The 121,945-nt window shown below is 45.7% G+C and overlaps 8 protein-coding genes and 1 pseudogene across 8 annotated transcripts in view; all 9 read right to left on the bottom strand.

Annotated features, from left to right (window-relative positions):
• Positions 1-13,031: 13,031 nt before the first annotated feature.
• On the bottom strand, positions 13,032-14,015 carry Krtap29-1 (keratin associated like protein 29-1). The gene has a single exon (XM_021630267.2). The coding sequence runs from the start codon at positions 14,013-14,015 to the stop codon at positions 13,032-13,034; it is 984 nt and encodes a 327-aa protein (XP_021485942.2).
• Positions 14,016-20,095: 6,080 nt separating this feature from the next.
• Positions 20,096-21,526, bottom strand: LOC110542378 (keratin-associated protein 16-1). Its single transcript, XM_021628972.2, has one exon. The coding sequence runs from the start codon at positions 21,524-21,526 to the stop codon at positions 20,096-20,098; it is 1,431 nt and encodes a 476-aa protein (XP_021484647.2).
• Positions 21,527-22,970: 1,444 nt separating this feature from the next.
• On the bottom strand, positions 22,971-25,671 carry LOC110542377 (large ribosomal subunit protein uL22-like; annotated as a pseudogene).
• A 3,337-nt stretch (positions 25,672-29,008) lies between these two features.
• Positions 29,009-30,457, bottom strand: LOC110542374 (keratin-associated protein 17-1). Its single transcript, XM_060386730.1, has one exon. It carries the CDS (start codon positions 29,697-29,699, stop codon positions 29,355-29,357), a length of 345 nt encoding a protein of 114 aa, XP_060242713.1. The 5' UTR covers positions 29,700-30,457; the 3' UTR covers positions 29,009-29,354.
• A 17,145-nt stretch (positions 30,458-47,602) lies between these two features.
• On the bottom strand, positions 47,603-52,362 carry LOC110542376 (keratin, type I cuticular Ha3-I). The gene is made up of 7 exons (XM_021628970.2): positions 52,003-52,362; positions 50,751-50,833; positions 50,088-50,244; positions 48,500-48,661; positions 48,284-48,409; positions 47,887-48,107; positions 47,603-47,720 (listed from the first exon to the last, which is right to left on the bottom strand). Exons 1-7 carry the CDS (start codon positions 52,348-52,350, stop codon positions 47,603-47,605), a joined length of 1,215 nt encoding a protein of 404 aa, XP_021484645.1. The 5' UTR covers positions 52,351-52,362.
• A 9,307-nt stretch (positions 52,363-61,669) lies between these two features.
• LOC110542375 (keratin, type I cuticular Ha3-II-like) lies at positions 61,670-67,781 on the bottom strand. The gene is made up of 7 exons (XM_021628969.2): positions 67,396-67,781; positions 65,589-65,671; positions 64,562-64,718; positions 63,437-63,598; positions 63,221-63,346; positions 62,826-63,046; positions 61,670-62,099 (listed from the first exon to the last, which is right to left on the bottom strand). The coding sequence occupies exons 1-7, from the start codon at positions 67,741-67,743 to the stop codon at positions 61,997-61,999; spliced, it is 1,200 nt and encodes a 399-aa protein (XP_021484644.2). The 5' UTR covers positions 67,744-67,781; the 3' UTR covers positions 61,670-61,996.
• A 9,145-nt stretch (positions 67,782-76,926) lies between these two features.
• LOC110539411 (keratin, type I cuticular Ha4-like) lies at positions 76,927-80,790 on the bottom strand. The gene is given in 8 exon segments (XM_021626274.1): positions 76,927-77,011; positions 77,474-77,694; positions 77,868-77,993; positions 78,084-78,245; positions 79,090-79,246; positions 80,120-80,202; positions 80,307-80,717; positions 80,719-80,790. Coding segments are annotated over 8 exon segments (1,317 nt in total).
• Positions 80,791-84,966: 4,176 nt separating this feature from the next.
• LOC110544388 (keratin, type I cuticular Ha1) lies at positions 84,967-88,608 on the bottom strand. The gene is made up of 7 exons (XM_060388389.1): positions 88,196-88,608; positions 87,904-87,986; positions 87,397-87,553; positions 86,548-86,709; positions 86,332-86,457; positions 85,937-86,157; positions 84,967-85,404 (listed from the first exon to the last, which is right to left on the bottom strand). The coding sequence occupies exons 1-7, from the start codon at positions 88,541-88,543 to the stop codon at positions 85,251-85,253; spliced, it is 1,251 nt and encodes a 416-aa protein (XP_060244372.1). The 5' UTR covers positions 88,544-88,608; the 3' UTR covers positions 84,967-85,250.
• A 30,593-nt stretch (positions 88,609-119,201) lies between these two features.
• Positions 119,202-121,945, bottom strand: part of Krt32 (keratin 32) — a 7,293-nt gene continuing 4,549 nt past the window's right edge. The window contains exon 7 of the mRNA XM_021626269.2: positions 119,202-119,587. Within this exon, the coding sequence (XP_021481944.1) occupies positions 119,458-119,587 (130 nt within the window). The 3' untranslated portion in view covers positions 119,202-119,457. The remainder of the gene's footprint in view (positions 119,588-121,945) is intronic.

Here is a 121,945-nt window from a genome sequence, read left to right as displayed (position 1 = left end):
AGAAAAGATCATCCTGAGTGAGGTAACCCAGACCCAGAAAGATATTCATGGTATGTGCTCACTTGAAAGTGGATAGTAGCCATAAGCTACAGGACAACCATTCTACAATTCACAGATCCAAAGAAGCTAAATAACAAGGGTGGCCCAAGGAAGGACGCCTGACTCTCACTCTACAGAGGGAATAAAATAGACATCTGAAGTAGACCAAAGAACTGGGTGGGAAAGGAGAGGGAGGGGGAGGGAAGTGGAGGACTGGGGGAGAGAACAGAAATCTGTAGGAGGGGGTCTCTGGGGAGGAAGAGACTCCAAAGAGTCTTCTAGGGGAGTGACATTAGCTGAGACTCCTAGCAGCTGGAGGTATGGAGCCCGAATTGGCCATCCCCTGTAGCCAGGAAGAACTTCCAGTGGAACGAGGGGGACATCAGACCATCCGCAAAACCTTTGATACAAAATTTGTCCTGCCTACAAGAAGTGTAGGAATAAAGACAGAAGAGATTGAGGGAAGGGCCAACCAATGACTGGCACAACTTGAGACCCATCCATGGAAGAGAGCCAGCTCTTGGCACTGTAGATTTTTAAAATCTACTGATTATGTAAATTTTTCATTAAGTGATTTATCAGAATATAGCGACAGACAAAATGGAATGAATGATAGCACAGAGTTTATTAAAATTGCCTGCTTCCAGGAACATAGCTCATAAGTGAGCTGAAAGGACAAAATAGCACACAAAAATCTAAGGTAACTCAGAAGAAAATACAGTTGAGATGAGAATGGGTTAAATAAAGCTATTTGGGGAGAGATATAAGGGCCTTGACTCAGAACTTAAACTGATGCCAGACCTTCACACCAGCCCACCCATGAAGATGGCACAGGGTACATACATAATCCATAGAGACGAGGAGAGTTACAATCTTCCTCAAAGCACGTTACACACTTAAGTAAGACTTTATATTTGTCAGGTTTCCTGGTGAGAACATGAAGCTGGTCAGCAAAGGTTAAGATGTGGCTTTTTGTAGATAAGGCGTGTCAGCTCTCCCAGGAGCATGGCTGTGCGGTGTTCCTTTGGCGGCTGGTCAGCAGCAGCAGGTGGGCACACACAGCAGGGCTGGCACGGATGGTCACCCAGGTTGGTTTGCAACGTTTGCTTTCACAGAAGGTTGGGTCAAAGCAGGTTGGTTGGCGGCAGGGGTGGGAGCAGTTGCTGGCAGTTTTGACACTGCGATAGCGACTTGGGGGACAGCAAGGCAGGCAGCAGAAGAACGGGGCAGCTGGATTCAGAGCAGCAGGACCGGCAGCAGGTGGCCCTGAAGCATGTGGTCTTTCAGCAGCATGGCTGACAGCAAGGGGAGCAGCGGCAGGAGAGGATCATGGTGGCAGGTATGGAGGGTGCTATTCAGGTGAGTTTTCTACAATGTAGCAAGTTCTTCCAGTCAGGGCCTTTTATACAACAGGCCTCCATGGTTTGGACCAATCAGAAACACTGTTTGTTTGTTTGTTTGTTTGTTTTACCATTTTCCATATTCAATTTATGTTTATCATGGAGGAAATTCTTCCCTAATGCTCTGCATCATTTGAAAGCACGCATTGCTTATCTCAAATAACTTGCTTGAACTTTTTCCAATAAATTGAGGGATTGTTCAGCTTTCTTGTAGCTCTGATTGTCATCTGGGCCATTGGGAGCTGCTGACTCTAAGGGAAGGTCATGATTATTTTGATGTCACAGCTTTCTTTGGCTATCCTCACTTAGATGTCCGAACATCTCTGTGTACCAGTATTTACAGTCTCTGTGCTGTATTTACAGTCATGGACTCAACACCTATTTCCTGGCCTGTTGGCCCACAAAGCTCAACTCCCAGCTGTCCCAGGCGCCAGTCTCTGTCTGAAATCCTATACCTGTGTTCCCGAGGCACACTGAAGGTGCTGTGAGACAAGGGTGTTCTGGAATCATATGTTTCATAGCGGAGTGGAACCAAGACTTCTGGGTATAAAAAGAAATCGCACACTAGGAACGAGGAGGCATCCGTGGATGTGTGGGTAACCATCAGTCCTGGCTTCTGTCTACTCCTGGTTGATCTTGAAGTTCCAATTCTTACTCTAGCAGAATGGTTGTGTTCACTTCATACTGTTCTCTTGAGTTGGTAAGTAATTCTTATGCTCATTTAAGATGATTGAGAGACCTAAGAAAAACTGTCGATGTCTCAGGGAGGTCAGGAGCAACTGCAACGCATCTTAAAATCCTCCCTTGGATGAAGAGAAGACAGAATGGCAGGGCAAGAGAAAATAAAACACGGACAGGAAGACGCTGAGCTAGGATCACTAGCCCTAATTCTGATTTCCGCATAATTCTGAATATGCATTCTAGATATTAATGCCCTGCCTGATGTATGCTTGGCAAAGGTTTTTTTTTTTTTTTTTTCATTCTGTAGGTTCTCTCTTTACTCTCCTGACTGACTCCCTTGCTGTGTCACTTTAAAATTTTCTGTACTCTAATTTGTCAATTCCTGGGATTAGTTTCTTGCTATCAGAGCCTTTTCCTGTGCCTGTATCTTGAAATGTTTTGCCTGTATTTTCCTTAGCAGTTTTAATGTATCAGTCTTTCACAGAGGTTATTGATCTATTTTGAAATGATTTTTGTGTAGGGTGAGAGAGATGAATCTAGTTCATTATTACACTTGTGAATATCCAGTTTTACTGCTAAGACTTGTTAAGGAAATCACCTTTTAACTAATGTGGGCTTTGGGTGCTTTTCTCAAAGATTAGGTTCCTGGAGCTATGTGGTTTTATCTGTGAGTTTTCTATTCTCTTTCATGGTCTGTATGTCTGTTTTGTGCCAGTGTGCTATCTAGAATCCATAAAGACTTTTAAATAATAAATACTGAAAAATATGTAAATAAAAAAAATCAGTAAGTGAGCTCACAGACTGAGTAGACAGTTCTCAAAAGAAGAAACACAGATACCTCCTATCTCACTCATAATCCAGCGTCATTTTATTATGTGCCTTTTGCACATGTGGAAAATGTGAGATGAAGTAACTTGTTCAAGGTTCCACAGCTACAGCTACGCCAATCTATTGTCACTATGCTCCCTGGGAGCCCTACACAGCTCACTCATACACGTCTAGAGAAGGCACACGGTTGATGACACTATGGAGACCATGAAATTACCAATAATTACAAATTGCCTGATTCGTCCATACAATTTGACCTTCTTTTCCTAAATGAGAATTTAACATGGAGAATGAAAGCAGAGATTTCTGTCTGAATGTTAAGATTCATGGAGCATTTACTATATAAGAACTGTGCCAGATATCAGGGTTCAAGAGGTGAACAAGACCATCAAGACGTCCACTGTCATTGTTTTGAAGAAGATAAGCAAGAAAAGAAATGTACATACCAGGAGTGAGATTACTCTTTCTATTGTTGTGATAAAATACTCCAACAAAAGCAACTTAAAGTTTTATTCTGGTTCACAGTTCCAGAAGGAAATAGTCCGCCATGGCAGAGAAGACATAGCAGGAGGTAGGAAAGCCATGGTGACAGGAGCAGGAGGCTGGCTGGTCACACTGGATCTATACCCTGGGAGGAGAGAATGAACAGGAAGCAGGGTCAAGGCCAGCCCTCTTCCTCCACCACCACTTCCTCCAGCGGGGATCCGCCTGCTAAGAGTTCCACAGCCTTCTCAAACAGCGCCACGCACTGGTGATTGAGTGTTCAAACACATGAATCTTTTGGGAGACAGTTCTATCTAGCAGGATTATGTGTTGCTAACCAAGCAAGGGAGAATAGAAAGAAAGAAACTGCTCTACACTGAACACATGAATCAACGTGTAGATGGGACAAGGCACTAAAAGATGAGTTCAGGTAAACGCTTCCAAAATAAGTACATGTAAAATCAGTGGAAGCTGTTTGGACTGTATAATTTCTCAAAAAGCCAGAAAGTAATAGTGAGAATCCTCGTATCACAGGTTTCAACATCCAGACTTTCCTGCCTCCTTCTATAGTGGGAAACATGCGGGTGAACCTAGGAAGAAAGGTGCATACGTAGGCTTTCTTTGTATGGGCGTATTACACAGTCTTCCTGGCAAGAGACAAAAAAGTAATGATGTGCTAAAGATATACATCACAAAACTGGTGCAAATCCAGACCTAATGGCACATGCTTGTTATCCCAGCTCTCAGGAGGCAGAGGCAAAAGGACCGCTGTAAACCCAAGGCCAGCCTGGTCTACACAGAAAATTCCCAGGACAGCCAGATCTACAGGCTGTCTCCAAAACCCCAAAATAAATAAATGGGCACAAGATGCTAGGAGAGGGATGAAAATCATCTAGGTATTTCCTAGAGACCTCACTCAGTACATCAGAAATATAGTGCAAAGTTCTTAGGCATCCAGAAAAGCCACGCTGGGCTTCATTTTGACAGTGACAGGTCCTACTATGCAACTTTAGTGATTGATAAACTTCCCAAGAGAGGAGGTCTAAAATCTTGGATTACCAAGTCAGAGAAGCATTCGCTTGACAGAAACTGTGTCCTACACCAAAAGAAGACAGCAGCAGTGATTAGAGAAAAATCTGACCTCCCAGCCAAGAGCCCCAGGTAAAAGATGGAGATGATAAAGGCAGAGATATGCTCAGAAGTACCATCTGAATATCCACTCATGTTTGCTGCTAATGCCGGAATGCTTAGGGGACTCAGGATGGGAATAAATTAAGAGGGGAAGAAACTCCGTACAAAGCCTTCAGGGGCACACCCACCAGACCATCTGAACGTAAAAGTTTTCATCCAGGGGATAGACAAACACTGGATGTGTGCTTGCCAGGAAGGTTCATAAAGATTGTATTCATGCCTGGGATTCCTCAGGCTCCTAAGAATTCTGTCCTGGCCTATCATTACTAGATTGATTCATTGCCAACCAGGGCTCCCTCTGAAGACCAAGCATTCAAACAGTGCTTTAAGGAGAACATTACTTGGCCGTGATCCCTTTAAAGGATGGTCCCTTCAAAGGGCATTTGGGGCAGAATTCACAGTTCTGATAAACTTAGAAGGATCTGGCCTTTAGCCTTGCAAACCCGTAGACAAGTTTTTGTTTACATACTAAGGGTGAGGCAACTGCTTGGAGCAGACACATACTAAGGAAGCCCATAAAGCTAGCGTATCTGTTCATTAATTTATGGTAGCGTTAGCTTACAGGAACTTCTCACCCACCACATGACCAAGGAATCAACACAGGAAGTCAAAAGAACAGAATGTTGCGGGGAGGGGGGCCATGTAGTATGCTCGTTGAATGATGTCTCCCCAGTAAAACATGGGAATTCATAGTCCCAAGACTAACACACCGCTCTAGCACACAACCGTGGGCAGTTTGTTGGTAGACACTGGCAGACATTGATGCCAGCACTTACCTGAACTCTCGAGTTTCCATGCTTCATCAATACCTTCAGTCAGGTTTCCCATTTTTTTACATACTAATCAAGAGCTCTGTCAGGTTTTCAGGCTTTCAGGCTGTCTTCTCTTAAAGTGACTTTACATACTTTAGTTCTGATCGTTCATAAGGTAAATTCCAAGTCAGGAATGCCATCTAACTGTGCCTTCCAGCTTGCGGTGAGTCTTCGCCAGCACTACTGTGCCACCAGCACCCACGATGGGATTTCTCTTTTGGTATGGCTCATACTATCTCCTCATGGCATTTTTAAGTGTGTTTCAAATTTGGGGTTTATTCGTCTTTCTCTTATCTTCTGAGGTCTTTGAAATAATGGGAATCCTCAGCAAGGTAGAACTAGCATTACAGTGATAATGTGGGATTATCATCACAATGTTTCCTGGGTGTGAGTATGTGTATATGTGTGAGTGTACATTTGTGTATGTGTGTGTTTAGGTGTATGTGTGGTCTGTGTATGTGTGTGTATGTGTGTGTGGTCTGTGTGTATGTGTGCATGTATGTGAGTGTGTATTTGTGTGTGTGTGCCTCCATCCAACAGATTATAATCTAAAATGTCACCAGCTTCTTATAACTCTCTTTCTCACACAGACACATCATACAACCTTCCTTCTTCAATATAGTATATTAGAGATTATAGCAACATTAAATTAGTGTTCTTGTCATGTAAACCAAACATGAAAGATCATCTCTGGGTTAGCTTCTCTTTAATCCATTTTTATTTTATTTTTTTATAGTTGCACACATAGAAGCACTAAATTAAGTGGAATAAACTCTTATATGTCTGTCAGTGGGACAAGCACAGGCAAATCCCATAGGGAACGTTGGGACTTGTACTTAGATCTTTTCCTCTTTGCACTTAAAATCTCTTAAGCATGTTGGTGTTGGTTTCCGTCTACTACTCCCAACGTGAGATTGCCATTTTCTCATCTGAACTGCGGTCCTTTGCCCTGGGCTTCTGTCAGGCCTGTGCATCAAATCCTCAGTTTTTCAGCCACCCCGCCTTTCCTTTCCTTTCCTCTGCCACTCTACCATCAATACCTTATAGAAAGATAAAAAAAGAAAAAAAAAAAAAAAAGACTCAAAAATGTGTCCATTTCCAGACAGTGGGCCCTAGACACCAGGCCTTACCCAGTCTCAACCCTGACACAGCGATTTCTTTCCCTTCCCAGAATTCCTTTGAGTTCTTCGCTAGAATGAAGTTACTGGGTGCTTCCTCCACATAGAAAGCACAAGCTGGAAGGCCTGGGTTGTAAAGTAATTTGCTAAGCATGGCATGCATTCTTGCCTCTCTCTAATTATCGATGTACTTGTGGTGGTTGTGACCTGACCTGGCCAGAAAAACCTCAGATTCTTTCCAAAATAAAAAATTAAAAAAGCATTCCTCATGTGAGACAGCAGAAGACAGAATCGAGCTCTTTATCTGAAGGAAGACTCTTGCTTACAACAAAGATTAGCATAGAAAGGAACAAGTTTCAGTGACTTGTTGAACCCCGAGATGGATTCTTAGCAGAAGTAACCCAGCTCTTCCTTCCTAAGCACCCAGCCTAAGTGCCCAACAGTAGTAAATATAGCAAAGCATAAATATAACTCCATGAAGTAAACAATCTATTAAGACTCAAAGAAAATCCTCTTTGAGACAATCTTCCCACACATAAATAAATAAACATAAAGCAAATGAAGAAAGGAGATTTTAATTAAGGTCCATTGGAAAAAATCATTATGCTCTAAGGAGTCTACACAATACTACCTGTGTGTTAAAAAAATAAAGTGTAGCTAGGCATGGTAGCATATGCCTGTAATCCCAACATTTGAGAAGCAGAGGCTGGAAGATCTCAAGTTCCAAGGCAGCCTGAGCTACACAGTGAGTTCTAGGCTAGCCTGGGCTACTGCATGAAACCTTGTCTGAAAAAGCACACGTGTGCATGTTTACATATATGTCACACAGGCTGAAAACATGCATACATCTCAAGAATAGGCTACCTTTATAAAAGAAGAAAAATGCGAAATTGAAATGTCTCCTTCTGAACTAAATGGGAAAATGGGAAAGACAGAGAGACACAGACACAAACACACCACACATACAGAGAGAGAGAGAGAGAGGAGAAGGAGGAGGAGGGAGAGAGAGAAGGAGGGAGGGAGGGTAAGAGATTTTAATTCTTCTTTATTTTAATATGACAGCTATAATTGACAAAAAAAAAAAATCCAAAAGTTGAAATGACCATTTGGCATGCAGGAAGCAGCTCTGGGAGGCACTGCGGTCTGTTGCTGATTTGTTTCTTCCTTCAGGATGCATTTGTAGCCCTCCTTCATCTAACTCATGCCCCACAAACTCTAAATACGTCAACACCTAGACGGATTTAGACGGATAAAAGGAGTGTGGGTGCAGCCCTTGGCTCACTGGGACAATGGAAATGAAGGTTGGACTGAGAGCTACTGAAAGAGCAGAGCACAAGGAACGTGGGTGCTGTGCCAAAATCACATACATGCTCCCCGTCTTTTCAGATGATGGGGAAAGACTGTGTTCCAAAGACAAGGCCATTCACCCTAAAAATTTCTGAGTCCGTGTCACCGCACTCTCTGCATGAAACCCTAGAATGTCTTGCTCAAAGGACCCTTTGTAAACAATTAGGCAAAGACAAAACACACCACCAATTAGACCAAGCCATTTCAAAGCACGCGACGTTTTGTTTTTGTTAGATTATGTTGATAAGTGAAACTCGGTGGAAATGATTCTGGATTCTGTAAGACAGTTGAAAGACCTCTCCTAATGCCTTAGGAAAACAATGAGGAGACATGGATTGAATCCAGTGGCAATTGGCCCAGACCTGTTTCACTGTTATTAGGATCTTACTTCATCCGGTACTAATGAGACTTTAAGCCCAGACTCAAGCTGAGATCCTGGGTAGGAAATGTATCAGAGGGGAGGTTATGCAGACATCCTGCCACAGAGCCATAGGACTATCCAGCATGGGACTTCAGAGCATCGGGAGGTTGCTGGGAGCAGATATGGACTCACATTTTAGGTTCTAACCCTCACTTGACTCAGCTCCTCAGTTAGAAGTACCTGGCTAAGCCAGGCCTGTAGGCCTGGTCCCCAGACATACCAAGATAATACCTTTTTTGCTGTGAAGCACTGTATTTTGCAGTAAGTTCTCTTGCAGCATGGAGCATTAATACAATTAAACAGAGCCACTTATAAAAATGAATAATACGTGTGAGTATGTGTGTGTTTGTGTGTGTAGGTGCATATACACATGTGTGTGCTTATAAAGACCCAAAGTCAGCTTCAAGAATCGTTTCTCGGGAGCCATGCACCTTGTCTTTTAAAACAAAGTCTCTTTGGGGACCTACATCTCACCAGCCAGCCAGCCCCACAGGGGCCCCTGCCCATCACAGTGCTTACCTGGCCTTTTACGTGAGTCCTGAGGTTCAAGCTCAGGCTTGCATGCTCCCGCAGCAAGCACTTCACCAACTGGTCCAACTCCCCAGTCCCCAAAGGCACAGCTCTTTAAAGCAATTTGAGACAAAAATAAATAAATGACACAACTTTACGGTGCCTATATAAGCCTTAAAGCTTGCGAACCCTGTACTAGATCATATTTAAACACTTTATGGGTACAGACTGTCTCCAGATCTTGATAGATAACAGTGGCAAGGGCATACACAGTGAAATCATGGAAGAGGTTGTATCAGAGGACAGAAATGAGCTACAGAGGCGACATCACCACTGGGTACAGTGTTTTACTTCAATTACATTTCTTTAAAGATCCAAAGCAGATGTCAAGAAAGAAAAGGAAGCTGGGTGGTGGTGACGCACACCTTTGATCCCAACACTCAGGAGGGAGAGGCAGGTGGATCTCTGTGAGTTCAAGGCCAGCCAGGGCTAAAACAGAGAAACCTTGTCTCAGGGGAGGAAAGAAAGAAAAGGGAGGAGGGAGAAGAAGAGGGAGAGAAAAGATGTCTATTGTGGATGTCAGGTGTTGACAAGTTTTTCTTGCATTTTGAAAATTGTTCCTCTATTCCAGGCGTAGGTGTAAACGTGGATTTAGTTATGAGCATGTTCAGGCTGGGCAGAACGCTGTTCATGGCAGGAGGTTCAGATGTTTTATGGACACGTTCTAGCAAACCTACAAGGAGCAAGTAAATGCTACATTATCTGAACTGACACCAAGCATGATTAAAAAAAAAAAAATCACTGATCCCAACCCACCTTTTATACCCAAAATGTGTTTGGAGCCTACAGTTAGTGTGCTGGCAGAGGAACAGCAATAAGCTGAAAACCCATAGCTGAGACAATTAAAAACTATATGACAGTCAGATCTGGCAGCCCAGTTGCTAGTCCAATAGCTAATTCTAGCTGCCTGGGCGATGGAGGCAGAAAGGTCTTAAGTTCAAGACCTGCCTGGGGTAGAGAATAAGTTCATGACAACTCTTAAACACAAACATTTATAAATAATGAAAAGGGGACTGCAGCTACAGTTCAGGGGTTGAGCATTTGCCTGGCATGTGCAAAACTGTAGGCTCAGTCCCCAGCACTGCAAAAAACATTCTTAAATGTTGCAAAATGAACACTGAAAATTCAGGCATGCTGACGTCTGGTATGGATAATGAAAGTAAAATTTGAGGAAACATATGGAACATTATGGAACATCCCAAGCAGTAAAGGGTAAGATCCCATCTTACATCCCAGATCCCGTCTCCTCTCCAGAAAGTCTTGAGTCTCTTCACCTCTGCCTGTTCCAAACTTTCATTTGAGACTCCAGTTGCAAATAACTGTTAATTGTGATAGACACATCAACCAACAGCAGAATTGAAAATCGATTCATGAAATTGCACAAATACTTATGATTAACTGATTTTTTTTTGACAGGAGTTCTAAGGTCACCCAATGGAGAAAGAACAGGTTTTTGTTTTTGTTTTTGTTTTTTTCTTACAAGTAGAGTTAGAATAACAAGACAGCCATACCCCAAAGTTAGAAAAAACAAAACAAAACAACTCCACATTTGTCTGTTCTCAATTTTTTTAACCCCTTCTTGTCTCAATAAAAACCTATATGGAATCAACACTGAAACTGTGTTTTGTGTGGGGGATAAAGAAAGCCCTCCTGCTCTTGCCATTCTGCCCTCCTGTGTAGCAATGCATTGGAATTCCATGAATTTTTTTTCTTTTCTCTGTAGATTGACTCAGAGATTCCATGGTGTCTCTCTGTGAATATGAACAGTTAGCATTTGACAACACATGTCTACTTTCTCTTGTGCCGTGAATGTGTGTTGACTCGAACCTCTTCATCCATCATGTTTGTGCTGTCTTCTAACTTCCACAGGAACATCATGGCTTATGCCCACACACATACACATATGCAAAATAATAAATAAATGCAAATTACTTTTATTAGCTTCCTCTCTTACTAGGAGGAGTACATTGGCACACATCTTTAATCCTAGCATGTGGGAGAGACAGGTAGTTCGAGATTAGCCAAGACTACATAGAGGAAAAACAAAAAACAAAACAACAACAACAACAAAAAACTGCTAACAATGATTTGGCCCTTGCCACTCAATAGGAGAGTCGACAGAGCCTATAGGATTTTATTTAGAGTTGACAATCGCTACGATAACTTTGATTTTCAATGTTCTCATGTTTTCCTCTGGAAAGGAAAAGTGGCATTCTATTTTAAACTTTAAATGTATAAAATGTAAAAACTCAAAGCATTTTGATTTTTTTTATTACAATACAGCTAAATGTGTACACGAAGAACTGGACACTTTTCTCTCTGACTAGAACTAACTGTGGCCTAAGCTTGACTATTATAAAAGCATCTTCCTCAGATTTGGTTGCCATAACTTTGTTATTTTGTAGGCATGTTACAGGCTGACCTCCAGGCTTTGAAGATTGAATAAGAGGATCTGACTCAGAGTGGTTGTAGTTTGCTAGTGTAGAGTTCTACCCTTGATTTTTTAATTTCAATTAGTCACTTTTTAAAATGATATTTCAGTTACCTCAATACTATGGCAATTGTGTCTGCTACTATACTGTCATACAGATCTGATGCTCAGTGTCAGATGTACAGAGGGCAGCTGCCAGTAGCCACACAAATGGTGCCCAAGAAGATGGCCGTCACAGTAAGAACTTTCCCTCTTAAGTCCTGGGCATGTAACAGAATATTCTTATATGTGACTGTAGATCTGAATGAAGAGGTCTTTCTAGTCAATGTCATTGTGAGAGAGAGCTACTGACTGCCTGAGCTTTTCAATGCTAGAAAAAAGAGCCAAAATTCAATGCCTGCTCAGACTCAAAGCTTTTTGATGTCTAAACTTTCTGAGCTAAGCTATTCCATCAATAAGGAGAGTGTAATCAAAACCTTTCTGCACAAAAAGTATGTTATTTCTTCACAGGTCTCTGTTTAGTCACTGTATGCATGTCAGGAATCTTGCCCCAATAAAGAAACAGTTAATATTTTTATTTTTAATTGGCCATTAAATAAATTGATTGGGTAAAAAAAAAAAAAATAAAGCCTTAGCTTGTAGTGGTGATGCACACCTTTAACCTCATTTTTGGAAAATAGAGGCAGGCAGATCTCTGAGTTTGCAGCCAGCCTGGTCTACAGAGTGAGTTCCAGGAAAACCAAGGCTACACAGAGAAACTTTGTCTCAAAGAGAGCAAGACAATAGGTGAATTATTCCTAAACTGTCCTTCATGACCAATATCTCAGATTTATTTATTTACATGTTTATACGTGGTCTGGTTTGGTTTGGCTTGGGGTGGGGTCTCTGCAGCCCAAGGTGGCCTGGAACTCAGTGTGTGTCTGAAGATGACCATCACCTGCTGTTTTTCCTTCCGGGCCCTGGGATTGGAGGTATGCATCACCATGCTGAATATAGGAGGAGCACTGGATCTAACCCTGGGCTTCACGCATGCCGGGCAAGCACACTACCAACCTTGCTGGCCCCATGACCTATTCAGTTATTTTTGTGACAGGATCTCCTGGGCAGCCAGGAGCTCATGACCCGCTCAGCCTCCAGGGATCTGGGATTAAAGACATGCTCTCCACTCAGTCCATAGGCTTATATAGTTTTCCTGAATGATCTCCATCTTGGAGCTCCCAAATCTACTCATTAGGGAGAAACCGAGGCCACTCAGTTCTAAAGCATTCTTGCTGATGAAAAGGTTAGAAACACGTGAATCACAGTGCGGAACGGCATGAAAGCAGTCCGTAAGTCTTAGTCGTTTTACTTAACCACTCACATTTTTATTAGCAATTGGCAGCAAAAGCATCTCCAGAAAGACCGGGCAAAATCAAAAGAAAGGCGAATCGGAGAGAAGGCTTTGCTGGCGTGAAATGAAATGACGTCAGGAAATGCTGCTGGCATATCACCCTTAAGTTAAGAAGATCTCCACAGAGATGACCCAGTCTCTCCTCCGCACGTAGAGAGGATGTGGGTCTGAACTCCGGTGAAGCCAGAGAGCAGGCTGGAGGTGGGAGCCCGCAAGACCGCTCCACAGTTGTGGACGAAAGCATACCCTCAGGAGAGTGCTGTGGGAAGCGTTCCACCGAGAACCGTGGCCTTAGGAAGGCTGACCTCGCAGCGAGGCTGTCAGGAAGTGGGCATGCAGGTGCCCGCTTGGCAGACATTTGGAGAGGTTGGTGGACGGCAGCTGGGACCACCGCTGGAAGGTCTGCCTACACCTGTCACACAGCAGGGGGGCTGGCAGGGAGGAGAATGGCAGCCACTCCCATTGGACGTGGGTCCGCCACAAGTCGGTTGGCCAGAAATCTTAGCGCGTGATTTACTGCCGCTCTTTACAAAACAGGGGTGCTGGCAGGGAGCCACGGGCTGGCAGATGAAGGAGACTGGAGGTGCTGGTTGACAGTGGAGTGGCTGGCAAGGGGAGGGCACACAGCAGATTTGACTGCAATGACACATACAAGTTAGTGGCAGGCAGGGGGCTGGCTGGCGGGGCTGGAGAACATAGCAGACCGGTTGGTAATAAACTGACTTGCAGAGCTGACCTTCACCTTTGATGGGCTGCTGTGACCCTCCTTGGCAGCAGGTTGGCTGGCATGAAGTAGCCTCACAGCTGGCTGGTAGGCATGGACTCTCAACACAGGAAGTTGCTTCAGAGCAGGGCGGCTGGCAGGATCTATCGTCACAGCCTGATGGGGAACATGCTGTCTGGCATGACCCTGACGTGCAGTCAGGTCCAGAGCCCTGGTGGCCAGGGCTGTTATCACAGACAGAAGATTCCAAACAGGAGGGCTGGGGTGAGGCAGCTGGATGAGGAGCCCCGCTGGCGTTAGAGGCACAGCAGGCCGTGTGCGAACCTATGGGTTGGCAAAGGAAACCCACGCAGGAAGTTTCTGGAAAGCAGGTTGGTGGACAAGAAACCGGTTCAGAGCTAACTGGGGCACTGTTGGGTCGTTTGCGGTTTTCTTGATGCGTGACCAGTTGCCATGTCCTACTCCGGCAGGAGCTGGGCAGACGGATAGCATTTCTAATGCTGTGACCATCGAAGCATGTAGAGCTGGTGGGCACAGCTGGAGCAGCTGTGGGGTTTGCTGGACAGCAGCTGTTTGCCATGGCGTTCCTGCTAGCCAGGCTGGGAAGCTGCAGGTTCAGTCTGGGTTTGAAAAAAGAAGCTGATTCCACGGGGATTATATAGTCCTTCCGTAGGGTGTCAGCCCCACCTGCAGCATCTTTCCTTGTTATTGTTCTTATTCATTTGCGTATAAGCATCAGATTAGAGCTGCAGGAGCCCAGGGAAGATGCCCCCCACTTAAAAACAGAAAACATGTCTTACGAGCTGGGAGTTTTCTTCGCTGGATTTAGATACACAGATGCCACTCTGGGATGAGCTGTCGCTTTTACTGGCTGCTCCTCAGCCTCACCGAAGCAGGCTGTTGCTCACTACCCTCTCATCAGGAGGCCTCCTCCAAGCTGAGGCCCCTCTTCCCCCAGGATGCAGTGCTGTGCCATCAGATCAGGTGGAGTGCTGACGATATTGGAAGAGAAGGTGTGAGAGCAAAGATGGAGAATAAAAAAATAAAAAAAAAAATCAGTCCATGGATCCCAAGGATGCTTAGGCGTGCCCCCTCTCTCTGGAATCTTCGCAACGCAACGGCTCTTTGAAACTTAACTCTCAAATCACTGCCAACAATTAACAGCTCTGATGGCTTCTTCCATTTACTGCACTTGGTTCATTTATCTTTGCAGTGACCTTAACTAGTAAATATTATTGGCATCCTTATTTTTAAAGTAACAAAATAAACTCAAGAGTTGAAAGGATGATTAAAACAATTTTCAAATCCAGAGTGATTGGCCCCAAAATCTCTGCTCGATTTGGATCTCCCCGTGGAAGTGCAGAGAAGAGGAATTGCCGGGCCTTGGGGAGGGAGGACAGTCACACCACAGGGCTGGCCATAAGCAGCATGTTCAAGCCCTGTGACAGGGGTCCTCTCCCCACGGCAGTGTGATGTTGGCTGGATCAAGTGAGTTGAACGTCTACCTCTGTTTAATAATACGCCTAAAGATGGTCTTTTCGTTCAAACATTTAAAAGATAGGCATTTAATCAAGCATGGTAGCTCACCCAATGCTGATACTCGGGAAGCTGAGGCAGAAGGATTGCTGTAAGTCCAAGCCCAGTGTGGGCTGCAAAGGGAGTTCCAGCTCAGCCTGCACCAGAGTGTAAGAAACTTCCCACACGTTTCTGGGGGAAGTAAAACAAACCTTCAGCTAGTTCACAATAGGAATATAGAACTCACAAAATGGAGATCAACACCTTGTGAATTCCACAAATATGAAACTCCGACCGACAACCAGAAACACCAGGTCATCTCTGCAAAGCTTGCTAAGGTTCAAGCAATCTCTTCCAAGAAGAATCCGTGACGTTCCCTCTAGACTTGCCTCTTTTTCCTCTGGGCTCAACTAGATGCTGCGCCACCAACTGATTCCAGCAGCCCACACAAAGTGTACTGTGTGGCCTGGCTCCTGCTGGAGGCGTGCGATGGAATGGAAAGATGATGCTCGTGGGAGGGCAGGCAGGGCTAGTCTTGACTTCTGGGTTCCCAGCTCATTCTGTGGAACAGCTTCGCTCATTACCCACATCTTCAAAGTCCCAAGACATCCTAAGCTGCCTTGATGTTTCGTAGGTTAACTCAGATGCCTCTGAAACAGTTGAAAAAGCTGGAGATTCTGGAGGGGGCTTGGCAAGAGAGCAGCAAGGGAGTAATTGTACAGTAAACAGAAGCCACTACAGCTGTTAATGATAGGAAACAATTTGAGAGTCGAGCTTTAAAAAGCCAATGTGAAGATTCTAGAGAGAAGGGATCCGCTGACTAAGCAATCTTGTCTTATTGACCCCCCCCCCCCCAACCCTCTGTCTTAAAAGAAGACAAACTCCTGATGAGAGCCAGGTCTGAAAGACATTCACCCTTATCATTAAAGAGCCTTTCTCTACCGCTGTGTTTCCCGTCATGGCGTGGACGGCTCCTGGCGCCCTCCTTCTGTTCATTTTGTCATCTTTAAAGCTGCAGACATCACGCACCCCTAGAATTCTGATACTTGGGAAGTTAAGGAATATGTTTTATTCTGGAATATGTTTACCCCAAAGCTCTTCATCTCCCGAGAGAAATTCATTTAGTCTCACCAAATAAGTCAACCAAACTAAGAAACATGCAAATATTTGAAATGCAACATCAATTTCTATTTGAAAAATGAAATTCTGTGCTGAGACACACTAGTTCCATTGACAGAAATCTTCATTTTTTAAAATATATTCTCCTCTGAGTGATTCTGTTTTTGTTCACTTTAAAAAAAAAATACCCCAAGGAAAAGAAAACTTTATTTTCAATCAGCTTAATGTGATTGAAAGCACGGAAGACATCTACAGTGTCAGTTTATGACTGCAAAGACATTTCATGACTACATCAAGAATACAGTGATGGGGCTGGAGAGAGGACTCAGCCTCTAAGGGGACCAGTGTTGTGGAAGTTTTGGTTTATAATATGTAAACATGTTTTTGTTTTAATTGTAGGTGTGGGATATGGGGCTGATTCAGATGGTCCACAGCAGCAAACTACTTGCCTCATACAGGCTCTAAGTGGGGCTGTTTGCCAGCTGCAGATAGTTTAAATCTGAGGACTCTGGAGAGAGAATAAATGCCAAAGCCCAGAGAGTTCTGGAAGGAAGAAGGCTGCTGGTGCTTCCACCCTGCTGCTCCTGGTTGCTGTTGATGCAGGGTGACCAGAAGTTAGAGATCTCCTGAAACAAAGTTTGGACTTGTCCCAAGGAACCTGACAACCCTAAGCAGCAGGAAGTAGCTAAGGAAAACTATGCTCCCTCTCCCCACTAACCTTCTTTCTCTCCTACTGGTGTTGGGGTTTTGGAAGGGACTGGGGTAGAAAAGGGAGAAAGAGGTATAAGAAACATAAATAAAATAGTTTTTTAAAGGGCACATCGGACCAGAGTTTAAACACCACATGAAAAGCCAGTCTTGGTGTTGGGGGGTCATGACCTCAATATTATTAGAGTTTGAGACAGAAGGATCACTAGAGTTTGGGGTCATCAACCTAGCTTCAGTGAGAGCTCCTGTGTCAATGTCAAGGAAATAAGTCAGAGTAGGACAAATGAAGTCCTCCCCTGGCTTCCGAGCAAACTCACACCTGCACCCACACATGTATATACACTGTGTAAATTCTCTCTTTCTGTGTCTCTGTCTGTCTGTCTGTCTGTCTGTCTGTCTCTCTCTCTCTCTCTCTCCCTTAAATTCTCTTAAAAAATAGACTTTGGACCCAACTTTGTGCTTAAAAAATTTATGTTACTTGTTAGCTCTAACTATCCTGAGTGTGTGTGTGTGTGTGTGTGTGTGTGTGTGTGGTGTGTGTGTGAGTGTGTATGCACTGAATATATATAATATTCACAAGAGATACAGATCTTTGTATCTGTGTGTTTATATGTGCATGTATATCTATACATGTATGGATTGTTTTATACTTTAGATTCATATATGATCTTCTAGGAATTCATTAAATCAACATCATTATTAGGGATCACCAGTGCTGTTTCATATAGCTATCTTCCATTTATTTTCACTTAATCATAATACTTCATTGTGTTGATTAAACCACATTTTAGTTGTCTCCTCATTGGCACATGGCTTGTTTGACCTTCAGATGTTTCATCTTACACAAAGAGAAGAAATGGGGCAGGGAGAAATCTTACCTTGAAGAATAACAATGATTTACATGAAACACAAGGCATAATGCCTGCCACAGAGGATGGAATCCCTGACTAACTGTTCTTCTTACTTTAGAAGGATATAGGTTGAATTCCAAAGCCCTGTCACGACTGTAACACCAACCAACATCTATGTACAGATAAGTTTGGCTGTTGACTTTCTCCCTCTGTTGTTGTCTAACCTACTGGTTCTCCAATGGCTGCTGTTGTGACTCCCTTGGTATGTCTGACAACACCTGGCTGGTAGGGACCAAAAATTCTGCTTAATGATCTGCAAGGCTCCTCAGAAAATGACTGTCTCAAATGTCAACAGTGACAGAGCTAGGAAGTCTTGGTCTGTCCTCTCCTGTGCTTATGATTGTTCATATTAGACCTGGAGGACAAGAGACCACCTTCCATTCTGTGTGAAATAAGGATGTGACTTCTTTGAAGAGATTGTGTGCTTCAGATATAGGAAGTGATGTTTAGACCACAAGCATCTGCAGGATCAGAACATAAAGCTCTCCTACAAGAAGCCCTGTTTCCCAACCTTCCCTACTGGAAGCAAGACTCACATTTATTGTTTTCATTCCTCTTTGACCCCCCAGAGACATTTGTTTCTTTCAGTTTCTCTGTATCCAGGACCATTTCTTACCATTGATTCCTCCATGCCAAGGCCAGAAGGACTTTCCAGAATCCATATTTTCCTCATATCCCTGCCCTCCATACAGCCCCTCAATGACTTCACATAGGTCCTTCCCTGAGCCAAGTATCTATCTAGCACACAGGGATCTCTGTTGGAAGATCATTGCCTGCTACCCATTCTCAGGGCTCATCTTCCCTCTAAGGACACCTTTGCCCAAGCAAACCCATTGCTTGTTTGTTTTTATGTACTTCTCCTTCCTAGACACCTCCTCCTCTGTACCTGGTTAATTCCTACTTGTACCAAAAAATATGAGCCCTTTGCTTTGCATAAAAGAATATAATAACTATCTCATTGATATGTGTCACCCCATGATAGAGTGATTTCCCAAAGATTGGAGACTGAGGCTTCTATCTTCTCATTTCTAGAACATTATACTATCCCTGCTACTTACCTAGCATCTATAAGGACCACTGGTTGGCCAGTGAGCTGGATGATTAGAAGGAAGAGTAGGTTGGAAAGGAGGGAGGGAAATAGGAAGAGAGTAGAGAAGGAAGAATATAAAGACATAAGAACAAGAAAAAAGAATAAACAGGGAGAGAGTAAGGGAGGGAAGAAGAGAAGAGAGGAAGTTTAAAAAGAACAGGAAGAAAAGGGAGGAAGGAGGAGAGAGAGGGTAGGAAAGGAGGGAGGAAGGGGAGGGAAAGAAGGAATATTAGATGGAAGGGAGAACAATACACACTTTGAAAGGAAAGAGAAAAATAAGGGGAAAGTAAAGAAGGAAGAAGGTGGGTAGAATAGAAGGAGGGATAGGAAGTAAAGAAGTAAGGATGGAAGTAAGGGAGAAAGAATAGAAAAAATAAGGGAGGGAAGAAAGCATAGAATGAAAAATTAAAAGAAGCTAGTGAATGATAGATGTTTTTAAAGGGAAGGAGAGAGGGAGTAAAGAATGAAAGAAGAAATGGATGGAGGAAAAGAAAGAACAATAACAGCTTTAAAGGAAAAAGGATGAAAAGTGGAAATAAGGAGAAGGTGTTGGAGAGATGGAGGAAAGAGAAGGAGAGAGGAATGGGGGAAGAAAGAAAGAAAGAAGGGAAGGAGAAGGGAGGAAGCACACATGGAAGAATGGATGGATGTATGGATGCATAAAGGGATTGAAGGAAGGAAAAAGAGAGGGATGGAAGGAGAGAGGGATAGATTGAGGAATGGGTGAATGAATTAAAGGAAGAGATTGATAGAAAGAGGGAGGGAAGAAGGGAGAAAGGATGGGAAGGAGAGAAATGGGAGATATAGAGGGAGGAAGGACAGAATGAGAAGAAAGATGGAAGAATAGAAGGAAGGAAGGAGCAAAGGAGGGGTGGATGGCAGGAGGGCTGGCTGAGGAGCCTTTCTCCAAGATGAAGAATGACTCTACTAAGACTGCCATGTTAAAAGAAAAGCCAGAACAGTGTATCGCTTCGACTTAGCCACTTTTATTGCACAATAAAGTACACCTCGCTGAAGATGCTCCCGAGGAACACAACGCATGAGGACAGAGAGAACCCGGGGATGTGGCAAAGCAGCTCTCCTCGGTGCAGTGGCAACAGAAGACAAGAACCTCCCTTTCTCTGTGCAGGAGGCCTTCACCAGTACCACCAGGAGGCTGGCACTTCTGATGAGTTCTCTGAAGCATAAGCAAGTGATGGGTGGCAGCGTCGAAAGAAAAAGATTCTAGCTAAGTGATATGAGCTGTGCGCAGGGCTTTCTCGGTTCCTCTCTGGCTTTCAGCTGTTCCTCTGCAGGAACCGGTAAGCTGGGGCAGGGTCAGCGGTCAGCGGGCTTGCCGGCGGCAGACTGGGGGGCTGCAGCCTCGCGGGTGATCGGACTGGCGGGTTTGAGCTCAGAGGGCTGGCAGGGAGTCTCATCTGAGACCTCGGGCTTGCAGGGCGTTGAATCAGCACAGTCGGGTTGGCTGGAAGTCGACTTTTTGCCCTCGCGCTTAGCGTTGTCCGGATCGGCGGCGCAAGGCTGGCGGGAGCAGACGGGGCGGTAGGAGTAAGAAGTCAGGCAGGTGGGGCGGCGCAGTATGGAATAGCAGGAGCGGTAGCAGGCAGGGCGGTAAGTGATGGATGTCACATATGGCTGCCTAATGGTGATGGGTCCAGAGCAGACAGATGGGCGGCAGATGGGACGGCAGGAAACTGGACTGCAAGACTGCCTGCAGGAGCTGGGTATGTAGAAAGTCCGAGGGGGGCAAGCTGGTTGGCAGACGGCAGATGCAGAGGACCCCGGACGGCAGCAGACAGGTTGGCAGGAGGTAGATGGGCAGGAAACAGGCTCACCGCAGACAGAACGGCATCGTTTGACTATGTAGCAGGAAGACTGGCATGGGCTGGGTACGCACACCGATGGTAGGCAAGGACTGGGCTCAGGGCAGACGGGCTGGCAGATAGTGGAGACACCACATGAGGAGTCTTGGCAGCTGCTAGAGATGCACGGTGGCTCGCAAGGGCGGAGACAAACAGGCTCACACACCAGAGCCATACAGGCAGCTGGCTGACAAGCACTGGCCTCTGAGCAAGGTGGCTCGCAGGGCGGCTCACAGGGACTGGAGTCACAGCAGACTGGCTGGCAGCTACTGTCTGCAGAGCAGACAGATGGACAGCAGCTAGGTGTCGGGCACACTGGCTGGCAGCAGGCAGGCTCACAGACCACGGGCTCACAGACCACGGGCTCACAGATCATCGGTTGGCAGGAGACAGGCACAGTGCAGACAGCTGAGCAACAGCTGGGCTCGCAGATCACTGGCTGGCAGGATGTAGCCAGGCAGAGGACTGGCTGGCAGGATGTGGCCTCACAACACACAGGCTGGCAGCTGCTCACGGAACAAGAAGGCTGGCACCCGGTGGCCTCACAGCACACGGGCTGAGCACAGGTGCTCACCGAGCAGGAAGGCTCGCAAATGGTGGCCTCGAAACACACAGGTTGAACACAGCTGCTCACAGAACAGGAAGGCTCACACACGGCGGCCCCGCAGCACACCGGCTGGCAGCAACTGCCCGAAGAACACGAAGGCTGGCAGCACTGTGAGCCACAGCTCGATGACCCACAGCTGTCATCACAGGTCACCAGCTGCCACGTCTGGCTCCGGCAGGAGCTGGGGAGGCAGATGGGTCCTCCACAGCTCACCTCAGTAGAGCAGAGAGAGACGGCCGGCAGGGAGGGGCATTTCCTAGAATAACAGCAGCCAGACATGGTGGAGGTATCTCTGCTTCTGGTGAGTGCTGGGAGGTGGCTGCCTCTGACTGTGACATCTTGCCAAGGCCTCTCCCTTTTATACTCCCTCGCCGGGGCATGTTGTTTGGGGGGGCCCCAGCGCATCTTTTCCTCATTGTTGTTTGGGCCCTGTTTCTGGAGGGACATCTTATTATTCGAGCATTTGTTGACCTAGAAGTTGTTTGTCTGCCCATAAAGAAGATGCTTGTTTACTGACTTGCTAAATATGGAAGCCTCAAAGCTACAGACAGTACTGGGATGAGCCTCATCATGATCACGATGGATGCTCTGTCTATCCCAGTATCGTGAAGAAGGAAGAACGAAAGGAGTCTATAATTTAGCTGCCTCTACCCTTCCACTTCTAATCCCCGGTTCAGGCACAGATGTCTACCTCGGAAGCACATTAGGGAGGGTTGGAGACACACAGTGAGGAGTTCAGTCATGGGTGGGACATCCAAACTGAGCTGTCAGTGGGCTACAGCCCACAAGCTGTCCTATGGGGGTTAGATTACCCTCCCCAGTTGCAGATGAAGAACTGGGGTAGAGCATGAGAGCGGTTAAATAACTTGCTGAAGGTTGCTCCCATCCTCTCCCCATACAGGCTTTCAGAAAACTGAACTTCTTTTAGGAAAAAAAGAGAGTATTGCATTTATTTGTTATGCACGTATGAACACATGTGTTCACAAGTATGTGCATGCATATACCATGCACACCTGTGAAAGCAAGAAGTCAATTCAGGAGTCAGTTTTCGCCATCTACCATGTACATTCTGGGGATTGAACTCAGGTCATCAGGTCGGGTAACAAGCACCTTTATGGTTGAGCCATCTCACTGGCTCCAAACCTCAACTTTCTTAGCAGACATCACTCATGTCATATAAAATACGTTCAACCAATGATGCTCCTTTTCATCTTGTTCTATTAGCTGCCCTTCCCAAGAGCATTGGTTCCATCTTTTCCCGGGAAGCACGTGGCACAGTCTCTCTGCTTCCCCTCCATCTTTTCCTTCCATGTCTTTCTCAAGTGATCGTTGGGTCTGCAGAGTCTCCTCATCACAGCGGCTGGTCCAGTGGTTGTGCCCGTTCCCCGTGTGTGGCAAGCACCAGGGGATGACGGTGCTGAAGTGCCTGGCTGTCCCAGCTTCCACACAGGAAAGACCCATTTTGAGAGATTTTGAGATCTCTTAGGATGAAGATGGGACCAGCAAGATGGTTTAGGGGGTAAAAGGAAAGTACCACCAACCCTAACAACCTGAGTTACAGCCTGGGAACTCACAGGATGGAGGAAGGAGAGCGGAAGGAGAGAACCAATTCCTGCAAACTGTCCTCTGACCTCCACACATAGGCCATGACCCATGCATACCCACACACAGAGACATACAAAATAAGGAAGTGTGATGATATTAATTTTTATCTGCATTTATTTTAGGCTGAGTTTATCCCACTGTTGTAAGTTTTTGTTTCTTCACTTTCTTCTGGGATTATCTTTTTCTTCTGTGCAACCTTCCTTCTGGCCTTGGAACAATTTGTTCCTCTTCAGTGAGGATGGACTCGATGTGGCGGGGGAGGGGGGTGTTCATGCGTGAGTTAATAAGGCCATGAGCTCTGTAAAATTATCAGGCAATCTTAGGTGCTTTGCTCAATGGATATGCTCTATGACTGGAGAATCTACATCTAAGCTCTTACATTTGGCATTAGTCTTTACATTTTTAAGCATGTGCAGCAAAAATTCAGCCCTCTTTTGGCCACTTATCCTGTGTCCCCAGCCCCACTGTTTGGCCCGGGCACACTATCAACTCCTCCAGTATACGGCTGGAATGGCACATATGGCTTCTTTAAGGTGACGTCTTTCAGATACTTGGTACTGTTTCTGATATGCAAATCCTTGGGGGCTGGGCAGTTTCCCAGGTGTTCTTTTTTATTTTTATCAATTACAGTTTATTCACTTTGTATCCCAGATGTATCTCTCTCTCCCATCCCCTCCCAATCCCACCTTTCCTTCCTCTTCTTCTCCCTGTCCTTCTCCTATGCCCCTTCCCCAGTCCAATGACAGAGCAGGTCCTCCTCCCTTTCTATCTGACCCTAATCTATCAGGTCTCATCAAGACAGGTAAGGCTGCTCCCCCTTCAGGTGGAGGTGATCAAAGAGCCAGTCCATGAGTTCATGTCCCAGGTATTCTTAAATCAAACACAAAGATTTGAACCCCTTGATTTGCATGATTTTTGTAGGGTTTACTAGGTCAAGAGAGTAGAGAACTATCTTCACGGATCACCTCAGGCCACTTACAGGAAGAGCAAATATCAAATTTTTTATTTTTATTTTTTTAATTCTTTATTAATTACACTTTATTCACTTCATATCCCCCTGTGGTTCCCTTCCTCCACCCTTTGCATGCATGCCTCTCCCCAAGTCCACTGATAGGGGAGGTCTTCTTTTCCTTCCTTCTGATCCTAGTCAATTAGGTCTCATCAGGAGTGGCTGCATTGTCTTCTTCTGTGGCCTTATGGGCAAACTTTGGGCAGAGTGCAGGGAATCTTATGAAAGAAGTGGGAAACAATAAGATCTGGAGAGGACAGGAACTCCACAATGAGAGCAATAGAACCAAAAAATCTGAGCACAGGGGTCTTTCCTGAGACTGATATTCCAACCAAGGACTATGCTTGGAGATAACCTAAGACCCCTGCACAGATGTAGCCCATGGCAGTTCAGTATCCAAGTGGCTTCCACTGTAATAGGAACAGGGACTGTCTTTGACATGAACTGATTGGCCTGCTTTTCAAAATGTTTTTTAAAGGAAGAGACTTCCAGGATTCATAAACTGAAAAGAAAACAAAGTGGCTTTCCAGTTTGGTCCCTAAAGCATTACAAAGACTCCTCTTTGCTACTATTTGAATAGAGGTGAGAAATGAACCACAGGTTTTCAAACACCAAAGCTAGGCCTTTTTGCCCAATGAAAGGCCAGTCATGCCTGTTTTCAGCATTAGTATAGTTTAGCCTACCCTGGAAAGTTGATCCATTTGCTATCAATCACCTGTTCCTTCATACATTAATGTATGCAATTATTCATTCAGTTTCTCTTTGATTTATCTCAACTAGGACAGCACAGGGGGATACAAAAGAACAACCAACAATTTCAGTCACGTGCTACAGCTTAAAAGAGAGATTTACAACCAGGTGGTAGTGGTGCACACCTTTAATCCAAGTGCTCAAGAGGCAGAGGCTGGCAGCTCTCTGAGTTCAAGGCCACCCTAGTCTACAGAGTGAGTTCCAGGACAGTCAGAGCTATACAGAGAAACCCTGGCTCAAAAGAGCCAAAAGCATAGAAAGAGAGAGATTTACACACCCATGAGCAATTATGACATATAGTAATGATTATTGTAATAGAAGACTGTACAAGCACTTTGAGGATACTGGAAGAAATATTTATATGGGGTTTGTGAAATTGGGAAAGTTATTCACAAGTAATAAATAAGATGGCCAAGAGAATAGTCAAGGAATGGTGATAAAGCCCTGCCTGTGGAAACCAAAGACACAAGAGTAGGATACATTTGGGAAATAGTTTGACAGCTGATACAGTTGGCACAGTCAGGATGAAGAGCACAGGAGACAGGAAGAGACAGTGGTGGGTCCATAGTGGTTACCTAAGCTCCAAGCTATAGGAAGTCTTGAGTTAGATATTAGATTTAACAATGGTACTTGGAAGCAATGGGTTTGTGATTTTAGAAACCTCTTCCTATGGAGACGGGAGGAATAGGACAAATTTAAAGACAGAGAGAAACCGTAACAAATCTGGGCAGTTACCCAAAAGCATCCTGGTGACAACCCAGATCTGTCAACTCTTCCGACTAGAGCAGTAGGAGAGGGTTTAAGGAGGAAGAATCTAGAAGCATCCAAGGTTGAGACTAGAAGGGACAACCATTCTTTGAGATATGCCTTCTGAGCAGTGGTGAAGGAGCTACCTTCCAACAGCCTTGTAGAGGGAGAGGTGGAGAGTTCTTCAGCTCCCTGCCACTCATAGGTAGGTCCTCCCCACCTGCTTCCCTTCCCCAGCTAAGCCGGTGATGGAATTGTGGCTGGTGACGATTCTCTCAAAAAGAGAACTCTCTGATGAGAGCTGACAGGGCATTGTCCTTCGTACTGGGGTGTTAGCTCCTCAAAGAATCCTCCCCCGCTAAGTGAACTGGCAGCTTTTCTGACTACGTAGGCTACTTGATCCATCTTTAAAGCGCTGCTCACCTTTCAGCATCATCCAGGTAGCATAAGGGCAAGGACTTAGCCTATTCAGTGCCGCACGCCTGGCACCCAGAGTCGAGACTGGTATGTAAGCGGTGCACAATTACTATTTACTGGATGGACAAATGAGAACCTCCGTGTACCACTAAGAAGGGCCGCCCTTGCTGGTAGCTCAAAGAAATCACTACCTCTACTCATGCATCCGGGTAACACGGCCATGAGCAATGGACTGATCAGCTGCTCTGAATCACAGGGACTCCGTGCAGAGCCACCGGTCTTTCGGCGGGTTTGCCCCAGTGTCCCAGTCGCTGGCAGGATGTTTCTTCTGCAGCTGTGATTAAAAAAGTCTCTCTTCAAGAGGCCAAGTATATGCAGAATAAAAAGAAATTAAAACAATAGAGTCTGAGATGGGAAGAGAGCAAAGTCAAATCGCATGTCTTCTAAAAGCAAGACACCCTACAGCCATTTTTCATAATAAAACAAACTTGAAAGCATAATTGGCTATAGAAAAGTACATGTACATATATGCATACATATAATGGTTGAAACTAAAAAGACTGATAATATCAAGTGCTAAGAAGGGCATTAAGCAACTGGAACCCTCAGACATGGCTAATTAGAATACAAAATAGCACAACCGCTTTGCAAAACAATTTAATTTTTTTTCACATATTTAAACATTCGATTGCCATTTTCCCAGAAATACAATTTCTAAGTATTTTCCAGAATAAACGAAAACTTACGTTTATATAAATCTTGTGCATGAATGCTCCTGAAAGTTTTACTTCCAATGACTAAACATTATGAACACCTCAAGCACCTTTTGTTTAATGAATGAATTTTCAATATTGTCTATCCATACAATGAAACCCAAGGTACTTGTTGAACAAGAACAAGGACCTGGGTTTGATTCCCAGGACCCATGTTGTTATTGTTCTCAGCTTGGCACAGCAGCTAGTTCTTGCAATCCCAGTGCTAAGAAAGTGGAGACAGGTGGATCCCTGAAACTCACTGACCAACCATTCTACCTACTTGAGGAATTCCAGAGCTTTGAGAGACCCTGACTCAAGAGGGAAAAGGTGAACAATGCCCAGGGAACGTACCCAATGCTGCATGTACACCCAAATGCACATATGCAGTCACGCAGAGGAACACGGCACATGCGCTTACACACACAGAGAGAGAAACAAAATTGATACTGGCAGCAATGTGAATGAGTATCAAAGCTGTCCCGCTAAACGAGAAGACCTCTGTATGATTTCTTTCTTAACGAAATCCCAGACATGGCAGAGTGCCTATACTATAAGGAGCTCATTGCTGCCAGGGTCAAGGGAGGAAGAACTACTGAAAGAAGAAACCAGGGAATCTGGTGGATGATGGAACCTTCCATGAACCGAATGCACCATGATACCACAAGTACAGGATGTATGATAGTCAGATCTGATCGGACTGGATGCCAAAAATGGTAGCATTTAATCATATGTAAATTACACAGCAGTAAAATACATTGTAAAAGTTTATGAAATTCGCAAAAAAAAATGTGCTTTTTGAGAGATTATTTTTGTGTGTGTGAAACAAGAACAAATTTAAAAAGCCTCATAGTAGAAGCAGCCTCCTGCTCCTGCTCGTGAATTTGCTGATGAGGGGCATCCTGAAACATGTTTCAGTAAGAAAACCTGAGCATCCAATGGCTGTTTCTCCTTTCTATGCTCCTATAGTTTGCTTCCTTTTAAGAACCATTGTTCTGTTTATAGTCAGATATCAGATATATAATATATATCCTTTATAGTAATATTCATATCTTTTATGTAATATATATTTGTTTATGTGACATACATATTCTTTATATAATATATATTCTTTATATGTGTACAATATATTCTTTATATATACTCTTATATATAATATATATTTTATATAACATATCATTTTATATAATATATCCTTTATGCAATATATATTCTTTAGATATAATAAGTATATCCTTTATATATAATATATCCTTTATATAATGTATATATGGCAAGGAATTAAGGCACATGCCTTTAAAACCAGCACTAAGGAGACAGAGGCAGGCAAATGAGTTCAAGGCCAGCTCGAGCTACATAAGGAGTTCCAGGCCAGCTAGAGCTACACAGTGAGACCCGGTCATTCCCTCTCTTTTCTTTGTAAAATTAAAAACAAAAACTGTTCTCCCCATGGAAGGAAAGATTTTATTTTAACGACGTCCCACTTAAAAACATTTTTTTTAACAAGTTGAATCCACTATCATTTGAGTTTTAACTTCCCAGCTAGGCTCTTTCAGTACCTGTGCCCCTTCCCTTCCTCTCAGTAGAGTATCTGCAGCTGGATCCAAGACAAAAACAAAACAAAACCTGCTCCCAGAAGGGAGCCAAGACCAAAACATGAGGGTGAGAGTCAGAACCACACAAATACCCTCAGAAACTGTGTGTTCACACAGTCTGGCCACGGTATTCCCTGCCGTTCACAGCCAACATGGGATGAGTTTATAATGCCAGCTGCTTGGAAGGCTGAGGCGGGAGGGCTGTAAGTTTAAGGCCAGCCAGGGCAACTTAGTGAGAGACCCTGTCTCAGGACAAAAAGTAAGAGAAAGCCTGAGAATGCAGCCCAGTGGTAGGAGTTTTGCCTGGCATGCGTACATTCAATCTCTAGCATTGAAAAAAATAATAATAATAACATTCTTTTACCTCCTCCCACTTTGTCATGAGATTCAGGCCAATCTTGAAGTCCTGCAGAACTATCCTGGAACCACAATAAAGAAAGTAGGCATGCATCCTGGGCATGATTAAACACAGCTAGAATCAGCTTGAAGCTTTTAGAAACATGGCGCTCAGGCATCCCAGGTCCTTGAGCTACTAGGTACCACTGCTAATGGTGTCACCCAGGTATTGGCCAAAGCCTCCCAAGGTGAATCTCACACTGTGCTCAGAGGCTTCTATCTACAATCTGCCTCCAACCTCCACCCTCCGTGTAAAGAATTACCTGTGTTCCTGTTAAAAACGCAGATGCCCAGGCCACACCCCTGAAGCATCCCTTACCGTTCAAGGAGGGCTCCAGAATCTACAGCTCTAACCAGCCTCCCTGGACCCTGCTTCAGGAGATCAACAAACATTGAGCAGTCCCTAGCTGGACGCCAAAGAAAATCTTCCTAGTAGTCCCTAGGAGGGTTGAAGGAAGAGGCAAGAAGACTGATAGGGTAGCCAGCATGCTTGAATTTATTAAAAAGTTGACAAAGTTTCAGAGGAGCAGAAAGCTAGGGTGGACCAAGAGGTCCAAAGCTTAAGAGAATGCCTCATGGCTTCAAGGCATTTGACCTCAGGCAAACAGAGCCAGGGAAATTGAACTTGGTGACCACCTCTTTGGAACCCAGCTTTAATTTCTCGCCAGGAAATGGCTCTTTGGTCCTGAGTGCCTTAGACACCAGGGCAAGCTCTCCTCTCAGAAATAACATGAGAGGCAGGTCACTGTCTTGGAGATGTGAAGGGGTCAGGAGAGGAGGAGGTTTCCATAGGGAGCGGGTGCAGGCTCTCCCCTCAGTTACAGCGGGGAAAGTCTTCATTTCGTCTCGCACACAGGTGAGGGCTGACAGCACACCGGACCACAGCAACCGCAGCTGTTCGAGCCGCAGCACCCGCTGCCACAGCAGCTGCTTCCACAGCCCCCGCAGCCCCCGCAGCCAGATCCGCAGCCCCCGCAGCCAGATCCGCAGCAGCCAGACCCGCAGCAGCCAGATCCGCAGCCAGAGCCTCCGCAGCCAGAACCTCCGCAGCCACAGCAGGAGCCGCAGCAACCGCAGCACGAGCCGCAGCAGCTGCAGCAGCCCTGTTGGCAGCAACACTCCTCACAGCAGTCTTGTTCCTGGGAGCAGCAATTGAGGCAGTCTCCCGGGCAGCATCCCATGGTCCCAGCCGGTAAGGTCGCAGGTCAGGAACGCGGCCGAATTTCCCCTAGGTCTGACAGCGGCCAGCTGGACGGCAGCTTTTATATCCCCTCACCCGGGGGTGCTGGCACGGGGCACAGGATGTTTGCTTTGTTATTATTTATTCTGGTTTCCATAAGAACGTCTCATTAGCCGGCTGTTTATTTTCCAGCCGTGCGTACCTCAACTCATAAAAAAAAGCCCCACTCGTCCCAACTGCTATTTGTCCAGAGGGTAAAAATACATCTGGGAAAAGACCTGTCATTAGCCCAGGTTGGAGAGAGGAAGGGAAGCCGGCCAAGGAATCTATCTGCTCTGGCTCCTCTCCCACATCTTCTCTGGCGGCAAGGAGGAGACTCTTCTCGCTGGCCATGTAACCTGTTTTCGTGGATGCTGACCCTAGGAAACTAGAAGAGTAAGAACGGGGTGAGGCTTCTGCTTGCTCAGGGACTGCTGTGGAGGGTCTGGTGCTGTGGCTCATCCCTGGTAGAATGGCATTCTCTTCCCAGCCACGTGAACAAAGCAAATATTTGTGTCTGTGTGAGGTATGTGGATGCGTGGTGCACTTTTGTTTATTCAGGCTTGGCGGGTGAGCATCAGTCACGAGTAATAACTGACTTGTGAAATGCAGATAGACTCGTCATAAAACTGCAGAAGGACAGGGAGCCACATTCTCTCCAGGCTGCGATGAGCTGGACATTCACACAGCTCACGGCAACACCTGCTACCCACAGCCTCAGGCCTTCCCAATGCAAGATGGAGATGAGGGAGGGAAGAAGGAACGGAAGAAGGCGGGGGGAGAAAAGAAAGGAATGAAGTGAGAAAAGAAAGGAGGAAGGGAGGGAAGAAGGAAGAAGAAGTAAGAAGAGGGAAGAGAAAATAAGAAAGGAAAAGGAAATGAAAAAAAGGAGAAAGAGGGAGGGAAGAAGAAAAGGAGGGAGGGACAAAGAAATGAAGAGGGGAGGAGGGTGGGAAAGATGAAAGGAAGATAAGAGGTATGGTGGAAGGGAGGAAGGAAGGAAAGAAGAGGGGAAGGAGGAAGGAAGCAAGTGAAGAAAATGAGAAGGTAAAGGTAAAAATAAATGAAAGAAGGAGAGAGAGGAAGAGAGAAAGAAGGAAAAACAGGCATGAGGGAAGAAGGAAAATGGAAGAAAGGAAGGAGGGAGAAATGGAAGGGGAGAAAAGAAGGAAGAAAAGGAGGAAGGGAGGCAGAAAAAAGAAGGAAGAAAGGAAGTAAAGAAGGAAAACGAGAAAAGAGAAGAAAGAGAAGGAGTGGAAAAGGAAAGAGGAAGGGAGAGAGGGAGAGGGAACTAAACGCTTAAGAACACTTGTTACTCTTGCAGAGGACCCAGCTTTAGTTTCCAGCACCCACATGGCAGCTAACAACCATCTGTAACTCCAGTTCCAGAAGATCCAGCGCCCTCTTCTGACCTCTGTGGGTACCAGGTACGTGAGCAGTGCATAGATATCCATGCAGACCAAACACCCATCTACATAAAATAAATAAACCTGTACAAACGGAAATGGGACTGTTGAATACGTGGACAGATACAACTGCCATCGACAAAGCCATGGATTCTCTGTGGTTATACAGTTTCTAGGCAGCCAACTTCAGTTAAAACCTCGCCTGTGGTTTTATTACTTCTCCTAGTTTTCTTACTGAATTAAATTCCTAACTTAATTGAATGCTGAGTTTCAAGAAGAAGAAAGGAAGGAAGAAAGGAAGGAAGGAAGGAAGGAAGGAAGGAAGGAAGGAAGGAAGGAAGGAAGGAAGGAAGGAAGAAGGAAACAGACACCCAAGTGGGAATGATGTAGATCATCTGCCAGGATGTGGCATTAGTGTGAAACAACCCAGCGCCGTCCCAGGGAATCAAACGCTTTGGGGAAGAGATGAGAGTCCACAGATTAGGCTCTGAGGGCAAGTTCTGAGCTGGGCGAACATTCCTGTCTCCACTTTGAGTCTTGAGACCTTGCCACACTCTAGGGATGATAATGCAGCCCCAGAGCCAAGGGGCTCCACCCTCAGCCAAGGGATTAAGGGGTACAGGTAGGAATCTGGGCCAAATAACACAGCCCCTCCCCGTTTCTTTGGAGATGGGATGGAAGGGAAGCCACCTCTAAGAAAAGTTAAGCAGGCTCAGATTGGGGCAAAAGTGGAAGAAGAATGGGAAATGCACAACTTGGACCTGATGTGGATTCCAGTAATTTACCGGATAGGGCACCTGGGGAATGGAGAATCCCTGAACCATCCATCACTGGGTCCAGGTTCTAAGGCTGGTTTCACATCAAAATTACCTTGAGTGGTAATCTGAGCATTTGGATTTCCTGAGATGGCACTGGGCTGTTCCACCCTAACGCCACATCCTAGGAAATACTCTACATCAGCGGTTCTCAACCCCCCGAACGCTGTGACCCTTTAGTACAGTTCTTCATGTTATGGTGACACCCCTCCCCCAAAAGCATGAAATTATTTTTGTTACCACCCCATAGCTGCTATTTTGCTATTGTTATGAATCATAAAGTAAATATATGATATTCAGAATATCTGATATGAGACACCCCCCCATAAAAAAAGTCACGACCCACGGGCAGAAAAGTGCTGTTCTTCGTCATTCCTTCCTCCTAGAAACTAAGCACTCAGTTAAGTTGGGAGTTATAGAAGATGGATCTCCAAATGCATCCCTGTCTTATATTAAGTCAGGATGTGAGTGTTTACAAAGTCATGCTTACAAATTTCTAAGGCGACATAGACTATCAAATTGGCAAAACAAAACAAACAAAAAAAAACAGACATAATTTAACAATCTGAATGTGCTTGCATACTTTGAAAAATGATAGCAGTGCCCCGAGAGAGACATTAATGATAGATTGGACTCATCACCAAGTGTCCTGTTTCCTGGCCAAGTGTCCCTGCCACAGAACGGCCCCCAGCCTGGCACTTGGGATACAGGCATAATACAGCAATGCCCACAGCACACACATCCTTCCCTGCCGTTATTTTTTGTGACAGGCGATGCATTCTCAGAGTCTTGACTACAATTTGGATAAGGTGTGTGTTCCCCCAGTCTGTGTGTTGGGGGCATGGTCCTCACTACTTTAACTTAAGACACTGTAGGACCCTTAAGAGGTGTGGCCTAGGAGGTCATTGAAATGCTGCCCTCCAGAAGGGAATGCTGGTCTCTGGAGTGATTCCCTCTGATGTCCCTTCTGAGGCAGAGATCTCATTCAAGGTTTCCTGTCTGGTAACATTTCTCCCTCTCTCTCTCTCCGTCTCTCTCTCTCCCTCTCTCTCTCTCTCTCTCTCTCTCTCTTTCTCTCTCCTTTTCTTACTCTCCCATGTGCTGATGTCCACAGTATGGCATTGAACACCCTGAACCCTGAGTTACATAAGCTTCTTTCATAGACTAATACCCAGCTATAGTAGCAATAAACTAATATCCAAGATTATTTTTAAAATACACACACAAAAAAGAATTTAATAAAGAGTCTTCTTTGTCTCCCTTCTCCCATCATTCAGTGCTCTCGCCTTTCATCCAACCCCTCTCTGTTTCTAGAATTTATGTGACACCTCTATGCTCCTCACTCCTTATCTAGTAACATAACAATAACACCGGTTTCACAGAGTCGCTGCGATGAAATGAACACACACGTAACTGATCTCCGTATCGTAGCACAACTGACACCATGATGGAAGTACCATTCAGGCCCAGGAAAATAGCATGCAGGCAGCAGCATCTGCCAAAATCAGAACAAAAGCCTAATCCATCAAAGTCCATAGTTCAGGGAAAGTTCCTAAAAACAAACAAAAACAAAACGAAACAAAACAAAACAAAAAACTAACCATGCTTTTTTGGCTTCTGTAGTTCTGCTTCTGGCTAACTAATCTTGCTAACCAATGTGTGCCGAGACAGGATGTGGTTTTTTCACTTAGAAGCATACCCTGAGAAAGGCTCAGGACGGCCCTGGGGTCCCTGATAGCCAGTATAGCTGTTGGCCAGTATTTCTATTGGCTTGAATCATTCCAGGCAGTCTTCTCTGGCGGGTAACTCACAATATAGACGTAGATAGAATACAGGACACAATGGCCAGTCACCTGAGCTTATATAACCACCTGCTATTGTGGTTATACACTAAAGTGTGTGTGTGTGTGTGTGTGTGTGTGTGTGTGTGTGTGTGTGTGTGTGTTTCATTAAATACATAGGGATATTTCCCTCCAAAACAATGATTCTTTAATTCAACTAATTTCAAAAAGAAAATTTGATGGAGAACCCCAGGCAGGGATAAATCATGGGTGCCCTCTGAAACAGAATGGGAAGGAAGGTAGCCCCTACACTCACTTGATAGTCAGCATGGAGTGTACTCCCCTGAGTCTACTGTGGCAATCTGGAAGTGGGGGACCCACCTTCCCTGGGAATAGGGTAGTGGAAGCCAAGCCACTGGACTCAATTACCCTGTCCCCCACAAAAAAAAAAAAAAAAAATCTTGGGATAGAGATTGTGAGCAGCATAGAGAGAAGTGATAAAGATGAGCTTTGACCTAGGTAGTAGCAATAACGGCAGATGTCCAAGAATGCAACCTGAGCAATAGCAGTCCCTCAGAGAAAAGGAGGGAACAGGTCTAGACTGGAAGTGGGTAGGGCTGGATGAGTATTTCCCATAAGCCTTAGGTGGCTGAGAACCTGGGTCTCTGAACCTCACCTAAATAAGAAGTAACTGTGACTCTGCCTCCCATCACTCCCAGGTGAGTACAAGATGAGCTGGACCCCTAAGAAGAGGGCTTGGAGAGTTCAATTCTCTCCTGTCTGATCTAATGCAGAGATGACAAAAGAGCAAACACAGCAACAGAGACACGGGCTGTCTGGGGAAATGCCCCCCCCCCCCGCCATTCACTGGTCACACCTGCTGCTGAGACAGGCCTTGGGCTTCTTTAAGCTCTAGAGAGGCAAAGGCAGAGCCTCCCAAACCAAGAGCCCAGAGGCCTGCTTAGGGGATGCAGACACGGGCTGCCGCTTAGTGCCACCGGAGCCTCTCCAGGAGGCAAGTGAACCTATGTGTGTAATGCCGTGAGGGTGGGAGGTGGCGGGCAGCCTGTCTCCCTCCCATGAGGGGGGCCCTGTGCCACTAGCTACTGTACAATAGAGGGGTCAAGGGCATAGCTGGGTAGCTGGCTAGGAGCCCGGGGCAGGGGAGCTGAGCAAGCTGCCTAGCCTCACAGCTTCTCTAGGGAGAGAGCAGGGCAGGAGCCAGGCATGGCCACGTCACCCTCACTTAGGATGACTGCCAAAGGCTCCCCTCCTTCTTTGCCTGGTTTTGGTCTGGCCCTAGATGTCCCCTCTGGGGCTGTAGCTTTCCTTATCTCCCCATTATCCGTCATTGCTCTCCTTTGAGAGACCCAGGTGCTTTCTGGCGACCCCTGCCAGCCCTCTTTCATTGCTTTTCATGCCATGTCAGGTGGCCAAGGCTTAGCAGAACTTAGCTGCTTACTTAACCCCTCTATTCTCTTTCCCATCCACCTGGTGGAAATGCCAGCAGCCAGGCAGCGATGGGTCCCAGGTTCTAACTCAAGCCTCTGCAGAGGGCCTGACTGACTAAGGCAGAAAACAGACAGGCTCCGTTTTAGCAGTAGCATGAACCCCAGGAAAAACCTGCCTCTACTTCCCTTTAAAGACCTACACATGATGTTCTTAGCATGGATTCCCCACCCTTTATCAAGACTTTCAGATCATTCCAACACCAGGTACATAAAAAAAGCTCTTCGTAGGATTCTATTCTTTTATAGCAGCAGCCTTACATTAACCAATTACCTCTGTAAGACATTCAGGTCACTTCTGCTATTCCTGATAATTTCCTACGATAACCACCTTGTGGAGAATAACTGTATTTAAAATGGGTTTACACCTACGTTGGTATTTCCCCGATATAAACTCTTCGAAGAGAGATCACTGGGTCAATGAGTTCTTGCCTTGGTAAATTCCATCGATGCTGCCACATCACCCTTCATAAAGGTACCAAATTACACTCCCCTCAGCACTCTGCTCCATTCTCTTCATGCTTAACCTGCAGGATGGTTGTCAAGGAATGTGACCTTGCCCGCCTGATACAGGAAAGATAGCAAGGTTAATTTGCATCTTGGTTGCATGTTTAAATGCTAGCCGGGCTCCCTCTCTGGTGAATTATCTTTTCATCTCATGCCATTGCCCATCTTACTGTTGTTTTGGTTGTTTTGTTTTTTTTTTTAATCTTCTTGGATGAGAACAGTTTGCCCTGAAGAAAATAAACATTTTGTTTGTATTTAGTTGTATCCATAGATTTTTCTTAAATGTTACCAGCTTTATTGTATATTTTTAAAAACTTACAAATAAAACACATCACATATCAAGATCAACCAAACCTAATGTCGTCACATCTCACTGAACTTCTATAGAGTTAGAGGGGGCATTTTAAAGCCGTGGAGCTTCACACTGAACTTTGCATTTTCAGTATCAAATATATTCTCTCTTATGTTATTTTTAAATAGATATTTTGCCATACAACATACTCTGATTACGGTGTTCCCTCCCCTAGATCCTCCCTACTGCCTCACCTATCCAAACCCTTCCACTTTTTTTTTCTCTCTCATTAGAATACTGACAGGCACCTAAAATAATAAGATAAGATAAGGGGAGGGGAGGGAAAAGGAGAGGAGGTGAGGTAAGAATAGGACAAAACAAATGAGCAGAGAGAGAAAGAGAGAGAGAGAGTCCTCAAAAGCACAAGTAGCAAATACAGACTCTGACACACACACGCACACACACACACAGGCATACAAAGAAAACCCATAAAAGCAAAATTGGAAACCATAATATATAAGCATGAGATCTACAGGGGAAAAAACTCCAAAAACACCATTGAGTTTATTTTGTGTTGTCCATCTACTTCCGGGCATAGAGCCTGCCCTTAAATGTGGTCTGTATGCGGGTGAGCCTCCCCTGGAAAAATAGAATTTTCCTTTGCAAGCTTTTATCAGCCGGAGATAGCTTCTAGGTCAGGGATAGGAGCTTGGGTCCACTTCCCCTCTCAGCACTGGGCCCCATCTGGCTTTGGCCTGTGCAGGTCCTGCACATGCTGCCACAGTCTCTGTGAGGTCACCTGAGTGTCAGTCCTGGTGTGCATGGAAGGCACCGTCTCCTTGGTGCCTTCCCTCCCCACGGGCTCTTACCATCTTTCCACCTTCTGTTCCTCAGAGTTCCCTGAGCCCCAAGGGAGGGGATGTGAGGAGACGCCCCGTTTAGGACTGAGTGTTCCAAGGCGACTCGTTTTCTGCGCATTGTCCAGCTGTGGGTCCCTTTATTTGGTGCTGCCTGCAAGCAGGAGGCGAAAGCAGGAGCATCAAGAGTCCGAGGCCAGCTTGGGCCACACATCATTTTCACTGTCATTCATCCAAAGTGGCAGGCTGTAAGATAGGAAAATATTTTTGACACTGTATTTAAATAAAGTTCTTCTATGGAACAGTTTTATTCACAGCACTCATGCGGCAGCTCACAACTTTCTGTAACTCCAGTTCCAAAACATTCAATGCCATCTTCTGGCTCCTGTGGGTATCAGTTATATGCACACAGTACACAGACATACAGGCCCACCCATACACATAAAACAAACATAAATATTTTTTAAATCTTATTTTATTCCTGTTAGGCCAGTAATGAAATCCCATCATATTTATTTGAACATATTTCTTAATTAATGCATTTATTTTTTAATTAATTGTTATTTTCCACAACTGAAATCAGAGAGAGAGATACAACCTCCCTTAGGATATTACCTATTTCTGCTGATTTTTCTTTCCTCTTCATCTTTCCTAACTAAATCATAGATGTTTCAAAATCTGCCCCAGAGCATCATTTAATTGTGTCTGTGATGTCTTTATGTACAGAGTTTTCTTTTGTGTGGCTAAATCTCTCTCCTTTCTTGTCACATTTTGCAAGTTGTTCTTTCCAAGTGGTTCAAAAACCTCAACATGAAGCCAGAAACACTGAATCTATTATAAGGGAAATTGGGAACCACCCTTGAATCATTGGCATGTTGTCCCTCAACATGAATGCCAACAGCTCAGGCTCTAAGATCAAACAATCAATAAATGGGACCTCATGAAACCGGAAAGCTTCTGTAAGACAAAGGACATTGCTAAAAGAACAAAACAGTAGCTTACAGATTGGAAAAAGATCTTCACCAACCCTTCATCTGACAAAGGGCTAATATCCAAAATATATAAAGAACTCAAGAAATTAAACACCAACAAACCAAATAACCCAATTTAAAAATGGGGTACAGAGCTAGACAGAGAACTCTCAACAGAGGAATCTGGAATGGCAGAGAAGCACTGAAAGAAATCCTCAACATCATTAGTCATCGGGGAAATGCAAATCAAAATGACTCTGAGATTCCATCTTACACTTGTCAGAATAGCTAAGGTCAAAAACTCAAGGGGCAGCACATGCTGGCGAGGATATGGAGAAAGGGGAACACTGTTTCATTGCTGGTGGGAGTGCAAACTTGTTCAATCACTTTAGAAATCAATCTGGTGCTTTCTCAGAAAATTGGAAATGGTACTACCTGAAGACCTAGCTGTACCACTCCTGGGCACATACCCAAAAGATGCTTCACCGTCCTGCAAGGACAATTGCTCAACCATGTTCATAGCAGCTTTATTCATAATAGCTGGAAACTGGAAACAACCTAGATGTCCCTCAACCAAAGAATGGATAAAGAAAATACAGTACATTTCCAAAATTGAGTATGACTCAGCTACTAAAAACAAGGAAATCATGAAATTTGCAGGCAAATGGAAATGGAACTAGAAAGGATCATCCTGAGTGAGGTAACCCAGACCCAGAAAGACACACATGGTATGTACTCGCTTATAAATGGATTTTAGCTATATATTACAGGATAACCATACTACTTACTAATCACGAACCTCAAGAAGCTAAGAAACAAGGATGGAATATCACTCAGATGAGCAAGTAGAATAGATAGTGGAAGAAGAAGTAGAGGGGATATGGGAAGGAAAACAAGGGGGTAGATCAGATCTGGGAAGTGAGGGAAGGTTTGAAGGCCTGGAAAGAAAAGAGGAACCGAAGGCAGGGGCATCAACTGAGACAAGCTGGACATCTGCGACAGAGTGGGCCTCAGGGAGGATATCGGGATGTCTACAAGATGTGCAGAGATAAAGACAAAGTGGAGACTGAGGGAAAGCAACCAACACCTGGACCAACCTGACACCACCCCATGGGAGAGAGCCAGCCGCTGGAACCATTAAGGACACTCTGCTCTGTTTACAGACAGGAGCCTAGCATAACCATTTTCTGAGAGCCACCTCCCACCCACCCCCCCAGCCGCTGATCGAATAAGATGCTGAGACTCTCAGCCAAACATCAGGCAGAGCTCGGGGAGGCCTGCGTAAGGGTGTGAGGGAAGGTCAGAAGGACCTGGAGGGGACAAAAAAACGCTGCAAGAAGACCAACAGAGTCAACTAAACTAGACCCATGGCAGCTTACAGAGATGGAAGCGCCAACGAAAGAGCATGCGTGGAGTTGACCTAGGCCCCCTACCCATGTGTAACCAATGGGCATTTTGATCTTCATGTGGGTTCCCTAGTAAGTTGAGCGGGTGCTGTCTATGATGCAGACTCTGTTGCCTGCTTCTGATCACTTAGCCCTAGCCAGGCTACTTTGCCTGGCCTTAGTGGATGAGAGGGACCTCAGTTCTGATGCACTCGGTGTTCTGGGGTGGGTTGGAGTGGAGGGGGCTCCCCTTTTCTGAAGACAAGGGAAATGGGGTTTGGGTGAAGAAAGTAGGAGAGAGGGGCTGGGAGGGGAGGAGAGGGGTTATGATTGTGGTGGAAAATAAATATAGAAACTAAAAATAAATTTAAAAAAAACGTATTTAAAAGAAAAGAAAGTTGTTCTCCATCTTCAAATCGGATGTGTGTGCCATTTTGTTTCTGGCTTTTATGGTCACAGCTTTCTTCTCAGTCATTCTACGTATCATCGTTTATTCTCGAGCATGGCAGACGCTGCTCCCTCTATTAAAACCACCTTGGTTTTCCTAGCTGAAGAAATTCACACTTAAATAAAATGAGCGAACCTAATCTTAAAAAACATTTTGAAAGTAAGCATGCCCGCCTGCCGCCAGCCTTCACCAGAGAATCATTTCTCCCCAGAGAACAGCAGTGAATATGGGGACCTGTGGCTGCACAGGATAGCGGGTGTAAGTGACAGATGAGAGCTGAGTGCTGAGCCTTCAGAAAGACGTCCCCACCTTCCCCTCCAACACTCAAAGAACATTGTTGTAGAAGCGGGTGGGGAAAAGGTCACAGCCAGGAGACAGGAGAGGGAGCGCAAAACACACCCTCCAGCCTGCAGCATGCAGTCACAAAGCTGCAGCAGGTCGGGTGTCCAACCTAGGTCTGCAAAGATGAAGGTCAGGGGAACTGGAGAGAGGGCTCAGAGGCTTACAGCATTTGCTGCTCCTGCGGAGGACCCAGCTTCCATTAGCATCATCCCTACCGAGGGTCACAAGCATCAGTAACCCCTGTTCCAGAAGAGCTGACGCCTTGTCTGACCTCCGAGGGCAACATGCCTGCCACTGGACCTACATGGACCTACGAGGCAGGCAAAACGCTCAGACACATACAATGAGATAAATCAATCTTTAAGTTTGTTAAATAAGATCAAGAATAAGATTTCAACAGTCGAGCATGGAAGGAAGGGGAGCTGAAGGACCCCATCTCTCACTACTGAGCAATTTGCTACTGACCTATTAAGTGATGGGGGAGGGGAATAGGTGCTTGGAGGCGGGGAAGTGCCTTCAGCTGTGTAACCACTGATGACCCCACCATTGCCTCAGCTGTGCAACCGCTGATGATCCCGCCATGACCCCACCAGGTTCTGGGGGATGGTTACAAACCAATGCTAACACAGATGGTGACTCTGGTTAAACTAAACCAAAACTCAGGAGTCTGGAAAAAAAGACATGGGGGGGGGTTATCCAGGATGAGAGCCTGATAAGAGAGCATTGAGAGTTATCAAAATGCATACACATGCGTGACATTGTCGAAGGACAGATTAATCAATCAATAAAACAAAATTTGGGTTAAGAGAGAAAGCATGCCCTCTGTTCTGGCGGCCTCTAGCGTTCATCTCCTGACATTACATACACAGCATCTTGGCCCAGACTCTCGGCAATTTATAAGATAGGATTTGCCTGTGTGTGTGTGTGTGTGTGTGTGAGAGAGAGAGAGAGAGAGAGAGAGAGAGAGAGAGTGTGTTGTTCAAGATTTACAGTTGGGGAGGTGGTATTCTTTCTTGAGCTTTGTTCTTTATTTCTTTTTGTAAATCCTTCATGCCAGCAAGCCACAATGCCACCTCAGGCCATCTCACTTTGTGTGTAAGTAAACTAAGGCTCTTGGAGGACAAATACTTTAACTAGAAGGTGCAAGGCTTGGACGGGAACCCGTCTCTACCTGCTCCTGTGTGTATAGAGAAAGGAAGATGACTTCACAATATCCTTACGTAATGTTTAGATTGACGCAAAGACACACACCAGGGCTGTCTGGTTCACCAGTTTACAGTGGCCACTATATACAAAGCATTCAACAGGTTTCTGCTGAATGAACTCCTAATTAAATATGAGTTGATTTTTCTAATTACAGTGGAGTCAGCGTTATCAACCAGGAGTTTTTAGGTTCAGGCGACCCTCACACACTCACTCAGTCACCGATCGGTGCTCGTCTTGGATCTGGGAGCAGAGTTTAGCTGTAGAATAACCTGTGTTCATGGGCTGTGGAGATGGCTCGGTGGACAAAGACGCTTGCCACCAAGCCTAACACATGTTTGATCCCTGGAACCTGGTTGGTAGAAAGAGAGAAGCAGCTTCCACAAGCTGTTTTCTGACTTCCACACACATGCTGCCGCACACACACACACACACACACACACACACACACACAAAATGCACATTTTAATTTTTTTTAAAGAAATGTTTCTTCTATGCATGCAGTCCACAGGACAGTAGGCTCCAGCTACCTGTGCCCACGGGACTCTTGAAATGAGTCTAGTGATGAAGAAACTGAATTTTTATCTTTGTTTGGAGTTAATTCATTTATGCTGAGATGACCACGTGCCCTTGGAACCCGTAGCAAATGCTAAGGCTATTTCAGATTAGATGGTTGGCTGGGATATTTGAAATAACCCACATGCTTCAAACAACTAACTATGCTGTTTGTGTTTACGTCTAAATAGTTTTTTAAAAGCCTCAAAGAACAGGCGAGATCATGTGTGTACACCACAATTGTCGGGGGGCAAAAAGTAAAATGCCCAGAGGGCTGAACTGAACGTGGGGACTGCCTCTCCCCCGTGGCATTTTCAGAACGTGGAAAACTTGAATCTCAACCTTTACAGCCTTTCAGGGAGGTAGAAACCACAAAGACCCGGATTCACCCTAAGAAGAAACACCTCGGTGACCAAGAAGCTGGGTCTGCGAAGAACCTCAGCCACGTAGAACGGTGGCCTGAAAATAGACTCCGCCCACCAATCGCTGCACCAAAGTGCTGTGCGCAGAGCTGTCTCATCCTCTGCCTGGATGGTTCGCGAAGCTCCCTCGCTATAATCAGGTCCCGGCTGGTGGTGTCCAAACGTACCGGCAGAAATGAACACTGATCTTTTTGGAGAGACAAACCACCCTTGACTTAAACAAGCCCCGCAGATAAAGTTCCAAGGAACTCACAAGCGGTGTTCGTTGCTGCTAATCCCCAAACAGCCCCGTCTGTCTCGCAAGCTTTCCAAAATGCGACAGAAGTGTGCTCAAGTTCTGCCCGCTTTCGGATTAGGTATGACCAAGTGACCTTCTTCAACCAATAATGTGAATGGCAGTGACGAGGGCTGACTTCCTGACCAAAGCTTCCGGAGACACTGCACCTTTCTCCTCACAATGTGAAGCCGGTATGTGGAAGGATATATAGAATTGGAGTCTGAGTTTCACCAAGCAGATTTTAAAAAGAAAAACACTGAAGAGGCTGGAGAGATGGCTCCGTGGTTAAGAGCTCTGGCCGCTTACCCAGAGGACCTGGGCTCGGTTCCCAACACCCACACCGCTGTTCAAATCCATCTGTAACTCTAGTCCTGGGGAATCCAGCTCCCTCTGGTGGCGTCCAAGGGCGCTGCATACGTCTGCCGCAGTAGCATTCACACAAGCAAAACACACACAAAATAAAAATGCATGTTGTTGTTTTTTTAAGTAACATTGAAGACATCCCTGACTTTTACACACATTTTTATTCCAATCTCCTCTTCTCAGAAACATGATATAGAGATATGATTCATACATGCATACATACATACATACATATGCATAGCATTGTAGCTTTTATGGTTTTATAAATTAATATACAAATCCAAGGTATTTTTTTAACCACTGGGTAGATCCATGAGCAGATATTTTTCAATCTATTTGTTTAATTGGGTATGCAATTAACATAAGATTGCTTATTATCAGTTAACTTAACCTAATGCTCACTAAAGATACCAGAGAACATTTCCTTGGCCACACCCGGGCTCTCTCTGTTAGAATCTAAACCTTTCTTTAATTGTACGCCTTTTATTGTTTCATTCAGTCAATGTGAGCCTTACATTTAACCGGAGAAGCCTCATCCAAGAGATCAGTAAGGACAAGCATGAAGGCACGAAGCTGGGTCCTGGGTGGAACCATGAGCCACACAACTTCCTGCCTTTTCCCTTAAGCATGTGATGAACGGGGTGGGGGGGGGGGGATTGGCACAAGCCCAGTCATTCTGTGGCCAAATCACTTAAGTTCTTAATTTCTCTTTTGCGGTGAGCTTCCTTCAAAAGATCCCTGCAACTCTGTTCTTGTCACTAAAGTTCTTTCAAAATCGAGTTCCGTGCCTAATCCTGTCAGTGCCCTGGTTGTTAACATGGGAAAGCCAATCTGCCTTCAAAGAACACGGTGCCAAGGTGAAAAGCAGGAGGGCTTGTCCCTGTCTCATCTGAGAAAGATGTTTGCAAGCTGTGGGTACAGCTCAGTGTGAGGGAAGATAAAGGCGGCAGTGGTTCACAGGGCTGCAAACATCCGTAAAGTAAAATGGCCATTTGCAAATTGTCCAAGACAAAAGACAACTTTTTCTTTCCTTCTTTTCATTGTATTTCCTGCTTTTTAACTTCCTGCCCTATCTTTCTTCTCCTCCCCTTCATCCTCCTTCTTTTCCCCCTCTTTCTCTTCCTCTTCATCCTCCTCGTCCTACCTTTTGCTCTCTCTTCTTGTCTCCTTCTGCTGTTCTGTCCTCTGTTTTTCCTTTTCTTTTCTTCTTCCAGCACCAACTGCACAGCAGAACTTCAAGCTGATTTTAGTGCACGGGAATCAAACAGATGTGAACTTTCCTTCCTTTTGGCTTTTTCTTTTTTTTCTGTTTCCTTGGTTTTTTGTTTGTTTGTTTGTTTGTTTGTTTGGTTGGTTGGTTGGTTGGTTGGTTGGTTGGTTTTTAGCTTTTGTTTCAGTCTTTGAAGGGGGGTGGTCTCAAAAAAAAAACAGGGATGGCCTTTAACTCCACAGACAAAAAGGAAATTGAACTTCTGATCCTCCACCCTCCACTTTTCTGAGTGCTGGGATTGCAAGATACATCACTAAACCTGTCATTTGCAGTAAGTGCTTGCGTTGAACCTCTGGCTTCAAGTGTGTTAAGCAAACAATCTACACTCTGAGTTACATCCCTGCCCCGTTCACTTTTCTAAAATTCTTTCCATTGCAAATGCTGAATGAAACGCACCCCATTTTATCTCTAGGACTCTAGATACTGCCTCAGCCCATCTCCACACCAAAGAATCTCTTGCCTCCCACCTCTTTCACCACCTACATCTCTGCATTTCAGCTCAGGATATGCTGCCTTGGAATTACAGCTAATTGGATGTGGAGTATGTCCAAGAGAAGCCTTGATGTTTTCATCTTTATCATCATCCTCGCCCCCATAGTATGCCTTTCTCAGAAGGATTTTTACTCTAGGTAGGGATGGTCTGCTGCGTGCCACCCAATCTGTGGGAGCCCCTCCCGGTAGGACCTCTGGCCTCCTCTCCACCTGGAATTTTAGCCACAGGCCACACACAACTCTCCTCCCCTGACCACATTGCTCATCCATTACACTCTGTCCTTTTCTTCCCCCCTCCATGTGTTTGTGTGTGCGTGTGTGCATGTAGGTTCACATGGTATGAAGAGCCAAGGTTGCTGTTTCTCATCTTGTAGGACATTTAACCTTTTCTACAGCCATAAACTAAGGGGAAATTGAGACCAGGTTTCCGCCTGGGTATCAAAGTTTGTGAGCCAGCAAATCTTTGAATCTCAGCACTGTAGATTCCCTGTTCTGAGCAATGGGAAAAGGGAATCAGAACAGTAAGCCCAATTCCTCTGGGGTCCTCAAGGAAGTAAATGCAAACTTCATTTATAGAGTAACCTCTGTGCAGCCAACATTGGGTTAACCTTCACCAACATATCATTAAGCCATACTCTTTCTTTACTTATTTAACTGTGTAGGATAAGGGAGAAAGCTACATTGGTAAAGCGCTTGGATCCCTAGAACCCATGTGAAAAGCTGGATGCACTCCCCATGACCCCAGCATGGAGACACAACAATCCCTGGAATCCAAAGCCAGCCAACCTAGTATAATCAGTGAGGGATAGGTTCAGCGGGAGACCCTGCCTCAAAATACAAGCTGGGAAATGACTGACGAAGATACCTAACATCAACTGACCTCCAAAAGAACATACACACGTATGCACGCACGTGATGGGGGCGGGGGGAGATAGAGGAGAGGAGAAAAAAACTTAAACAGTAAGGTGGTTTATTATTCTTCTTTTCTATAACATAAGTGATTGAAGTTCAGAAAGGCCATGTAAGACACTAGGAACAAGACTCAGACAGAGTTACAATTAAGGACTTAAACTAAAGCATCATTTTCAAACCCCCAAAATTTGGGGGAGTTTAGCTTACATCCCTATCACCTTTTAGTCACTTTCTTTAAGTTTTCAAACATTTGCGTTCCAATTCGTCACACCCCAAACTTCCAGTAGCAGCCGTTGGAGGCCACCAACCAACTCTACCGGGACATGAAGCCATTTGTGTCCCTGCCGAGTGCCCCGTGCTGAGTGCTCCGGCCACTGTAAGGTATGTTATAAGAGTTCTGATTTCTTATACACATGTCTGTGAGGACCCTAGACGTTTCCTTAGTCTTTTCATTTCAGGTGGATGTTTTTCCCTGTATGTTAAAAAAAAAAGAGTGAGAGAGAGAGATCGGTAGCTCCGCCCATACACCTGCAGTGGGCTCAGATAGAAACCAGGTGAGCCTCACCCATCTGCCTGGCTGGCCCGTGACACTGTCAAGGTGTTGATGTGAGTTTCGTAACGGCCAGGGCCAGGCCGCTTCATGATCCTATCTTCTCAGAGTTTGAGCAATTCGTGTGATTTCTGGCAGCCCTCATCTCCCTTCTTCTGCTGGGAACGTGAGCAGCTGATCGACGGCAGTGTTCCTTTGAGACTCGAAACAGCTTGTGGCCGCCGTCGTTGCCCCAAAGCTTTCAATCTGAAGGTTCCCGGAGCCTATCTCCTACTCAACCACCGAAACAACCTTTTCATGATGACACCCGTTAATCCATCTTTGGAATGCCCCCCCTCCCGGAGGCTTTTCTCTTCCTTGAAGTGCAATCCGGGGCCGAGAAGACAGCTCAGTCTGTTGGGGGCTCACAGGCCTGAGACAGCATCCCGAGAATCTGAGTACAGAGCCGGATACAGGGGTGCATGCCTGTAAGCCCAGCCCTGAGGGAGGGGGTGGGAAGAGGAGAGAGAGTCTGTGGGAACCTGCAGGGCCGAGTCTACTCAATTGTCAAGCCCCAGGTTCAGTGACAAACCCTGTCTCAAATTAGGTGGATTGTTACAGAGGAAGATGTCTAGTGTTGACTTCTGGCTTACACACACACACACACACACACACACACACACACACCACATGCAAAATTTAATTAATTAATTAAAACAGTTCCTCCTCAGAAGTAGTGAGCCCTGCCCACCCCCAGCCAGCCACTCCTCCCCCCCAACCCACTACTGCTCATCACTATAAACACACTACCCCCTCATGCTCCAAAGGTGCAGCTTTCTCTTGACTTACTGGTGCTCTGTCTGGAATGTTCTTCCCCTCTGGATTTTCCTTCTCTATTCTCAGGTCTCAACACCAATGTCTCCTATTGGCAAAACAGACCCTGACCATGGTCCCTAATACCACCCAGGCCTGGATCCACCTCTTTTTCCTATTCTCTTAGTGCTGATTCTGGCCAATGGCCGACACCAGGAAGAGGCTTTTTCTATGAATTAATGAATGAATGAACCTTTCATCTAGTGAGAAACACTGTTTAGAGTTGAGTGAAACAGGCAATTCATATTTTCATGCCAGAATAGAAATTTATTGGGAGGACAAAGGATTTGTATCGCATCTACAAAGACAAAAAGTGTGGACAAAGAAAGGTTAGGCCCACTTGAGTTCTGTTTCACAAGTGTGTCAACCAGCTCTCTCATACTCAATGGAATTACTTACAAATCACATTCCCATAATTTTTAGTAAAGTGTAACATTGGATATGCAAGTATGGCTTTGCGTCGGTAGATAGTACCCGATCCTATCGTAGGCTCCTTAAAAGACAGACTTTGTATCTCCTTTCAGAATCGAGGCAGGAAATGTGCTTCAGGCTGCAGCCGACCCCGAAAGCCAGTGTGTCTTTGTTCACTGAGGTCTTGGGATGAGATGGAGTTAAGTTGGGACTGGTATCTTTGTCCCCCTTCTGGCAATGGTATCTCTAACGCGCAAAAGTGTTGCAAGGGCCACACCAAGATCTTGTAACACAAGGGTTAGAGACACAGGGACCGATGGGCTTGTCACATGCGTTGGTTGTGGCACAGGGATTGCAAGGGAGCCTAGAAACAGAAAATCGTTGGCAAAAGTTAGGGCAGAGTGATAAAACGCACAGGAGGACACTAGAAGTATAATGTCTCCAAGCAGAAGTTTGAAAGCTTAAGTTAGTTTCCACCAAGAAAACAACCCATGCCCCTCCCAAGGAAAAGTCACTTAGTCCATACTCACTTGCAGTCTTCGCTCTCCAGCAGGCTCCTGTACGTGTTGATCTCACACTCCAGACGGGACCGGATGTCCAGCAGCACCTGGTACTCCTGGTTCTGACGCTCCAGGTCAGCTCGGATCTCCCCAAGCTGGGACTCCACATTGGTGATCAGGCACTGCACCTGGGATAGCTGGGAGCTGTAGCGAGCCTCGCTCTCAGTCAGAGTGTTCTCCAGGCTGTTTCTCTGTGGGGAGAAGGAAAAGGCTGTCATAGGGCTGTTCCCTCTAAAGGCTCCTGCATGGCCTTCCAAAGAAGCCACAGCTTCAAGAGCTAAGCAGAGGGAGGGTCCCCAAGGATGCCCCAGGGCTCTGCCCCCCCACGACTCCACACTGCTCAGCACCAGGTCTGGCCAGTACCCACCATGTTGTGCTGGGCCTGCAGCTCGATCTCCAGGGCGTTGACCGTGCGTCTCAGCTCGATGATCTCTGCCTGGCAGGACTGCAGCTGCTCAGAGCTGGATACCACCTGCTTGTTCAGCTCCTCAGTCTGCAGTGGGCAAAGGGAGAGACAGGATCAGACCCTGCCTCAGGGCCCCAGGGGACTCCGTTCCTGAGTGACAACGGGCTTGATGCCCACCTGTGTGGTGAACCATTCCTCCACTTCCCGGCGGTTGGTTTCCACCAGGGCTTCGTACTGACACCTGGTCTCATTGAGCACGCGGTTCAGGTCCACGGTGGGAGCAGCGTCCACCTCTATGTTGAGGCGGTCTCCAAGCTGGCAGCGCAGGGTGTTGACTTCCTGAAGGGGGAAGGAAGAAAATTCAAAATATCACAAAGGATCTTGATGTTCTCCTTGAAAGAATGCAGTTGGACTTCTGGTGCATTTGTTTAATCATTCTGCAATCTCCATTCTTATTCTGTCCCTCATACTCAACATAACACTTCTTATTTAGAGGGACGTGGTGGTTTGGTACCAGAGCAGAGACACAGATGACAGCCATTTAAATTCTGCTCCCTAAAAGCCCAGTTCACAGGTCTTGCTGGAATAGCTCACCATATCCTTAAGGGTTTTTATCCTCAAGCACAGACAAAGTCTGACTACAAAGAAAATAAAGAACACTTGCTTCAAAACCTGTCATCCTGGGAGGAAAGAGCCTTGCCTAGTGATGTGTGGATCCTGCCAATGTGGCTTTTGTTGAAGGAAATGACCATCTGTACGTTTAACCACTGATCTCTTCGTGGAGGCATTTCAGAACTTGGTTCTGGGATTACACAGCCATGAGACTTAAATTGTATCTCATCTCTACACATCCATATAATGTCTAGAAGCCTCTAAAACAATTTAACCTTCCTAATACTGTGCCCTTTTAATACAGTTCCTCATGTTGTGGTGACCCCCCCAACTATGAAATTATTTTTGTTGCTACTTCAGAACTGTAACTTTGCTGATGTTATGAATCTTAATGTAAATCTCTGATATGCAGATGGTCTCAGAAGACCCCAGTGAAAGAGTCATTCCCCACTCCTTGAAGGGAGTCGCAACCCAATGGTTGAGAAAGACTGTTCTAGAATCTTCAAATTGCTCTTTACAAAAAAAAAAAAAAAAAAAAAGCTTCTTCTGAGGCTCCTAAGGGCTTAGCACAAATTTGGTGCAAAATAAGCTCTTGATTAGTATCAGCGGTCACTACACACAGGGTTCTGGGATTTGTAGTTTGCACATATCTGTTTCCCGTGTGCCTGTGCTTGGGGAGGACTAGGGAGCACAGTTTCGCCATGTTTCTTCCAAGAAACACAAACAGCAGAGAGCATTTTGGATGGGAGTGATGAGAAGTTGTGCTCTGAGTCCAGCTCGGGCCTCTTGCTGGGTGGCCCTAAGCCCCCTGCCCTCCACACTTACAAACCAAGAACTGTAGTCTTCAGTGGCCTCAACATACACTCTCATCTGGGAGTGACAGAGGCTACAGCAGCTGCCTTGGCTCTGACCTTTTCTCAGGACTGACTGCCAAATTCCTCTATTCTTGTTCCTGCCTCTGGCAGAAAATCCTAATCTCCTATCACAATTTTTTTTTTTTTTTTATTACTCATCTCTACAAATCTGTTTCTGTTTGGAGAACAGCTTTTCTGAGCTAATGGAGCCTCAACCCACAGCCTCTCCCCACAGCCTGTGGCAGTTACAAGCATGTCCTGGCCAGTTTGACCGTGCGCTAAACTTTGGGAAACCTCACCTCCTCGTGATTCTGCTTGAGACACAGCAGCTCCTCCTTGAGGGACTCCACCTGCGCCTCCAGATCGGACTTGCAGAGGGTCAGCTCGTCCAGGATCCGGCGCATGCCGTTGATGTCTGACTCCACCAGCTGCCGCAGGGACAGCTCCGTCTCATACCTGCAATCACAGGAGAATCAGAGACAGCCTGGGTAGGAACACGCCTGGCCTTGACTCTGCTTTGGTTTGGTTTGCTGGATAACCAGGAATTAGAGATACTAGTGTTTATAACCATCTCCTTCCACTTAAGATGTCAAGATCCTGCCATAGATCCTACAGGGAAATGCTCGGTAATTACTTTCACAAAGGCAGTGGATCTAAGGAGATAAGAGCTTATAAACGGCCAGGCTTCCAGCATGAATGCTCTTCCCACATTCTCGTAACCGAGTTCTGTGCACAATAGAGGGCCGTGCTATTCACAGATGTACACTTTGGTGGAGTTGAGGCTGGAGCTGGAGATGCCATTCTACAAAAGGGAAGAGGGAAGAGGAGGGAGTGCGGGTCCTGGGGAAACTCCTAGGGGAAAACTTGATCAATATTTGCCTGCATGAACAACAGGATGAGGGGAAGGAGAGAAGGGAGGCAGAGACTCAAGCAGCAACCGCCCCACTGATCCACCCACTCACTTGGTCCTGAAGTCATCAGAGGCCAGCTTGGCATTGTCGATCTGCACCACCAGCCTGGCGTTCTCAGACTTGCCGCACAGGATCTAGAAATCACAACACGTGGTAGAATGAGCAAGGGCTGGGTTCATTTCATCGACAGGAATCCTGTTAATTCGTTTATATGAAAACATCAGAATAAAAAAAAATCACAGTGTGTTGTGTGTCTATTAATGCTATCTATGGACAACAAATGTTCAGAAATAATCTGAGGGACTAAATCTGAAGACAGACATGCGGATAAATAAAGAAGCATTAGCAGGTGGTCTCATTCTCCCCCCTCCCATCTTGATAAACAATAATGAAGAAGCTGATTAAAAACGATTCACGTTTGCTTAAGACAACTGTTATTTGTTCGGCATGGCTTTAACAGGTCAAAAGATTCCACTGTTAAGAAACTTTCAGTCGAATGGGCAAGACAAATACAGAAAGCAATAAGTACAGGGACCTAGACTAGGGAGGTTGTTCCATTCTCCTGGCCATCTTGGATGGCTTGGTACCATTTCTTTTTTGTTTGTCTGTTTGTTGTTGTTTGTTTGTTTGTTTTTGAGACAGGGTTTCTCTGTGTAGCCTTGGCTGTCCTGGACTCACTTTGTAGACCAGGCTGGCCTTGAACTCACAGAGATTCTCCTGCCTCTGCCTCCCTGAATGTTGGGATTACAGACACATGCCACCACACCTGGCTTGGTACCATTTCTATCTAGTGTCCAACCTTTCTGGGTTTATCCAAATACTTGGGTTCCCCACTGGACACTGTGCACCAAGGGAACCCCAGGGGCATCCAGATCAAGACAGTGGCATCAGGGTGATAAGATGCCCAGAAGAAGAGGGCAACCAAAGGTCAGAGCATGGACATACCAGCTAAGGGAGAAAAAAAAATGGACCTTTTATTACATGACTCCTTTCTTTGGTTCAGTTCTTTTACCACAAGAGAATGCTTTCAGAGCTCAGAAATACCCAGAAGCCACTCTTAATAACAGAGAGGAGTTATCTAAATTCCTAATGCCTCCACCAAGTCTAATTTAGGCCCAAGATTCAAAACTAACAGTCTCCAGTCTACAAAATAGAAGAGTCTTCGAGAAAAACAAAATGTTTAAAAAGCTTGGAAATATGGCTATCAAATATTCCACCATACCAAGAGCGCATGTCATTTCTGTTTCTCAAATGTTCTCCTGACAACTTCCTGCTAGTGTTGCCGTAACGCCCATCCTCTCACCTTCTGCTGCAGCTCCTCGATGGTCCTGAAGTAGGACTGGTAGGCAGGGCACACCAGGGGGTCCTGCTGCTGGTTCCTCTCCTGGATCTGGCTTTCCAGCTCTGCGTTGTCTCTCTCCAGCTGCCTCACCTTCTCTATATAGGAGGCCAGGCGGTCATTCAGAAACTGCATGGTCTCCTTCTCGTTGCCATTGAAGGAGCCCTCACAGAACCAATTACAGTTGCCCACGTTGGCGGGGATGTTGCAGGCCCCTGGCAGGGTGCAGCCATGGCAGCTGGGGGGCACGCAGGGCCGGGAGGAGCAGCTAGTGCGGCAGCTCATGGCGGGCAAGCAGCAGCTGTATGGCATGGTGCTGGAGGGAGTGAGGTGCCTGGCTAAAGACACAGTGTGGATTCTCCAAGCCTTGGAGCTCTGGGTCCCCTTCCTCTGGCAAGCGTTTATTTATACTCACTCCAAAGAGGGTGTGGACATGACATATAGGGCAGTCCCTCTTTTTTTTTTTTTTTTTTTTTTTTTGGCTTTGCTCATTTAGTGATGGTCAAAGGCCTCCCCGTGCATTTGATATGCTTCCTCAGACAACTCCCTCACCTCATAAAAGACTTTACATGGGCCTCTCCCTCGTTCAGGACTCCTCTGCCATGCTGTGCATCATGAAGTAAGAGCTTCGTGGTGTGACTTCAAAGGACAAGTTTCATTGAAGGCCAGGCCTTCATTAGTAGGGTGTGGGAGGTCAAGGGACCGTGCTGCTAGTCTGTGAGGACCCTGACACCCCCATGAGCCTCCGGCTCCTCTTGATGAAATGGAGAAGCAGAGTTCTTCCCATGTCCAATTTCCAAACGGCAGAGTTACCGCTCTCCAAAAGAGAACCAGGTGCTAAAGCATCCCAGCGTCTCCTGAGCCAGCTTCTAGATTCGTCCACCAAATCACAGACAGCACTAGGATCAGGGCTTGTCTCAGGCAGGGTACCAGACGCTGTGAGGAGCGGAAGGCAGACAAGTGCTATGGACAGAGGGAATCCAAACTTACAGGATGCCTGCACAGTTTCCAGACAATCCCAGTTGGCATTTTTTTTTTTTTTAATCTTGGATCTTATGAGCCCTCGGCATAAATCTTCACAGCACATGATGCCATTCCCATCTTACCCACGGCAAATGGAAGTGTCACGGGTAGGAGTTGTTATGTGGTTACAAGCCTAACATTGGCTTTTATTCTTTCCATCATTTCACACTGCTGCTATACAAAGAGCCCACTTCTTTCTCCGAACCTCTTTGGTAGGGGCATGCCTCCTCTCTGAGCTGTCCTTTTGCGTTACCTTGAGCATAACATTGTCCTGATTTGGGTGCTTTATCTCTCTGTTTGAGCTCCTGAAGGAGAGGGCAGGGTTCGTCCGTCTCTGAGCCCCAAAGCCAGGACCTTGCTACAGGATGAACATATTGACTGAATGTGGACCAAATAGATGAAGACATAATAATCCGAGGCAGGAAGTGAGAAGCAAGCTATGAGAGGCTCACATGTTGGGGAGAGCAAGCATCATCAGAATCGGATGTTCACAGACATGGATATGCGCTGGATGGAGCACAGTGGAAACAGGGAGTAAAAGCAGGAAGTCCAGATGGGATTTGGAGCATGCACAGTAACACAGGAGAAAAATCCAATATGGTGGAGGAACCCAAAGGTGTCTGGTCGTAAGTGAAGGGGAATGGCAGGAGGCTGCAGTCAGACGCTACCAGGCCTCTGTGGAAGATGGGACCCCTGGAATCAGCATCCATGCGGGTTTTGGAGCCTCTGGAATGACAAAAGCTTTGAGGCACCATTTCAACAAATGGGTACCAGTTTTAAGAAAAGAAACAGACAGACCAGCAGGACGGTTATTATAGCAGTCCGGAGAAGAAAAGGTAAAAGGAGCCCAAGGATAGAGTTCATGGCAGGTGTGATAGTGATAGGTATGGGTGTGATTGAGGTGCGGGGTGAGAGGTTCGAAAATGGACAAAGGGGAAGGGTATAGAGAGAAAAGCAGTAGCTGAGGGCCAAACTTTAGAAATCCCTAGAAGCAGAGAAAAGGTGAGAAACAGTGAGTGTACAGGGAGTAAAGTGCATCACAACTGAAGAGGGAGTAAAGGGCATCAAAGAGGGGGCCATGCAGGCAGGAGAGGGGGATGTCAGGGAAGTGCTTGTCAAGAAGCATGAAGGCTGAGTTCAGCTCCCCAGCACTCACATTTGAACCAGGCACAGAGGTGCACGGCTGTAATTAATCACAACACCGGGAAGATGGACACAGAAGGTCTCTAGAGCTTTCTGGACAAATAGCCCAGCCATTCAGTGAGCTTCAGGTTCCATGAGAGACTGAGGTGAAGAATAAATGAGGAAGAGACCCAACATCAACCTCTGGCCCAAACACACATGGACGCACATACACCCAAAGAAAGAGAGAGTATGCAATCAGGACCATGGAGAGGGTGTTGAGTAGAACCAAAAGTTGTCAGGACCCTCCTAGTGTCACACAGGTATGCCTACTGTATCACACCTGTGTTCATAGAGTAATATCCACGCTGAACTTTAGGAAGCTGAGTCTTCAAACAAGCAGAGCTAAGATGCCTGCTCCTTAGAGAATCTCCACCACATTGCATTTGTGCACTTGATTATAAAGCATATGAGCTTGGGTCTCAAGGATCAGAGTTTTATACAATAGTTGGACCTTGAAAGATAATTGCACTTGAAAAGTTCAGAGATGCTGTGCTTGTTTGAACTGGATGATTCACAGCAGTTTGTGATCTAGGAGCAATCATCCCAAGGCCACAGCAGTGTAAAGCGCATGTGCCTAAGACACCACTTCAGCTTTGTTAAGAGGGGCATTATTTGATCCTCAGTCATTTGCCTCAAGAGGGAGGCACCATCCATGCAGAGGAAGGGCTTCTTGCTGCCGTCACAGCAGGCAAGAAAGCGTGCAGCACAGAGATAGATGCTCCCCAGCAGCCCCAAGCCACTCAGCCACTGCCGCACCTCCACCAGTGCCTTCTTTTCCACCTCCTCACACACAGCACAAATGCCAAGGTGGCACAAATAGGGAAGGAAGACACTGGAGCAAAAGATGCCAGAGTCTGGTGACCTTCCTGTCTGTGCTGCCTTTGTTTTACCAGTGGGAAAAGTGAGCCTCTGAATAAAGAAATGATTGTTCAAGAGACTATCATTAGAACCTTAATCCACTGATCCTCACTGCATTGTCAGCCCCATCAACATGCTGCAGAAAGGGTGGATAACTCTTTAAAATAAAAAAAAAGAATTCTGACCTGACATTACCTGGAACCAGAAATCAAATGCAGTTGGGGGACAACAAAGGCCATCTTTTATCTGGTATTGTGTTGTATCAATGAATTGTGGAGGCACATGGATGTAATAATAGTCTAGCAGTATCAAGTTCTCTTGGTATCTCTTTGGTTTCAAATGTTTTTTTTTAAGTTGATAATTACACCCCAGAAATTTAGGGGTGACAATATCTTAGCAGGTATAGAACTATATCCAATCAGTTTGGCGTAACCTAGAATGGAAACTGGTTAAGTAAAAAGACCGTACCCCACAGCAGTACCCTTCACTCCCTCCACCAAAAAGGTACATGAAGGTTGCGTAACAAGATTTGAATATGTATTATCTTAAAAATTATAGCTTGTGGGCCAATGAGATGGCTCAGTGGGGAAAGCACAGCAATTTTCTGTCAACTGTGTTTTGTGAACATAATTTTATTAAGATTTGCTTTTCAGACCTTCACAGAATTTCAGGAGTCGATACACTGGATTTTAGTTTGGATTTTCTTGTCTGCCAGATGAAAAGCCCACTGTTTGTAAATGTAAAAAGATCCCTAAATAGTTTTGAGAGTGTCTGGAGATTGGGGTTCATTTTGTTTGATTTTTTTTTTTGGTAGAATGTCCATGTGTCCTTCTATTAAGATGTAGAATATATGTTTCCACACCACCATTCTCCTTTTTTTATTTTTATGTCTTCAGTCCTTATTTTATGTATCAATGAATTATTGGCTTTAATGACTGAATATTATTTGTAGTAAATCCAAATAAATCATTACTATCTCTGTTAAACTGCATTTATTGAGACCAGTGAGATGGCTCAGCAGGACCTACATGATAGAAGGAAAGAACTGATTCCTTTAAGTTATCCTATGACCTCACAATGGCCTGTGAGCCCACATGTAAACACACACCAAAAAATATTTAAATCTAATTTAAAATTAATAACAAAAGATTCTTATGTTCTGCTGGGTCAATATCCGGAAGGTGGAGCTGAGAGGAAGGTGGCCAGTCCAGCTGGATGCCCTTTGTGGCTGAGCGGGATGATGAGTGTCGAGGGCCCGGACTTCCCCAGATGTCCCAGGGAATAAAACTCCACTGAGCCGGGAGATCTGTCGAAGCAGGAACTTGGTTTATTGAATAAAGCAGTCCTTTTAATAGGTTTGGGTCAGGGGCAGGGTTAAGGAAGTGAGGTAAGATGACATAGAGGGCAAGGTTAGGTAGTGCAAGGAGAGGAGGGCCAGTGACAAAACTCCAAGTAACAGTTACCAGGCAGGGTTGATTTTAAGGTGGATATGCTGAATCACTTTTGCCCAGAAGTGGTGCCTCTTATATCAGAAGCTAAAGACAGGTCTCCAAACTTGAGCCAGGCTCAGGTAGATGCAGCAGGCCTTCTCAGGCCCAACAATGTTCTAAAAGGCTGACATCAATTTTAAAACTCAACTGATAGATTAAACATCAGATTAGATACGGATAAAAAGAGAATAAGTGAACTGGAAATCTCAGATGAGGAAATTGTCAACAGATAGCACAAATGGGTTAGAAGCAGAAAACATTAAAGAGGAGATGAGAGAGACAATATGAAAATTCAAGAGCTGCTTAAAGGAGTCCAGAAGTGATGGTATGAAGAACCCAAGGATAGTCCTCCCTCTGGAAGACATCTGTTAAGCCATTCAAATCTGGTAAAGAAAATCAACATCTCTAATGTAAAGGTTTATAACAATACTAAGATGCATGCATTTTGTCACAGGAAGTTACACAAGTAACAAAACAGATGACAACATTCCCATAACTGACTTCAGGTTTTAACACAAGGCCTAACAAAATTGGCAAACTGGCTCCAAAATTCATGTGAGAGTAGAATCAAATATCCAAAACAGTCTTTAAAGTGAAGAACAAAGTGCTGGAGGGTTCATATTTCCTGACTCTAAAACATACTTCAAAGCTATCTTCAACATGGTTACCAATACAACTAATAGAGGAAAGAAAAGTGTTTTTGATGAGTGATGTCTAAGTAATTGAGTATCCACAGGCAGAAGAATGAAGTTTGGCCTTTGGTTACACATAAAGAAATCTACGGCTTTAAAAGGAGCCAAACACTGACATGGCTACGCAATCCTACAAGCTCATACTCGTGAGACAGAAGGAAGATGGGAAGTCCGAGTCCCGACTAGAATATAAAGAAAGATCCTGCCTCAGAGGTTCACTGTGAGAACCCAAACTAGAAAATTTGGGGTGAAGAAAGGAGGAAGTCTTCTAGATCTTGAGTTAAGAAATTGTTTCTTGGGGCTAGGAGAGGTGGCTCATCTGTTAAGAGCACATGCTGCTCTTCTAAAGGATTTGCGTTCAAATCCTAGAACCCATGTCAGGTGCTCATAACTACCTACAACTACAGTTTCAGGAGATCCAATGCTCTTTTCTGGCCCCTGCTGACACCAGCAGACAAGAGACACACACATACACACACGTGAATAAAATACATTTTAAAAAATAGGTTTCTGCTGGAGATGGCGGCCCATGTCCTTAATCCCAGCACACGGGAGGCAGAGGCAGGCAGATCTCTGTGAGTTTGAGGACAGCCTGGTCTACATAGTAAGTTCCAGGACACCCAGAGCTACACAGGGAGACCCTGTCTCAAAAATAAACAAACAAATAAATAAGAATCAAACAAAAATAAATACTTTTTTACATATTACATCAAGATCAAAGTGATAAAAATAAAACTAGGGGCTGGAGAGGTGACCCAGTAGTTCAGATCACTTCCTGCTCTTCCACAGGACACAAGTTCAATTCCAACCTCCTACCCTGGGAGGCACAAAACCACCTGAAATTACAGCTCTAGAGGATCTGGCACCCTCTTCTAGCTTCCACAAGCACCTGCTTTCAGGCATGAATACGTGTGTACATACACACAATTTAAAATAATTTAAAATCTTTTTAAGTAAAATTAGATTGGACTTGAAATTTTAAAACTCTTCTATAGCAAACATACTTCGTTTTCACCAAGAAATGGAAAAACTAGCTTTTGAAGGAAAAAAAAAAAAAAAACATTTACAAATCATCTGCTGGAGTCGACTCCAGTGTCCGGAACATTAAAAGCACGTCTACAAATTAAAAGAGAAGCGAGCCAGGCTTTAAAACCAAGGCAATGGATCTGAGTACCCATTTCTCCAGAGGTCTATAAACAGCTGGCATGCACATGAAAGGAAGAATGACACCCTGAATCATCAAGGAAATGCAAATCAAAACCACGGTGAATGCTAAGTCGCGTGCACTGGGGTGGCCTGTGTTTTTGTGGTGGTTGTCATTGTTTTAAAACAGGGGAAACATGGGTGTTTGTGAGAATGTCACCCTGGGATTGGAGACAGGCTTGTATTCAGTCAGTGAGAACGTCAGCTCGCGCAGAGATGGGGCTAGCAATTATTCCGTGTTTGAAGTTGTATGCAGTTGCATTACAACTGTGTATGCAGTTGTAATGTAACCTGGCGATTTCATTCCTGTGTGTCTATACCCAAAAGAATTGAAAACACATGCCCGCGCAAGGTGAGGTGACCCACATGTGAAGCCTCGGGACCTAGAAGTTTGAGGCAAACGGATTGTCATGAGTTTCAGGCCAGCCTAGGCCGTGTAATGAATGTCAAGCAGCCTAGGCTGCAGGACGAGGCTCGGTCTCAAAATAACAAAAGTAGGACGAGGAGATGATTCACACGGCAGGGCACATAGTAAGTGAGAATCCGTGTCCGCATCCCCAGCACCCACATACAGCAGCTGGAGGGTGACTCGTGCTTGTAAGCTCAGCATTAGGAAGTATAAACAGGATTCCAGAGTTTCGCTAGCCGGTCCACCCAAATTAGTGAGCTCTAGCTTCAACGAGAGACCTTGTCTTAAAAAAAGAGAAAAACAGCCATTGTGGCCTTCTGGGTTCCTCTAGTACACGTAGGGACATGTACACACACATACATGCCACAAGCACACACAAAACATACAGCACACACAGAAAGAAGGAAGAAGGGGGTGAGGAAGAGAAAGGAAGAATAAAAACACATGTCCACCCTAAAGCTTGAGCAAAGATTTAAGACAATGTTATCCTAATAACCAAAAATTGAAAACAATCCCAAGACACAATATTCGTAGTACTTATTACATACTACTGAATGGGTGGATCTAAAGACACTAGATTATGAAAAAGAAGCCAATCACAGAATATCACAGATCCTATGAGTCTACTCATATTGTTACCAGACTTGGGGGCACAGCCTGTGCTCCAGCAAGCCGGTTTCAATCACCCATCTTCCGTAAATCCAATTAAAACAGCCACAGTGCAGGTGAAAACCAAAAGGAAAGAAATTCATTCAATTGAGTTCACATTGGTAAAAGAAACAAGGATATCCAGTAATGCACCCCAAGTCCTTCACTGGTGTTCTGAAGCTCAAACCTAAGTAGAAGGCTAGGGCTGTGTATATCTAGGCAGTCTGGGTCAGAGTGTAGTCCTTCCCAGTCAATGATCCTTCTTTGTTTTGGTTCCACTCTCCTGTAAGACACTCTGACAAGTGTAACCCTCTTCGCAGAGAAAGAAGATTCCCCTCTGGCTCTAGGCTTTTCTCTCTTCTCCCAGCAAGAGATTCCTGGAGGATTCCAGTTTCTAAGGCCCATCGGTCAAAAGTCTGATAGCCAAAGTAAAAGACACAAGTGTCAGTTTAGATTTTGAGATGTCCAGAAGGGACAAATCTGTAGAGACAGAACTTGGGAAGAAATGGGAAATGACTGCTAATGAGAACAAAAGTTTTAATAGGTAATTGAAAGCTTTAAGCCTGTAGTTATTGCTGTAAATATAAAAATATTTAAGGTATTTAGTTTCATACTTCACATAAAATTTATGTTGTATGGGTTACAGAAGTTGCATTATAACTATACACAAGTAAAGCTATTTTTAAGCGGGAATTCAGAATGAGAACACACAAAAAAGTCAGAAGTAATATTCAATGACGGGGGTTTTCCACAGCTATTGAAGTACATAAATCAGCTCAAGAATCATGTGAGTCTCCAAGAGAAAAAAGAAAACTAAACCCATCTCTGATGTAATATAATATAGCTTCACAACGTAGGAGACTAAGGGAAGATCATAGGAGTAAACAAACAAATAATAACATAGATATAAATACAGATATCGAAGAAAGGTAGGTAGATGGATAGAAGATAGATAGATAGATAGATAGATAGATAGATAGATAGATAGATAGATAGATAGATAGACAGATAGATAGACAGATAGACAGATAGATGGACAGACAGACACATAATCAGGCACCTGCCCCTGATAAAGGCAGCTACAAAGCCGTTATTAGTGAAAAGCTCTAGCGTATAGGAGAACTGGGGATAAGCTGGACAAAGGACATGCTGAGAGTGAGCCCGCCCTGCAGAAAGCAGCTGGAGCTAGGACCTTCTGAGCCCAGCATGGAGCGCCACTCAGATGTTCTCCCCCAGGATCGTGCCTGAGCTCTGCCAGTGCCAGCCAAGTGGAACATACACTCAAAGAAGAGCCCAAGAATTGCAGAATCCCCCTGAAGTGGCATCTTCACAGCAGGACAGAAGACGTAACTAGAAGGTTGGGTGATCAGGGCACTGGGGCAGTGACCTTGACACAGACCACAGTATGCATGTGGATAGGAACCAGTGACCTTCACCAGACACGAGCAAGCACTTGCAGGAACAGAACCTTTGGCATTCACAGATACCAGAGGCTTAACCAGTCAGAGGATAACCCATCAATAACCTTGGAGGCAGTGTCCCCATATTCATATTTTCAGTGGCTAAAATATTCAGATGAGAACAGGATCCTTTTAAGAATCTGTGGACTATTACTCGGACATGACGGATTGCCCCTTGTGTGATCGTGGGTCATCTGGTGAATCCCTAAAGAGAGTCACGCGTCTTCCTAAGAAGAACGGGAGAGATCCTCGAATGCTTCCTTGAAAGCAGCTTTCTTCTCTCCTGGCTGTGCACGTATATAACTAACACAAAGAGAACAAACTCCCCTCCCCACTCCTTTCCGAATGTTTCGGATTCTTAGTACGGTAGTGGTACAGGAGACGCAAGCTTCTGTCCTCACCGGGTAGTGAATTAAAAAAGAAAATAACAGAACTTCTGAAAGCATCGGCGCACGATGGATGTACTTATCACACTCTCACATAAGGCCTTTTGCCCAACTGTTCTGCCGTTTAATGCCAGCCTGCATGGTTGCTGGCACTCATTGTGTCAAACGAGTGTTAGGAGAGGGTTAGACCATACAGCCCCCTTCTGCTCTCAAGTGGCTTCAGAAGGCTCACGCAGAAAACAAACACTCTGAAAAGGATGGATACAATTGAAACTCATTTCTGTTTGCAAGAGGAAAATTTATTAGGTTTGGAGGAACTGCAAGAAAGGGTAGAGGAAGCAGAGAGAACCCACGAAATACCTTGTGTGGGCCCATCACAGATCAGAGCTCTCGGACCACCAGAAAAGAACTGGGTAGTCACGAAGGGGCCCTGACTGAAGATGGTCCAGTGGGCTGGACCTAGGGACAGACCACCGCGCTAGGCCTTTGCTACCCTTCCAGACTATGATTCCTTGGTGGTGGGTATGGGGTCAAAGAGGCTGAGCTGATCTGCCGATGGTCATTCCGCGTCTTCACACAGTCCTCCTGCTGGCCGTGGGGGCATTTAGCAGGGTCCACATCTGGAGCGTGTGACACAAGGATTTGTGGCACAGGGTCCGATGGGCTTGCCACAGGCGTTGGTGGTGGCGCAGGGATTGCAGGGAAGCCTGGAACACAGGAGCATGAGAGTCAGCATGAGAAAGTAAGTTTTTAGGAAGCAGAGTCAGTCGGCTAAGAGCAAGGAGCCCGTCCCCTTATCTTTCGAGAGCAAGCCTTGTTCAGATCACTCCCCCTGCAGAGTTCGGGGTAGTGCACAAACGCTGGAGATGGAGTCCAGCCTTCTGTATAGCCCTGGGGACACAAGAGAATCACTTCAACCTCTAAGTGGCTGCCTCCAGCCCAGAGGAAGGGACTGGCGATATCCACCACGTGGATATAACTTTGCAAGAGAACTGTCTTTCTAAATAGCCTGCCTGAGCTTCCCCTTAGTCAGTTCTATTTGTTCTTAAGTCATCTTCCTTGGAGATGCTTGAGTGCACTAGAAGATGGCTATATTGACTAGACTCCCTCCTCTCAAATGATTCCAACAAGGATCATAGAAACAGTGGACCTAAAGTTCCGGCTTAATCAAAGCAAAACGTTTCTCTGTTTCCTTTCCAAGTCAGAATCCATTTATAAAGATATAAAGGTTTTTCACCAAGAAGCCAAAGAAACCCGAGATATTTTCAGGATAGGAAATATCTTTAGCCCAGGTAATGCTGACAACAGGTACTTTACACTCGTCTCTAGAGATATGCTGATAGCCAAACTTCATCTGCCAAGTCCCTGGGCGATTCTCAAGGTCCTCTGTGTGTGCCTCACCAGTGGCAGACACCCCCCCCCCAGCAACTCACTTGCAGTCCTCGCCCTCCAGCAGGCTCCTGTACGTGTTGATCTCGCACTCCAGACGGGCCCGGATGTCCAGCAGCACCTGGTACTCCTGGTTCTGACGCTCCAAGTCAGCACGGATCTCCCCAAGCTGGGACTCCACGTTGGTGATCATGTATTGCACCTGGGACAGCTGGGAGCTGTAGCGAGCCTCGCTCTCAGTCAGAGTGCTCTCCAGGCTGTTTCTCTGTGGGGAGAAGGAAAAGGTTGTGACAGGGCTGTTCCCTCTAAAGGCTCCTGCATGGCCTTCCAAAGAAGCCACAAGCTTCAAGAGCTAAGCAGAGGGAGGGTCCCCAAGGATGCCCCAGGGCTCTGCCCCCCGACTCCACACTGCTCAGCGCCAGGTCTGGCCGGTACCCACCATGTTGTGCTGGGCCTGCAGCTCGATCTCCAGGGCGTTGACCGTGCGTCTCAGCTCGATGATCTCTGCCTGGTAGGACTGCAGCTGCTCAGAGCTGGATACCACCTGCTTGTTCAGCTCCTCAGTCTGCAGTAGGCAAAGGGAGAGACAGGATCAGACCCTGCCTCAGGGCCCAAGGGGACTCCGTTCCTGAGTGACCACGGGCTCACTGCCCACCTGTGTGGTGAACCATTCCTCCACTTCCCGGCGGTTGGTTTCCACCAGGGCTTCGTACTGACACCTGGTCTCATTGAGCACGCGGTTCAGGTCCACGGTGGGAGCAGCGTCCACCTCTATGTTGAGGCGGTCTCCAAGCTGGCAGCGCAGGGTGTTGACTTCCTGGTGGGGGGAAAGGCAAAGGATGGAGCACAGAACCAAGGAGGCTTTTGTACTTTGAGAAGTGCATACAGAATACAGTTTTTTTTTTTTAAAGGTGAGTGTGAAAGGCTTTAAGAGGATGGCTGTCTATAAGAGTATTTATCATAAATACTATGTAGAGGAAAGGAAATTTAGTGGAAATATTATGAGAGTATCAAGAAATGTGGTGAGAGAAACGTTGCATTGCAGTGAGAAATCCTGAGCCCAACTGATGTAAATCACCTCTGGGGACTGTCTGAGTCTCTTCCCTCTGTATGGAGATTCTTTGATGAGCTGCTAGTATAGCTCAGGACTCTATCATTTCCTTTAGATTGTGTATTTGTTGTGTGACGAGCCCGGTGTGGCAAATGATTTATAATTGTTGCTGCTTAAATATGAATGAGCCCAATTGAACGCTGCCAATTATTCTGTATCTTGCAATGTCATTTCCTGTCTGTTAGAGCTTGTGTTCCCCTTGGGTAAGTATCTAATCTTTGAGACACATAGCCGATTTCCTCAAATTGCATTCAACCATGAGATCTGAACCAACCGATATTTAAGTTTCTTCCTTCCTCTCATTTTTTCCATCTACTCATCTACCCACCTACCCATCCAACGACTAGCTCGGAAGCCATTTGCCTAGATGTTGCAAAGGACAAAAACACTCTCTTTCCTGATCATTGATTGGATAAATACTCAGAAAATAACAGACTTCATGCAAGTCTTGGGCCACACACCTGGTCCCATGTGGACACAAATCAGCTGAGTACATTTCTTCCTGTAGAAGAGCTCAACCTAAGGCCTCATCACCCAATCATCTTTCAGCTCTCCTTTGAGCAACTAGCAAAAATGTTGTGTTGACCTAGCACACCAAGACCTACCTTCCCCTGCTCAGGAGCTGTGGGACCCTCGGTATTGAGATGCTGGTGTCTGGGACTCTCTTACCTCCTCGTGGTTCTTCTTGAGGCACAGCAGCTCTTCCTTCAGGGATTCCACCTGAGCCTCCAGATCAGACTTGCAGAGGGTCAGCTCATCCAGGATCCGGCGCAGGCCATTGATGTCAGCCTCCACCAGCTGCCGCAGGGACAGCTCCTTCTGATACCTGCACACACAGTCAAGTCAGAAGACATCAAAGAGGAAGAAGAGTGTCTGTTTGGATAATCTAAGTCAACCTCATCCTACTTTGAAGCAGTTCCATTTTAAACCCCTCCATTCTGAAGGGGAGGCATCACTGCAGTGAGTGAGGTGACAGAAAAGGCACTGTGATTTCACCATTCCCTGCGTTTGTCCTAAGAATCCACCCCCAAGTTGCTATCAAGGAAGCACAGGTCTTTATCTCCTTGAGTTGCTACAGAATTCCTAATTCTACTACAACCTATCTCCCTTCCTTTCCAACTACCCTGGGAGTCATAAAATTCAAAGTCACTCAGATCCAGCCTTGCCATTAAATGGCTGGAGATGGATTCTTTGCTCTCCCCGAGCCCTGCTTGTAAAAGGAAGACAAAAATAACACTTCACTCTGTTGGGGCTGAAGATGAAGAAATGATTCGAGTGAAATCCCGTTATAAACTCTAAGATCCCTTTAAAGATTCAAAAGATTATTATGATTACGATCATACCAGAATATACTGATTAATTCACTGGAAAATGGCTTTTGCCTCCTTATTATGGCTTAATAACACCTTTGAGATGCATTGATAATGACTATACTGTGAGACCAATATAAAATTTACTTTTAAAGTCAGACTGCTGAGTTACAAAAGGATAAAGAATGGGGATCTCTTAAATTTCTTCAAGCTAAACTTAAAACATAGACTGTCAGGTCTTGGAGAAGAGACTGGGTTTTACTCTAACTCTAACCCAAGTCACAACGGCACTTAGAAGCTGCTTCCGGCACATTCTCAGAACAAGGAGCCATCACTTTGCCGCTCAACCTCTCACCAGGCTGTTCTGGACATTACGCATGTCTTACTTGGTCCTGAAGTCGTCGGCTGCCAGCTTGGCATTGTCAATCTTCACCGCCAGCCTGGCGTTCTCAGACTTGCCGCAGAGAATCTGCATTGGATTGATTGTGACATGAGTTACGTTGTTTCTTGCCAGTTGCTCTGTGTCCTTCCAGATCTTCACTTTGGATACGCAAGATTCTCTTTCTCGGCATTTCACCCCTGACCCCAACCCTAGCAATCCACCTAATGCTCACCAACTGTGAGGAAGTAAAGAACGACACTCAAGTCATATCACTCCTTTTTAGCATTCACTTTGTCGGGACTATAGAACAGCAGAGAGACAATTCCCTCCAAGAACCAAGGGTGTGCATAGTCAAATATAAACTCCTATTTCGGGGGGGGGGGTGCTGCTGGAAGATAGTTCAATTGTTAAAATGTTTGCTTTGCAAAAAGGGGGCTTGAGTTCAATGCCCAGATCTAAAGTTTTTAAAATTCATGACATAGTAATTACAATCCCAGCAGCTAAGGAGGCAGAGACAGACAGGGCCCTGTGGCTTGCTGGCTGGCCTACTTGACAAGTTCAAGGCCAGTAGGTGTCTCTGTTACAGGAAAAAAAAAATGGTGAATGGCACTTAGGAAAGACAGCAGGTTGTCCGCTGACTTATACACACACATACACACACACACAAACACACACACATGCCACCTGCCCACACATGCATATTATTACTGCTCTTTTGAAGATCCTTCCAAGTGCCACCTTTATGTGGGCTCTGCTTCTGTTTTCATGACCCTGTATGCCATTTCCCTACACACCTTACCAAAGCTGCCTCTTACTGTGGTCGCTACAACTTTGAAAGGCTTGAACTATCTGAGGACTCACATAGAATTTTTTTTTTTAGCTCAAAGAACTAATCCAGCTGCACAGTATGTTTTTTAAATGTCATAGTTTGTCTGAAGACAAGAAAAACACATCATAACAAACTTTTTTAAAAAAATGAGCTATTCTGTATTTGTTTATGTGTTCTTTGTTGATTTCTGGCTCATGAATTTTTGTCAGCAGAAACAAGGGCCAGGCTAGTGGAAGAATATAGCAGTGGGAGAGCTGGGTCCCTTGGGTCTCTGGATATTGGGCAACCAAAAAGCATATTGGGTAATTCTAAGGATAACGGCTCTGGCTAGTACCCTTGCCACTGTTACGTCTTTGATGCAAGAATAGTGAGGGCTCTCCTGCAGAGCTCCTGCCTTTTGATTTTTTGCTAGTTCCCTCTAGACCAGAAAGTTCTATTTGAGCCAGGGGTGGGAAAGCTGATGGCTTTGCTACGGAATTAGACTTTGCTCAACTACAGTTCAGAGGAGGAGGCTCTCACCACATTCTCTCTACTCCGTGGTCCAGCTGCTGGGAGGACCTTGGAGGACCTGACAGCTAGAGATAAGAAAAGGAATCCTACTCCAGGTAAGGGAGGGTCCCAAGCAGTTCAGACATGCCTGATCTTTCCCTCTCTTACTCCCAACACCCACCCTGGCCTTTGTAAAGAAATAATGTGATTTTTGTTGTGAGATTTAAAAAAAAACAAAAACAAATGAGCTATTCTGGTTTGAGGTAAGAAGCATGTTAGGAACGTCTGGCTAATTTGGCACTAATGCTGAATCTGCATACTTCCATTATGGTGATTCCAAAATGGATTTTCAAAGGCTTTCCCACTTTAGGTCAGTGCATTCTACATCACTTGCAGCATTAGCTGTAAACACCCTCAACTCCATTCAGACTTTAGTGTGTCCGATGTGAATAAACATTTCATTCAACTGGCACTACGGTACCCATCCCCTTACCTTCTGCTGCAGCTCCTCGATGGTCCTGAAGTAGGACTGGTAGGCAGGGCACACCAGGGGGTCCTGCTGCTGGTTCCTCTGCTGGATCTGGCTTTCCAGCTCTGCATTGTCTCTCTCCAGCTGCCTCACCTTCTCTATGTAGGAGGCCAGGCGGTCATTCAGAAACTGCATGGTCTCCTTCTCGTTGCCATTGAAGGAGCCCTCGCAGAACCAATTACAGTTGCCCACGTTGGCGGGGATGTTGCAGGCCCCTGGCAGGGTGCAGCCATGGCAGCTGGGGGGCACGCAGGGCCGGGAGGAGCAGCTGGTGCGGCAGCTCATGGCGGGCAGACAGCAGTTGTATGACATGGTGCTGGAGGGAGCAGAGCTGTGAGGGTCAGCTTCTAACCTGAAGTTCTGTCTCTGGTACAAGGCCTGGTCCTCTCCGGAGCTTTATATCCTGTCAGTGGTGGGTGTGGTGACCACGTGAAACATCACCCCCCTTTTGCTCTTAGTACCAATTTTCCATTTGTTATTTGGCCACCTTGCATGAGTCCTTTAGCTTATAAAATGTTTTACTTTGGCTTCCTGCTATGTCAGGACTCTTTACCAATCATGCTGCTTAGTTCAGAAAGAGCTTCATGGTTGGCTTCAAAGTAACCAATTTTGCCAACAGCAGCACTTGTTCACTGGAAGTTAAGTTCCGGTGGCTTCTGACACCCCCACCCCTCCACCCCCAGATTTAGGAGCACTTCTGAACGATTTCTCCTAAGCCTTGGAAAGGCTTGCGACTTCTTCAGCTTAAGCCCAGCAAGGAGTCCGTGAGGGAAACCATCTAGCTGTCTCTTTGGAAACCGAACTGGTTGGTAGCAAATCCCAAAAGTTAACATCAAAAAATGCAACCCAGCTCAGTGCTGCTAGACTCTCCAAGTGGGTGGAGACAATGTTAGCCTCTTCCTATGGGGACTCTTACAGACTCTATTTGTGCCATTGTGTGTGCATAGACATTTTGGGGATAGCTAGATCCCACAGCCTACTACAGTACTCGCCTGCACACAGTGTGGCTGTAACTGGCCCCTGTTCCCTTAGGTGCCTACTTCACCCCAGAGTGAGCTAGGTACCTCACATGCATTAACTCCTTCACGAACCAAAAAACCCTGTAAGAGCTGGTAAGTGGCCTCGGAGTTTTCCCAAGAGCCTACAGGTCCATCATGGCAGAATGAAGATCAAAGGCAGAGTTCCCTAATTCCGGTGGCCATGGCCCACTCTCCCTTTCAATAGCTTTTGTATAAAATGGAATAATGCGGGATAGACTGAATTCAGTTGAACTCAGCCATGGCTTGGAAGTGTTTCTCCCCCTGCCCCATCCTCTAATCAGAACGGAGCCAAGAGACAAGTCTATTCCTCTAAGAACCCAAGTCACTCCTAGTCTAAGCAAAGTGTACTTAGCAAGACCGCATCCTTCCCACTAGACATAGAAAAGATGTCAATTCGGTACAGAAATACCTGAGCCTAGTCCTCCCAAGGGTGTGATCCCTCAGTGCCAACACATTTGCACATCTAAGGTAATGTCACATGACTGGCAGCACGTTTTGGCAAACACATCTTCTGCCTCCATGCTATTCTAGATGGAGCTTTGAACTTCGGAGTTTTTGTGTCTAATCTATCGGTTTCCCAAATACAAAAGGCATTTCTTAAAGTTTTTCTTCTTGGAAACTCTGTGCTAATTCCTATCACATAGCTATCAGGTTACTCTTTCTTCAAATGCGTGCAGGGAGCCTGTTTTTTCCATTACTCTCATGAAAGACAATTCTACGTATTTTGAGGCTCTGTCTATTTGCAGAGCCAGATGTGATTTGGAACTAAACCTACTGAGTAAAGTAAACATCCATGCTGAGTCATTTCTTTAATGGGTCTGAAACAAGTTGTGACTATAAAACAATAATGTGCATTTTCTTGAGTGATTCTGAAAGTCATTTCCGAGGAAGAGCTAGCTCCAAGCATGCCTTTAGATAGAAAGTAAGTTTCAAGTAACCAGGTGGTCTTTTAGGGCTAACCCAGGGTGTTCAATCTCTGCTCTCCCTCCAGACTCTACATATAAAATGGTTCTACTGTGACATGCAGTTTGGGTGTGTTAATTTAGAATCAGTATCAAGCTGGTCAAACTCCAACTGAATGAGCTCACACAACCCAAGAAATCTTCATATATATATATATATATATATATATATATATATATATATATGTGTTAATGTGTAGAAATGGCAATATATATGTGGGGGGGGTGGGCGTGGGTTTGTGGGTGTGTGTGTGTGTATAATATATGTGTATGTGTGTATATATATGTCCCATTCTTCTCTCTCTACATCACAAGCCTTAAAAGAGAAAATCCCAGGCAATGCTGCCTTTTAAAGAGTAAGAAAGGAAGAGTGTGTTGTAGATTAAAAAATACCTCCATGAAGATTGTATAACTATTGCTATAGCTTCTACCTTGGTCAGAGTGGAATAATCCATGAAAAAGATTAGTATATATTCAAAAGCTCTTGGTAGAGCTATAAAAAGACATACATCCCGAGTGGAAATGGCTGTGTTTGCTGCATGATGGCATGGCTATTATACAATGAGTGGCTGAAAGGTCTTCTAGCTGTTAAGAAAAGAAAGAAAAAAGTTTTAGTTTGTTTCCTAGAAATTCTTATAAGTGTTTCTCACTTGTTCCATCTACTACATTCTGTGTGTTCTCAACTTTATATAAATGATGATATTGTCTCTGGCCAATGACCCTTCAATAAACATGATGAGCAGATGAAATCCTAACAGCCAGAAAGGTTTTATAGTTCCCTGTATCTTTGTGTCAGACGCTGTGGCTGAGTCTTCTGGTCTCAAGATGTGAGCCAAGGACATTTGAGGTTTTAGGACAGTACTCATTACAGAAGCCAGGGCTATTTCCATGCCAGAGATCACACACAGACTCGGCAGTAGCATTTAACTGGGGAGTGAAGTCAGGGCAGGTCTTTTGCTGGCACCGCCCTCCCTGTCTGTAAGGTCATGGGGAAGCCTTTCTTTTCTTTCCCAAAGTCATGTTCATGATGGCCAGAATTTACTGTTTGAAATTCTCATCAGGACATATATCGTGTGTAAGTTGTGTTCTTTTTGGAAATGTAAAATAATATTATATTGGGCTCCTCACAGATTTCTTGCACCTTAATGTGTAGAAATGGCAATGAAAGGTCATGAAAGGCACTACTGGGCAAGAAGATTTCTCACATCCCAAAGGGCTTCGTGTCAAGTCAGGGAGTACGTACAAAGCTCACTCGTGCTGTTTTTCACACTAGAATAGAAGAATGTGAATCAATCCCAAACAATCCCCCTTTTGTTTTGTGTTGGTTTGGTTTGGTTTTTGAGAAAGGCTTACTCTTTATAGCCTCTGCTTCCCTGAACTTGCTTTGTAGACCAGGCTGGCCTCGAAATCACAGAAATCCACCTGCCTCTTCCTCTGGGATTACAGATGTGTTCCATCATGCCTGGCTTAATAAGTTTTTCATTATTATTATTATTAGTTTATACATTTATTGTTATTGTGTGTCTGTGTGAGTGCAGACAACATAATAATGAGTGTAAAGGTCAGACAACAACTTTCAGTATCCATTTCACTCCTGCTACCTCTGCTTGGATTCTAGAGATCAAACTCACATCATCAGGCTTTCACAGCAACCACTTAACCAGCTGAACATCTCATCAGCCCCAACAATGTCCTTATTCTACCCAGGTTGGCTATATTAAAGAAACAGGCAGAGATGGGATTAAAATCTGACGTGTAAAGTGCTCTACAGGTCAAGGAAAAGAACAAATGCTAACACGGTTTTTTGTTTTGTTTTGTTTTGTTCTGTTTTAAGCACAGAACTTAAAGAAGCTTTGCACTCAGTGTGACTGTGTGGGAAACTTATGCATTTCATTCACTGTTGAATTGATAATCTGGGGTGAACTCATATAACTCATATAACTCATGCTATATGATATTCATAACACTGAAATAAAATTTGACAGCACATGTTTGGACAGATGAGTGTGTGGCTCATGAGGATGCGGCTTCTTCCCCAGCATCCTACAAACAGTGTCTCTTCACCACCGCCAGGGAACTCCCTATTTTCATATCCAATCTGATTCTCCTCTCCCTTGATCTGTTGACCACCCCCCTCTGTGAAACTCTTAACTTCTTTTGCCACCTCAGGTGCTCCTCCATTTTTCTGTCCAATTGCTGTACTCAGGTGTCTCCGGAAACCTGGAAAAACAAGCTATGAAGCTCATGTTGGGAGAGTTGAAGCACACCATATCAGCACTGTCATTTCTATGAGTGGTCCACAATGCTCTTTTATATGCTACCAGCTTCCATTCAGTGGTCCTGAATGGACCTACAGCTCTAGCTTCCACCCTTATTCAAACAACTCTCTAAAAGATCCAGCCATTCTTTTGAAACTCTGTATCACCATTGGCTCAGGAGGTAATGAACTGGCTCAAGAACTTCAGACCCAGGGGTCTGGAGAGTTGGCTCAGCGCACTTGTTGCTCCTGTAGAAGACCAGGATATTTTTTACCAGCATGCATATGACAACTCATAATTATCCATAGCTGTAATTCCATGGGACCCAACGTCCTCTTCTGACCTCCATGGACACTAGATACATACATATTGCCCATATATACATGTAGGCTAAACATTCATAGACATAAAATATAATAAATTAATGAGTTTTTAATAGAGAAAGCAACTTTAGACCCAAAGTAGGTGTTTGTGATGAGTTTGTAATTTTATGTGTCAACTTAACTTGGATAAAGGATGCCAGGTAGCTAATTAAGGCTACTCCTGCATGGATTTATAGAGTGTTTCTGGGGAAAAAATATATTGAAGATTATTTTTATCAATGTAGATGGCCATCATCTAAGCCACTGAAAGTGCAAAGGATGAAAATAGTATGTAAGGATTTCGAGTTCACTCTTCTTTCTTTTTTTTCACTCTTCTTTCTTAAACTATGATACTAGTCTAATCATGGTCTCAGACATTTGTACCTTCAAACCTTAACTAGGACCTACTCAATTGGCTGTCTTGGTTCTTAGGCCTTCGGGCTTGGAATGGAGCTGTACAATTGCCTTTCCTGAGCTATCAACTTGAAGATCACAAAATTTCTCAATCTCCATAATGATATCAGTGAGCCAATCATGCATAATAATTTTCTATACATCTATCTTTGTCTTAAATAGAAGATAAATACATACATAGGTAGATAGACAGACAGATGACAGAGAAATGATAGATGTCCTAGTGACTGGATTTCTGTAGAGAGCCTGTTGGTTGATTTCTCTAGAGAACCCTGACTAATATAATGTTAATGTAATTTAATTATAGTATAATTATATTGGTTAGGATAACCAGTATAATTTCTTGCTATCTGTTTTTTCATTTTTCCTCATCTCCAATCAGTTTCCAAATGCTAGAGGACCCCTTCAAACCATCATCCTCTCCCCAAGCCACCCATCACAGTTTGTGGTTTCTCTCGGCAGCCTCCTAAAGAGCCTTCCTTCCATTCCGCCCACCTCTACAGGCTTCCAGGTTCCATTACAAGCCAGCTATCCACAGCTGCCAGATAGATCACCCAACAGCTTTCCTTGCAAGAAAATCTCATAGGTAAGCACTCAAAGCAATGTCAGATACAGTCTACCAAACTCTCATGCAGTCTCGGTCTACTAAATTTCTTCCATGTGCTAAGTTAGAAAGCGGACTCTCATAAATATCGCTCTCAATTCCTCATTTCCTTACCCAACAAATGTAATATCATATAGCATGAGTTGACTGAAGTCAGAGCGATGGGAGGTACATGAAGTTCTGATAGCCTTATCATGAATCCTCGTTCATGTTACTCTCCCTCATTCCTTCCATTCACAGTATCCCTTGGTTTGCCCTCTGATTTAACCAGAAGATGACTCTACTGCAGATGAAGTGCCCACAGTCAATAAGACAGGCAGACAAATTGTATATGAAAGAAACGTGTTTTCAAAGCGCTGATCAAGTGCTATCTTGTTCTCCAATTCCCTTCTTACCATTCTCTCACACTTCTAAAATTTATAATTTGTTCATTTCTATCTCCCTTGAGCCTTCTTGCTGTTTGTCAGTGATGACTGTCTCTTTGTCTTACTCACTCTGGGCTGTAAATATTCCTATGAGCCAGGAAAGGAGTTCATTTATTAGTGTTCCTTTTTTTCTGACATAGTATTTGGCATACAACAATAGATAATTGATTGTACTTATGTCAGTCAGAGAGCATTAACTGACTACTTAATAACTGTGATTATGGTTTATAGACTTAACAGCTTTAAAAATTCAAAGATGAGGCAAGTGGGTGGGGACATGAGAATTGTTGTTTATTGAGAAAGAGAGTGAACACTGGCCTTTCTTAAAATTATAGGCCATAGGATGCAAAGAGTTCATGCTGAGCGTGGTGATGCATGCCTGTAGGCCGGTACTGGGAGGCAAACGTAGGCAGATGTCTTAAATTTAAGGCCCGCATGATCCACATATCAAGTTCCAGTTCAGCCAGGGCTACGTAGTGAAACCCTGACTATAAAAAGAGAAAGTCTGTGAAATAAAAGTATTTCACTTTTAAAGTTAGGTACACAAATTAAATAATCATAGTGGTATCTGTTTATACAGCTTGTTATTTGGCTTTCTTTTATGTATACAGATTACCTGTTTATTACTACTGTATCAATGTAACAGCTATTGGTATGACTCAGTATTTATACTACCAAAATATGTATATGCTATTATTGACTATTTTATATGTCTAGCCTGTGAAGTATATGACGCTTTTATGTGTTTCCCAAGTAAAGCCCTTTAAAAATGTAAACTTAAAAAAAATTATTGGGCCTAGAGAGATTGTTCTGCATTTAAGAGCATGTAATGTGTTTGCAGAGGACCTGGGTTGTGTCCCAGCAGCCACATAGCAGCCAACAAATGTCTGTGACTTCAGTTACAGGGGATATGATACCCTCGTCCGGCTTCCATAGGCGTCAGCAGACATACATATGGTACAAAGACATAGATGTAGGCCAAATACTTATACATTTATAATAAAAGTAAATTTTTAAAATTTGTAGATTTGAGAAAGGTTTAGAGAACAAAATTGTCTTGAAGAGAGGAAAACTAAAAAATAGAAAGTTGACTGTATTTAAAAGACAATGTCTTAGGACAATGTCAAATATAAATATAATGGATAACAATATTATATATTGCTTTATTTAATTACACACTGACATAAGTGGAAGATTTGAGCAATGAACGAAGTGGTGATTTTGCTGTTGTTTTTATTTGGGGAGGTGATTTATTAACGTAATTCCTCTGGCAAATTTTTACTTACATCTTTCAGATACATATTCTTATGAAATTGAAATCTTCTCATTTAACTTTGGGCAAATGAACACGAACTTGAAATCTGAAGAAAAGAACAATTCATTAGGCATAACAAGTAGGTGGCAAGATGAAGCTGCTCACCAAAGTTAAGTCTTGGCAGTTAGGTGTGACAGGGTGGATGGACATGGAGGGAAACTAACTTGTGAAAACACGGACTTGCTCCAACCATGGGAAGAATAGCGAACAGCAAGCAGCTTCCATGGAAAGGATGTTGAAAGCAATTACCCTTCAGAGAGAGCTTTATCAGAGAGAGAGATTTCCCTCTAAAGTCTGGAGAAAGGCTTCAAGGGCTTCGTCAAGAAAGGTAGCTTAAAGGAAAAGAGGACAAGAGAGACCTTCCATGGACAACATACAGGAGGGAATCTGAAGAAAAAGGCTGTTGTTTTTTTTTTTTTAATAAACAAAAAGAATAAATGGGTTAATAATTTTTGGGAGAGATATTGGACAGTTCTGCCTGCGAGACCAAAAGATTAAAAATCAGCAGCTATTAAAGTTTAAGGCCTGAACTAAGACTAGCTTGGTGGAGAAGTCCAGGAATGCCCAGAGGGGAAGAACCACCTTACTGCATTCTTTCCCCACCCACTGGAGATACAGTTGCTAGGAAACTGGCCCATCTCCCTAGGGAGGGACACCAGATCATTAATGGTCTGGGGACCTTCCTATAGCCAATCCATTCAAAATGTAGCATTTTGACCAATAGATGCTTGCCAGGCAGGAATTGCCCCTGCCTTGGGCATGCTGGGAGGGACCAGAATCTTTAAATCACCCAACTAACCTGAGCACAGTGTGCTTGGTCACAGCTTCAGTGGTGAGGGGTGTGGGCCCAAGCTGCAGCTTGTAGTGATTTATAAGAAAAAGAACCTCATGTATTTACAGCAGAGTCTAGTTATTCCTGGTCTTTTGGGGTTCGTGAACTGGGCAGAACATGCCCACTAAGTGACCTAATGTATAAACGGCTCTTGGCATGTATGGGGCCAGGTTCTGGAAGGGGCATAAACATATCCTGAGCTGCCAAATAGAGGTGCTAGAGGGCCACAGCTCTGAGTGCCTTCTTTACCCTCTGTCCTAGAAAGCAAGCTTTGGGGAGGTCTGGCTTGGCTTATGGGTTTAGGAGCAACTAGGGAGTCGGTGTTCTATCAAGACTAAGGAGTCATCAGGCAACTCAGGATTCATGGGGTGACAATTACCCAAGAACAGGGATATAGAAAGAGAAAAGCTAGACAGCTCATCAGAAGCCGGAGCAAAGGTGACCAGAGCTAGGAAGGTGTGAGGGGCTATAGAAATCAATGAAGTGGCATTTCTATGGGTCTACACAGGTGAGGCAGGGGCTCCAGAAAGGTAAGGAGAGGGGACCACTACTCTCTGAATTGTTTCTATAAAGCCAGTGGTAAGGTAGTTTAAGAGAAAGAAGCCTAATGAGGGTAACAATTTGAGAAACCTGGGGTATGGGGAACCCTCAGAATGGCCAAGGGCCCTGCAGCCACAGCAAAACGGGCTTGGGTCTCTGTGGCCAAGCTTCCACATGGCCTGCCTTTGCTGAGAGTCCACCCATCCAGGCAACACCTCTCCCTGCCCCTCACGAGTTCCCTTAATAGCTAGGTCAGTCATTTGATCCATTTAATCACCCTGCTAGTGCGAGGTGTTTTTATGGGACCCGAATAAATATTTTACAAAGTACAAATGTGAATGAGAAACAACCTTGGCTATGCCAGAGAAATAAAGTTTATTGGGAAGTAAATGAAGCTGCCTCCTTGCATTCCAGAGAATACCAGAGAAGAAAGGAAGGCAGGAAATGGAGGCATGAACAGGAAACGCCCTCTACAGTAATCCTCAGAGCTCATGTCGCAGAGACCTGAAACCTTCCTCAGCAAAGAGGCTCAACCTTCAACTTAAGGAGTTGGTCAGAAAGTTGGCGATGGCTGTCTTTGCTCTTTGGTTCTGGAAGGCATATCCCTGTCTAGAAATCACAGTTGTCGTGATGATGATTTTAAGGGCAAAGGAAGTCCTAGCCAAGGAGGAGCCCGGGGACTGTTCCTGAGTTTGAACTAGGTGGCTTCATTGGCATCTTCAAAGGGGATCCACGTTGTTCAACTAACAGCAGCGCTTTTGAGAGCCGCAGCAAGATCCACAGGAGCCACCGGTAGCATTGGTGGTGGCGCATGGGTTGCAAGGAAGGCTGCAGAGACACAAAGGTTAATAACAGAGTGGGAGAATCCTAAGTCACACACCGTATCTTGTACTTATAGGAACAACCTGTGAATTATCAGTGGCTGGAACTCGAGTGGAACTGTGATTGTTACCAAGCCCTTCTCCCTTACCCACAATGCCCTGTGCAGAACCGGAAAATTCTGTTTCTCACTCGGTTGTGCTCTCTGGGAACTTAACAAGATCTGCCCTACCCAACACGTAAGGCCCTGGCTGGTAATCTCCCTTCCTGTCTCTCACTTCTAATAACTTTCAGGGCAGGAACTATTTATTCCCTTTGCCTTTGCGCATTCACATTTACTTAATGCAAATCACTGCATCCACTCTAGGCATTCAGTATACTGACTAGTTTAAAACATGGCTACCACGTGTCTGTCTCTGAATCTAATATGCCCATCACACACACGATCCCAGAAACCCAATCTGTACTCACTTGCAGTCCTCGCTCTCCAGCAGGCTCCTGTACGTGTTGATCTCGCACTCCAGACGGGACCGGATGTCCAGCAGCACCTGGTACTCCTGGTTCTGACGCTCCAGGTCAGCACGGATCTCCCCAAGCTGGGACTCCACGTTGGTGATCAGGCACTGCACCTGGGCCAGCTGGGAGCTGTAGCGAGCCTCGCTCTCAGTCAGAGTGTTCTCCAGGCTGTTTCTCTGTGGGGAGAAGGAAAAGGCTGTCATAGGGCTATGCCCTCTAAAGGCTCCTGCGTGGCCTTCCAAAGAAGCCACAGTTTCAAGAGCTAAGCAGAGGGAGGGTCCCCAAGGACGCCCCAGGGCTCTGCCCCCCTACTCCACACTGCTCAGCACCAGGTCTGGCCAGTACCCACCATGTTGTGCTGGGCCTGCAGCTCGATCTCCAGGGCGTTGACCGTGCGTCTCAGCTCGATGATCTCTGCCTGGCAGGACTGCAGCTGCTCAGAGCTGGATACCACCTGCTTGTTCAGCTCCTCAGTCTACAGTGGGCAAAGGAAGGGACAGGATCAGACCCTGCCTCAGGGCCCCAGGGGACTCTGTTCCTGAGTGACCACGGGCTCGCTGCCCACCTGTGTGGTGAACCATTCCTCCACTTCCCGGCGGTTAGTTTCCACCAGGGCCTCGTACTGACACCTGGTCTCATTGAGCACGCGGTTCAGGTCCACGGTGGGAGCAGCATCCACCTCTATGTTGAGGCGGTCTCCAAGCTGGCAGCGCAGGGTGTTGACTTCCTGAAGGGGGAAGGAGAAAGAATGAGCCTTCAAAAGCAGATACTTTCTCTTCCTGCTATAGACAAGTGAGTACCACACCACTTACAAAGGGATGGAGGGCTAAAAAAAAAACCAAATCCTGATCATTGCAAAGATGCAGAAATGGCAACAAAGCTCCACTAAGGAAGCACACCAATGTCTTTCTCAGATGGAAACTGAAGAGCCTTCACGCCTTCTACGACTCCTCACACTCCTTTGGCTACTACATGTTTAGCCATACTTAAATATGCCTTGCCTAAGCACTTCTTTGCTCAGAGCACACCCTCAAATGGCAACACAAGTAATGGAATCTTTCTTGCCCCTGAGAAGTACTCCCTGGAACACTCTGGAATGCCTCTCTGGAACACTCTGGCTTCCTCCTCCTAGGCACACCACACACCACTTAGTTCATTCAACCTTACGTTATGTCACCAGGGCTCCATAGCTGCCCTCTGCATTAGGCTGCAAGTTCTTAAAGAGAGGATCCATGGGTCATTTTATTTTTTTACCACCCATCTCCACCATGAGTTCCAGAACCTCGCAGTAGTAACCAGCAGAGACCAGTGGGTGGACACCCATCCTCAGTGTCTCTAGCACCTGCCTCCACCTGCTGGGATGCCAGAACAGCAGCAGCTCCCCTTACTCCTTGATCAGGATACAGTGCCATCCTCCTGGGATCTTAGCTTCAAGTCCTTCAGGGAATGGTCCCATATGAGGGAGCCTGACTGCTGTGTGCCTCCCGATTCCAAGGAGGCTCTCAGAGTGCAAAAGGCTTCACTCTAAGGCTTTTTGAAATGTTTCTGCTTTCTTAAACGTTTCTTCATACCTCCTCATGGTTCTTCTTGAGGCACAGCAGCTCCTCCTTCAGGGACTCGACCTGCGCCTCCAGGTCAGACTTGCAGAGGGTCAGCTCGTCCAGGATCCTACGGAGGCTGTTGATGTCAGCCTCCACCAGCTGCCGCAGGGACAGCTCCGTCTGGTACCTGCACACAAGAGCCGGGGGGTGGGGGGGCAAGGCAGTATCTTGTCAGAATGGGATTGGACCAAGAACCCCACAAGCGTATACAGTTGTCCACCTTTCCTCCTCTGTTTCCTTCTTGCTATGTGTGGACCAGCTGGGAGAGGGCTTGACTCAAAGCCACAAGGTGCCCACAGACACCCATAAGATGAAGTCCTCACTCTCTGTCCTTGATATAACACAAAAGCAATCCATTCCCATCTCTGGATCTGGGAATTTTATGTACTTAAAAAAAAAAAAAGAAAGAAAGAAAGAAAGAAAAAGCTTTCTAGAAATATTGATATAGGTTGAACATCACTGACCAGAAAATCTAAAACAAAAACAACAACAAAAAGTGCTTTAAAAAAAAAATCTAAAAGTCTTTGAAGGACATAACACCACAGGGAAAACTGCCCCATCTGACTTCACTGACATAGCAGAGTCAAAATGCAGGTGCACTAAAAATAGCGATTAAATGACATTCAGGCTGTGTATAAGGCACGTGAGCATCTTAGCAAGTGAGTTTTGTACTTTGATTTGGGTCCCCTCCCCAAAGACAGCTCATTAGGAATGTTCAAATATCCCACAACTCAGAAGAAAAGCCAAAACCCAAAGAGACTTCTGGTCCCAAGCACTTCAGATAAAGGACAGTCAGCCCATGTCAGCTGAAGGGCTAGAGTCTGAATGCCCATTTTATTTTGTGTAGTAAGACTCAGGAGGAGACATGAAAAAGGAAGCGGTGTCTTTCTCATCCCTTCCACCTGCCCTTCCAGGCAACATTAGCCCCTCACAGCCATGAATGAGCCATGAAAGAGCTACCAAGGTTTGGAAGTCACCCAGCTCAAAAGGTTCAACATACTTGGTCCTGAAGTCATCAGAGGCCAGCTTGGCATTGTCGATCTGCACGGCCAGCCTGGCATTCTCAGACTTGGCACACAGGATCTGAAACAATGGTTCTAATGTGAGATGCAGTCCAACTTGAGCACGCAGCCCCAATTCAAAGAAAGGCAGCCGCTGCTGGGCTCGGAGAAGGGCTACCCTCTCACCTTCTGCTGCAGCTCCTCGATGGTCCTGAAGTAGGACTGGTAGGCAGGGCACACCAGGGGGTCCTGCTGCTGGTTCCTCTGCTGGATCTGGCTTTCCAGCTCTGCATTGTCTCTCTCCAGCTGCCTCACCTTCTCTATGTAGGAGGCCAGGCGGTCATTCAGTTGCTGCATAGTCTCCTTCTCGCTGCCATTGAAGGAGCCCTCGCAGAACCAATTACAGTTGCCGACGTTGGCGGGGATGTTGCAGGCCCCTGGCAGGGTGCAGCCATGGCAGCTGGGGGGCACGCAGGGCCGGGAGGAGCAGCTGGTGCGGCAGCTCAGGGCGGGCAGGCAAGAGGTGCAAGACATGGTGTTGGGAAAGGTGATGGGAGGGCTTGGGACAGTGGCAAGCTGCTGACGGTAGATGTGGGTGAGGTTTGAGTCTCTCCTTCCTTCGTGGTCTTTTTATACCCGTCCTAGTGGGTGGAGACTTGGGAAATAGCATAATTCCCTTTCCTGATGCTTCCTTCAGCTAATTTTTCTTCAAAATATGCTACTTGGATTGTTTTCAAAGAGTCCCCCCTCATCCCATAAAATTATTCCATTCGGCTTGTGTCACAGCAACTCTTCCTGGGCACAAGTGGTTGGTGAAATCAGAGTTTCATCAGATGGCATCAAAGCAGGCAGATTCATCACAGTCACAAAAGGCTCACCCCATTACTCAGAGGGAAGGATAGCCAGGGACATGAGGTGGGGTTGTTTGGGCATCTGTGATTCCTTTCCTGGGAGGTTCTGTTGTTATAACCATAGCAAAGGCATTTTGGGCAAACATCCTTCCCATGGGCCTCTCCTCTCAAATTTATCCAAACTTCAGCATCCAGAGACATCATCCTAATGGAAGAAACTCACCCTGAACTAGCGGCTGATGCTTGGTACTGGCTGCACCTTGGGAAATGTGCAAATAAACAATAGTTGTGTGTTGGTGCTTGGGAAATGAGAATGTGAAATGAAGGATGGATGGATGGATGGATGGATGGATGGGAGCGAGGGTCAGACAAATGAACAAATGAAGAGGAATTGTTCTAAACAGAGGTTTGCACAACTGTAGGCCACAGTCCATGTAAGTACGCTCTTGGAGGACAGTGGAACTTTTAAGAAATGAATCCATTGGGTAGGTTATTGACATTGAGGAAAACACACACACACACACAAACACATACAAACACACACACACACACGCCTGTACTTTTCTATCCTTAAGAAGCCAAGCCATGCATTGGGTCAATAAAAATCAAAATTATCAATAATTCTAATTCTCATTTTACAGTACTTCCACGAACACAACACTCCATGCTCTCCTTGACAAGAAACGTGAAGTGTAAAATAGATGGAAATAAGATGGTTGCTTCTGCATTGCCTCTGGGGAAACTAAAGCTCAGAAGATTCACAGGTCCTATCCAAGAATGTCAAGCTCTTGACTCTTAGACTGACTCAATCATTCTATCTGAGAAGAGACAAAGCTCTCGATCTTGGGGGAACTGAGTCTAGGGAGTGGGACAGTTCAGCAGAAGGGGTTCACTCACCTGTCCTTCTGACTGGTGTGGCCTGCACCTGAGCAGCTGGAGTCTGCCAGAATTGGGGGGCAGACCCAGTCCACCCCCAGCTATAAGGTGTGAGGTAGGGGTGTTGGGGGAGGCAATGAAATGTTCCTTTGGGAAGCAGTCTAGGGTGTGGGACCCTTCAGCTGGCAGGCAGGTCACTCACCTGTTCTTCCTTAAAGGCTTTTTAATGTGGCCTCCTGGTCTTTAAAAGCACCCCAATACTGAGAACTGCTGTTTTCCCACACATGATGGCAATGGACCACCAGGAGATGGTTTTGGAAAGACATTTGGAAGTGTTTTGGGAACTGCAGAACACATTTATTCACAATATTTAGATGTGACTTAAAAAAACATATGATGTGAGGATCATACGTTTTGTTCATACCATGGCACCCCTTTCTTGTAGATGTGATCTCCACTCAAAGCATGTGCAGAGCTTTCTGTCTTGGGGCTAGTGGGGGCACTGCATTTCTTTGATGCCCAGTTTGTAAACAACAAACCTTTCTGTTTGGGTATCAGCTTGACATTTGTGACTTTATTCAAAGAACAGCTGGGAATAAGGCATACAAGTTAGATAATTAAGAGCAAACAAATGGTCCAATTACATCAATTATGATCCATTACTGCCTTTAGAGTGGCTTTACAAAAAAATGAGTTTGGAATGTACCCGTGTGAGAAGCCTGTGCATAGGGGACAATTTTGAAGAACACCATTGACCTAGATACAGACATTCCATTCTTCATACATTATGGTAGAGACTTGTGTGTAACTATTAGTGGATCCTAGTTCTAATAACCAAATGGGACTTTAAGCAAGTTTCCAAACCTCAGTGTCCCCGTCTGTAAAATGGGTTTAACCTCTAACACTGTTATAATCATTCATTGTGATAACACCTTACTATTTTGCCCACCTCTCTTACTCAATAGGTAAGAGCCATATTGGTTTCCTGTTGCTGCTGTCATGAATTACCACAAAGTTAATGACTTAAAGCAACTCAAATGTATTCCTCAGAGGTCCAAAATTGGTCTCAAATCAGAGTGCCAAAAAACAAGAAATCAGGTAGCATTTTGCACAGTAACCATGAAAAATCCAAAAAGGAAGCCGCTGAGGTGATTCGGTGATAAAGATGTTTGCTGCCAAGCCTGAAGACATGAGTTCCATCCTGGAGCTCACATGGTAAAAGAAAAGATCAAATCCCTGTAGATTGTCCTCTGAATTCTGCCTACACACTTGGCACAGGAGCACTCTCTCACACACACAAGAACAATTTGTTTTAGATTTTCTAAAGGATCAAAGTTCAAAACATCAAAATCAAAACTGTAAAACTAGTATAAAAAAAATACAGAAGGAAATCTTTGTGACTCTGCGTTTGACACCAAAAGCTCGGGCAACCAAAAGAAAAATTGAATATCGACTTCCTCCAAAACAAAACTGTGCATGAGAAACTCAGTGAGAGCTGGCTTAGCAGTGGAGGGTGCTTAGTGCTCTTTCAGAGGACCCAGGTTCGATCCCCAGCACCCACACTTACAACTCTCTGCAATTCCAGTTCCAGGGAATCCAATGCCCTCTGCTGGCTCCACGGGCATTCCACACATGATGCACTTACATATATGCAGACAAAACACTCACACACATAAAGTAAATTAAAAAATCAAAAGAACTCCATTCAGACAATAAACACGGGCTGGAGGTGTAACTTGGTGACCAAGGACTTGCTTTACATCTGTAAGGCCCTGAGCTCAGGGTCCAAGCCTCAGAAAGAGGGGTGAATAAACCCAGAAGTTCACAGTCTGGGGGGAAATATCTACAGATCATATATCTGGTGGGAAATAAGGTCCAGAATTTGTCATGAGCTCATACAACCAAACAACAAGAGAAAACATCTTGAAAGTGTATGAAAGATTTCAACTGGTAATTCTACAAAGAAGATACACAAACGGCCATCGAAAGAGATGCTCCGTGTCCTTAGCCGTTGGGAACATGCAGATGGAAACCACGGTGAGGCACCACTCCACACCCATTCTGATGACTATTGCTTCAGACAAACAGGAAACAGCAAGCGTTGACAAGCATGTGAGAAATTGGAACCCAGTGCATTTCTGGTGAGGGTTTTAAATGGTGGAGACACTGTGGCAGAGACACAGATTGATCCGCTTGATCATGTCAGTTCACAAAACTGTTGTGTATTGATAGCATCCTAAGGGGACCTCATGGTTTTATGAAGTCAGGGCTCATCATTTCTGTGGCTCTTCCTTACAGTTAAAGGAAGATGGGGTCCTTTCTTTATAGATCCTGCCCTCCTCACCCCCCCAAAAAAAATTGTTTCTTTCAGTATTAAGATATTTGTTTCCGGCACCAACTCAGTTGTTCTGGTGCAAGGTCCTCCATCTTAGGGTGATAACACTTCTTGCAGGTCCAACTTTATGCCTTTTAACGAACTGTGAGTAACTAGTGGTTGGGAGCTGCCTATAGGTAGCTCTCCCTGCCATGCCGCTCAGATAGGCATTCACTGGGAACTGGTCAGACTGATGTGAGAAAAGCCTAATATCCCACGAAGAGTGGATGGATCTTCTGAGCCAGCGACTAGAAGCCCAGGCTAATAATGAAGGCATCCTGGGTATGACAGGGAAAGGCAGGGGATTCCTTCACAGGGGACCCCTGAGGTTATCTGGATCACAATAACCCAAAATCATAGAGCACTAGATCCAAACGATCCTACTGAGAAAACAAAACAAAACAAAAAAACAAAAAGTACTTTTCCAGAGCCCCTTTGCAGTCCTAGCTTGTGCTTCCTAGTTCAGACTTGGATATGAACAGCTCTGTGAGAATCCATGTCATGAGAGAAATAGAGAAATGATGAAGGGGAGAACAGCAGCCCAGCGTTGGAGCAGCGTCACCCTTCCTCCTGACAGCTGCTCTACCTCACCCATGGGTCCAGGGTGTCTGGCTAGCCAATCCGCCCATCAAGAGTCAAGCGATCGTAAAGCCTGGCTTTCAAGTGGCTTTTTATAGAGTCCACAAGTGATGAGCAGGAGGCAGCAAATGAATACCAATGAGAAAGGCGTCTGCTTTTGCCAGGAAAATGTTTATTGGGAGATTACAAGGGAGGGACACTGGCACTTCAGAGTCCTCTGGGCAAAGCCAAGGAAGAGTCAGGCGCTTCTGAAGGAAGAGGCAGGCAGGGTATGGTCGGGTAAAGGGTGCAGTAGATGAAGGTACAGTTTCTGGGTCTGTCGTCCCGGGGCTCCTCTGGCCATTCAGTTTGTGGTTTTACTCCTATTTTGTGGAATGAACTAGAAGCAGGTCAGAGCTCTGGAGTGCTAAGCCCTGCGTCCTTGCTCCTTTGCCACCCCCCTCCCAGGTTCTAGCGTACAAAGGAATTGCATGGCCCACAGCGGGGACGGGGGACACAAGGTGTGCAAGGAGCAGGGGGTGGGCAGGGGGTGCAGGGGTTGGAGACGCAGGGTCCAATGGGCTTGCCGCACGCATTGCTTGTGGCGCAGGGGTTGCAGGGTAGCCTAGAAGTGAAGAATACAACAGGAAGGTGAGGTAAGGCAGACATCAGAGCCTTCCCCAAGGGCACAAGTCCTGGCCTGGCCTAGAACAGAGACATCCAGCTTCCCCCCTACTGCAAAACCTTTAAATCACCAAAACTCATCCCGTTACAGAGAGCCCCAGGTTCTACACAGACCCCAAATCTATACACTCCCGGCTGTTGCCTTTGAGTGGGATACTGCCCTTTCCAAGCTCCTACTGCCCCTTACACAGAGAACTGGAGGAATCTGCTCTAGCCTACCCAAGGGCAATTGCACAACCAGCTAAGATAGCGTGTATCTTAAGAACAGCTGTGTGATTTCGATTTGCACACAGACAACTGCCCTTAGCAAGCCATTTGATGTTCCTAACAGTGTGTATTGTGAGTTCTGTCTGAGCGTGTCTGGTGGAAAGGTGTGATTTGCTTTCCCAAGGTAGTCAGTCTCTGAGGGGTCCATTTGAGTCTCACTTTCCACTATGAGCTCTCCTGAAGCCCATCCATAGCTATGCACTCACTTGCAGTCCTCGCCCTCCAGCAGGCTCCTGTACGTGTTGATCTCACACTCCAGACGGGCCCGGATGTCCAGCAGCACCTGGTACTCCTGGTTCTGACGCTCCAAGTCAGCACGAATCTCCCCAAGCTGGGACTCCACGTTGGTGATCATGTATTGCACCTGGGACAGCTGGGAGCTGTAGCGAGCCTCGCTCTCAGTCAGAGTGTTCTCCAGGCTGTTTCTCTGTGGGGAGAAGGAAAAGGCTGTCACAGGGCTGTGCCCTCTAAAGGCTCCTGCGTGGCCTTCCAAAGAAGCCACAAGCTTCAAGAGCTAAGCAGAGGGAGGGTCCCCAAGGACGCCCCAGGGCTCTGCCCCCCTACTCCACACTGCTCAGCACCAGGTCTGGCCAGTACCCACCATGTTGTGCTGGGCCTGCAGCTCGATCTCCAGGGCGTTGACTGTGCGTCTCAGCTCGATGATCTCTGCCTGGCAGGACTGCAGCTGCTCAGAGCTGGATACCACCTGCTTGTTCAGCTCCTCAGTCTGCAGTAGGCAAAGGGAGAGACAGGATCAGACCCTGCCTCAGGGCCCCAGGGGACTCCGTTCCTGAGTGACCACGAGCTCAATGCCCACCTGTGTGGTGAACCATTCCTCCACTTCCCGGCGGTTGGTTTCCACCAGGGCCTCGTACTGACACCTGGTCTCATTGAGCACGCGGTTCAGGTCCACGGTGGGAGCAGCGTCCACCTCTATGTTGAGGCGGTCTCCAAGCTGGCAGCGCAGGGTGTTGACTTCCTACAGATGCATAAAATCAGAGTTACTATCCTCAGTGAATCACTGAGCTGCCACAGAAGGGCAGGCTAACAGACACATTTCCCATATTGAAAAACTGTGAAAGATTCCGAATGCAAAAAAATGGCTGGACTGGTTAACAATTCTTGCTACAGAAGAAGAAGAGGAAGAGGGAGAGAAGGAAGGAGGAGGAAGAGGAAGAGGAAGGAGAAGAAGAAGAAGAGGAGGAGGAGGAGGAGGAGGAGGGGAGGTGGAGGAGGTGGTGGAGGAAGAAGAAGAGGAGGAAGAAGAGGAGGAGGAGGAGGAGGAGGAAGAAAAAGAAATATCATGTCATGGCCACTCAATCCTCACCAAGACTTGGGAACTTTAAAGGCAACATCCTTCCACCATGACTTATTGACCTTAGCAGGAGAACAATCACCTCACTAATACAGCAAATCCAAAACTCTACAGCTTGGTGGATAATCGCTAGCAAACAGAGATGTCTGGGAAACAACACATGGGTTTTAAACATGAGGCATATCCTACCTGAGAACTAGGACAAGCTCATCCCTAGTTTTCTCTCATTGGGTCTTGGTGGCTTTGAAGGGTTTCATGAAAGCATCCTGAGGTTCACAGTTATACCCTTAGTTCTTCTTCTCCCAAACCCAAAGCCAGTTTGTTTCAGCTAGTTTCTTCAGTTAGTCTCACCTCCTCATGGTTCCTCTTGAGACACAGCAGCTCTTCCTTCAGGGACTCCACCTGAGCCTCCAGGTCAGACTTACAGAGGGTCAGTTCATCCAAGATCCGGCGTAGGCCATTGATGTCTGACTCCACCAGCTGCCGCAGGGACAGCTCTGTCTCCAACCTGAAAAGAAAAGAAAAAATAAAACAAAAAAAAAAAAAAACAGGGTCAGAGAAGCAACTGACAGAACTCCAAGAGTCAGAACAGTAATCTTTATTTGATGCCATTTGCCTTGTCCTCCTACTTCCTGCAATGAATAGACACAGGAGACAGAGACTTCTGGATGCATCATCAAAACCCAACACTGTTCTTTTTCATTCTTGTGATTCCTTTTGTTGGTTCTGCCCTAACATCTTTTGCAGAACTGTTCACAGCTGACAGATTTTCCGTTTGGAAAAGTTTTGGAAATATCCTTCTCTAACTGGAAGTTAAGCCAAAGGAAGGGATGCTAGTGAGAATGTCAGACCACTCACTTGGTCCTGAAGTCATCTGCAGCCAGCTTGGCATTGTCGATCTGCACCACCAGCCTGGAGTTCTCAGATTTGTTGCATAGGATCTGAGGAAGGAGAGGCCACATGAAATAGTGAGCATGAAAAATAAATAGAAGACTGTCAACTTCCCTAAAGATGGCTTGCAGTTATTTTGAAGGGAAAATGGAAAAGTAGAGATCATTATGGGACACAAACGAAAAAAGCAGTTCTCTACCTTAGGCTAAGATCCCATAGCAAGTTGCCATCACCTAGACATTACAGCAAGGCCTCTCACCTTCTGCTGCAGCTCCTCGATGGTCCTGAAGTAGGACTGGTAGGCAGGGCACACCAGGGGGTCCTGCTGCTGGTTCCTCTGCTGGATCTGGCTTTCCAGCTCTGCGTTGTCTCTCTCCAGCTGCCTCACCTTCTCTATATAGGAGGCCAGGCGGTCATTCAGTTGCTGCATGGTCTCCTTCTCGTTGCCATTGAAGGAGCCCTCGCAGAACCAATTACAGTTGCCGATGTTGGCGGGGATGTTGCAGGCCCCTGGCAGGGTGCAGCCGTGGCAGCTGGGGGGCACGCAGGGCCGGGAGGAGCAGCTGGTGCGGCAGCTCATGGCGGGCAGGCAGCAGCTGTATGGCATGGTGCTAGAGGGAGTGAGGTGCCTGGCTAAAGACACAGTGTGAATTCTCCAAGCTTCAGAGCTCTGGGTCTCCTTCCTCTGGTGAGCATTTATAACCCTTCTACAGAGGGTGTGGACACAGTATGTAACATCTTTTTTTTCTTTGTACTTCTTCAGTGATTTTCAGATGCCCTCCTCACCAGTCTGTCATTTGCTTCCCTCAGAAGAGTCCCTGGTCCCATAAAACTCTTTACTTGAGCTTCTTGCTAGGTCAGGACTCTTCTTCAGCCATTACACCCATAAAATCAGAGTTCTGTGGTAGACCTTCAAAGAAGCCACAGTCCAGCCCTGGTCAGTTGGGCGTTGGTCCATCCAGTGACATTCTTATGTGTTACAAGATCCTGAAGTCCCATAATCAACCTCATGCCCTGGCCTACCTGGCATTTCCAGAGAGAGAGAGAGATGGATCGGTTGAAGAAACAAGTTACATTCAGTTACAGCCATCCGCTCTTGTTCCTTCTGGTGAGAGAGAATGCTCTGAATGTTGCAGCACTCCAGGCCAAGGATGGATGACGGTGGTGGTGACGCAGACTGATCTGAGCCTTGGCCATGAGAGCTGTTTGGGATGTACAGACCATGTAATGGCCTCGCTTATTTACTTTAGAGATGGTAGAGGCTTTGCTAATAACCTTGAGAACCGAGAGGTTTCTGGAAGAAGAGACCATTTTGAAAAAAGGTCTGAGAGATATTAGCTGTAAATTCACTTAAACTGTCCAGGAAAAGAACTGTAGAAGGAAAAAGGAAACGCTCATCAAACTTTTGCGTGAGGCACCAATCAAAACAGAATGAACGGGTTTGTTAGGAAAGTCAAGAAATAAACTCAAAGGGAATACAAGTCTGTGGTAGGTGGGGTAGGTAGAGCACTTGCCTATTAAATGCAATGACCTGGGTTCAATCACCAGCAAAATAAAGAGCCCAAAGGGTTCTCCACAGGCAAGAAATCACTTTACCTTAAACCTTGAGTGAACTGGCTATATAGTCTGTAACATGTCCATGTTGACTTTGACATTAAAAATCACTTGGAAATTTCAAGCTAAACTTTCCAACATTCTGCCCAGTTCTCTAAGTTCAATGTATGTAGATGAAGTACCTGTTTTGCATACCGATGGTCTAAGGACCTAAAGCTCAAAATGTGAACGTGGGGGCTGCGTTGTATGGTTGAATCCAAGAATTTAGGTGCTAAGAAAGGAAATAAGATGCCCTGTAAGCACAAAACTTTTTCAGAAGGGTGGGGGGGCAGGGAATCAAGCTAGAAATTGGTGGTGGTAGAAAGGACCAGAAGATCTGAGGATGACGTGGCCCAAATAGGGAATGTATAAAAGTAGTTATGTAATTATAGTCACTGCCAAATACCACCTGAGTCTCTAGAGCACCACCCCAAGCTCCTGTGGCTTTGGCTCATAGCCAGGCTTCTGTTTTACTGACAACTTATTGGAGTTGTTCTCCACAGTGAGCTTTCATGATAGTCTTCAGGTGGCTGGAGGCTCCGATAAAAGGTCTGCATTCTCCAAGACCATTATCCCCCACTTATTGTGAAACCATTCCGATTTTTAGGGGCTGAGAGCACTACAAAGCAATAGTAATAAAATCAAACTTTCTTTGTTGTTGTTGGTTTTCCTCAAGACTATTAAAGTGGGAGAAATAGGCGGTTCTGGAGACAGGTACCACCCAGATTTTCCAGAAGGACACCATTGGCAGTAGCACTGGCAGTCAGCAGAGAGCTTCTGCTGTCTTCCATCAGAGCTTGGAATGATTGGCAAGGTGGCTGCATCCGAAAATGAGAAACCATGGGTAAAAAGCAGCGCAAACCTCTGACTTCCCAATGCCTATCGGACTGCTCAGGCACTGGCTTTCCAGCAAAGGGCTGCTTCCTCGGTCTGCCTTCTTCCCCATTCAGGAAAGCTTTACTCTGGGCACATACTGAATGTCTTCAGCATGCTCCAACCCCTTTGGTCTTATCCATGGGCTGCCCAGGGTAGCCCCCTAGAGGCCTTCACCAAAGAAGAAGGTTTAGGTGTTCCTTAGTAGAAGAAAATCCACAGATTTGGTTGTCCAAAAGGACAAAAATGGAATCCCAACAATACAAAGAGATCAAAGACGTGGATCCAGATGGAGACAAGGAGAAGAACAAAGAGAAGAAAGCAACAAGAAGGAAACCTGGAAGGGAGCCCCAGAACCGTGCAGAGCTGCAGGACTCTGACAGAGCTAGCCCACTTTCAAATGGGCTAACCTAGAGAGTGCAAAGCTGAGAAGTTACCAAGATGCACAGAACAGATGGTCAGAACAACAGCTGTGCTGTCGCGTCCTGTGAGAGTAAATGGAGAACAGCCCTGTAAGACTCGCAGACACAGGACCATGGCTTCTGAGGCCTCTGAAGGACCCACAGTGTCCAGAGAAGACCATCATCTCCATTGTCCAGTCTCCACTCTGGCTGCAGCTGAAATATTCTGTTGTTTGCATGCAGGCAAGGTAAACTCCAAGAGCAACAATGTCATTTGTTCCTGACCAAGTATGGAGTACAGGGTGGGGATGAAACGGGGAAGGAATGGGGAACGGTCAGCCTTGTGAGGAGATCTGTTCCTGACGGAGTGTGGGGAAATGAAAGTGAACGGGCAGGAACGGGAATAGTCTGACATGCACTGGCTTCAGGTGCTGGCCAAACATCAGTCGCACGGAAGATGTGGGAGACCAGCTCACCTCTGTTGCCTGCTACCTACTCCTGGAGATCTCCCGTTCCCCTGCTAACTGACCTGCAGAGGGTGACGTGGAACAATTCAGAATGGAGACCTCAGCCGGTGAGTAAGCCCAAGGCTAAAATCCCTTGTCTTCCAGCCTCCCTTACAGTGGTTTCAAAACAGCGACCAGCTTGAGTAGATTTGCCTCTGGCACTAATAAGGAAAACGAGACCCCAGGCTTAAAAGTTCCCTTGACCTCATTCGGGCTAGCAGTACATTTCAGTGACTTTTCTGATTTCTTAATTGGCATATTTGCATGTCTTAATCCTTCTGAAAGAAACTGAGCTCTTCAGGGACCCTCAAGCCTGCCTTCCTTTATCAATCGAACGGGAAATAGATTCATTAGGCGCTAGAACAGAACCAAATTGAAACAGAAGACTCATAGCTGGCAAGGGATTCCCTGTTTATAAATAATTCAGGCCAATCAGCCCCAAGATTGGATATTAAAAGTAAACAAGAAAAACACAGGCGGAAGTGAGGAAATGGGATAGTTCAAAGGTGTGATGTGACATTTGGAAATATAGTTGTATTTGATCTAGTTTTTAAATTACACATAAGATGTTAATTGCAGCAGGCACTTTCTGACTATCCACTGGGTGTCTAGCATAGTTGTAGAAGCAGGTTCATGGTGGGTATGGAATATGATGCGTTCTTGCCCCTCCTGGAGCTCTCAGGGATACAGAATGCCATGTAATTGGGCACGTCAATAAAACATCCTTTTACCCACCACTTCTCCCCCAACCTGTCACTTGCCTCTTATTCCATTTGGACCATTTCCATCCAGTTCATGGTTCTCAAACATAGGGTGAAAGGATGGATCACTTTCTGATTAGCACCTATTGTTCCCTAGAAAACAATAGGTTCTTCTTCTTCTTCTTCTTCTTCTTCTTCTTCTTCTTCTTCTTCTTCTTCTTCCTCCTCCTCCTCCTCCTCCTCCTCCTCCTCCTCCTCCTCCTCCTCCTCCTTCTCTCTCTCTCTCTCTCTCTCTCTCTCTCTCTCTCTCTCTCTGCACCCACACACATGCCTATCTATACAGACAGGCTAGAGGAAGACCTACCACTCTTCACCTTGTTCCCTTGAGACAGGGTCTCTCACCAAACCTGGAGCTAGGCTGGCTGCCAGAAAACCCCAGTGAGCCTCCTACCACTGCCTCCACCATTAAAGGCACATGTGATAACCCCCAGCTTTGGGGGGAAGTTCACAGGGATTTGAACTTAGGTCCTCATGTTTGTACAACTACCCACTAGACCATCTCCAAGCCCTCTCTGCTAATTTTTTTTAAACACCCATATGTACATCACTAGACCATTCATAGGCAGGACTCAAAAGAATTGATCTCATTAGAATTCAAATGCCCTTAAGAAACTTTTCTGACAGTCACTTTTCTAGTTGGGTCTTGTCGCTTTGGAGCCCACAAGGAAGGGTGGGTGGGTGTGGCCACGTATCAGCCCTGTATCTTCCCCATGGTATGTTTTTTAAGAAGGGAATGGCAGGTGCAGGGTGAGAAATGGTTCCAGGGGTGTGGTGCAGAGGAGAGAGAGGAGACAGTGTGGATTATACGAATTTCAAGAAGAGATCCAAAAAGGGAATCAGAGTAACAGAGCGAAGCGGAAGGCAGCATGTTAACCTTCTGATGAGCACATACCACACTGCCCTCTGCAGATGCAAGATCTCATGGATGTGGGGGCTTGTGTGCCTAGTTTTACCCCTCCTCCACGGCCTGGGAGGAGACTCCTCACCTCTTTAGGCCTGGGCTCTTCAGCTTGCACAGCAAGGATGGCGATGTGTACTCGGCCTCTCTCAAGGTTGTTTGACATTCAAACGGGATTAACTGATAATTCTCCGTAAATGGTAAAAGCCATGAACACGCGTGAGGGTTCCAGGCCATGTTTCTTCTTCCTTTGATATGTGCTGCGTTTCTGTTTGTTTGTTTGTTTGTTTGTTTGTTTGTTTTGGTTATGGTGGTAGGGGTGGGGTGGGGTGTGAATTAAGCTTCTTCATCTAATCCTAGTCATCAAATTTGTGCTTGAGTTGAGAGCCTCTTGGAGAACTATGGGATCTTTATTCCTCACACGTGAGCGCCCTCAACTCAGAATGAGTCCTTGTAACAGCAGCAGCTGCCTTGCCTCTGGCGTAATGGTTCTCAACCTGTGGGCCGTGACCCCTTTGGGGGAGGGGTGAATGACCCTGTCACAAGGGCTCCCTAAGACCATCAGAAAACACAGATATTTACATTACAATTCATAACAGTAGCAAAATTACAGTTATAAAGTAGCAGCAGTGAAACAATTTTATGGTTGTGGGGGATCACCACAACACCAGGAACTGTGGTAAGGGGTCACAGCACTAGGAAGGTCCAGAACCACTGCTCTACGAAAAGGAACAAAATCTCGTGGGATAGTTGTGATTCTGTTCATCCTACTGACGGAAATCTGAGACTCCGCTTCTGAAAGCACAGTGGTTAGAGCGCAGTTGCTGGAGACGGACTGGCCTGCGTCTGAATCTTGTATTCTTCATTTGGAAGCCATGTGACCTTTAATCCCCTTGGAGCCTCGGCCCCTCATCTTCAGAGTGGAAAGTGGCAATACGGACTTTGTGAGATTACTGTAAGGATTAAGTGGGCTTATGTATGTAGACTTATCTACAGTTTAGATCGGTGTCTAGTTCATAGTAACGATTCAATACCTGTATCCGCTGAGGAGGAAGAGGTAAAGGATAATCCATCATCACGATCAGGATTCCAGTGCCAGTAATGACGGGATGTTGTGTTTCCAGGGAATCTCTGAATCTCTTCACACACACACACACACACACACACACACCTAGTTTAATAATCCCCGGGCCCAGCATTTCTTTCCAGTAAACCAAACCACCTCGCATACAGCCTCCTCAAGCCTAACCTTCTCGTTATAAGTGACGGTCAAGGCTTTGGATGTGAACTTAAGCAGCAGAGGTCAATCCCCCTGAGGCCCCACTGACTCACTTCAGGCCACTCACTTCATGCCCTCAACCACTAGGTGACTCACCCTCCCTCTCTCACTTCCTTAAATGGAAAGCACGATGCTTGCTTACCCTGCCATGGCGCAAGAATAAGACGGTTTATTTTGTTAGACAGCTTTGAACTTGTTGGATGAAAGAAGCTATTTAAGTACAAAGGAGGAGTTGAGGATGGTTGAGCCAGATGCTTGCTACTACCACTAATCAAGATCACACTTTCTTATTGAGATTACTGTGGGTGAGAGCCTCGGGCCCGTGTTACCTGTGCCACACTCAACCTCATAGGGAAAAGAGCAGAGTTACGGTGAAGAGGAGGATACGACAGCACCTGACCTTCCCTGAGTGTCCCATGGTAAAAGTCCCAAGTCCTCAAGAGTGAATCAGCGTCCACATGGACAGTTGTCAGCAGGCAAGAGTCTTAGGTTGAGAATTATTAGAGGCAGAGTAGGCACATTCTAACTTACCCTTTATGCTGGAGTGTGAGACTATGGCCACTTCCGTACCTGAGCTCCCACCAGGATAGGCGCTGTCTTCACAGCCAGCTGCTCTAATCTGTAGAAGCCTAACAACCGCCATCACACCCGGCCCCATCAAGTACCTGAATGTCCTCCTTGGTGGCTGCAAAACTTCTTCTCAAATATCTCCAGAGACATTGCTGTCTTTGGTCGGCTGTGGTGCTCGATTCTGGAGGCCTGTCCGTTCCTAGCCATGGCTGCCTTGTATGGAATGTTCAGATTACACATCAATTACTCATGGGTTCGATGCCAAGGCAGCTGCCAGAAGAATTCGCTAATGGACCTTTTCGGGGAGCTTAGGTGGACCAGTATGTCTGGATCGTCACTCTGGGCTGATGGTGTGTGAGACTCGGCAGTTACCATCATTTCACACTTTAAAAGCTTCTGAATGCACAGGAGACATTGTCTTCCATGGATCAATGGACTCCACTTCCATGGGATGCATCAGGAAAGCAAGACCAGACCTATAGAGTCTTGCTAAACAGTGGCTTACTCCCTAAACATATTCCTAGCCCAGGGGCTCTCAAATTTGAGTATGTATCAGAATCACCCAAAAGACTTATCAAAAGTTTCCCCAAACTTTCTGGCTTAGAAAGTTTGGGGCATATCAGTCTCAGAAAAGACCCTTGTGCCCAGAGTTTTTGGTTCTGTTGCTCTCCTTATAGAGCTCCTGTCCTCTCCAGGTCTTTCTATCTCTCTCTTCTTTCAGAAGATTCCCTGCATTCTGCCCAAAGTTTGGCTGTGAGCCTTAGCATCTGCTTTAATACCATGCATAGCAATAACCTAGAACCCCGGCACAGATGTAGCCCATGGCAGCTCAGTCTCCAAGTGGGTTCCCTAATAATGAGAACAGGAGCTGTCTCTGACATGAACTCAGTGGCTGGCTCTTTGATCACCTCCCCATGGGGGTGAGGGCAGTGGCTGGCTCTTTGATCACCTCCCCATGGGGGTGAGGGTAGGGAGGAAGGCAGCCTTACCAGGCCACAAAGGAAGACAATGAAGACAGTTCTGATGAGACCTGATAGGCTAGGGTCAGAGGGAAGGGGAAGAGGACCTCCCTTATCAGTGGACTGGGGAAGGGACATGGGAGGAGATGAGGGAGGGGGCTACAGCTTGAATACAAAGTGAATGAATTGTAATAAATTTAAAAAAATTTTAAAAAGAAAGTTTGGGGAAAGGCTCAAAATGGCGTACATCCAACCAGTTCTTGCTGGTGCTGGTGCTACTGGTTGGAGATCCATAGTTTCAGAACCAGATGTGTAATTTTTCCCTTCAAAGCTTCCAAGGGATGGACCTTGGACCTACTTCAAAGCCACTAAGCAGAATGATAGCTGCTCTCTCCTTGAGGGTTGTTGTGGTACCCAGAGCTCCTTTGAAGTCTCTCCCACTAGGCTATCGTACTGGCTATTGACACAATATCAGGGTGTGTACTGGCGTCCTCACTACCCAGGAGCTCCCGATACATCTTGCTCTTACTTGAAGCTGAACCTTAATGCCGGCAACAACTGATAACCCCTGTTTCTGCTCTAGGTGGGCCTGATGAAACTTGGCATCCAGGCCACGGCAAGGCATCGAGGGCCCTGATCTGCCTCACACCTCTTGCCACTGCTGCGCCTCCTACTGGCTGATCTCCGCCAGAGTTCCGCTGTGACACAGCGTATCCTCCAGCACCCAGCTCAGACTCACAGTAGATTCCGTGGTCGACTCGACCCAGAGCGTGTCTCCCAGCTGACGCTCAAGAACCACACTTCACGTGGGCTCAGGAGAAGGATGACGTGCTCAGGAACTCTCACTACCCTTCACTCAGAGCCTCGGCTCCCACTCGCTGTGTTCCTCGGTGTCTTCTCTGCGCTCTCTGATGACTCGCTAGCTGCCCCTCCCAGCAGCCTCCAGGGCTGAGGTCTGCAGCCCCCTCTTACAGAGAATCAAGAGAGAGGGAGAACTGGACTTTTCCGGCATGGAGCCTCCTGATAGATTATCTCATCTAAGGCGGCCAGCCCAAAACAAACACACGTACCAGCCACCACAAAATGTATTTATATAGACATATGCATTTGTATGTGTGTGAAACAATAATTAAAGAATAAGAAGTCATGGATTTGAGAAGGAGCGAGGGTACACAGGAAAAGTGGTAGGGGAAGAAGGAAGGGTGAAAATGATGAAATTATAGCACCCGTGTGAGAAATTCTCAGAACTTTTTAATTAAATCTTTTAAAAATTCTGGTCCTGTCTATTGTGACTGTGTGCTAATTGGATGGGCAGTGAGTAACGTCATGGTGTCCTCTTGGGGTCTCACTCCCTCCACCTGACCCTCTCATGGCATCAAATCCCTCCTGGTCCTGCTTCTAGATAATATCCATTCAACAACTTTGAACTTTTGTCTTTTGAATTGTCCTCGTATTTCTGTGAAATGCGTGTAACTAGTTTGTTCATTATTCCTGAAACTTGAGGACTTTATTTTTTTTCTTAATGTCTATGTGTCTTTCTTTTGTCTGGGTAGTGGCTGTGCGCCGCGTGCATGTAGTACCCATAAAGGCCAGAAGAGGGCGTCAGATGCCCTGGAGCTGGAGTCAGACATTTGTGAGCCTCCGTGTGGGCAGTGGGCGTGGAATGTCAGTCTTCTGAAAGAGAAATCGGGGCTTTTAACCATTGAGCCATCTCTCTTTAATTAGCTTACAAGTAGTAATTGCCCTTATAACCTCTGATACATGCTTTATTTCAGTTACTTCCTACCTTCTTCCCCCTTCTTCTGCCACAATTTTCCCCCACTTCCACCACCTTTCCACTTCCGTGTGTTACTACCCTCCCTATACCTCTCCCTTGAAGCTTCCCCCTCCCCCCACCCAGGGGTTCTTTTCTAGTTGTTTCACATCTTCTCCCATCTAAATACATGCATTCATCCGTTAGAAGCTAGGATCTGCCTATGAGAGAGAGAGCATGAAGTGTCCTTCTCTCTGAGCCCAGGGTGCCGTGCTCGATAGAATGTTTTCCGGCCCCGTCCACTTTCCTGCAGATTTCCTATTTTTTCTTTATAGCTGAATAAGAATCTGTTATGAGTATGAACTACGTATTTATCATCTATTTATCTGTGGGCGGCCGTCTCTACTGCTCCCGTTTCCTTACCGGTGTGAAAAGGGCAGTGATAAGCATGGATGTACGCATGTGATATCTCCAATGTGGAGTCCATTGGGTGAATGACCAGGAGTAATATACCTCACCCACAACCTGCAGCTGATTTCCATAGTGTCTTTGCCAGTATGCATGCCAGTATGCGGCAGTGAGTGATGTCTCCTCTTTCCCCATTTCTTCCCCAGTATTTGCTGTCAATGTTTTCCCCCCCGATGGTGGCCACCCTGAATAGAGTAGACAGAATCTCAAAGTTTTGATTTTCATCTCAACAACAATTTTTTTAATTTTCGTAGTCTTCAAATATGCTCAGAGCATCAGACATTTTATAGGTTTCTTTTATTTCCAAAACAAAAAGCTAGCTAGCTATAAATAAATAAATAAATCCTGGAAAATCCTGGTAGGGAGTGGGGGGAAGTAGCCAGATGGCTTCTGGTCCTTGCTGACAAAGATGCTTCGCTGCCCCCTTTCCCATCATGAACTGCTTCATCATGTATGTCCATAAGACAGCAGTGAGAATCTCCAAGCTGAACAGATCACAGAGTCCTAAAGTCAAGGACATTCAGACATTAAAATCCCTCTGATAATTCCCTCCAACTATATGTCTAATGTGTCATTTCCTAAAATGGTCCATGACCTCCCATGGCTCAGTTTCCTGGGCTTTGACCAAGACACTGGGATTCAGTGTCAGCTAACTCTGCCTAAGGCACTCACTCACAACGTGTGGGACTTGTTTGTTAGTCCTTTGAGCACAGAACTGCCTCCTTGTTTCATCGGCTTGATACTCTCATTTGTCCTTTCATTCACTCACTCACCAAATATTTACGTAGTGCCTACGCTTGCCTGGCAGGTGCCGGGGCTGGAGCCCGGTGATCTGTCAGCAAGGAAGACAGAGGACTGCTTTTCCTTTAGCTATCAATTTCCTAGTTCTGCCCAGGGGAATCCCATGAAATCACTGGGCTTGGGAGATGTTGGGGAGGCATCAAAGGGACCACCTGGAACTTGGAGATAACTTAGACAGGCAGAGAGGGTTTTCTTTATTTTAAACAAAAACTGTATGGAGGAAAAAAGAGTAGTTAAGAATGCAAGTTCGAAGCCAGCAATAGGCCTACCCCAGTCATTGGTCCACCAAAGAAACAGGTTGGAGTGACACAAAAATACATACAAGAAGAGCAGAAGTAGTATTTTCAAGTCCTATAAGATTGAAATTTATGTTCGGCTGTGCTACAGATGCTAAAGACAGAGTGCTTCCGTTATCATGGCCTCTCTATTGATGGCACTTGGACTTCAGCCTCAATAGAGAGGCCATGATAACGGAAGCACTTGGATGGCCAGGACTTACAGCTGTGCAAATTGCCAGGCTGGAGTCTCTCACACAATAGATTTGGGGTCAGGCCTGAGTCTTCAGCAAGGCCCCGCACACTGATGCTGCAAGATGCAGGACCGCAGTTAGATGGCATGACCACGGCTCTATGGCAACAGGTCTGTTCTGTGGTGACTATTGTCCTCCATAAGTGAAAGATCAGATAGCTGTCTGGTGAGACCAAGAAGAACCAGTGAGCGAACTAAGACCTTTACACATCAGTTCAGGAGCTGGAGATGTAGCTTCATGGTTGGTTGTTTGCCTAACATGAACAAGGTCCTGGGTTTCATCCCCAGCAAGAAAAGAAATAAATAAAGCCTATGTGTGCTTTGTCTTCAGGATAATAAACAGGGTCTGTTTATTTCCCTACTTCACTCCTCATGAGTAAGGTTGGTTTTATGAGAACTTCTGAGATGGAAGAAGAATGAGGAAGGGACCAGAAGAAGCCTGGATGCTCTGTTAAGCCTGAGGAGATGGGGCCAGGTGTTACAAAGAGTAATGTTTACACACAGCAGATGAGAGTGAAGTGAGGCAATGTTATTAGTATCCGTATGTGCTGGGAATCAGTCTGAAATAGCACTGTATTTCACTAAATACAGTGTATGAGTGCTCTCTCTCACACCATACCTACCCATATACACAAGGCTGACACATACTACTATAGAAATGTTGACTATTTCCAAAGTTCCACCAAGTTTGGTACCATGTACTCTGTATGTAATAGCACGTTTTATGCCGCAGTGTTGTGCACATATACCTACGTAGACTACAGAGATACGGCTCAGTGGTTAAGAGCACTGGTTGCTCTTCCAGAGGACTCCAGTTCAATTTCCAGCACCCACATGGAGGCTCACAAACCATCTGTAACTCCCAGAAGATCTGAAACCCTCTTCTGGACTTCAAGGGCACCAGGCAAACAAATGGTGCATACACATACATTCAGGAAAGACACTCATATACATTTAAAATTGTTGTTGTTGTTGTTGAATAAAGAAAAGGCTCAGATGCTCTTTGATCACCTCCCCCTGAGGGGGGAGCAGTCTTACCAGGCCACAGAGGAAGACAATGCAGCCACTCCTGATGAGACCTAATAGACTAGGAACAGAAGGAAAGAAAAGACGACCTCCCCTATCAGTGGACTTGGGCAGGGGCATGCGTGGAGAAGGGGGAGAAAGGGAGGGATTGGGAGGGGAGGAAGGAGGGAGCTACGTGGGAAGGGGGAGGGGGGAGACAAAGTGAATAAAGTGTAATTAATAAAAAATAAATAAATAATAAAAAAGAGAACTCCTCCCAAAGCTAAAAAAGAAAAAAGAAAAGAAAAGGCTCAGAGTAACTTGTAAGTTGAGTAACTTGTCTGAGCTCCCAGAGGTAGAAGGAAGGCACAGACCTTGAAATGCCAGCCTGTGTCTGCCTGGCTCTCAAGCCTAAGCTTTCTTTGATCTCTAAGACAGCCCTAAGGGAGCAGAGAGTAGAGTCTGGACTGAGCACCAACCCAAGCAAGGTATCCACCATCTGGAGCCACCACTCAGTTCGCTCAGCAAATAAGCATCAAGTTTCTGCTCTAGGTCTTTCCCTTGTAATCCTCCAGAATTACATACAGCAGGGCTAGGATAGAGCCTGTAAGAGGTGTTTAAGCAGATGAGAGAGACCATCAAAGTTTGTGATGAGTCATCTGGAACCCACAATGTGCCCCAGCATGGGAACACTGAATCTTGACTCTATAGTCTCTTGGGCCCATGATGAGGCCTCTCCCATGAACCTACATTCCAGAAGTAGGACATGAAAGAACGGTAGCCATGTGCACAGGGTGGATGTGACCCTAAAAGGACAGAACAGGCAGGAGGAGGAGGAGGAGGCCTTGCAAGGAGCTGAAGAGGGCTGAAGGTGGTAGAATACACCTGGAATCCTAGCGTGTGGAAAGCTGAAGCCAGAGAATCAATACAAGCTTGATTCCAGCCTCATCTACATAGAAAGGACCGGGCCAGCCAAGGCTACATATCTAGACCCTGTCAAAGCTACCAGCAGTGCTGCCAGGAGGGAGGGCAGGAAGATCAAGGGTCAGAGTTGTCCTGCAGCTGAGCAATTTGAGTATAGGGCAGTCAGAGGAGGGAGAAAAATCAAAGGCGGCAGAAAGCCCCTCTTGGAGGACAGTCACGTGCTTGAAGAGAAGTAAAAGGTCTAGAGAAAGCCAGCTGGAGGGAAAGCATGCCATTCAGGGATCAGAGATGAAGGCCTGGCACCAGGCAAGCACCTAGAGGGTATCTGGACCCACTGAGAAACTCCACTCTTACTCCTGCTAGGACCTTCTCCTGACAGGCAGATAGCCTACAGGCTCACATCTGATGAACAATCATGATTCTCTCCAGGACAGTCTGTGCCCCAAAGGGAAGGTAATGTTTAGAATCTCTGAAGCAGGTGGCAGGGAAGATATTTTTGGTCAGAGGGAATATCTCTTAAAAACAAGTGTAACCTGTATTCTAAATGAGCCTTCTTCTAGCCTTGACAGAAGTCTGACATTTGTGTTTTTAAAAGCTAAAATAACATTAAGCAAGAAGATGAGGTATATTTTTATATTTATTGAAAGGTAAAACAGAGTTGAGAAGCACTGGATTAAGTGAGCGGGCAAAAGAAAGATTAAAAATGATTCACCAAGCTGTGCTCCTGGAGCTTGCTGTCAGCGTTCCTGAGAGAGAACGGATTTGATTGTGTTATGGCCGGAAAGATGGAAGGAGAAAGCTGAGAGACAAGTGAAAGGTTACATATAACTGCCTTAGGCAGAGGCATCACCCAGCACACACAGAGAGACAGAGACAGAGAGAGACAGAGACAAAGTGAAATGGGGGAGGAAAAGGAGGGAGAGAAGAAAAAAAACACACTTTAAAAATCCTCCTAGTTCAGATAAGTCAGTATTCTTGGCTTTTCAATGGAAGCAGAAGTGGGGTCCTTCCTCAGAGTTCTCCCAGTAAATAAAATGTCCATTCATAGAGCCTACAGCCAGCCAGCATTCTATTTTAGTGGACTTTGTGGGTGATTCTATTTAGATTTAAACACACACACTTTAGGAGGGTGGACAGGCACTCACTACCACGTAAACCTAGAAAGAGACAGCAAGGCACATGATAACTCACCATCCTGGCAACACAGAGGTGGTGACCCGAAGCCTGATAGGCCTGACCCTAGATGGCCCCCAAACCTGGATCTTACCCTCAACCAAGGGAGCAAAGGTCTCAGAGAAGCCACCTGAAAACAATGGGCTGAAAGCATTTAGCCAAAACAGTGTCTGCTGCCACAGCTAAGCCAGGAAGACGCAGCCTGTGTGTGCAAGGTGGTACAGGGAAGCCAGAGAGAAGGGTATATACAGATGGGACAGTCAACCTGTAGGAAGAGGCAGGCTTGTGATTTGGTACCAAGGATACCTCTTAGGTCTCAGCGCCCATCACATGGTAGGGTCAATGACTGGACCTTTAAAGCATGATATTTTGGGGCTCAGCATTTAAGAGCACTCATTGATCTTCCAGAGGTCATGAGTTCAATTCCCAGCACCCATATGGCAACTCACAACTGTCTATAACTGTTGTTGCATGGGATCTGATGCCCTCTTCTGGAGTGCAGACATACACAGAGACAAAACAGCCACGTACATGAATAAATAAACATATACCTGCACATATTTTATATTTGTGTATGTGTGTATGTATGTGTGATACTTGTGGATTATTTGTTAGACGGAAACCCACCAAGAGCCCCCTGAACATTTTTTAGAAGTTTTTATTGGCGTGAGCTATACATAACGATGGGTTTCATTATGACATGCTCATCCCTTTATAAAATGTACTGTGATCAGCTTCACTCTTCGTTACCCTTTTTGTCTGCTTTCCCCACCCACTGATCCACTTCCTCTTCTGAGCTCATCCCTTTTCTACTGTCACATCTCTTTGTTTATTTTGTTGTGATGGTCCAATGAGTTTCATTAGGGGTCATTTGTAGGAGTGTGGACACTATTTATAAGGCGATTTGAAGGGTACATCACACTCATACACACAAAGAGAGGAAGACAGACAGACAGACAGAGGGGGAGAGAGAGAGATTATTGGCATGGAACAACACAAAAGCTTCTTTTCCTAGGGTCAGGTGGGCCACTCAAAATGACAAATAAGGGACCAGTAACTATTGTGGTTCTCTAATCAAGAGCTATGGTCAAACTTCCAGGCCACTAACATGGACAGCTAGGGCTTCTCAAACCGGCCCTGGGAGTTCCCTTTCTTCAGCTCTTTCCTGCTGGAGAAGGACAGTCCCTGCTGGTTCTCCATAAAAGCATTATCTACTGACTACCTTCTGCCTGCCAGGAACATTGGATGAGTCCTCCCTCAACCTACTGGAAAGAAATTGTGATACTTCTACTTTCACCAATGAGGACTAGGTGTCAAGAGGTCACTGCTGTATTGACTCAGGGCAGAATCCCCAGGGCAGGATTTGAAATCAGCTCTGCCTGACTATAGCAAACGTTCTCTATCTTCCATTCGATGGTGCCATAAAGAAAGACCAATCTTGCTTTGGTCTTGGCACCCAGATAAATAGGTAAACTAGGATCTGAGATTTTGTTCCTGTGGATATATTCTGTGCCTGCCAAAACCTAGAGTGACTGACAAAGCAAATCCCCCTCAGGACTGCTTTTCCACCTGCCCTTCAATCACGGCCTACTGAGAACTGCTTTGGTTTTTGCCAGATCCCTGTTTAAGAGGCAATAGGAGCTTGGAGGGTTCTAGGGTCAAATGCAATTCTCAAAGCCAGAACTTGTGGGGCAGCAGGAACAGAGAGTTGATGTATCTGTGGCAGCGACTCTCTAAAGAAAGGTACATCTGGGCAGAGAGCCAGAATCAAGACAACTGTCCCCAGTCCCAAGCAGGGCCTCCAGGCCTATGGAATTCCATGCCTCTGAGAAAGGGGCCAATCTGAATGAGAGATAAAACTTGGCAACTTGGTCAAAGCAATTCTCAACATGACCAAGCTCCTTTTAACTAAACTGGAACTCTAAATGGGATGAATTTGCTCTTGGATGAAATACCAAGAGGCCAAAGATGCCAAGGGCATGGCAGGGACATGTTCTTTCTGAGCTGTTCTGAAAGAATTTGGCAACAGGGATCACTTCCTTTCACCAGTCTATAAAGAACTACAGGCAAAGTGCACATTGAGAGTCCAGAAAGAGCATTTGTCCAGAGGCTTAAGACTCCAACATCCCAGTTGCAATGACCTGTCCAGGCCAATGAGAACCCAACAACTTGAGGGCCACCACATGAAGAGCAGCACCAAAATCACAGCAACTGGCATGCAGGGTGGCTTTCTGGCCATGAGCTGCAGGCACACAGTTGCATCTTTAAAAACTCTGAAACAATAGACTAGAACCCAAATTACAGAAGAGACACTGAGAATATGAGCTTTAACAAGAGCTTTAATAATTGCATTGCTGCCAAAATAATTTCTAATGAAGAAGCTTAAGGAGCAACAGAGGCCACTATTTGGAAGCATCTACTATTTGCATTTTAGTAGAAATGTCTCCGGGGCACTCTGGTCTTTTTGGAAGGACGATTAGAAAAAAGGGAGAGGGACACACCTTGACCCCAGTACCACCACTGTAATACTCTGAATTGGAACTCTGACCTCAGCATCATCCCCCAGAACTCTCTCCATCGCCAAAGGGAGGCTTATAATTGCTAGGTCACAGCTTGAGAGAAAGGCATAGGAAGCAGACAGTCAGCAGGGATGAGGTAAGGGGTGAAGGGAGAGGCTGCATGGAGAGACGAAAGAAAGAGCTAAACAAAGGAAATTAGACAGTGCTTCAGGGGTAGACAGACAAGATGAGACCCAAAGGACTGAACAGCAAATGTGCTATCAACCAAGTACACAGATCAAAAAAAAAAAAAAAAAAAAAAAAAAAACCATGCTGACAGGTCCACTGCCCCTCGCTTCTGTGTCTTTCAGCATCCAGGAGATTGGGGATGTGGCCACAAGGGGAGATGGCTATCACTTATGTAATATTCTGCCATAGAAGTGCATGAGTCACTAAACACAGGAAGGCGTGTTCCTTGTGCCAAGATCTGCCAGCACTTCGGTTATCTCTGAGGGATCACCTGACAGTCAGGTATGGGGTTTGGCCAGGGTTTACTTAAATTTCACACATGCAGTACTCACTCTCCCCAGAAGGCTCTTGTACGTGATCAAACTCCACCAGTGGGTCCTGGTGCCCAGGGTAATCCAGCATTCCTGGTTCTCTGGCTCCAGTTGAGACCAGACCTCAAATAGCTGTCCCTCCACGTTGCTGATGAGGCTCTTCACCAGTCAGGCTCGTAGATACTTCATCTTCAGACAAGAGTTCTGCACAGTGGGAGCTGGAGAGATGGCTCAGCAGTTAGCAACACTTGACGCTGTTGTGGAGGACCTGGGTTCAAAACCCAGCACCTACATGATGGCTCCTGGATATGTGTAACTCGAGTTTCAGGGGATCCAACACCCTCTTCTGACCTCCACAGGCACCAAACACACATGTAGTCCACATACATACATACATACATACACACACATACATATACATACATACATACATACAAGCAAAATACTCACATACATAAAATAAGTGAATCTATTTTTTATTAAAAGTCTATACATGTTTCTGTAATAGGAAGTGATAAAGTAGAAAACTTAGGTACCACTAAATCTAGCCATAAAGATCACTGCAAAACTCTCAAATTCTAAGGACATCTCTAGAGCTCTGATGTCATTGCTGCCAAACAACAAAGTTCTCACCAAAAATTCTAACAAAAACCTTTCCCCTGTACAGCCAGATGGCCCCAACACCAGACCAAAAGTAGCATCCGGAGAAATTGTGTTGAATGAACAGTTGAACCCCACACTCCATTCTAAATGAAGTAGAGTTGGCTTTTGATGGGAATTCTCCTCTTGGTCAAACTGATTTTAGAACAAGGCCTCTCCAGCACAGAGAGACAACCAGATCCTGAGAGCTGACTTAAGATTTTTTATTATGATATAATATAATTACATCATTTCCCCTTTTTTTTTCTCCATTCAACCCCTTCAATGTACCATCTTGTTCTCTTTCAAACTCATGGTCTCTTAATCTATAATTGGTTGTATTTATAAATACATTCTGCTCAGTCCCTATATGTTACTTGTGTACATATGTTTTCATGGCTGACCATTGGCATTGGATAATCAATTGACATGTTCTTCCCTGGGGAAGACTATTTTCCCTTCTCTCAGTGCTCTCTAGTTGTACCCGAGGCAAGAATCATTTCAGAAGAAAGGGCAGAAATATTCTAAGAGACAAAGGAACAGGATTGTAACTCCTAGAAGTATCAGAGAGGGGAGGGTACACCCACAAAGTCTCACTGACATGGCTGCCTGAACATGGCTTGAATAAGGACAACCCCAATTGGCATCATAGCGTAGAAAGGGAAAACCTTCATAAGGGCTCAACCCTAAGCAAAGAGCTGACTTAATTTTTAAAGGATCTGATTAGTGAGACTCCTGGCTGATTACCGCCAGGCAGTGGCATGTGGCATGGCGTGTGTACTGACGGTGAAAGATGATGCCAGGATGGCACACTCCAGAGCACTCAGCGTATGTCTCAACTCCAGGGGCTCCAGCAGGCAGAGCGGCAGCTACTAAGAGTGAGGTGTTATTACAAATAGAACTGCTACAAACATGGTTGAGCAAATGTCCTTGTTGTATAGTTGAGCGTATTTCGGGAATATGCCTAGGAGTGATACAGCTGGATCTTGAGGTAGCACTATTCCTAATTTTCTCAGAAAGCGCCAGATTGATTTCCAAAGTGACTGTACAAGTTTACCCTCCAGCACTGGAGGAGGGTTCCCCTTTCTCCAAATCCTCTCCAGGATGTGTTGTCACTTGAGTTTTTGATCTTAGCCATTCTGATGGGTATAAGGTCAAATCTCAGGGTTGTTTTGATTTGCATCTCCCTGATGACTAAGGACATTGAACATGTTTGTAACAGCTCTATTCGTAACAGCCAGGAGCTGAAAACAACCTAGATGTCCCTCAATGGAGAAATGGATACATTTACACAATGGAATACTACTCAGCTATTAAAAACAAGAAAATCATGAAATTTACAGGCAAATGGTGGGAACTAGAAAAGATCATCTTGAGTGAGGTATCCCAGAAACAGAAAGACACATATGGTATATACTCATTCATAAGTGGTTATTAGACATATAATATAGGATAAACATACTAAAATCTATACTCCTAAAGAAGCTAAACAACAAGGAAGACCCTAAGGAAGATGCCTAATCATTATTCAGAAGGATGAATGTGATAGACATCAGAATCAGGAGAAAACGGGGAACAGGACAGGAGCCTTCCACAGAGGGCCTCTGAAAGACTCTTTGATTGAGGTATCAAGCAGAGGTTGAGACTCGTAGCCAAACTTTGAGCAGAGTGCAGAGAATCTTATGAAAGAAGAGAGAGATAGAAAGATCTGGAGGGGACAGGAGTTCCGAAAGGAGACCAACAGAACCAAAAAACCTGAGCCCTGGTGGCCCTGAAGAGAATGATACCCCAACTAAGGACAATGCATGGAGAGAGCCTAAAACCCCTGCTCAGATGTAGCCCACAGACTAAGTCTCCAAGTGGGGTCCCTAGTATCGGGAGCAGGGGATTTCTCCAACATGAACTCAGTGGCAGGCTCTCTGATCACCTCCCCCTAATGGGGGAGTATGCTGATGACATTTCTTCCCAATGATTTAGCCAAGGATCCGTGGCTTTTTCAAAAATCTAAGCACTCTGACAGTTTAATCTTACAATGACTTTTTTTTTTCCTCACGGTGCTTTATTTTCTCCATGTGAGGAGGTCAGGGTAACAGGCTCTATTTGGATATATGTACTCTTTTTGCTTTAATCCTTTCTTCTCTGTAATGCTATATATGTCCATTTCTAGAAATAAGCTAAATTAATGTTGGAAAAGGAAAGGACTTAATGCTTTCTCATTGATTCACTCATTCATTTAGTCAAAAACTCGTGTTTGCTTGTTGTTTGGATTTGGCTTGGTTTTTTGAGACAGGGTTTCACTATGTAGTCCAGGCTGATCTCATATTCATGATTCTCCTGCCTCTGCTTCCCAAGTGCTAAGACAGCAGTCGTGAAGCATTATACCTTGCCCTCAAAAGCTATTTATGAATGGCTACTATAGACTAAGCACTAGTGACAGGGAAATAGAGGGAAAAAAAAGAGGAGTCTCAAGGCTTCAAGAGGAATCAAGGCTCCCTTAACTGTAAAGTCACGAACACATCTCTTGGCATTGTCCACTTATATAAGGAAACTGGCATTCTCATTACTAGATAAGGTCGCAGAGACACAAGAAGACAGTTCACATGCGAAGCATCATGTCCCAGGCTCCAGGCCTGCCAGTATTCACATTCACTTAGGCACTAACAGCTCAAAAGACAATCCAAGAACTCAAGCCCCTCGAACCCTAAATGTTTTCTTGCCTGCCATGTCTTTCTCCCTTCTTCAGACCCAGTGAACCCAAGCTCCTCAGATTTCACTTTGGACTACAGGCAAGTGTGAAAATAGGACTATCTGTCCAAAACCACAATGGATTCATGGCTTTTCCTTGAGTCTTGAATCCATCTCTTCAGCTCTGCATTCCCCCTCTCCAGGTAATTCACCAAGTAGCTGCCCAGGTATCTTTCTGGATCCCGTGGTTCCGCTCTCATGCCCTGGCAGGCTGTTTCAGCATAACCTTACAGATTTAGATACTTTTTGCAGTGCTATAGGTCCCTGTCCACACACACACACACACACACACACACACACACACACACACACAAAAGCCATATGGCAGCTGTATGGCAGACAGATGCTGGATCTTCCCAGAGGAGCTGAACTCATACAATCCTGATTTGTATGTGCTGAGGTGGCCAAGAGGCCCAAAGCCAGCCGTAATGGACATGAACATAGTTTTTACCCCACCCAGAGAATGGAATGTGCTAATGTAAGAGGAAATCAGCTAATGTAAGAGAACTGTATTGGGGTTGCTCAAGAACTGGAGACCAACTGGGAAGGCCAAACCATTGGTCAAAACTTCCCTCTCTGCCATCTTGCATCCCATCACAACTTGGCTGGCATTGGTGAAAATGCTTTGCTATCATTGTCTTAATTATCTATCTATTCTAGCATCTTCTTGCTACTTAGGTATTAATTTTACCTCCGTAGTCCCTTTCTCTATTAAAGAATGTTGGTGAATCTGAGGAGCCGCTGAGTTTCTGATATTAGATATTAGATTCTTGGTGGGAAGGTCAAATTTTTCTATTAATGTTTAAATAAGAAAATTATTTCAGCTACCAGCTGCTTCCACCTTGATTGGATGCTCACGCGTTTATTGACATATCACATGAAAACATGAATAGCCATTCCTATTGGCCAGTAGTGGAGCAGAAAGGACAAATCCCTAGAAAAAGTACTCTCTTAGACTAGGATTCAACCAGCCTAAAACTGGCTTTTTTCTTAACTCTTCACAAAGAGTTCCTGTACCCCAATGACCAAATATGAGGCAAGAAAGATGAAGATGGAGCACGAGAGAAGGAAGCTTGAAGCCCCTCCCCCCACATATCTATGTCCACAAAGCTTTCCAGGGGGGATCTGAGTTAGACAAACAAGTCTCTGGAGGCAGGGACTCAGTTACTTTTCCTGTTTCTGTGTTAAAAAACAAAAATAAAAACAAAAACAAGACACTGACAAAAGCAACCCAAGGAGGAAAGGGTTTATTTTGGCTCACAGTTCAAGGGTACACAGTCTACCATGTTGGGGAAGTCTGAAGGCAGGAGCATGAGGCAGTGGGTCGTGTTACTTCTGAGGTCAGAAAACAGAGAACAATGAATCTCTGTGCCAACTAGCCTTCTCAATTTTATTCAGTCTAGGACCCAAGCCCATGGAATGGTTCAGCTCCTTTTGACTCACCTTATCTCAGTTATCCTAATCATGATGCTCTCCCACAAGCATGCCCAGAGCTAACCTGATCAAGCTAATTCCTCATAAGCATTTCTGGTGAATCCAGGCCCTTTCCCATTGGCAGTCAACACTAATCACCACAGGCACAAGTCTACTGAAGACTGTAGTAGGGACCGGGGCTCTCGGGATACTATTTCCAAAGACCATGCTGCAACTAGGTATATATCAAAGCTGAGGCAGGAAAATAGCTACAAGTTCAAGGTCAGTAAGACTGTGTAGTGAGTTCAAGGACAATCTAGGCTACTGAGTAGGACCCTGTCTAAAGCAAAACACAATGTTGGATCACATAGCTATATCTCAACCAGTAGGAGAGAATATGAAGCTGCAAACTAGTCCTGGACAGAATGGCTATTTTATGGCTTAAATTTTTTTGTATCATGGCTCCTACTGCTGAAAGACATAGTGAATTGGTCCTGTAGGGAACATTACCCACCATGCATTGCAGTAGATGCAAACACTTAAGAAAACTGCTAGAACTTAGCCCTGGGCATTAGGAAATGCTACCGCAGAGAACCATAGGTCCAGAAACCAGGAACACTTAATAAACCAGGCTGAGCAAACCAATGCAAGGTAGCCAACTCTTCAAGCTGTGCTGAATGGAAGCACCACCCTTCTTGCTCCGGCTAAGTAAGACTTCACCTGTATTTTAAAATATGCTCCTTTATAGTTAAGAAATACATGGTAAAAGAATAAATAACATTGTTTTCTCTTTATCTGATTTTTTTTAGAGTAGGATAATAGCACACAGCGCTGGCAGGAGTATAAGGAAACAGGTTCCATTGTATTTTGTTAACAAGATATAAATTAATGCAATCCTGAGCTGTCAGTTGGGAGGAGGAAGTCAATTCGAAGCAGGAACACCATACAGATGGGTTGGCACTTTAGCGGGAAAGGCCTGTGTTTGGAAACTTCTCTATCAGGCTTTGTCATCCTCCAGGGCAGCATTTCCGACATGGCTCAGTTTGCTGGCCATAAGCATCAACATTGCGTGGGAACTTCCTAGAAATACATATTCTTGGGGCCGAGCCTGGCCTTTCTGCATGAGGCTGGGGCTAAGAGACAGGGTTTGCCCAAGTGTCCCGGGAGCTTGTGATTAGTGGTGAGATGTGACCACCACTTCTCAGAGCACATCTGAAATCCAATGCAAATAGCTTCCAAGCTTGTGAGCGTAGGAGACTACCCCAGTCAATTTATATAAAGTCTGATCCTCGCCACATTCAGGCCATTGGCATCAGTTTCCTTGCAAGTAAAATCCAGGTGTCAGCTTGCTACATACTTCAATAGAAGCTGAGAAGTGGTGACTTGGAAGGCTGAAAAATGAGAATGGGAAAAGACCTAGAGCGGAAATCAATCTTTGGAGATAGGAGAGCATATTGAGACCTTCTTGTTGGTTTTAGTTAAGCCACAAAAATTCTTTGTTCTTGTGGCAAATGAGGATTATAAAACTGCTTTGGGAGATACTGGGGAGAATTCACATCTCACAGAGTGAGATTTGCTAATTAAACTGCTTGTCTGCGAACAGCAAGAGGCCGCACAGCTTTCTCTGTCATTCTGAAGACCAAACTTTCCCATTACTCATTTGCCTTTGGACAGTGCCTGTTTAGCTCACTGGTATAAATAGCAATACTCTGTGGAAGAATTATTAATGTGTTTGCTTATGCCGTCTTCCCCACACCCTTGAAAAATCTGGACTAGAGCCCAGACATTGGGGCTTAGCAAAGAACTGGCTCCCTTGCTGTGGGGTGGGTAGCTTCTACATGAATGCCAGGATTAGAGTGTTGGTTTGGATGAATGATTGAGGTCTGGTTGGGTAGGGCCACACACCTGTGGTACATAGACTCTCATCTAGTCCATCAATCATCTGCAGAGAACAGGCATTCTCAGAGAGGGAGGAAGTACATTTCACCTTCACTCTCCTTTGGTACAGTCATCCAGGAAGCAAGCATCAAGGATCGGCTCCTAAATAAAGCCTTGCAGGATAACTATGACACCCCATATGCAGAGAAGAGTTGGAGCTTGGAAGAGAAGCTCTCAGACAAGACCAAGTCCTTCTAGAACCAAGAGATAGTTTAGGCCTGGAAGACTCTTATGGAATCTGCAAGCCATCTCGCCCAGACTCGTGAGCTATAGAACTCACTGGGTCTCCGCTCTCAGCAATGCCACTCACTAGGCGTGTAAGCCAAAACTAGACACTCTGGGTCTCCATTGGAAAAGTCAGGGTCCAGAATAGACCATGCACTTGAACTCCTGTGAGCACAACTCAAATGAGAATCATATATTGCATATTGAAACCCAGAACATATACATACATATATACACACACACATATACACGCATACCTGAATTTCAGGTGAAAATGCTTCTCTCCATTTGGTTTCACCTCAGTACCTCTCTGTCTCTGTCTCTCTGTCTCTCTTTCTCTTTCTCTTCCTCTCTCTCTCTTTCTCTTTCCAACACATAAACACAGAGAAATTCCTTTTTAATTAAGGTAAGTTTTCTAATGTGGCAACAAATCAAAAGGGGATGCCGCATGCCATAGATGGTCCGGGCACCTGTATGCCAGCTCTCCCCCTTCACCCAGTTCCTCTCTGGGGGTCCATGGCTAAACAGAAAGCCAAAATGAAGACACAGGAAGAGCAGGGAGCTCTCTAGGGAGCCACATCTGCAGCTACAGCTGGGCACCTAAGACAAATGGGAAGAAGCCTTAGAACCCTGATTAGCCCTAGGTGGAGGACAATTGGTACAACTGCATCAATCTTTTGTCCATCTACTTTGACACACTGCTAGGCAAAAGAACTGGGGTAGAGACCCGTGTAGCCTTCACTAGCGCTGCTTTCTCGAGAAGATAGAAAACAAGGGCAGCTGACTGTTAAGAGGCTCTGCCTGTTGAGGACAGCACTCAAATACAAACTAACAAACAAACAAAAAAAGGTCTATTACTCTTCCTGCTCAGCTTCAATAGTCCTCTGCCATTTTCTGGCAGCTTACCCCGTCTCACAGTTCTTTCTAAGCACAGAGTTACTCTCTCAGAGACCTCTGCTGACCAGCTGTGTTGGATGAGCTTCTGTCAGATGGCACAGGGTTGACACACTCTGGACCTGCTGGAGCACAGGTAGATGAGCAGCCAGCAGCTTTCTGGTCGGCAGTCTTCTCTCTTCATTCTTCTGGGACGGCAGCTTTTACTGAGAGAGTCCACAGGTTCGAGGCAAGGGTTATTCCATCCACATCTCTCTTAGACATGGGTGCCAGTACTGAAGGCTGGACCACCAATGGGTAGAGTTCTGAGGTGGCAGCTTGCCCAAGGTTACTTGGAGTGGAGAACCTTCAAAGAATTCTTCACAGAAGAAGAGTTTCTTGTGACATCTAGAGCCGTGATCCTAGAAAATTGATTTGCAGATGAGTTACAAGAGCCAAATGCCCAGCTACGACAGTAAGTTCCTCAGGGGAATTGAGCAGGTTAATGACAGAGCCTGCGCTGCTCTCTGAGCCCTCTCTCACATCACTCTGAGATGTGCCAGAGGGCCAAGAGGTGCAATACAGCAAGCCACATTCCCAGCACAACAACTCTTCAGCAGTTAGACCCCCTAGCTCATAAAAGAGAGGGCACCCGAATTTGAATTTCCTGTTACCGCCCTCTCTTGCTAAAAGTGCCGTTATCATATCTTTAAAGATAATTCAGCTGTGTTCTTTGAGCCATGTCCTTTGAGCCATGTCTAAGGTCTAGTGGCATTACCTAGGAGGCAGCAGACACTCTGCTGTTCCAAACCCAGGCCTGTCTGGCCTCAGGAAAGAACCCCTAAAGAGCCTGCACAAGTGGTTAAAGGTTAGAGAGTCCATTCAGCCGCTATAGCCTTTCTTTTTCTCATTGCCATAACCAAACACCAGACAAGAATAACTTGGGGAAAGAAAGGTATATTTTGGTTCACAGTTCAAGCATGCAGTCCGTGACAGTAGAGAAGGCATGGCAGCAAGAACATGAGGTGGCTGGTCACAGGGCATCCATAGCCAGGAAGCACTGAGAGACGAATGTCCTGCTCAACCCATTCTCTGCTTTCGATTCAGTCTGGGACTCCAGCCCATGGTACAGCGCTGTCCAAACTCGGGATGGGTCTTAATTAGATCTCCATGGAAACACGCTCACAGATGCTGGCAGGGCTGTATCTCCTAGGTGACTCTAAATCCCATCAGACTGATAAACAAGATTAACCATTATGTCCCCTCGTGCTTAAGAACCCAATGGGGAGCTCTAAGTTCCTCAGGGACATGGAGCAAGTTAATCACAGAGCCAAGGCTGCTCTCTGGGCTCCTGACTCCAGCTTATTGTTTCCACAGTGCCATAGTGAAGCAATGTTTCCTGTTAAAGAGCCAGGTAGCATGCCATACAGTCTTTGCCATGCAACAACTTAACTTCATCATCACGGCACAGAGCTGACATGGGCAATATGGAATCGGAGGCTGGGGTTCTGTTTCCGGATGACTTTATTATCCAGAACCCACATCAGTGGCCATTGATAACCCACTCTCGTTTGTGCCCCCTTGTTCTGCACAGCACAATTAATAAGGGTGAAAAAGTTGGGTTCCCTTAGAGTACATGGGAGACCTTTGCTCTGATGTGCCAGAGGGCCAAGGCAGAGCCTGAACACTTAGCTATTACCTAGCCGGAGTCCAGAACTGAACGCTAAGCTGGAACGCTGGGGTCTCCACTTCTCCGCGACACTTAGACAAGACTGGCAGAACATCTGGGTGTTCTGAAATTACGCAAGGATGCCCATGGGCTGCTCTTAATGCCCTTGAAGCTTAGGCTTCTGAGTGCCTCCAGAGGGCGAACCAGCTGCCATTGTCATGGGGGGGAGGAAGAAGGAGGGAGGTGGATTGCTAAAGTAGATTGTCTTTAACCACCTCATTGAGCAGAATTACTGTCACAGGCTTTATATCCCAGTGACTGTGTAAAGCAGGTATGGTTTGCCTGGAGGCTGAGAATGAAAGACTAGGAGATTTAACCACAGCCACACAGCTTTGGAGTAGCAAGATTGCATTTAGCCCAGGGTTCCTCAAGCCAACCCCACTGATCTTCTCCATTGTGGCCAAGATGCTTATTGTATATGCGCTTCCTCATTGTAACTAAAACATTATGTCTTTGAAGGTCATATCCTTTCTTCCTCTAACCCCACTCCAAGAGGACCCCCAAACATCTGTAGGGATTGCTCCCAAACATCAAACACAACCAAGTTTTCATTACTTACTGTGGCCCTGACTACGTTTCCTATAAACCCAGGTTATAGGCTCAAAGGCTTTGCCATGAGGACAAGGCTCCTGTGAGAAACATGCCAGGAGGTCCTGCTGTTAGTGGGGTGTCAATATTTCCCAAAGCCCATGCCCAAGGCCTCCTGACCCGTCAATACGAGAAACAGCAGAGGCGGGACTGCAGGCATCTTGAAGGTACCACCGGTCCCTGGTTTACAGCAGGAAGCACATTCCAGGCCCCAGTCTGTGGGGCTTGGTTTTGGGTTTTTTTTTGTTGTTGTTGTTGTTGGTTTTTTGTTGTTGTTGTTGTTGTTTAACTTTAATGGGCATCTGGGTGGTCAGACAAGTCTTGGCGAGTTGCACTGACACAGTTGTGAAGACGAAGGCCTGGTTGAAATTGACAACATTTGCTGGGGAAAAGGGGCCTGAAGAAGTCCCCAACGGGTCTGGAAGCCTGAGACTCTCAGCCCACCTTGTACTTCTGTGCAATTGCTCCTGCATAGCTCTCAGCTACAGCCTAAGGAATGCTCTCACCCTGAGCCAGATGTGCCAAGACCTAACGGTGTAGTCTCTAGTTTCGTTTTATTCTTCTTTTAAGGAAACCATATTTCCAGGGAAGTTTCAGCATCTTGGAGAAAGTATCTCCTTTCTTAGGGAACCAAAGGACAACAAAGGGGAAATATTTATTACCCTGAAATAATAATAAGCCCCGGGTGCTTGGAGAAATCATAAAGAGCTTAGAGACATGCTGGGCTTGGCCTAGAATCCTTTGGCTTCCATTCTGTTCTGCTGCTTCCATGTCTGTGAACATATCTTTCCTTCCCTCTGGGTCGTAGACTGCTCGTCTGTGAGATGGGAGAGGCTGGGCCCAATGGTCTCTCTGGAAGGCTCATTCTGGTCAGGCAGTCTGGGGCAGCTCAGAGCAAAAGCTCTGTCTTTGGTTGTGAGAACATTCAACTTCTGCCCTGTGTCGATCAGGAAGTAGCACTTGGGAGAAGGCACACACAGCCACAAGAGGCTTCTGCAAGAGAGGAGCTGGTTTTGTCCCCACCCCACCCCCATTTATTTAATTTTTCTTAGTTAAAAAATTAGATAAGCATGCATGGCTAGCTGATTGGACAAAACAGGTCAGGATTCTAGAACCAAAGCTTTGCTACATTCTATACAAATGTCTCAAGCCAAGCACAACGTGAAAAAGTTCTAAAGAGAAAAGATTCCTGGCTTGTGTGCAGTTACGGAGAAAACCAACCCAACAGATGCCCCTTTCCCTCGGCATTGCAGCACACTGAAACTTTATCCTCTTACCAACCACAACCCACAGCTAGCCCGGCATTGCATTTGTGTCTCTGCTGTGAGGCTAAATGGCCTTGTCTGCCAGGCAGGCAGGCAGGCAGGCAGGCAGGCAGGCAGGCAGGCAGGATCATGTCTGGAGAGCCCCCGGGCCTCTATGGGAGCCAATCCACATTTCATGATTTCTTGGCAAGCCCAGAGGACAGATACTTAATAAAAACCTCACTCAGCTCATTAAAGAAGACCTGTGTGTTCCGGGAGTGAGACCGTGGCTCTTTCCTCCTTTACCTGCATGGCCAGTCCTTTGCCAAGGCCAATCCCTCACAGAGTCTCTCACGCTGAGCCTTGCTTGTTTTCCAGGGTTGCCGTGATCACCTTGCGGAAGACCCTGTCAGTTCCTCCCCAGACGGTTGGTGCACGCCCCTGCCTCTCAGCCATCCTGTCTATGCCCTTTGGTGATGTTCTCTGCAATACCACTCTGGTCATGGCATCCTTCAGCCCAAATCCTGCAGCAGGCCTCCCACTGGCAGTGGAAGAGAATCCAGGTTCTCTGGGGGCACCTAAGACTCCCTCCCAGCACAGTATCTTCCTCCATTCGAGCTATTTCTGCTAATCCTCACCCAGGAACCTAATGTTCCATCTATCAGGCCTCCCAAACGCAGCCACTGCCTCTTGGAAGCCCTCACACTCATATCTATGCTCTGTAGAGCCTCTTCAACCTCCCCAGCCCATCTCAAATGGCATTGGCTACAAGAAACCTCTTGGTACACACAACCTCCTTGCTCCCACCTCCAGCCTACTTCCTCCTGATCTTTGCCAGCGTTTATTCCTGCTGGGTGGGAATTTGCCTGGTACTTAAAATGATGACACACAGTTAGGCTTGGGTTCAAAACTTTTTCCTTGCGTATAATCCTGGGCACTAGACCTACTCCCTCTCTGTGCCCTGATTTCCTGTGTCTAAAATGAACACACCACCAATACCTTATGAGGTTGTCGTGGAAACTGCTCATGTTTGTTTTCATAAGATGCTCAGCAAATTGGAAGAGATGACTGCAGAGTAAGTGCTCCATAAGACATAGGGTCGGGCCTGGTGACGCCAGTGCAGGCCTGTAATCTCAGCTACTCGGCAGGTTGAAATAGGAGGTGGCAAGTTCAAGGCCAGCCTGAGAAACTTAGTGAAACTTTGCTAAAACATTTTTTAAAAGTGGGGGCTGGAGACTCAGATAGCTCAGCAATGAAGCATTTGCCTAAGATGCATGAGACCCCATTTGCCACGGTCAGCAGGGCGGACAAGGAAGCAAGGCAGCAATTACCACTACTGTTACTGCGATTGCTTGGTCCTTGCTGAAGGGGTGGAGCCTCACTTGCTGTGACCTTACTGCCCCCTCTAATTCTAAGGGTCTGGATGTTGAGGAACACTTGTATTTTCTTCTTCTGGCATCCTTCACACCCAACTATAGTTTGCCAACAGTGAAGCCTCTGAATATGAATTAATCAAACATCTCTAGCAATCGTGCGACTTTGGGCCAATTCTTTAACGCCTCTGGCCCTTGGTTTCCCCATTAAAAAATGGAGAAAATAACAGTCCCTTGTTTATAGACTTCTCTCTCTCTCTCTCTCTCTCTCTCTCTCTCTCTCTTGCAAGACTGGGTGAGGCAAAACTCGCAGTGTCTGGAGACCATTGTTTGGGTTATCCAGACCCTGCACCCACCAGCATTTCCTAAAGACTGGATGGGGCAAGGAGGTCCGTTTATTAGGGTATTATCCTCAATTGCAAGTCGTTTGACCCTGGTTTCTGGCATGGCAGTCTACCTCCCTTTATCTCTTTATTCTTTCACTACTTGGCTCTGGAATGGTCTCCTAGTTTAAATAGACTTACAGCATTTAAGCCTCTTTTTCAGTTAACCACTCCTTGATTCTGCTGAAACAAGGAGAGCAGGAGAGGTGTCACAGTGTTTAAGCTGCTACTCTTCCAGGGACCTGAGTTGGGTTTCCAGCACCTACATGGTAGTTCAAAACAATCTGTAATTCTAGTTCTATGGGGGAATCCGACACCCTCTTCTGGCATACATGTGCTACACACACATACGAAGCAGGCGAAACACTCATACACGTAAGATAAAAAGAACTGATATTTTAAAAATAAGAGGCATAAGAACACAAAATTTGGACACTGCCTTCTTGAGCCCAAACAAATAGAGTTGGCTCATGAATGCATGCGCCATCATGAGAGACAAGGAAATACAAACTTGCAGGGCCATTGAGTTAGGCTTTATTTGCAGTTTAACCGAAAGCATGTGCCCTCTGAGAAAGCATAGACACCCAGAAACATCACCAAAGAGAACCTTCTGCCCGTGGCAGTAGAGGAGGCAGCTTTGAAGCAATATAGCATCAGAGCATGTTGCCAGTGTCCACTTCCTGGTTCTGTTCGGGGACCATCTAAGCTGGCCCCGCTCTTTGCATGGTCTCAGGATTGTGGTCAGGCTTGGTGTGAAGAGGCACCAGGTCATGGGGCTCGGGTTCCTCCAGGATCCACACACTGAGGGATGCTCAGAGGCTTCAGTAGCGGCTCTGAAGGCAGGGCGAACCAGGCACGCAAACAGTGTGTGGCACACAGACGGGGCGCGGCACCCCAAGGGAGGGTGCACAAGGCTGGCAGGAGGGCGTGGTGCAAGGGTTACAGGGTAGCCTGGGAGAAAAAGGCACAGTGGGCAGGAATTAGCAGAGGAGTCCACCGCCTCACATACCATGACAATTCTACCCTCCTGCACCTCTCTGATGGGCTACGCCGCACACCTCTTTCACCTGGCTTCCCTTATTTCAGTCTCCTTCATTCTTGCCTGTGTCACCTCCGTGGCCTTCCAACTGACCCCTACCCACAATTCCTCTCTTGCCTCTCCTTCTAAACCCCGGCAGATTGCTCTCCAGTAGACAGCAACCTAACTGTGTCCCTCCCCTACCTAAGACCTTCAGTGGCTCCCACTTGTGCTTGAGGCAAGCGTGAGCCTCTTTTACAGATATGTGTGTCCTACTGTACCTCCCCGCACACACCTGAGGCTGTCTGGTCTCCAGCCTCCTGACAGTTCCTCCATGAGCTAGCCAGCTCAGGCTGTAGGATGCGCGTCTTCTCTTTCTAGAACTCTCTTCCATAACCACTGTCTCAATCAACTCCTTCTCTTCGTTAAAGGCTCAACTCAGCTGTCACAACACCTCCAAACCCCCAGCACCTCAGTGTTAGATGTCTCAGGGGCATCACTTGGCTCCTCCTGTAGTAATAGCTACCTACTTCACTGGGGACTATCTGCCCTACCAGACAGTTAAGTTCCAGAACTATTCGGGTATGCTCTCTCTATACCTGGTATAGAGCAGGCACTTCCTAAGAATGTGTTGAAGAAGAAGAAATAATAAACGGATGTGGAATGAATACATGGCAAAAGGAAACAGGGTGGTCTCAGACACTGACAGGCTGGGGCCCAAAACCAGAACCGACACACTGGACCCCAGGCAGAGACCAAACAGCTCGGAGACCCAACGTGTAACCTGAGGGCCACCTTCAGTCTTAAGTTATTTAATGTGGCCAGAACCTTTTTTCTTTTCAATGTGTTAAATATATTTTAAAGTTGAAAACTTTTAAAGCTTGGGGGGGGAATACAAATCCCAGCTCTCCTTGAGCAGCTGAAAGAGCAGCAACACACAGGATCTGCTTCTTATTTGGTGGAACTGGCCGTCAGAGGACAATACGAGGACAGCACAAGATCCCTGGCTTCCACCGTCCCATATCATGTGTGTATGGGAACAGCCCAGTCCTTGCAAACATGTTAGTTTACAACACTTGCTTTGGTGGGATATGATTCTGAGTGACCGAAAAACAAGACAAAACGTTGGACAATAAATTGCTGCAAGGGTTGGGGAGATGTCTCAGTGAGTAAAGGGTTTATCATACACATGTAAAGACCTGTGTTGGATCCCCAGAGTCTATGTGAGATCAGGCACAACACGTGTCCATAGCCCTGCTATTCCTACAGTGAGAGGGTAGGCAGAGGCAAGACCATCCCCAAAAGCTTGTGGGCCAGCTAGACTGGTGTGTGCCATGGTGCAAAAGAGACCTTGTCTCAGGCAAACTGGAAATCTGAAGTTGTCCTCTGACCTACACACACACACACACACACACACACACACTATACACACACACACACACACACACACACACACACTGTAACAATGCAAATCTGCATTCATAAATATGAACACTTACACATGCATGTGCACATACAGGGATTTTTGTAGAAGGAAGGAAGGAAAGAAGGAAGGAAGGAAGGAAGGAAGGAAGGAAGGAAGGAAGGAAGGAGGAAGGAAGGAAGGAAGGAAGGAAGGAAGGAAGGAAGGAAGGAAGGAAGGAGGAAGGAAGGAAGGAAGGAAGGAAGGAAGGAAGGAAGGAAGGAAGGAAGGAAGGAGAGAGAGAGAAAGAGAGAGAGAGAGAGAAAGAAAGAAAGAAAGAAAGAAAGAAAGAAAGAAAGAAAGAAAGAAAGAAAGAAAGAAAGAAAGAAAGAAACACTATTAGCACACCCTTTGTCACAACACCCTGAATCCAGAAGACAGCCAACAAATTCTACTGATTAATCCTGCTTGCATAACAGCGGGACAGATACCTCCAGTGATCTCCCCATTGCTCCTGACTACTGTCCCTGCCTGGTTCCCCTCCCACTCAGCCCTTCTTGCATCTCTCAGGAGAATCTTCCCAAACAGCAGCTCTGAGTTTTCCTTGACTCAGACAAGAAACATTTCCCCGGCATCTGCCATGCACCAAGTCCAGGGAAACAAATATATCCTATTGTCTCTGTATTCCAGATGTTTACCAGCAAGTAGAGAGGTGAGCAACTACGCAGATCCTACCATTCCCTAAAAACGGCAAAGGCCTCTGATGGGCCAGGTGTGTCCTTTGTAGTTGTCCATTAAAGAGCTCCAGCTGACCGTTCCTGCCTGCTGCCCAACAGCATCAAGCTACCTCCTGTCTTCCCAGAACTCCTCTCCCAAGAATGACCTCCAG

This window comes from Meriones unguiculatus, chromosome 7 (assembly GCF_030254825.1).
Source record: "Meriones unguiculatus strain TT.TT164.6M chromosome 7, Bangor_MerUng_6.1, whole genome shotgun sequence".
NCBI lineage: Eukaryota > Metazoa > Chordata > Mammalia > Rodentia > Muridae > Meriones > Meriones unguiculatus.
Note: the sequence above shows the minus strand (reverse complement) of the source record. Positions and strands in the feature narration are given on the sequence as shown.

What these genes read in the sequence shown, in the direction of transcription:
- Krtap29-1 (XM_021630267.2), bottom strand. Translation starts at nt 14,015, where the DNA reads ATGGCAAACAGCTGCTGTCCAGCAAACCCCACAGCTGCTCCAGCTGTG.
- LOC110542378 (XM_021628972.2), bottom strand. Translation starts at nt 21,526, where the DNA reads ATGTCTGGCTGCTGTTATTCTAGGAAATGCCCCTCCCTGCCGGCCGTC.
- LOC110542374 (XM_060386730.1), bottom strand. Translation starts at nt 29,699, where the DNA reads ATGGGATGCTGCCCGGGAGACTGCCTCAATTGCTGCTCCCAGGAACAA.
- LOC110542376 (XM_021628970.2), bottom strand. Translation starts at nt 52,350, where the DNA reads ATGCCATACAGCTGCTGCTTGCCCGCCATGAGCTGCCGCACTAGCTGC. An exon ending in TCTGATGACTTCAGGACCAA is followed by an intron (nt 50,245 to 50,750) that starts GTGAGTGGGTGG and finishes CTGTGATTGCAG; the next exon opens with GTATGAGACGGAGCTGTCCC. An exon ending in TCAAGCAGAATCACGAGGAG is followed by an intron (nt 48,662 to 50,087) that starts GTGAGGTTTCCC and finishes TTCCCCCTTCAG; the next exon opens with GAAGTCAACACCCTGCGCTG.
- LOC110542375 (XM_021628969.2), bottom strand. Translation starts at nt 67,743, where the DNA reads ATGTCATACAACTGCTGTCTGCCCGCCATGAGCTGCCGCACCAGCTGC. An exon ending in TCAAGAAGAACCACGAGGAG is followed by an intron (nt 63,599 to 64,561) that starts GTAAGAGAGTCC and finishes TCCCCCCACCAG; the next exon opens with GAAGTCAACACCCTGCGCTG. An exon ending in CTGGAGGGCGAGGACTGCAA is followed by an intron (nt 62,100 to 62,825) that starts GTGAGTTGCTGG and finishes CCTGTGTTCCAG; the next exon opens with GCTTCCCTGCAATCCCTGCG.
- LOC110544388 (XM_060388389.1), bottom strand. Translation starts at nt 88,543, where the DNA reads ATGCCATACAGCTGCTGCCTGCCCGCCATGAGCTGCCGCACCAGCTGC. An exon ending in AGGAATGGTTCACCACACAG is followed by an intron (nt 86,458 to 86,547) that starts GTGGGCATTGAG and finishes TGCCTACTGCAG; the next exon opens with ACTGAGGAGCTGAACAAGCA. An exon ending in CTGGAGGGCGAGGACTGCAA is followed by an intron (nt 85,405 to 85,936) that starts GTGAGTGCATAG and finishes CTTCACTTCTAG; the next exon opens with GCTACCCTGCAACCCCTGCG.